Source organism: Lycorma delicatula, chromosome 1 (assembly GCF_047948215.1).
Source record: "Lycorma delicatula isolate Av1 chromosome 1, ASM4794821v1, whole genome shotgun sequence".
NCBI classification, from domain to species: domain Eukaryota; kingdom Metazoa; phylum Arthropoda; class Insecta; order Hemiptera; family Fulgoridae; genus Lycorma; species Lycorma delicatula.
The window spans coordinates 210,698,344-210,842,522 of NC_134455.1; the positions used below are offsets into that span (position 1 = coordinate 210,698,344).

At 30.4% G+C, this 144,179-nt stretch overlaps 2 protein-coding genes across 3 annotated transcripts in view; one reads left to right on the top strand and one right to left on the bottom strand.

The window, feature by feature from the left end:
- Positions 1-29,166: 29,166 nt before the first annotated feature.
- Positions 29,167-102,675, top strand: MRG15 (mortality factor 4-like). The gene is made up of 10 exons (XM_075371295.1): positions 29,167-29,348; positions 38,199-38,319; positions 45,296-45,391; positions 57,845-58,040; positions 66,753-66,854; positions 76,382-76,473; positions 82,313-82,415; positions 90,167-90,236; positions 93,782-93,866; positions 102,456-102,675. The coding sequence occupies exons 1-10, from the start codon at positions 29,276-29,278 to the stop codon at positions 102,541-102,543; spliced, it is 1,026 nt and encodes a 341-aa protein (XP_075227410.1). The 5' UTR covers positions 29,167-29,275; the 3' UTR covers positions 102,544-102,675.
- Positions 102,676-122,434: 19,759 nt separating this feature from the next.
- Ncc69 (sodium chloride cotransporter 69) overlaps positions 122,435-144,179 on the bottom strand; it is a 235,386-nt gene continuing 213,641 nt past the window's right edge. For both annotated transcript variants that reach the window (XM_075371314.1, XM_075371306.1), the window contains 5 exons: positions 141,284-141,393; positions 136,601-136,715; positions 127,057-127,211; positions 124,283-124,391; positions 122,435-122,974 (listed from right to left, as the gene is read on the bottom strand). In XM_075371314.1, the coding sequence (XP_075227429.1) occupies positions 122,839-122,974; positions 124,283-124,391; positions 127,057-127,211; positions 136,601-136,715; positions 141,284-141,393 (625 nt within the window). In that variant the 3' untranslated portion in view covers positions 122,435-122,838. The remainder of the gene's footprint in view (positions 122,975-124,282; positions 124,392-127,056; positions 127,212-136,600; positions 136,716-141,283; positions 141,394-144,179) is intronic.

A 144,179-nucleotide genomic window follows, 5' to 3' on the forward strand; every position in this document is an offset into this window, starting at 1 on the left:
ATCCGTGTCACGAAATGATGTATATTATAAATTTTTACTTTTGGCCATCCATATTTAAACGTATATACGACTGGATAATATGACAGTAATTTTATTCAGTAGGCCTAATCATGTTTTCCACTTTTCTTACGGCAATTTTATTTATTATTTTATCCTTTATAAAGGAAGTTATTTTTGAAAATAGGCCTTAACATTCCGAATACTTAATAAGTGACCGCAGATGCCTCCTCGAAAAGCCATTTTCTGCATGAAATTTCTTGACGCTCTTCTTTTACTACCAAAATACCTTTTTTTAATACTCCTTAGCCAAAAGATCTGGATCCACCATAATAATAAACTGTTTAAATTTACTAATTTAAATGCTAATTTACTGATGAATTCTAATGCTAATTTTACTGGAAGGCTGTCTACTTTTAGATGAGTATTGTCATAGAAGTACTTCGTTTGCACAGCCGATTTCATTTCACGATATTATCACATTTTTTTATAATTTCCATAAAAATAAAGTTTAGAATTTGTTAAAAATAATCAGTGTTTAAATTCGTTTGCACAGCCGATTTCATTTCACGATATTATCACAATTTATTATAATTTCTATAAAAATAAAGTTTAGAATTTGTTAAAAATAATCAGTGTTTAAATTAGTTTTAGTTTTAAATTTTTGAATTTAGCAAATGAACAAGTGTTGGCAATTAGTGCCATGCAAAGTTGAGTTTACAGCAATTGGTAGTATGTAATATATTTAGAGGACATTCTAGTAATGACTATTTTACATAATTCTATTAATTAGATTCAATATTTCACTTTCTACAAATAGTTTCAACCGCTTACGAAAGAAGTAAAAAATTCTAATGAAAGAGATGAATTACTTACGTTCAATTCATAATTTATGAAGTCAGTCTTGGTTCTATGCTTCTGCGGTTTAGTATGTTACTCGTGAAAAACAGAAATTCTCTTTCATTATTTTCACAATTCTATTTCTCTGTTAGGAAAATAAAGTAAGCTTTACATGTTTTGCACTTTTATAATTAGGGTATCATTATTTTCGTTTTGTTGTCTTTATTAAATAGATGTATTATAATTTTAATATGTAAATTTTAAAAATTATCAAATTACGATGGATATTCTTAGTATTTTTATTCTCTGAAACCTCGAATAAACAGAAGATAGAAAATTCATGTAGAGGTGGATAATTTTTTCTATTATATGCTACTACAAAAACTGGGTAAGTAAAAAAGTACTATAGCCAAAATAGTATAAAAAAGAGATGCTAATTTTCATTTTAAAATCGCTGTTAATTTAGTTAATAAAATTAATAAGTTAATTTTATAAAAGCAATCAATCAATCTAAAGGTTAACTGACTCATATTTTTATATAAGTTTAAAATAATAAAATTCTTTTAAAATGAATAGTTTAAAAATGACATTGAGAACATAAACTAAAAGACCACCAAGGAATTCTAACAAATAAATCTGGTTTTACAGAACACAGGATTTCAATCAAGATAAGGAAGAGGTATTAAATTCTCCTGCTTACGTTGTGTATGTATCTTTTCACATTAAACTTCAAGAAAATATTTTTGGTTAGAAAATTTGCATTAATGTGCTCGAAATGAAAAACGAATATTTAAAAATAGATTGAAAAAGTTATTTTGACTTTTTTTTGTAAATATAAAAAATAAACTAAAGGAACACAACATAGCCATCCCACATTTCCTGCAGCCTTAACTAGCAATTTAAATGTAAGTATTTTTTTGTTTATTAACCTGCGGCAAAGAAATGAATAGTACATTTTCTTCAATAATATTTGAATTGCAGATTTTAATAGTTAATGGAAATGAAAAACAGGTAATCTCTAAACAAAATTCATTCCAACTCGTGTAAAGAAGAAACACAATTTCTCTCAAATTTGTTATTAATCCATTTAGATAAGATTCTGGGAAATAAATTAACAATATAGTTGTTTTTTTTTATTGTTTAATAACAGAACATTTCCCTCTCTTAATGAATCTAAAGAGTTTCAAGCTCTATTTTATGAGTTATTATGCGAGTAGTGCGGCCAAATAGATATGGTCTTTGAATAAACAACAAAATTTCATGCAGTGAAAAGGTTATTAGATGCGTATAAAAACTTACGCCTAGAAACACTGATTTCTTTCTTTTGTTTTTGATTAGTTGAACAATGAAGACTGACAACTTTTTTTTTTAGCACAAAAATGTACAATCGATTTCTCCTGACGAAACCATAAGTAAAAAATATGTTAAAGCATCACAAGAGAGAGAGAGGGTCATCAATAACCAACCATCCCTTCCCCCCAAGATGACAAACAGTAAATGTCTATGTTAATAAACTTTAAGACTTATCCAATAGGTTCAATTTGAATGCGATGTTTTTTTAAAAAATTAAAAAGACAAAAACAGAATGCTGACAAAGCCAAATATAGATAAATACAAAGCAAGAATACGACAAACAATAATAGCATTAAAACAACAGTAGATAGATAGCAAAAATTACTTTTTTTTTTAACAAAAACAGATAAATGCGCAAGGTAAAATAGTACTGAAAAAAATACATGTGAATAATGTATCTACAGCAACCATCACTAAGAGCCAGCACGTGAACACTTTTCAATCGTCTATTGTCATTAACGTTGTCTAGCAGATTTAAAGCAGGGGGATTTACATGTCTATTTAGCCTAAACGTTTATTTAGAACTGAAATTTCATCCTGAACATACGGAATTCTCCAGGTGTTCATGTATTTCAGAATTGTTGACGAGCCAAGGCGATTGGGTTACTTTACTCAATATCTTGTTCTGTAACTGTCGTTAATATTACTGTCACTACTCCTGCCCTAGAATTGAATCCCATACTTTCATAACGGTTTCGAAAAGATCATATGTAGAAGGACCATGTTAAAGAAAGATAACTAAGGTATGTTTGAGAAAGACATCTAAGGAAGAGACAAATGAGAACCTTTACCTATTAGTCAATATATACTTTGAATTTCTGATCAATCTGTTTATTCTTCTTCCGGAAATGAAGTCCCCACGTCATATGTCGATCTAAATGAAAGCCAAGATATCTCACACTAGTTTATGAAGAATTTCAACGTTATCCAGTTTGACTGGAGTGCAGTCTCCTCTCCTATTCGTAAATGTAATGTAGGTAGATTTCACCTGATTGACTTTAATCTTCCAGTTGTGCAGCCACATACTTATTGCAACCAACACCAACCGAAGCTTTTCCAAGGCTACAATCTGGCCATCGTCAACTACTAAGATCGCCGTATCATCTGCATACGATACAACTACAAAAGTTCCTAGTCAAGGAAACGTTCCTAGTCAAGGTGCCAACCCCTTTCATGAAGCCATACTGGCCTTAATTTAGAAATGAGTTCATATCGATGTTTCCCAGAGACGTTCCACAACCAGCCTTTCAAGCAACTTGCCGATTACCAACAAGAGGCTCTTGGGCCTCTGCTGACCTCATTCGGATCCTTTCCTGATTTTTAGAGCACCCTCACCAAAAGCCACCTTCCAACAAATCGGAAAGCAACCTCAGTTTAGGCACCCCGAGAACAGCCTGCCAAGTGGCTCTCTTATCGAGATGATGTAGGCACGGGAACTGAATTGCAGCCGAAAATGTACAATTTATGTCAGCTGCAACAATGGAAATTTGTCATAAAAACTTCGCAGAACTCTCAGTTGAGGACTGTATAAAATGTTCTGTACATGTTAAAAAAATCAAGGTGAATATCGCCAAGCTGCAAGGACCTCTAGAACACCAAATTGAAAGTGTCATCATCAATTTGGAAAGCGGTAGTTCATCAGAATCGTTAAAAGAAGACATGCAATAAAAATATGAAAACTTACAAGAAAAACATGCAGTAAAAAACATGCAATTTAAGAAAACATGCAATAGGGAGTGAAGTGCTATATATTTGGCAACTTTGTAATATTAACTTCAGTTATTTGTATTACGCTAGTGCTCCTTACAAAATTCATAACGAATACATTATAACGTAAAGTGTGTTCTACTGGAAAAGGGATTGTCGAACTTGGAAAAACAGTTAAAAGAAAATAAATACCTACATTTCAAGATGATAATTAAATTAAATTTTTTTTTTACTTTAAGTATTTAAAAATAAGTTAGCAAAATAATTATGAATTGTTTTGTTTAGTTATAAAGTTATGTTTTTATATAAATATAAGACCAAAAATAATTTAAAAAATTATTATGTGAATTTGTTTATTGATTGGAATAAACATTAATATAAAAATTACTAAAAAAAAAAAAAAGTGTATCGTAAATTAGTAAAAAAAAATTTTAAGTTAAAAAATTACTCTAAAATTAAAAAAAAAAATTATACTCTATATTATATATATATATATATATATATATACCGTAAAATTTACTGCACCGTATATGTCTTACGTCCGTATATAATGTCTTCCACAAGTAGCATATTGTAGCCCACGCCAGGTAGGCAACCATCACCTAGATCTGATCTGTGCCAATTAGGCTTGGACACGCTATAACAAAGATAACATAAATATTTATTGGATTAATGTAAATGTAGTCATAGTAACAAACTGAATATAAATAAAATTATGAGTATGACACAAAAAAGATTTGTTTTTGATTAATTACGTTTTAAATATTTCATTTTACATAAGATGCTAGCTATATAATGAAAAAAATGTAATTGCTAATTATAATTTTTCCTTGACAAAATGGACTATTTTCAGCTTTCATTTATATTATTAGAGAATAGACCTCATCAATCATAAAGTGAATGATGAACACTTAGTGATTCATGTAGCATGTATAAAAAAATTTCTAACTGCCTGTTATCTGAAAATGAGTAGTTAAATTCAATTCTCATGCGTGTAGCATATTTCATACTGAAATAGTAAACCATCTTAATGAAACAACAGCTAAAATCATAGTAAGCTTTAAATGCTGATTTGAACCCCATTGCATCATGTAAAGCAACCATTTACTTATTATTTCTTCATAAAAACTTTGGAAGATCACAACTCTAAGGGCTGGGGAAGCCTGAAATTGCTTCCATGATATAATAATAATGAGAAAAAACTATGATTTACAAAAACAACAAACAATACATGCATATATATGTGTACAGGTAATAAAGGTCACACACACACACACACACACACACACACACACACACACACACACACACACACACACACACACACACACACACACACACACACCACCTATGTTAGTTATAAGCTCAACCAAGGTTATTACAATTTTTCCAATCTTCTATCATTTATAGTGCATGAGGAAAGATTAATAATGCTTTACTGCAGTTCACATATTAGTAAATACATTCTGAATTAAAAGTTACTCAAAATATAGTTTCCATTAGTCAACTGAGATAAAATTATTTTAAAATAAAAACAATACAAAAACAGTCAGTATTCTGATTAGTAGAGAACAATATGACTAACAGTGTTTTATCTTGAAATAAAACAGCTAAGCAATGTATACAGACTATTTGAGGAATGTAAGTATTATTAATCTAAATTAATAGGAAACTAAAATTAATTAAGCCATTATTAATACAGAAAACAAGATCCAACAACCTAACTTTTAATGGTCTTCAATGGTTCAACCACAAGCTGTGCTACCTTAGTCATTCAACACTTAAATAAAAATAAAAAGTTATATTTCTTATATCAGAAACTTATTTGCACCATTTCCATGTCATCTGTCTCCCTCACTGTTAATGGATTTAAAACTCCACGGAACAGTCTCACTTTTAATTGCAAAACAGAAGCTGAAATTGTTCTGAGAATAAAGTAAAACCTTTGTCTCATGGATATTATACGTATACTGTTATACAATAGAGAGGAGCTGGGTGGAATAAGAACATTATGGAAAATAGTGTGTATAAGTTTTTTTTAAATGATACATCTAACTGTTCTTTACAGGTAAAAAAAAATTATTTCAAAATTTCTTTCGAATCCAAAGTTATACCTTTTGTAATGAAATGTAATTGCTCTTCTTTTAAAAAATGGGTCAAACTTTTAACAATGAAATATTAAATTTATCACAAATATCATACACATTACTTATTAGTGCCATAAATGATAAATTGCCAGAATGATAAAAATGATAATAATGAATGTAGATATGATTCTGATATTCATAATTGAAGCTTTTTGGAAAAATAATGTAAATTGCCAGTTTTACAATTTCTTTTGGCTATATATTTTTAGCGTGTCTCATATAATGACAAAAGAAGTTACATGTACTGGTATATGGGAACAGAAGGCAAAAAGAACTCAAATGCTATATGTTCAGTAACTTCTGATTGAATCTCCAAAATAATGGATCATAAAAATGAGGTATAAAAGACAGTTTTATTTTCATATGCCATTGGCAGTCGGAAAATACATCTATGTAACCATTATTGTTAATAACCTCTTATATTTTGAAAGTGGCACCGCAAGAGTTTGATCACAGAGTTCCATTCAAAAATTAATTCAAATTAATTTTCAGGTACATATAATTTATTGAATTAATAATTATTTCAAAAAACTTTGTGAAACTGCTTGGGATAGACACAGACTGATATTTTGCAGCTGAAATCCTTTTATCCATTATAAATGTAAAATAATTGCTATTTCTCCAGAAACATGGATTACTAATAGACAACATAAAAAAATTTTAATTCAAGAAAAGCCTGACCTGAGGTATATCCATTCATATTAAGTACAATATTTGGAATTGCAAATCAAGAGTACTTTGCTGTTCAACCTAAAGCTCCTTCTAGGAAAGATTTTACTATCATCAGCACATCATCCCCATTATATTAAAATAACCTATTTCTCTGCAAGTAACATTATAATTCAAGAATTCTTGATCATATATTCAGTTCTTGAATCAAACTTCTGCTAGATGATATTTAAATTACAGTTTAGAAAGCTCTTTAAAAAACTGTGCAATCTAAATTAACTATGGTTCAATCTAAACTAACATCTCACTTGTATGTATGTATCCTGGACTACAGCCCAGTGTGGGGTTTTAGTTTTACTTTTCTAGAGTAGAGTTACTAACAGCACACCCAATCCCCAAACTGGAGGACCAGTGGATTTTCTCCTAGACAGACTGCTGTTTCTTCTCCATCTTATCTATCCTGGATTTTACATTTTTACCTTTAAAACACATATCTTTCCATTAAATTTCAGTTTTTGTTTAGTTAATATATTTTAAGAAAAGTATTCTAAATTAATTAAAATTAAAATATTTGTGAGGCAAATAAAAAAAATTTAACAAAGCAACATTAATTTTAATAAGATAAAAATAAATTATATACAAATATAGGTTACATATTTATAAAGTTGGTGTTTCATATTAAATACTGAGAATAACATTTTATTTAAGACTCATTTTCACATCCATTAATTTAAAATGGGTAAGATATTGATCAAACTGTTACAGAATATTTGTATGAAATTAAAATTTTTCTAACAATGATAATCAAAATAATGCTTTGTTAAAGATTACTTTGAAAGTAATTTTACGATTTATTTCTTAATGACTGATAAATTTTGTATGTCATAGGATTGAACTTTCACTTGAAGATGGTAATTTAAATGGTAACCATTTTAAGCATAAAATTAAAAAAATCTGTTTGTATGTTCTATTACAAATGGTTCTTTACCAGAAAGACAAAATTAATTTCTAGAGAATCAGATTATTATCACGTAGGAATACAAGACCCACAGAACCATTAGTTATATCCTTAAGAGATTATTAGATTTTTAAGCAAATTTTAATTATGTCCAATTAAGTCCCTCTCATTTTTTATTCATAGCTAGTAATTTTTATCAACTATTCAGCTCTTGCGGCTTTATTGCCTTTTAGTGATGCGACTGTTCTTTTTTCTTTGTTAATTTAGTTAAATTTACAAAGAAATTCTTAGAATGAGATATTACTTGATCCAGTGAAAATTCCAAGAGACAACCATCTACATGAAAAGTACCCTTCTGTATATCAAATAAGGTGGAAAATAATTTCATTTCTAAACATTTAGGGAGTAGGCAAATTCCTTTAGAAAGTAAGACAGCAAAGACTTTACAAAGTAATTGATGACAATGTAAAAATATTAGCCTGAGAAAACATTTTTATGAAACCAGTACCTTCTGCTTTATTAGAGTGAGTGTTACAATATAACAGAGCATTTTGTTAATTTTACTCTCTTTTTTACATCACTTAAACAATAACTGAGGAGATACCATGTTTTAAGGCTTACTATTAATACAGCAGTCATCAAAATGCCTCTTTTCATTCATCACAAAATTACAATAACTCAAACTAAAATTATTCATATTTGTTTAGGTCAAGGAAAACTTTTAAAATAACTGAAGTGGTACTTTCAAAAATAAATGAGTAAGAGTTACTTTATGCCTTATATTTTACAGTGGAATTACTACATGGAACAATCTGTTAAAAAGAAAAAAACTATTTTTATAAATTAAATTATTAAATTTTCAATCTGTACTCAATGAGTACAATTTTCAATTGTACTTTCATCGCTTTCTTTTGTTATAAATTTTGAAAACAAGATCCAGCTTAGTTAGACTACTTTAACCTTTATAACAGAGAATTTTAAAAAAGACCTTCATACAAGACCCTTATACAATCATATTTTTTTTGTGCTATACTAACTTAAGAAACTGTAAGTTAGTATACAGGTATCAAAATAAATTTAATGGAAAATGATTTCATTATTCTTGGAAATGAGTAATGAGTAATTAAAGTTTTCAATATTATTAAAAATCAGTTAAACTGTTTTTGTATAATGAGATAACTATTAGTATACAGGTGTCAAAAATAAATTTAATGGAAAAGGATTTCATTATTCTTGGAAATGAGTGATTAATGTTTTCAATATTATTAAAAATCAGTATAATTAATTATTATTAAAGTATACACAGTGTAAGATTCATTGAGTGGTACCATATTGTAAATGTTTCTGAAGAACATTTACAACTGTATTATTTCATTGTTGAACCAGTCGCTGATTGAATAATTCATTTGTTCTTTCCTTTCAGTTTATACCTTTTGACTTAGTATTGTGTATTTATAGCAAGCCATGTATTACACAATTGTACGTACCAAAACTAGAAATGAAACAAAACTGTTTTCATAGCGATGAATGTAGTCTGTGTAGAACTACAAATCAAATACAAAGGACAACAATTGTTCTAACATTTTACTCTGATTTTACCATCCCAGTTTAATAACATTTTTGCTAATATGGCACATTTCACCTCATTTTCCTTGCTGATGTTCATTTTTACTTCAACCACATATTCCAATCATTATTGTTCCATTCCCCAGTTCAAACCAGCATCTACTGCACATACATGTACTCTTACCTGCAGTAAGACTCAAATTTCAGATAACTTACAGAAGTTCAAAATGATTAATTACTATATTTTCCTTTTTCAACCATTTTATAGATTTTATTTTTTAAGTTACAAGTAGGCAAAACCTAACAAAAGTAGGCCAATCAATATAGAAGAATTAGCAGTTATTGAATCCCTTACGTATATACTTCAAAGTTTTAATTTAATTTATAATTAAAATGAGTAAATTATTTAATTATTAATTTTAAACTGATCTCTTACACTACCACACAAGGAGTTTTATTCTTTAAGAATTTGGGGGTTGGCATCCCCATGGCCCTAGCCTTAGCAGCTTTTCTTCCCGTTACACACCAAACTACTGAACCTTTTACACCATACAAACACACTAGACAAATTACAACATATCCCTTAACACAGCAACACAACAACATCTTACACTTACACTCGATGATGTTGCAACACCTTACGAAATGGAGCCATCTTAGGAGGAAACTATCATGCCGATGGATAAATGGCTCTATGTTGTGAGTCTCAAACGATATCTCCTGGGCAACTGGGCACCTGGACAAGCCCAGTTGTATGTAGCTCTGCTCCAGTACACACGCGCTGTGCTGGAGTGGTTCGTTATATCGACTAACTACTGACTAACAAAAAACCCAGGAGTTTGAAAAGACTTGGACCAATGTTGTCAGCCAAAGATATATCAAGCAAGGAAACGAGAGATGTAGCAAAGAGTGTCAAGTTCTTTAATGCCAGTTTCCTTGTAGTGAAGTGTAACCAAGAAGGTAAATCCTTGGCGAAGGTTTCTCTGTTCCTAATAAACAAGTGTGTTGTAGCAGCTTGTGGCTTCCTAAAATCTATTAAAAAAGTTAGAAGTGGTGTTTTGTTAATCGAGGTAAGTAATGATGAACAGTCAGAAGCTCCTAGCGCTTAGATTCCTTAGGGAAGGACGAAGTGAAAGAAGTTAGTGAAAGAACTGACACCGCAGTATGTCACTTCTGTGCAGAGGATCATGAGGAAGGCGAATAGTGTTGATGTGCCAACATCCTCACTTATCGTATCCTGAGAGAAGAATAAGAATTGGCACCTCTCTATCCATGAGGCTACCTCTATCTGTGTGCGACCATACATATCTAACCAGAGATGCTGCTTTCAGTGTCAGGGTTTTGGAAATATGATCCACCAATTTACCAAATCTACACATCTTGATAATGTGAATGACTTCATCACTTTAACATCCGGAAAAAGGAGGCCTGCTGTTCTTTGGTGGGATGAAGACTGCAGGCCTGCAATAAGGACTAGCATAGGGCTTTACTTAATTTCAATCAAAGACCTATGACTGAATGATTTTGCACCTTCTGCAGTGTGAGTGCTGTTTGCCATTGAGTGTTTTGAAATGCTAAACGAAATCTTAGCTGAGTTATGTAGATTCCATTTCACAGACATCACCATCATCTGTTGTATGGAGAAAGGTTTGGGGTATATGTGAAACATGTTTATGGCAGATTCACCTATATCATCATATTGTCATGAGTTTCACCTACATCAGAGGTTCCCAAACTTATTTTTCTCATAGACCACTTTCAAAATTTTGCTGGTTCCGGTGGACCTCCTGCAGCTACATTTCTACCATATTTCCAGTCTACGGAAAATGTGAAGATTAGATCTAACTATGAAAATTTGCGTTACGGCTGAGTTCCACAAATTAACAACTTCGTGATTGCTAGCACACACACCACAAGTCATATTTCATCCCTTTGCACGTCTGAACAAGCGTTGCGGACGGCGGCGGCGGCAGCGGCGCTTTGCAAGTCTCGACACGTTCGTTGTACTGAATATGGAATATGCAAGTTTTTACAAGTAACAGTCTCAAAACATTATCTGCCTAGATTGATACACAAAGTCAAGCCAACATTTTAGTTCTTCACTATCGAAACCAGATGAATTTTTGTGGACCCCCGCTTATGAATTGTGAACCTCCATTTTTTTGTCACGCCAACCCCCATCGAGTCTCCCGTGGACCCCTGGGGTCCAGCTGGACCACTTTGGGAATCAATGATCTACATCATCATATTGTCATGAGTTTATCAGGTAAAGTTGTAGATAGAAAATGTGCCATTTGTTAACAAATTCACAAAATTAATTAAAAATTACTTTTTCTTTTTATGAGCCTTGAATAATTTCTGTGACACTTCCCCCTGGAAATGATAATATTAGCTCAATATGTTCTCACCTCCTGGATACTCCATTACAATATCTTTTGGGTATCTATAATAGAATATCTTCTAAGATTATAATAGAATATCTTCTGATCAGGATTCCCATTCTGAATCCTGGTAAAGACACTCGTACCAGGTTATCATTCTCCTTGACTAGCTACAAATTGGAAAATGCACCCATTTGCTTTCTTTGTATGTGTTCTTATATAGTTGAAGTTCATCTTCGAATTCTGCTTGTAATCTAAGTCAAATTGAACACACTCTTTCCGCTAAAAGTTTCATTTTAATTAATTATGAATTTTTATTTAATGAATTCATAATTATGATTACAATTATAATAATGATAATAATTAATAATTTAAGACCCTTAAAGGTCATCTCGGTGCATATTTGAACCATCAAAGAATTAAAACTTGAGTTATTTTATTACAGATAAATAAAGTATATACATATAATAAACAACCTCATTAAACAAAAAATATATTTTAAAATACAGCAACTGTCTATAAATACTTATTCGGACGCATTTATTTAACTAAATATTTTCATTACTTTTAATTTTAAAATTTAATAATTATTACATTTATTTATTGGTTATTTATTAGATACGAGGTGCGACAATAAAGTAATGAGACTAATGTGAAAATAAATGTTACTTACCGTTTTAGTCATGTTTAGTGTTGTCTCCTTCAAAGTAGTTCCCCCCTGATTGCACACACTTATTCCAGCGCTTCTGCCATTGATAGTAACATTTCTGGAACTCATCTTCTGTAATATCCTCCAAGACCCTCGTCACAGCTTTTTGGACATCTTGTGTTGTTTGAAAATGGTGTCCCTTGACCGCCATTTTGACTCTTGGAAATAGAAAAAAGTCGCACGGAGCCGTATCTGGTGAATAAGGTGGCTGTGGTAGTACTGAAATTTGTTTTGAGGCTAAAAATTGCTGTACCTACAGAGCAGTATGGGATGGCGCATTATTGTGATGCAGAATCCAGTTATCAGCAATGTTGGCATGGACACGAAGAACTCGTTTACGAAGTCTTTCTAAAATTTCTTTGTAGAAATATTGGTTAAGTGTTTGTCCATAAGGCACCCACTCTTTATGAACAATCCCCGTGGAATCGAAGAAGCACACAAGCATGCATTTCACTTTTGACTTTGACATGCAACTTTTTTTGGTCTGGGTGATCCCTTTGAGCACCATTGCAAACTTTGGCGTTTTGTCTCTGGATCGTATTGAAAAAACCAACCTTCATCACCCTCAACCTTCATAACACGGCTCAACAAATCTGGATTGATTTCCGTTTGCTCTAACAGATCGGCTGCCACATTTTTCCGCGTTTCTCGCTGTTGTGTGAGATTTTTGGGGACCATTTTTGCACAAATCTTTCTCATACCAAGATCTTCAGTTAATATTAGACGAACTGCTTCTCGAATGATGTTGAGTTCTTCTGCAATCATTTTCACGGATAATCTTCGATTAGATCGTATGATTTCACGCACCCTGGTCAAGTTGACATCTGTCCGTGAGGTTGATAGTCGTCCACTGCGGTCTTCATCTTCAACATTCGTTCTGCCTTCACTAAAAATGTTATGCTACCGAAAAACTTGAGCTCTTGACATAACCTTCTCTCCAAAAGCCTTCTGAAGCTTACCATAAGTTGTCGTCGCGTTTTCACCCAATTTAACGCAAAAAGAAATGGCATACCGTTGCGCAATATTTTTCGGTTTAATTTCTGTGACGAGACACACAAACACGTGTTCACTTATTACAGCACAACTCACGACTGAGCAGTTGCATCAATGCGCCGCTTGGACTAGAAGTAGCTTATAGACCAAGGTCAAAGATGGTGTGCCTACGCAAGCTGCAGGGTTGCTACATCTTGCAAAGAAAAATCAGTCTCATTACTTTATTGTCGCACCTCGTATTTATATAATTTATTTTTTTAATTTTCAATCCATTTTTATATTTGTTAATATATTATATTTTTTTGTTTAAAATTCTCAATTTGATTTAATTCTTATTTTTTACTTTTTAGAGGGTTTTTCTAATTTGTTTCCCTTTTTTATTAATTACCCATCGAAATGACATACGTGTACCAAATTTCAATCATTTTCATACAATAGTTCATGAGAAATGAAAATTTTCAACTAAATGCATGAATTTAGCGTAGGGGTAGTGTGTGGAGGCATATCAAGAGGTAGTGTGGGGAGGGTGGTGGGTCATATCAAATTCCGACACCGTAGTGCTGTATTGTCATCAAAGTTACATACATGTACCAAATTTCATTGATTTTCATACAATAGATTAAAAGATATAGCAGTTGCAAGATTTGATTATTCCTAAAGCAAGTTAAATAAAAGCTTTTAAAAAAAGGATTGGGAGCCTCTCTAATTTTAATTTTTTCAGTCATTTGAAAATAAAAATCAAAAACAAATTCAACTCCTGAAAACATTTATCATTTCTTTAGGATTAATTTAACTGCTTAAAGTTAATTAATTTTAATTGAAACTAAGAAATTAAGCCAATTCCTTTCATAAATGTAAAACTGTACTAAAAGATCATTTTGTAATAATGATGCGGGTTCTTCAATAATGATATTACTCGTGGGGCTGTTAGTGGCACCCATCTTGAAATGATTGGGAAACCCCAAACCACATCCAAAATTGTTTAACTCCAATAGTTTTTCTTAGCTCCTTATGAAGTGGTTAAAGGATTGTATAAGCAAAATTCCTCATATTTATTTACTATTTAAGGTTCAATTTGACCTGTTTGATCTTATTTAAAACAATTTCTTTATATTATTCCGTAATAACCTATTTTTTTCATTTTGAATTTTATTTCCAAGGTAATGAGGCATACTTTTTGATTTCGTTTTATTAATATGTACAGACATGATAGGGTCAAATCTTGTGATCATTTCTATACACTTTAAAAGATTACCATTATTTCTTTCTAATAACACTGCCGAAGAATGAAAATTTTTGGGCCCAAAAATAGCTTATTCTTATGTATTTCTATCTACTGAATTTAAAAATCACCATAAAAATTACCAATTAGTTCTTGATTTGGAGATACAATGACATTTTTTACCCGATCTACAATTAGAGAGTAATTTTATTTTTGGACTTGTCTCACCTGATAAATGACAAACACAATGTTCTCCAGAAAATTAATTAGTGCAATTATTGTATTTAATTAGTATAATTAGTGCAGAATTTCTGGATTTTGAGTTCTTTTGAAGTAAAAAATTAGTTAAATCAAAATGCCATGAAAATGTGTAAATTTAGTGAATAAGTTTTGTTACATTTGTGGTAAAATAATATTTTCATCACAGAAATGCAATCTGATGCCTCTTGTGAAGATTGCCTATCAGCATTATTTTGGTATGAAGGTAGAGGGATAAGTCATGGGCTCCACATATATGTTCAGTTATACTATGAGAATGGCTGAAAAATAAAAAGAATCTATGGCTTTTGCTGTGCCTAAGGTTTGCCAGAAGCCTACAAACTACACAGATAACTGCTATTTCTGGTTGACTCCACCTCTAAAGGCAGGATTGTCAATGAAGGAAAGAGTAACAGACCAACACCCTAATCTTCCATCTGCTATTCGACCTATTCCACATTCAGATAGTTCACCAGTTCCTACCTACCCCAAAATTATGAGCTTGGTTGAAGACAGTGTGGAAGAAGAACCCAACAAGCCTTCTACATCCCATGACTGATATTGATGAAAAAGATGATAAATCACACAGACTGCGTCAAGTGGAATTGAGTGATCTCATTTGAAACCTTTATTTGTTGAATAAAAAGACAGAACTCCTAGGGTCAAGACTATAGCCATGAATCTTTTCCAACGTGATGTCAGGGTCTCACAGTACAGACATCATCATAGAGATCTGCTTTGTTTTTTTGAGAAGAAAAACAACCTTGTTGTTTGCTGCAATGTTAATGGCTTGATGAAATGTATGAATTTGAATTATGATCCAACTGATTGGGGGCTATTCATAGACTCCTTTAAGCTTATTTTGAAAGTTGTATTACTTCACAATGGCAACCATTTTCCTTCTATTGCTGTTGGTTATGCAGTTCACATGAAGGAGAGGAAACTTTGTGCAGTGGCAATATCATAACCAGTGAAGTTCACATGAAGGATGTAGCTGGTGTAGCCAAACAGTTTAAGGCACCAGTCAACAGTTCACATGAAGGAGACTTATGCAAACATGGCAATCTTCCTAAACTCAATCAAATACGCTGAACACAAGTGGAAAACTCTGTGGCAATCTAAAAGTCATTGCTGTACTTTTAGAAATGCAACTGGGATATACTAAATACTGCTGTTTTTTATGTATGTGGGACACAGTAGGTATAGGAAATCACATTATATTCAAGCAGAATGGCCTGGCAGGCCATTCTGATTTGGCCCAAATCTTAACTCTAGAGAGAAAAATGTCATTGCCAAGCCTCTCATGGACCCAAAAAATGTTCTTCTTGTACCCCTTCATGTAACGCTGGGTTTGATGAAAAATTCTGTCAAAATTATGAGCTGAGAAGGACAGGCCTAAGTACTTAAGAAAAAAATTTCCTACACTAAGTGATGCAAAAGTTAAGGAAGGTATTTTTGTTGGGCTACAAATTCGACAACTTGTAAAGGATCCTGTGTTTGACCGAATTTTGGAGGGGAAAGAAAAGGAAGCTTGGGAAGCCTTAAGCGAGTCATTCATGAATTTTTAGGCAACAAAAGAGATAAAGACTGCAGTCAGTTGGTGACAGTACTTCTGCAAAAATATGATAAAGTCAGATGCAACATGTTCCTTAAAATTCATTTTCTCCACTCACACCTGGACTTTTTCCCTCCTAGTTGTGGAGTTGTCAATGATGAACATTGAGAAAGATTTCAACAGGTTTATTTCTGTAATGGAACAAAGATATCAGGGCCATTGGAATGAAGCAGTGGTTACAGATTTCTGCGGTGTGTATGTAGGGATGATCCAGAACTCACAAAAGAAAGCCAAAAGACAACAATCTCATGAAGCCACTACACCCAACCAACAGATATTCTTCCATCAATTAAGAACTTTTCGAATGTAACTGTCATTAAAAAAATGTCAAATGGACTTTCTATGTTGTAGATATATTTAATTTAAATGTATCGTTTTCTCTTAATCTGTTAAAATAAATACTTCCGTCTATTGAATTTCACAGAACCTAGAGAGCTAATAAAAAATGTCTTTGTCATATTCGTTTTTCTCAATGCAAAATTAGTAATATTTGACTCATGAAGTGAAGGAAACATAAAAAAAAAATTTTTGTTGGGCAGTGTAATTATAACACGAAAGGCTACATTTTGTTTAGCTAAAAACTGAATAGCATAAATAATTATTTCAATAACATCATGCCAATGCTTATTTTCTCTTTTTAATAAGTTTCCGAGTGAACAGTTTTATCCTTTCATAATCGTAAGAAACCAACCAAAGATTACGGAAATGCATTTTACTTTTTTGTGAAGTTTTAGGTGCTCACTTAAGTGGTTCCAGTCATTAAATCTAGAACTACACAATTTTATTGCTATAATAGTTAAAAATGTTGCAATAAAAACAATAAATAGGATTTTTTTCAACAGAATATAGTAACGACCAATCCCTTTTAACTCTTCTATTGTTTGGCAACATCTGACAAATGTATATCTCAGAAAATTTACGTCCAAATTGTTGGACTTAATAATCATACCTCTACACCCACACAGTGTTTTTTGAATGAGTAATAAATTTAAATTTCACAGTGTTCAGGATTGACAAAATAAACGTTATAAACAGCATGCATTTAAGCATAACTTACACTACATAATAAATAAACTGACTTTTATGAAAATTAATTTTTACACAGTAATCAATTGAAAACTTAGCTGAAGTACAAGAAACTGAAAACAGTTTTGCAATTTTTTGCAGTTGTCTTGTATTTTAATGTCAAAATACAAGACAACCTACAGAAGTAAAAATAGAATCTATTTACACAGCTGTATAAAAAATACACTCAAACTTTGAAAATTATGTAGATCTGACAACTACTTGTTAATTGATGCCTGAATGATGCTAGAAAATAAAGATAATATACATGAATAAGTAATATTACTAGTTAAATCTGACATGAGTAACATCCCAACCCCATAAGGGAAGTCACTATTAGCGTACTTCTGGCGACTAGAAGCATCGCCTTGTGATGCTTCCGGTCGCCACACCACCCTCCCATTCCTAGCCCTGATGGGCTTTAATGGCAGTTGTCTTTCGCCCATTAATTTTTTACATCTCATAGTAATAAGACAAGCCTCACTGGGATGTTTATACCAATGTATAAGCATACGTACCAGTAATAATTTTAGTTGTTTCACCTTTATTATTACCTTTAACCTCATAAAAAGCCGATCCTCGAATTTGAGGGCACGGCTTTATTATTGTAAAATTTAATTAATCTTTTGATTCTTTTCTTTATTACGATAACATACTTTACATTGTTTCCCACCATTTTGACATAATTTTAGAGTGTTAAAAAAAACTGTATTTGTATTGATAATTAGCTTAAAATTGGTGAAAATACCATACGAAAAGTTATCTTTTATTTTTTTGTAACATACATTGATTAATATGCTACCATGCATGCATTGAGAAATTGTAACTTACATTAAATAGAGATCAAAGATCAATGCTATTGCAATATCTATCTAAACCAATATATGTAAAAAAAACAACTAATTATGAATGATTGACTGCTGCTATAGGGAATCCTCTGACATCATAGACAGTTTATACTATGTTAATACTATAAAATACATTTATAACAAACTATGAATTATGATGTAGAAGCTGTCTGATCAATAAATTTACTGTATTTTGCAGCTTTATATGAAATTATTTTAGTTCCACAAATCTGAAGGAACATATACAATAGAAATCAGATGTTTGCGACCCGTTTGCTCTGAAAGTAATGATGACCGATTAATGCAGAACCTCATCATTGTTTTTCCTAAATTTACAAGATGGAGTAGATTTATTGAAAAATTGATAGTGAAAAGTGGATTTGAAGTGAATTGACATATATGAGTTTCGCTCGCGCTAGTATCTCGAGAACAACCCACCGGGTTGGTCTAGTGGTGAACGCGTCTTCCCAAATCAGCTGATTTGGAAGTCGAGAGTTCCAGTGTTCAAGTCTTGGTAAAGTCAGTTATTTTTAAACGGATTTGAATACTAGATCGTGGATACTGGTTTTCTTTGGTGGTTGGGTTTCAATTAACCACACATCTCTGGAATGGTCGAACTGAAACTGTACAAGACTACACTTCATTTACACACATATATATCATCCTCATTCATCCTCTGAAGTATTATCTGAAAGGTAATTACCGGAGGCTAAACAGGAAAAAGGAAAATGTTATATCTTCTTTATATATAAAAATGTTAAGTTCGTTTGTGTACGCTTCAAAAACTCAAAATGTTCTGCACCGATTGAGCTCAAATTTTAGCACGATATATAACGCATCAAAAATTGTTTTCATCTATTTTTCACATCAGTCACATACCCGCGATCCCGAGAAAACAGTTTTTTTAATAAATAAGAGGCTAATAAATCAGATGGAAATGTAAACAAAGGAAAACCAATCAGATCTATGCAAGATGGCCGCTGTCAAACACAACGATCAATCACAAAGAGCCCGTATGGCCGTTGCCAATGTAAACAAAATCACAACTGTTTAAGTAACAAATTTCTTTGAATTATATTTAACAGCTAAAACATCTGTATTTTATTTTTAAAAAAACAAAACAAAAAGAAAAGCCACAAAGAAGGATGACTTACAGTGAATAAATTAAAACACCCAACTTTCTTATAGCCCAGATAGACTTAAGAGTATGCAAACAAAAAAGTCGAACTAACCAAATACACAGAAAATAATATCCCTACAAAATGACCAAAAAATCCTTTGTTAGGTTATTTTTTTACATATATATGACCAAACAATCGTTTTATGGTCATTTAGCGTTCTTTGCTATGTAAAAGTAAAGAACAAAATTCACAAATAGTAACACCGAAACCACACAACTAAGTATTCGTTTTTTTGTTTTTTCTAACCTCCGAAACCACCGTTATGCATTGCTTCAGATGATGATATGAATTTATAGCGTATGATAATGCCATGTTCCAACTCGAAACCACCGGATTAAATTCCGAGACGTTGCCACTCGCGCCACAGGGGCCGGCAAACATATTCGTTAGGACCCGAATAAAACACGACTTACCAATATGGCGTTGTGTGTCAAACCAATTTTATACGGACTATAATTACTTTTAATACGCGAAACCCTTTGCAGTGATTGAACATTAACTTAAACCTCTTCAAAAATTATTCCTTTTGAACTAAGTCACATTTTGATATCATTGTTTTTCTATAACACGGCTGGAATTCTTTTCGTTTAATGATAAGAAGCGTTGTCGAAGATAATAACCGAATTCTCTTCAAAAGGACATAATACACCGCTAAACTATTTTTAAATAATTCAAATTCGTGTATTTTTTTTACGAATTCCGTTTTTATCAAAATCTCACCTTTTTCTCAATTGACCTGCGGGGTTTTGTTTTCTTTGGAGACCGTAATTCATTAGTAGATTCATACTCGAGAATCACGTTGTACACTGAAGCAGCACAACTTCTACTTACGTTAGCAGTTTATTAACATCTGAAATCAACGCCGTTTGATTATTCTGTAATTTGTAAGCATTACTCTGCTTTTGTAAGCATTTAAAATGATGTGTTTTTCGCACGACTTAAGGGCTTTTTTTCGCAGCCCACAAATCTTCTTTATATATAAAAATGTTAAGTTCGTTTGTGTACGCTTCAAAAACTCAAAATGTTCTGCACCGATTGAGCTCAAATTTTAGCACGATATATAACCCGCATCAAAGATTGTTTTTATCTATTTTCGCATCAGTCACATACCCGCAACCGCGAGAAAACAGTTTTTTAACGGTCAGTTGTGTAGAAGTGAGCTCGCTATCTGCCGGAAGCGAGGGAACACTCGCCATACTAGCTAACGACAACCGCAGTCACATGTGAAACAATACCTGTTTCCAATTACATTGTTTATTAACAGAAAAAAAAAAAAACGTATCCACTTGCATCTGATTCAGATTATTATACAATCTAAATTAAATATTCACTTTAACCGAGGTACTTTTGTGTGATCGTGTCGGGATTGAGCTGCGCCTTTCACCAAGCTCTGAATTTATTAGAAAACAACCAGCAGTAGGATATATGTATTAATTATGCGTGCAACACTGCAAATCCAAACCAAATTCGCGCATTATTCGCAATTATATTGACCGCTTGCTTCCCTTCATCTGTCACAGAGTTATGGGAAAGATATCGATCGCATATGGCTGAGGATATTTTGCATAGAGTACGCCTACAAAATATCAATATGACCGTGGAATTTACAGAAGGCATTTACAACGAAGCATTGATAAATATTGAAGACAAGTGCTTAGCTATTGCAAATAAAGTTCTTAGTCAATTGGGAATGCCAGCACCTACCCGAGCTGCGATTGCTTCATTTGATGTGAATTTACGCCGTGAACAGAGTTACAGCACTGGTGATCTTCAGTCATATGTCCAATCAAACATTCCCAAATTAACGCGTGAACAGAAAGGCATTTATGATCGCATAATGCAAATGATAAATGACGAGTTGGAGGGGGCCTTCTTCTTGGATGCGCCAGGAGGAACTGGGAAAACATTCCTCATTAGATTGATTCTAGCAACGGTTCGATCAAAAAATGACAATTATCCTCTTGCGGAATATTAATCAGCCTAAACTCTGCAACGGCACGCGACTTGCAGTTAAGAAATTGATGAATAACGTAATGGAAGCAACGATTTTAACGGGCCTTTCAAAGGTGAAGATGTCCTCATTCCTCGAATACTCATAATTCCGACCGATACACCATTTTAATCAGCCAAAACTCTGCAACGGCAGGTGACTTGCAGTTAAGAATAACGTAGTGGAAGCAATTATTTTAACGGGGCCTTTCAAAGGGAAGATATCATTCCTCGAATACCCATGATCCCGACCGATATACCATTTTAATTTAAAAGATTGCAATTCCCAATTCGATTGGCATTTGCAATCACAATCAATAAAGCTCAAGGTCAATATTTAGAATTGTGTGGTTTAGATTTAGATGCGGATTGCTTCTCACATGGGCAACTGTATGTTGCGTGTTCCCGAGTCGGCAAACCAGATAGCCTTTATATCTACGCAGTCAGTGGAAAAACAAAAAATATTGTACATCCAAAAGTATTGCAAAATTAAACTTCTATGAAACGTATGCTTTGTTTTGTTTCTCATTTCTCGTCCATTCAACCACAATGTACCACAGCGAAGCGTGGCGGGTAGAGCTAGTATCATATAAAAATAATTCTCACTTTTATATTTTTTGATCTCAGTAAATCATGCTATTCAGTTCTTTATTATTCCACAATTTATCAGTATGTTTCCTGGGAGGTGCATAACTAAATGTTACAACAGTCCTAAATTTTTTGAGTTCTGCAAGATGCATATGTACATATGTACAGACGTCATGCCAAAACTATTCAAAATTGATTCAGGGATGGTCAAAATGGAAATTCCAGTGAAATCTGAAACTTTTCACAATCATCATACTTCCTTTACTTTGTACAAGGAAGTAAAAAGGAAACACAATATTTCAAATAGTTATTTTTTTAAATATATTTGAAGTAACTGTATTCCATTTAAAAATATCAGTTATATTTCAAAATAACATATAAAAAGTACAAAAAATTAATTAATTAAAAATTAATTATTTCCACTGCATGGTTATCAAAAATACAGCCTTTTTCAGCAATTAGTGAAATTCATTCAGAAGCTGCCATCTAGTTCACTTTCTAGCGTTAATGTTTGCAAAGAATTTAACGCTAGAAAGGTAAATTGTTTTTGCACCGTGTCATGGCTGAACATGCAAACAATTTACTCACACAGGAGTATTGAAAATTCTACTTAAAAGGTATCAAAAATTTTATAAAACATAAATTTTATCTTTTTCATAGTGATTCTTTTTCTTGAAGCTTTCAGTACAGCCACAGCATATTTTCACCTGATGTTCTTCACAAACCACTTTATTGCAAGAAAGGCATTAGGTTGTGGTGCCTCCTTGTGTATGAGCACGCGCTGCAGTATTTTCTTGGCTCTTTTTCTTGTGAATGTTTTCTGAAGCTGCTGCCTTGATTTTCAGAATAGTGTTCAAAGACTTAGTGATGGTAGTCTTTTGAAGTCTGTTTGCCATTTTTCACACAACTGTCTATGGAGCATGAGCAAGACGTTTTGCCTGCTGAATGCAAGTTTACCATTCTGTTTCTTCTAAAATAGTTGTGGGAATAGATCACAAAGCTGTTGATGGATGCAATGTTCATCATAATGTAGCAGAAACATACTCCATCTCTTTGTCTTTCCGCCATGGTTCTTGGTGAAACACATTTGGTCAAAGCTGTCTACAGCACCTTTAGATGACTTGTATGTCATAATCACTGCAGGTTTGTTAGTTTTGCTGTTAACAGACTTTTCACCAAGCAAGGTTGAAATCAATAGCACATGCTTGTTTTTTTTGGCATAAAGCACACTGCAGTTACACATCACATCATGAAACAAGAAAATAGATGAGCTTGGACCCCTTTCTTGAAACTTCTTGTCAGTGAAAAGTAGGAAATGGGGTTGTTCTTCTTAATCACTGCAACAGTAATTTTCTCCTCTTTGAGCATGTTTTCAATCAAAGGAACACTACAGAACCAGTTATCCGTTGTTATATTATGATTGGATTCCTTGAAAGATGCTGTTAAACTTTTTACAAAGTGATTAGCTGCTGGTTCGTTTGTTGGTGTGGTGGCTTTACCTAGATACAGCATTGCACTCACCAAGTATTTGGAACTGTTATCGCACATCATTAGTATTTTAATCTCATACTTATCAGTTTTAGATGGTATGTACAAGAGAAATTTGCATTTGCTTCTAAACCCTACTAGTTGTTCATCAATTGTGACATATGGAATTGGTCAGTGGTTTTTCTCACAATTCATCAGTATGTCCCAGATTTCTGATACAGGTGTAAGCTGGTTTCCAACTAATCGTTCTTCCCAAGTTTCTTCTGCATCAAAGTGCAGACAGTTTATCAAAATCTTGAAGTGGTTCTCTGACATATTTGCTTTCTATCTGTTTACACAGTTAGAGGGGTCAAAGAGGATCTCTATGGACAAATGGTTGTCTTTCAAAGCTGTAAACAGTACAAGTAATCCTAAAAAAGAATTGAGCTTTGGTAAACTTACATCTGCAAGGGTAGGACTACTATTTTCCTTGTAGGTTTGCCTTTGTCATGTGATTTCACTGTTTGTGTGGGTCAAGATTGTAGCAGTTATATTATCAGTAAAAAAGATAAAAGCACGATAAGGGTTCAAGTTAATCTTGAACTTGAGCAGTAGGACCTGGTCTAATATGATCAATTTTCTTTCTAGGTATTTTCTCGGTTTCCACTTGTCTTTCATAACTCCAAACATACATGTTTTTCTCCTTGTTCCATACAACTTTCACTGTTTTTCCAGGAAAATTTAGTTCTGTAGAATTTATGTTTTTTCTCTACCTTCTTCAGGTTTTCTCCATCTGTTCTTTTTCTTTTGTTAGATGTGCTAGGTTGTGTATTCTTCCTTTTCAGTCTGTCTTCTAAACATTTTATTTCTTGCAGGGATTTTCTGATACCTTCTTATAATCTTTTGGGTATTTTATCTTGGTTGTCCATAGGATCATCTGGCTCTGAGTGGATCTTCATCGCTGTTGTCGATGTCAGACTCTAAATCTTCATCTTTTTCATACGGTGTATACTCTATCTCAATATCATCAGTAGTATCTTCTCGCAAACAAAGTATTTCATCTTTGTTTTTGCAAAGGTTTCTATCACCCATAATGCCAGGAGAAAAGAAAAACATATGTTGTAATTTACCAATAGTATATTATAAAACTGTGTCAAAAACACCCAAAACTACTCCTATTTTTTGTGTGTTTTTACAACAAAACTCATACTGTAATGTAATGAAATGTTACCATATATAATAGACAGCATAGGTAAGTTTGCAAAGAACATTTACATATGAAATAATAACTAAGAATAAACATGTGAAAAATTTACTCACCGTCTTTTGAAAAATGAATTTTGAAGGCATGAATAAAAATGCGAAGCATCCAATCACTATACAGGCTGAGAATCAACTGACTAGAGAAAGCATATCTGAGCTGCACAGCAACTCCTCTCTTTCCCAAGAGTGGGGTGGCAATTCTTGATGTCATATGTGTAAAATATTCACATCATTACCTTTCTAGGGTTAAATATCAACTTTTTTCAAATGAATATCCACTTTTTTTTGTTTAAAATCTATTTTTTTATTTTATATACTCTAATGTAAATTTTTCTTTTTCATCTTGTGTTTCTGTAAGTGCAATTAGTTTTTTCTAGCTGTCCAAAAAGTCATCAAAAGCATCTTCAGTGCCTATTTAAGACTGAAAATTTTCATCTTGCTCTTTTTCTTGACATAAGCTAAGGTTGAGGTGGTTCTCCTTTTATTAATACATTCAGATAATCCTGAAGCTGAATTTTCTGACTACAGAATATCCAAAACAGCTTTATCCACTGCTTTAAGATCTTTGTCCTAGCCTTTGTTAGCTTCTGTCATTCTTGCATTATCTCTTTTTATTTGTAATAAGAAAGAAAAAACCCCTGTTGAAGGCCTAATTTTTTTATACTGGTGGCAGTTTAATTAAATTTATTTCAAGTTAACCACTGCAGTTTTAGTTTTTTTATATGTCATACCTTATCATTTGTAATATTTTAACAGTGTTAGTAATTTGTTTGTGATATACGTTGCAATGTCTGAATCATTTCGTGAACTAATGGGATAGTTTTATGAAACAAGAAAATCTCTGAACTGCAAGCTTCCTTGAAAATATTTGTATTCTTATTTGAAATAAAATTGTATTCTTCTCTAACAAAGTTTATTTTGCAATCTCCTTTTAAATGAATCAACATTTAAGTAATTTATATGGACCACATAATACATGCTGCTATATGTTGAAGAAATCACTTAAAAAACTGACTAATGTTAATTGAAGGCAATAATAATACTAATATTACATACTTAATACTTACTAATGAAAGGTTGTCTCTTTTAACAGACTGCTGATAATAATTCACTTTACATATTTCTATAACACGAATTTCAGCTAACTTTAAATAATTTTAATATTATATTGATTTTCTTGTTGCTGTTTAAACATTAAACAAAAAATTTGTTTTTATACATTACTTTAACACAAAAGAAGTTTTACTTAAAACAAAATTTGTATTTTAATTATTCAAATTACCAATTCCTATTTTTATGACTAGGCCAATAGATTTTGTTTTCATTCTTTGGTCATTTTGGTTTCATACTATGGTTCACACTACTTATCAGCATAGATGAAAATGACAGTCTGTGCTTGTTATCTTTAATTACTTCTGTAGAACAAATAATTTTTTATCAATAATGTCCTTCCAAACTGACATTTAAGATTGTATAAACAAACCAGCTGCTAAACACACAGGGAAAAACTCTTAACTCTTCAAAATGGTGAGGTCTAATGCAGAACTGTTAGGAACAAAGCAAGACAACTCAAACAAGACAACTCTGCACTTCGAAAATTTTTCAGAATACAAAGTGAAAATTGTAGAGTTACAGTGCTAAATTGTTGCAGTCCCCAGACCTGAACACAACACCACTGAGTTTGTAACTTGCTCCAAAAGAAGTTTTGAAAAAGAATAATAAGAACATAAATTATTCCAGTTTTAGTAATTTGAAACTGGGAAATTATTATTAATATAAATTTTAATTAATTGAAATTTTTCGTTTTAATGAATTAAGGTTTGGGTTGGCAGGGGATTTAACCTCACCTCTGTCATCACTGAAGTTTTTATTTACCCTTGAAAAACAATGGTGGTTGAAAATAAAACAAACATCATAATTTTTTGTTTTTTTGTTTATGAAGTGGCTTCAGGAACTTAAGAGTACCTTGGTAGGCAACACAACCCAATTTCAAATAATACAAACGTTTTACTTACCTCCAACAGAGACGACAGTTTGGAAAATAAATTGACTATTCCAAACCTTCAATTTTTAATGAAATGGCGTAGAGGCATCTGAAGTACAAGATTTAGACTGAACCTCTTCTTTTTCTACATGGCATTTTTATTTTTCTGAAGGTAAAATATGTTTTAAAAAAGAAAAATTTGAATATTATAATATTTCAATTTTTTGTAGCAGAAAATTGGAGAGGGTTCAAGGGAGCTTATGGGAGTCTATTCAATGTAGGGTATAAAACTACATGACTGCAGGTTGGTTCTACAATTTATTCTGTTGATCTCCGTGGCAGAGTGGAAGCATTCCAGCCTTTCATCTGGAGGTCTCAAGTTTGAATCCCAGTCAGATATGGCATTTTTCAAGCACTATAAAATTCCGTTTCCATATCCCATACACAAACTTCAAGCTTATGTGGCAATATAATCAAGCAAATAAAAAAAAATTGATATATAATTATTATACAGCCAATAACTCTCCTGAGTGTAAGCTATAAAACAGTGTTAGAATTATCTTTGCTAATTCATTAGTTTTTAAGATTACTCCAAAAAAAAAATATAAAGAAACTCTGTATTTAATAGTATAGAGTATGTATAAAATTAAAAGATAAACTTTTACAGTAGTAATATTTTTAATATTTTATTTACAAATTCATGTGTATTTTACGATGCTGCTCTAATATAAGCTTTAGCTTGGTTTTCCTTGCTATACCTAAGCAGATAAAATGCTAGGGTAGTTCCTTTTTTATCCATGAGATAGAGTATTTACACATACCTGACTTGATTTGTATATATCTATTATTATGAACCAATCAGAATAAAAAATATATTTATTTATATTAATGTGTTGAAATTATATTAATTAGGTAAATCTAGCCCACCAGGTTGGTCTAGTGGTGAACGCGTCTTCCCAAATCAGCTGATTGGGAAGTTGAGAATTCCAGCGTTCAAGTCCTAGTAGAGTCAGTTATTTTTATACGGATTTGAATACTACATTGTGGATACTGGTGTTCTTTGGTGGTTGGGTTTCAATTAACCACACATCTCAGGAATGGTCGAACTGAGACTGTACAAGACTGCACTTCATTTACACTCATACATATCATTCTCATTCATCCTCTGAAGTAATATCTGAACGGTAATTACCGGAGGCTAAACAGGAAAAAGAATTAGGAAAATCTGAATTTTCTACATTCTCATTTAGCCTAAAAGGTTAAATATATACTTAATTGATAATAAATGCCTTCAAAATGTAATATTTTATTGCTCATAGGTTTTGTTTTCTATTTATCTTCACATAATTTCATAATTTTTATTTTATATGATATTATTCTACTTTTTTTATAATATGAACATAACCACTTCATTGTTTTCTATGGTATTCCTTTTCCTTTCTGACAAATGTCGAGAAGATCCTATTTAATTTACATAATTGCAAATTTATCATTCGTAACAATCTGTACTGTGTGCAATTGCATTACAAATTCAGTTAAGTATTAATTCATTTGTGCCTTAGCTCAATGGAATTTTGTAGCATATGAAAAATGCCACGCCTGACCAATATTCAAAGGAATAATTTTTATTCCTTGCGTATTTAAGCTTGTATTAATGAAAATAAAAAGTTTTTTTTATAAAAAATATAATTCTTTTCTTCTGCGAAGAAAACTGTACATCACAAACTCTGATTACGTACTCATAAGTTAGGAAGCACGTTTTTATATTAAGTACTCCGCGCAGAAATCCTGCAACCTTGGAGCAAACGACAGCTGCAGCTAACTTTCAAATGTTTTGTCTCTTATAAAAATAGTCTTTTTTTACGTTAGAATTAACCAACTTACAATTGGGGACTGTAAGTAAATGTTCGAAAGCGTAAAAATATTTTCCAATTAAAATGATGCTTTAGATTTTTTATAAAATAAAATTTTCCAAACCCCGTGTACCTTCTGTATATTTTCTTTTTTTTTAGCACTACCGTTAGGTACTGGCCCGTGTACGCTGGACAACGACAAACATAGTAGTTATTTTGCTATAAATATTAGTTTCTAAAATTTCTTTTAAAATCTAACTGCTTACAACTGTATATTGCTTCATAATTAAATGATGAAGTAGTCGTCATTAAAAATCATTAAAAGTTTTCTTGATTTTTTTTTTTGTGCTGAAGAAAATGTTTATAAATATATAAAACAATATTTCGAATACGAAAAATTAATTTAATATTGTACTGAAATCAAAGGAACACTTTTTTAATCTCAAGCATACAAATTACGGTAGTATTATTTTACTAAGTTGGCTATATTAATACGGCTGTGATTGTCTGTTGTTCAGTTATTGTGTTGGCCAAGCGGTTATTAGGGAACCGGGAAGCGGTTAGCTGATTTTTTGTACAGTTGTATTTTTGTTTGTTTCACTTACATTAGAAATTATTACTCATGTCTACATCAGGAAAAACTACTAAAGAAACTGAAGATTTCAAGATACCTCCAAAGTTTCGATTTCAAGAAGGTTTGACAAAATGTTTTCTCCGTCTATAATTTTTGGTTAAGTTTGTTGTCAATACAAAAAAGTTAATAGAATTGTTCGTTATGGCAACGCAACTTCATTGAATTCTTTTAGAAATAATGAACTAAAAGTATTTGTGAAAATTGTAATATTTTAAAATAAATTTCATTACTTAGAAATGTTATACCACATTGTGTGATCTAGTACTGTATTCTAACTGAAATCTAAAATCGTGTCCAAAGTTTTCATTTGAAAAATGTATAATAAGTTAGGTAGTGCTTCATCTGTTCTAAAATATTTGTAGGAAGATTCTTTTAGTGTGCTTCACAAACATTGTGCCTGGATGGAATTTTTTTTAAACATGTTTAATTCTAGTTACATAGCTCAATTTCCTCTTTAATAGGAATTATTCTTAAATTCTTTATTTTCTGTTTTGTTTTACATTTACACTGGTGTTATCTTGTTTAATGATTTTAATGCAGAATGGATGCTTGAATAAATATATGATACAGCACATCTTCAATGTAGCAAATCAGTTATACTGTTTATCTATTATTTATTTTGCTAAATTGATTCTGGACATTTTAATGTAGAATATATCAAATGAAATGACATTGAAGTATTTCAAGTTCTGGTCAAAACTTTATCAAACACTTATAGTTTTAAAATTGTGATGACTGTTATATATTTATTCATTATTTTCTGGTTAGCTAAGTTTTAAATTGTGCATCTAACTTCAAAATGAGCTGTTAACTAGTGAAGACATCTTTATGATCCTTTTTTTATAAATTTTCTTTTTTACTTGAGTTCTTGACAATTTTTAATCATATTAAAGAAATAATTGTTTACTTCTGGGTTACACTATTAAATATGATAGAACATATGTTATGTTTTGTTTATTGGCACTCGCTGTTATTTCTGTCTTAATTTAACTGCATTTTAATCTGATTTTTAAAAAAAGCTAACTTTGTATTATCACCATTTCATTTCAATTTTCCCTTGCTGTTATTATGACTACAGTCTGACCAGTGAAAGTGGGTACCAGAGTTTAATCCGTTTTAACTTGATGATAAAAATTAAAATGTGCGCTCAATTGAAGTCTGGTGTATATTATTTTATTTAGATTTCATTTGAAATTTGAGAAGCATGTTACAATTCCAGTAAACAACCAAAAACAAAATTTTGTTGGTATCACAATTTTTGAGCTTTATGACATAAAATTCTCATAAAATGGATGTTTACCTTTATATTCACCAACTTATTTTAGTTTGTTTCACTAATTAAATTTGTAATAGTAGGAATTTAAAAAGATTGTCGCAATTTCTTTTACAGCAATTATAATAGAAGTCATTGTTTGACACTTTAACAGCAAACTAAAAACAAGTCCATAAAATAAGCCATATTTATCTATAATCCCAAGAAAGATATTTTCAAAATTCTTATTGAAATTTCAGTGGTTATTCATGTTTCAGGGAATGAATCGAGTAGATTCCATGACAGTTAAGTTTAGAGTAAGGAAATAATCGCTTGGAAAAATGTTATGATTTTGGAAATGTAGTAATTTTAATATTTTAATCAGTAAAAAATGTATAAAACTAAATTTGCCATTCGTAATAATATCTCTTTTGTTATGAAAAGAACTAGCAGATATTTAAAGTAAAAAAATACAGTTTATTGATCAAATAATATGTAATATAATCCATCATTGAGATATTTGATTTTCTTGTAGTTTATTTAATCTAGGTTTTTTTAATATATTGTATAGTAAAAATACACCAAAAATATGATGGGATAAAGAAATAGGCCTACTTCGAGGCTATTAATTTTTTCTTTGACAAGTGCAGTTTGACTCATTAAGATTTTGGACAGCCCTAACAAATAGGTATAAATATTCCAGAGAGGTTTGTTTTTTGCAAATATTAAAAAATGATTTATCACAATTTTAACTGTCTATAAAAGTTCCTGCTTTATTTTACTCTTAACTTTAAAAATTAACAGATTTATGATATTTCAATTTTTTGGGACCACTTCCCCATATACCATGAAAAAATATCTTTGTGATCGTTATTACAATTAACTTAAAAAAAAGTAAGCATCTAAGAAAAATGATCTAAACAGGTTATTTTCATACAATTTACACCTTTTTTCTTTACAGGTACCCTCAAAATTGACGGACAAAATGTGCAAAAAATCGTTTTCTTAAAAATATTTTTATGAATAGCTTTGTTATGGCGAGTTAATACAAATTAATCAATTTTTTTTGTAAGAATTATGTTGTAGTTTATGTTATAATTTTTATGCTTCATGATGATTTTAAAAAAAAATCTTTTTACAATGCTCACAATTTGTAATTTACTTAATCAGATTATAATTGAAAAGGGAATATAGGTATTATAATGGTGCCACTATGGTTGAAAGGTTATATATAATAGGTCTGTAAATTCGTAATGGCCATCTGAATCCATTTGGAATAAAGTAGAAACACAAAACTAGAAAGTCAATTATTTATTCAAATCAACCCAACCTAACCTGCAAAAATCCAAGAGCTTCCTCTTCACAATGTGGGAGATCACAAATTCTAAGTCCACACATTTTACTTATAAGTTCACCGTTAACTTTAACAAATATTTTTATTTTATTGTCTTACTGATAAGAAGTAGAGTGTAGTTATTTAACTTGCCACCAGTCATGCTGGTTAATAACCTCCCAATGATAGTGGCACCGTTATAGTACTAAAGTAACTTGAAAAGTACTATACTTTAATAAAAACATATGATAATCTCATTCCCTGAAGGAAATTAGATGCCTTTTATAAAATGCTTCACTTGAATAATTTAGGCAGTAAATTACTTAAATACTAAATACCTAAAGTTACAAATCAAGTTTGTAAGTAAGAAACTTGTACTATTATTCTGTTTGGTGGTTATTATAATTACTAATATTTATACCAAAATATCATTGTTACCTTTTAAAGATACCTTTCTAATATTATAATGTAATTTAAATTTACTTCTGTAACTATTAAAGGTACATTTTTATAGGAAGTTTTACTGCACTGAAAACTGAAAGGTCTGTTCTGATGAAACTAGTGCTATTAAAAGTAGTTTTAACAAGATTTTACCCCTAAAGCCCACATTATAAATTTATTTTTGGTTAGTTTTATTCCCTATTTTTTATTTCAATTAAATTGAGTATGATAAATGAATGTAACTTCTAAATTTTTCCTTTATACTAGAGTTATTTTTGATAGTGTATGAATATTACCTTAAAATTGCTTCAACTTAGCTAGAACTGGGGGTACATTACCATTTATAAATGACAAAAAGCCCTTAAATAGGTCAGAACATTCTTGTTTTCTTCCATCTAATGTCATTTCAAAACTTGAACATTTTTGGAAGATGAAGAATGGTTGATTCAATAGGTGATAAGAATGATATGATGTACTAAGGTTATTAACATTTTGTCCGTAGCTTCTTTTAATCTCTTGTTGTATTAAGTATCCTGTATCACCTCTATAAAATTTTCTACAGATTTTTTTTCATAATTTCTGTAGTGGTTTCATAGAAGATTCTTCTAAGTGTAAACTTTGCTACTTTCCCATTAAATTTATCATCCTTTCAGTGGCTTTAAAGTAACAGTGTTGGGTATTAAAGGGTAATTGTACCATTTTTGAACTTTAATGTCCTGTAGTTTGTACATTTTAAGTAATAATGATATATTTCTCTTAACTACTTATCGTAATTCAACTTGTTTCAAATTAACATCATAATCAGTGTTATTTTTACAGAGCCACCCTATTATTCTGCGTTCTGTTGTACACAAGAGACCCACTACACTCTTACTACTATACTTTACTCCACTTACTCTACTATACTTTTGTTGTATAGGTCAGACCACCATCATTGCTGCTATGGAGCCAAAACCAATAACAATCATCCCTAGTCTATTATCCTTTAGCATAACATTAGATTGGTTGGGCAATATTGTACATAACTTGTTCACTTTTTCTAAGTATTAGTTACTGTATATGCTAATAGTTTTTCAAAAATTTTAATAGATTTTTTTATTTAAAAAATTTTATAGTTTATATTATATGTATTATGTTATTTTATAATTTATATATTTCCCAATTGTTTTAAACAATTTAATGAACAAAAATTATATAGTATCGTCATAAAAGGATGGTTTGAGTTTTGGCATGATTTAAATAAAGATAAAAATATTTTATTTGTCAAATGCTTCATCTCAAACAGTCTTGTTACATTATCAATAAATTTCAAAATGCATGTCCTTCATCACTCTGTAACTCTCCAACTAATAATCAGCTTCTACCTATTCACCATGTAAGATAGCTTTTGTTATATTTCAAATTGCTTTGTCAGTTTTTTCTTTAAGTGATTCATGCATGTTATGGTTATTTTTAGTAAACAATATTTTTAATACAACTTCACAAGAGGTTACATCCAGATTTCTTGGAGGCCAGGGAGGGCCTTCTCTGTCTTTCCATCTACTTGCAGATTTTTCAGTTGAATCCTTGCTAATGAATGCATTAAAAATATGGAGGTGAACCATCGTATTGGAAATAAATTTGATATATGTTTTTGAGTTCATCTGGTTATTTAAATAACTGGATAATTATTTAACATATATTAATAATTGACAAAAATTTTTATTGATTACCTTTTCAGAAAAAAAAGAAATTACATGATATTTATTAAACCACTCCAAACGTTAACCAAAGTTAATGATTATTTAAAGCACCACGATTCACCTAAAGATGTGTTGCATGATTTTTTTTAAATTACATCTTAATTTTCAACTCGCATTTGTGACTATTGCCATATCCAGTAAGGGCAAAAACTTCATGTGTAAAGATTACACCATTTAAAAATTATTTTCATTGATTTTGTCTAAAATTTCAACTGCAAGTAGGAAATGTTATTTTTTGAATCAGATGGTTTTATTTCTTGCAGTGGCTGAATTTTGTATCTATACAAATACAACCTTTTATATAGAATTGTATGAATAATTAATTTGGAACTTGTAACTCAAGGCTTCAACAAGCGATTGATTTATTAGGACCTCTGATTGCAGATTGCATAATTTGTTCAACACATCTAATATTATGCCCAGACAATTTCTGTTTGAGCACAGATCCTGTTCCATTGAACTGTTTGAACAAACATCTTATATTGTTTTCTTGTGGGAGTTCCTTTACATATGCATGTCAAACATTGAATTAGAATTATTGATTCTGTTCAGCATACTATAAAACATTATGTTTTCTTAACATTATATTTTACAGAAAATATAGCAAACAAAGAAATACACGTCATCAATAAAACAGAAACTGATGCAATAATTAAAATTGTAGTTACATAAACTTTTCAGGTCGAGGTTTTCAGTGCTACCAAAATCATTTCTCAAAATTCCTCTAATGCCTTGATCTGAACTACTGAAATCCTACCATATTGTTGATTTTAGTGCTACTATGTTGGAATAAGAAGCAACTGCAGAATTAATTAGATTAACTTACAGTCATTTAAAACTACAGAATTTTTGGGTAGATTTGGTTTAGTTTTTCTTCAGCTGATTCTAATAATTTTTTAATACTCATTTGATTATGATAAGCATCACTTTTTGAACCTGCTTGCCATAATATCATTTCATATAAAACTAATTTCTACTCCAGGATGTATTATGATTACTGCTTTTCAACATTAGAATTTTTAGGCTGGATCCAGAATTATCACTTACGGATTTATTGGAGAAGTTTGTAGATAAAATATATGTCTAGTTGGTCTATACTATCAGCATTTTCACATCACGAAATTTTCTGATTTAATGATTTTTTAATGAGCTTAAGTATAATTTGCACCCTCATTTATTACCTACAATTCTTACAGAATGACAAAAACCACTTTGCCGATCTCCATGGCGGAATGGTAGCGTCTCAGCCTTTCATCCGGAAGTCTCAGGTTCAAATCCCATTTAGGCATGGCATTTTTCATATGCTACAAAGTATCCATTTCTTATTTCCAAACACAAGCTTTGAGCCTATATGAGTCATTCCAAATCAAATCAATGAAAACAATGCACTTCTCAGATTTATGTCCAGTAATCCAAATAAAATTTACAGGTTTACCCATGGTGATATAAAAAAAAAATTTTCAATCATTCAGTTTTTTGTTGTTGGACCCCATAAAAAGTAAAAAATTGGAAAAAACAAGGTTTGGGTAATTACAAAAGAATAAATTTCTCAGCTCCTATAAGAGATAGAGAGTTCATTTTGGTGTCATTTTAAAGCTCTTAGGATGGACGTTCATATGATGTGTTACTTGGCAAGGTTTTGTGATATTAATAGTTCAAGATTACCAAACACATTATTTGACCTTGAATTTATCTGAAAGTGTATTTTTTTTAATTTGAAAAAAAATATTTTTTTTGCTTCCTAATGTGTTGTACATGTGGTAAATATTTCAAACATTAATGGGATCATTTTAAAAAATTATTTTCTAACAATTAGGTACAGCAGAATATTCCTATTGTTACCCCTATGTGACAGTTGCTAATTGAGATTCAATCAGTGAAAACCTTTCCCTTCCAGACTGTGTCACTTGATGAAGCAGAAGACTAGCATGTCGTGACATGCACTCCTAGTGCCAGCAAAAGAATATACTTGTTTCAACCTGTTGAGACATTTAAAGTAATATTCAGTCTGGATCATCTCTTGAAACAGATGTTTCAGTGGTGTACTCTCCAACAAGATTGATCATTTGTGTAAATTGACGCAGAAAAATATTTTTTTCAGTCGCTCTTTGTTAACTGAGCTTGCCTTTCTCTACAGGTGTGGAGTTTGATTAATTCATCATGGCCTTGGACCAGAATACAGTGATCAGCATGGAATCATCAACTTCTATAGCTTCAAATAAAATGTATTGTTGCAATCCATTTGAAAAGTCAAGTCATAATTCTAAGAAAATCCTGAGAAGTGTAAGCAAGAACTTGTTGCAAACTTTTACTTTTCTTAAACAAGGTTACAAAATTTGTGATACTTGCCGCAAATAATTAGAAGCATCTGCTAAAAGTAATGCTGAAGAATCTACTTTTGATGAAGAATTTCAACAATTAGATCCTTTGTGTTCCCCAGAAAAAGATGAAGCTGTAAATGCTCTGAACAAAAAGTTTGATTATTTTAAATGAATCACCTATTCAGAAAAAAACGACTGTGTGAGAGAAAATCCCCTTCTAAAAAGCTTAAGAAAGCAGCTGTAGTGTTCAAAAGCAAAAAAAATGAACATTGATTCAGATTCTGAACAAGATGCTATTACTATCTTCTCTGACCGTGAAATTATCAACCAATTGAAAGAAGAATGGAATACTACAAATGATAAGAGCATCAGGATGCAAATATTGACAACGCTCCCTAAAAGCTGGACTTTAAAAGACAATCAAGATGAATTTGGAGTATCAGACTACACTGCAAGGAAAGCTAAAAGCCTGGTTAAAGAAAAAGTGTCATGTCATAGCCTGATCCTAAACCTGGTAGAACTTTAGATTTTGTAACAGCGGAAAAAGTAACTGAAATGTATGAGAGTGAGGAAGTAAGTCAAATGATACCCGTAAAAACAGATTTTATTTCTCTTAAGATAAATGGAAGACAAGTGCATGTTCAGAAAAAACTAATTCTGTGTAATCTCTGTGAAGCCTTTGCAATGTTTAAACAGTGGTATCCATTGCTGAAAATAGGCTTTTCAAAGTTCTGTGAACTCAGGCCTAACTACTGTGTTCTTCCAGGTGCAAGTGGAACCCACAGTGTTTGTGAATGTAAAACGCACCAAAACACAAAACTTATGGTTATGCATTGTAGAATGATAGAAGGTGATAGACTAATTAAGTTTTACAAAGATATTATGACGTAGTAGTGTGTGGTAATCCAACAAGCTTGCTACTTTGGAAATTGCAAAAAATTGCCCTGGGTTTGAGGAAGTCAGGGGAAGAATTTAGGAAGCTTTTGAGCTGCATTGAAAACATCACCTACAAATAGTGGATACAAGTTTAAAGAAAGAACATCTCTTCAGACATTAGTCAAACCTACTGAAGAATTCATCAGCATATTTTTTGAAGAACTTCTGAAACTTCAACACTCATTTCTTGCTAGTCAACAGTCCAGTTACCTCACCCATCTGGCAGTCTCTGAAAGAAGATGATTATTTTGTAGTCTGCGACTTCGCTAAGAACTATTCATTCATTCTCTTTGGAATGCAGCCCAAAGTTTCCCCTGGAACAATGCACAGGCAAAACGCCTGTGCATTCACCCATTCACTATCTATTTCCAAGATCCAACAAGAAAAACATTGATGCATACATCTCTTGTCATAATTTCTGACTGTCTCACATGTGACACAATAGCCAGTGCACCTTTTTTTCAGAAATATTTAATTGGTTTCATGCAGTCAAATTCATTTGTTCTTCTGTTGTAATTGATCACTTAAGCTATGCTCAGTATAAGAACTACTCGTACGCTTAGGTATGGTTGTAAGAATTATAAAATCATTTTTCTCTGAAATGTTAAAAAAGTACAGGATGACATATTTTTTAATGTATTGCTTTGACTGTGAACATATTTATTAATTTTTCATTAGTTTAAATTATTAGTTATTTATTTGAGCATTATCTATTACATAAGTAATAGTCATACATGACATAAAACATTAGAGACAGCTTATGTTGTATCACAGCAGTTGTTATGGGATAGTTTTTAAACTGTTCAGTTTAATATTCTCGTACAATGTAGAATAATTTTTTTATTTGTTGAAATAATTATCTAATGAATTAAATGTAATATTATAGGTGAAAAAGTATTATGTTTCCATGGTCCATTAATTTACGTTGCGAAGTGCCTTCAGTCAAGATATGATGAAAAAAACAAACAACCTGAGTATCATATACATTATTCTGGGTGGAATAAAAGGTAATACATACATTTGATTTTGTAGTAAAGTATAATAAATGTACTGCAATTGTGAAAGTCAGATAGTTAAAAAGTCAAAATATACTTTTTATTTCATTAAAATAAGTGGATAGAAGTTAGCTTAAAATGTAGGCTACAGAAGTAAGCTTAAGAATATTATAAAGAATTTTGGCTTTTTCTTTGTCCATCCAAAATATACCACCCAAATTTCAGGTAGTCTTAATTCCTTCCAGATTTTTTTATTTTTATGTGAAAAGTGTGTAGCTTTGTCCAGATCCCTTGTTAGCCAAAATAGAAGGAGCATCTTTGTAAAATTTTTCTTATTGAACCTAATCAATATTTAACACAAGACTGTAGTAACATTTTTCAGCTAGTTTAATAAAAAATATTCCATTTAAATTTTTATTTCCATTCACTATCTGTTACTCATACAAAATGTTGTTGTGAGATCATAAACCTATTTAAAACTGATTTAGTTAATTATATTGTATTACTTAAAAAATTTAAGTATTAGGGGCCGTACATAAAAGATTTTCTCCTTTTTCCTTGGATAGAAATCAGCACACAGAAGTAAACTGATTTTCTAACAAAGATGTCTCAGAATGAAGAGGTCTGTCTCAAGCAGATATGATATGCGTATCATATCAATCTGCATAGATGATATGCTGATTGTACCACATGTATTGTTATTTCATTTTCGGATGGCACATCTCTGATATCAGGGCATGTAATAAGAATATTGCTAATCTAAAAAGTAATTCTTTGTTTAAGCTTGAAATTCTTTGAGAATTTTTTTAACAGTAATGTGATATGCATGTCTAAAACAAGAGACTTTTACAGAAGTTTTGGTATTTTTATGGTAATGATGGTAAATGTAATCTTATTAATGATACCTCTGCTTTATTAACCCATGTCTTGCCCTTAAATTAGATTCTAAATTGAGTTATAAAGTTATATTAAGTTTGTTTCTGATTAAAAAAAAATAGTCCCTGATGTTATTTAGCAGATTTCATTCGTTCTCTTGTGATTAAGCTCTGATATTAAAGTTATAGCAATGTTATTCTAAGATTAAACATTAAAGTTTGGTTTTACCCTTATTCTAATGCCTACATTTCACTTATCCAGAGGTTTTGTTCTATAAAAGTTTTCCTTAAGAGCTGTTTTTAAGAAAACAGTGTTTTCTTGATTCATGAAAAGAGATTTTTTGAAAATCGATATCCAACATTTTTTTCATAGAATTATTATAATTTTTCATGGTAATTAAACAATTTTTATTATCCACTCTGGTTTTTTTTTTTATTATAAAAAATAAAATTCACTTAATAAGTGTAATAAATCAAGAGCAGTTGGTAGAAAGAAATTTTCAGACCTTAGACTTTGTTGATTTTCAGTTAACGTAGTAAAAAAAACATTGATGCAATATAGTATAATTGGAAATTTTACAAATAATGATCTAAAAAACAAATTTTAAATAAAATTCAATTGCATCTGATTATAGACAGTAATTTTATTTGAAAATTTTCAGTTTGAAATTTCTTTTGCCATTTTGAATCTTGTTCATAAATTACTTACTGGTTCATCATTGTATGTTTTATTTTAAATTAAACATATTTAATCTATGATTATTTTTATTAAAATTCTTAAGTATTTGTGCAATATTTTCAATTTTTTATGTTGTAAAAATTATTCTGCTTTATATGAGATAATTTTTAATTTACATTTTTGAAGGCTCTCTTTTATCCGCAAGGGAACTCTGAAAGAACAATGAATGCATTGTAATCATCATATTTTATTTTGTATATTTTGTTAGATAATGCTTATTTTTATTTTTTAATTGAAATTTTTATCATGTTTGTGTAACTTATTGTGTACTTTTCATTGTCATATATTTGTGTAATTTATGTGTTTTATAATTTGTGTGTTTTTTGCTGTTTACTATTACTCGTAGTTAAAATGGTTTTGATGAGATTTAAAAAAAAATTTTACGATTAATTTACTATATAAGCTTGAAGCTTGCGTTTAGGAATATGAAATCCAAATATTACAGCATATGAAAAATGCCTTGCCTGAATGGGAATCGAACCCCTGATCTCTGAATGAAAGGCAGAGACGCTATCACTGCCATGAAGAGCAGCAGAGTGATATTTATTTATTTATCATTTATGAGATCTACATCATAGTCATGCTATAAATTTGATGTGTTTAAGTAAATTTTCCTGTAATAAACAAATCTGCATGCCTCCCACAAAAGTATCATGTGTTAAAATTGCCTCTTCTTACATATTTTTTCAAGTTTATTTAGGTAAATTTCATTCATGATTGTTAAAAAGCATTCCTATTAGTAATCCTTTATTTGAATTTTAATTAGTTTGTAGATTATTTTAAAACAGTGTGACTAACATTGCATTTGTATTTCAAAATTACAAATGTATAAAATTAGTTGGTTGTAAAACTGATTTGAAATTTGATTAGTCAAATGTAAAGCTTTGTCAATGAGTTAACCAATTTTTCGAACAGTTCTGTATATATTATACATGTGTCATTATAGTATTAGGAAACTGCTTCTTATTTTAAAACTGATGTATACTAGGAGATAGAAATGGATCTGTATAGTTACAAAATTACTGCTTTATGGTGTGTTAGATATTTTTGTCTGCCATCTTTGATTCGCTACAATGAATCAAACTTTTTTTGAAATAAGAAGGTGGACATGTTATACATGATTTTAATATAAAATATCAGAAAAACTATTGCAAAAAACCATTTCTCAATAATTGTCTATTTCGTTTTGAGTTATAAGCAATCTAAATTGCTAAAATGGAAAAATCATGGCTGTAATAAAATGTGTCGTAATAACTTTTTATTTCATCTTACCTTCAGAATTACATCCAAGAACACACTTCAAACAGTTAATTTTATAATTAATTTCCTAAATACTAATAATCAAAACCATTACTGTAATAAATAACACTGCTACTACTAATAATAATAATAATACAAAATAACTAATTATTTGCAACACTACTATGAATTAAATGGTTAGTTCAACTGATATTATTTCCTTTAATTATCAAAATATTTAATTTAAAAATTTATTTTACTGTTTTCAGTCCTAAATTTTGAATGCATACTATTCTACAAGAAATATTCAAAAATTTTTCTCCTCTAGAGTTTGGCATTACACTAACCTTAAGTAATGTTTGTTATATAATGTTCGGTGGTAACATGCAGATTCTTCAATTATACACCTTTTCAAGTGTTGTCAAGAGGTTTTTATTTTATACATTATGTTTTAAGTAACCGCAAAAATAATGTAGAAGAGACCTGACAGGCCATTTTATGGTTCCGCTTTGACCAATCCAATGATCTAGAAATAATGTTTCATTTAAAATTAACCGTCCTCTAATATAATAATGAGGTGGGCTGCATCTTGTTGTAACTATAAGTTACCTTATTGCAGTCAAAGATTTTCCTGGATATTTGATGAAATCCTGTTGACTAACTGGTTGGAATAAACATATGCTGTAAGATTTCCATCTAAAATAAAAAGTCCTATTCTTCATAGGGTAATATGTATAACCCTCTAACATCCATCTGGGGATTATCATTGTTCCAGAATTGACAATTATGCCATTCACATACCCACTTAACATGAACTTAACTTGATCTGTAAATATAATTGAATTTAAAAAATTGCATCTATCTTTTTTTGCATTATTATATCACAAAACGTGATATAAAAATCAAAATTTTCTGAAAGTTCTTGCACAAGGTGTAACTTATAGGATGAAAATTATAAGGTAATTATTAGCTATTCTGGTTTTAAGAGTTTTTGTTAATTGAAAAAAATAATTAATGTCATGTTGGATAACAGTTTTCCTAATCATTGAATGAGGGTCCTCAACAAAGTTCTGCAAAACATTGAATGATTAAATTGAAATATTGAATGAATGATCATTAATAGTATAGTCATTGGTCTCCCAGTTTCTTACAGTACAGATTTATTAAAATTGTTGTACCATCTTGGTCGCAGTTAATTTGCTTATTGGTTCTCTGTTTTGAAATTTATTATTAAATAAATCACATTGGCTAGTTCAAAATGAACTAGCCAATGTGAAAGACTGCTGCTTTATTCTATTACCATACCCATACATCATCAACAGAATTATTCTTTCGGTTTTGTTTTAAAGGATGCATTATTTAAAACTAAATGAATAAATAAAAATAATAATAAAATTTGCATTAGAGAACAAAGATTTGAAGAAGTGCAACTTAATTCTTCAGTACAATTATTAATTTAAGTTTTTCAAACATGGTAAAATATAATTATTATAAATATAATATTAAAACAACTTACCAGCATATTATTTGAATTCCTCAAATGTTTTCGGCTATTCTGTCATCTTCAGGAGGGATTAATAATAATTTAGAATTAAAATATATAAAAATTGTAAAATTCACATGATGAAATTAGAGACATAACAATTGATCATCATAAGATAAAAATTTTATAAATGTTGAAGTCATAAGAGTGTCACAATTGTGACACTTACAAAATGGGTGTAATTATTTTAATCTAACTTAAGATTTTTATATTTACAAAATTTTTATTTTATGACAATCAATCATGATTTTATCATGTGAATTTTATATATTTATTCTAAATTATTATAAATTCCTCCTGAAGATGGCAGAATAGCCATATTATATTATAATATATATATATATATTATATTATATTATAATAGCCATATTATATTATTATATTTATAATAATAACTAATCTACAGGTAATCAGTTACTGTATTTTTGTATGTTGATGTAAGAAGCCAAAATGAGAAGTACATAATGTTACATGCATTGTTAACATTACATAGTTAACATAACATAGTACAAATTGCATTGCTGTACAGTAATAACTGATTTACTACTCTAAATTTATAATAGATTTTTTAAGTTTCATAATTTTTTAGATGTTTTTAACTTAAGCAATTTTACATTGTTTTATATCATTTTATTACTGACATGATTTTTATGTTTTTGCAACGTTGATTGCTTATAATTCAAAAACGAAAACATTTATCAAGAAATGATTTCGCCTTTTTTTTCTCATAAAAGTTTAAATTTAATTTAAGTATCACATTCCCACACCTTTCTATTTAAAAAAAAAGTTTAATTCAATGTTGTGGATTCAAAATGGCAGACAAGAATTTCAAACATCATAAAGTATTCATTTTGTGACTGTAGATCTGCACTTGTTTCTACATCCTAGTATTTCTCAGTTTTGAAATATGAAGCTGTTGCTATACTTTAATGTCATCTATATGCACAAGTGGAGCAGAATTGATTTAAGTATAAAATTGTAAAATACGTAATTTGTTTTTAGGTAAACAATATAATTAGAAATTACTTTAGTAATTAGAAAGTCTATAAAAAAGCATTTTGTGTGATTATTGTGTTTTAAATATGTCATTAAGATGATATACTTTGCTCGGCAAACAAGTATCTGCATTTTGCTTGAGAGAGTTTATAGTATAGTCTTCCCAAGCATTTCTAATTGAATCAGTTGAATTACACTTATGATGGATTTTTTTAATTCAAATGTGCTGTGTTGTTAGTTCTCATAACTTGTACGATTTAAATATCTCCTTAAGAAGTAATCACATGATCAATAACGTGAACGTGCCAGTATACATCACTATTACAAAAGATGACATGTCCTGGAAACAATTGTCCAGCAGTCTTCATATTAAACTGTATTATGAAAAACATCACAGCACCTTGAAACCATAATGAGTAAATCAGCATGGTTTATCTTAACATTAGTAAGATAATATAATCATCCATCTTGGTTACATAATGCTCAGATTATCGTTATGTGGTAACATAACGATAATTAAAAGTTGTTTGAAAATTCCAACAGAACTCATTCCATACTAAACTCTTACCCTCTCACTGTGCAAAGGAGATGCAATAAATGCGAATTCTCCTGTACACAATATCTGAAATTCTTGTTCACTGACACACCCACTTAGATGAAAATGGGTCTCATCTGACATTATTAAATTTGACAAAAATTGGAATTCTGCATGTCATTTTGTGCAAAAGTTCATTTATTCATTTAAATCTTAAGGCAGTAGTTCTTCAACCATTTGAATCTCAATTGAATTAGAATGCAAATCGATGTGAAACATTCACATAACACTCCTATCTGAGATGCGTAGTGTGCTGAAGAATGTCATTTGGCAGAATGTTGCCGACTCAGTTGTAGGGCTATTCTCACTTACCATTTTCTGGGGTATGAACTATTTGTAGGCAGCCAGTATTCTTCTTTGGCATTGCTGAAACAATCTATCTTAACTTTCCTTCCTAGTTTAAAATTTTGCTATGTTGGGACTCTTCCATTTTAAAACTGTGCCTTAACTTACGTTGCAATGTAATACCACCATTAAAAAAAAATCAAAACAGTGCTTACTCGGCCAACACTCCATGGTAGCTGAAGGCTTTGGATTGCCTTTTTATTGATTAGCAGTACCAAGAAATAGTAATGTTCAGAAAATAATTATTTCTTATAGGTTTGCTTATTAGATTATGGAATCAAAGTTTATCAATAAAATATTTTTTTTTTAGCTATTTGTGATAAGTGGTTTGACATAATTGTTTTTTTAATCTGTTTTTTCTTATAAAATCTATCATTGTATTAGTAGTATTCATCTAATAAATCCATGTATTTATTTTATCATGAAATTTTTGACAGAATTAATAATCTTATATTTTTTATTTTTAGTGCATTTAATGAATATTGGTAAAGTAAAAAATATTATAGAATATTAAATTGTAATTCATCCAATATAAAAATTGTCATTTAGACTGTTTTTTAATAGTATTACTTTTGCATAAAGAATTTAATGAGAGTTTTATTTCATTTTAAAATAATAGTATTAGTAACCTCTTATAATCCATTTTTTTTTTACAGTTGGGATGAATGGGTACCAGAAAGTAGAGTACTTAAGTATAATGATGCAAATTTACAAAAACAAAGAGACTTGTATAAAGCTCAAAAGGCAGAGCCGTAAGTATGAAATATTTATTTAAAATGTATTCCTCTTTTAGCATATTTATCTTGTTACAAATAAACGTTATTTATATTTTTAAAAACCTACTGGGATTTCCAGTTTTATAAATTGCCTATTTTTATTTCTTAAGATTATTTAATACCAAAATACATGTTATTTAAAATAAACTGTTATAAGTTAACTAATTATAAATATAGTTTATTTTCTTACATAAATAAATGAAAAAACTAATCTTTATCCAGTTATAGGTAACAGAAACAACCATGGTTATCTTTTATTATAACATTAACTTCTAATCCTGTAAAATAATATTTTATCCTTAGAAAAAATATATATATTATTTTCAGTGATAAATGCCCACAATTTCTGATATTGTACAAGTTTACTTCAGTGTTTATTAAGCAACACTTGGCATGTTGAAGGTGCATATTTTTTACACAGGCATATTACGGCTGATGTTATATTGCAGTGAAGAATCGACATTGTGTAGTAATTCAAACTAAAATAAGTGCAGGCTATATTTTTATCTAATTGATTTTCATGCAACAGAATAAAATTTTTGATTAGACAATGGATGATTTTTTTATATAATTTTACAATTCTGGTTATAAAATAATGTTACAATACATTCAAAGAACTTATACATTTTCTTATTACACATTGTTTCATTAAAAATCTACATTAAAGAAACATTGAACATCATAATTTGTTTGTAACAGATTACCTTTTATATATGTATATATGAGGTCTGTTCAGAAAATAACCAAACTTTATTATTTTAATATTTATTATTAATTTTACAGATTATTGGTCCTTGTTCCCTTCAAACTACTCCCCTCTTTTACTCACACACATTTCCCAGTAGTGTTTTCACTTCACGAATCAGTCCTGGATAGTTTCATTTGAAATGGTTTTTAATGTCCATGATGAATTTGTTTTAATGTGGGACAAGTAGAGAGGCTGAGGGAGGACAGTCATCTGATTTTTTGCACAAAATTGATTAATTGACAAAGCTGAGAATGTGTGGTGCATTGTTGCCAGAACTCTGGCCTCTTTTTGCAGATTTTTTCATGCAACAGTTGTAAAATGCCTTAGTACGTACGGTTCACTGTTTTACATTGAGGCAAGTATTTAAAATCTAAAGAAACAGAAAGCACCACTTTCATATTGGATCAAGACTGACTTGCTTTCTTGGGATGTTGAGATCCTTTGCCAATACATTGTGATGATGAACTTTCGTCTCTATGTCATAACCATAAACCCAGCTTTTTTCTCCTGTTATAATCCTTTGCATGAATGTTTCATCATCATTGGCTTGTTCAAGAAGTTGCAGACAAACGTCCATTCAATTTCTTTCTGCTTTTCGATCATAACATTAACTAATTTTACAGATTATTGGTCCTTGCCCCCTTCAGAATACTTCCCTCCCCTATTCACATAACTTCATAACATCACATTAAGCAACACTTGTCATGTTAAAGGTATATATTTTTTACACAGGCATATTATGACTTAGGTTATACTGTTGAGAAGAATCAACATTGTGCAACAGTTCAACTAAAATAAGTACAGGCAGTATTTTTATTTAATTGATTTTCACGCAACAGAATAAAATTTTAGATTATACAATAAATTATTATTTTTTTTTATAAATTTGTCAAACTTTGCAGCAACTCTATGCATATTAAATTTTTCAGTCAAAGCGTCAGTTGAGATGTTAATTTCTTCTGCAGGTTCTCTAACAGTCAGTCAGCATTTTGCATGCACCAGATTGTTGATTTTCTGAACAAGGGTGTCATCAGTTGAAGTCAAAAGCCTTCCTGGTCGAGGGTCATCTTCAGTTGATTGATGACCACTTTTAAATTGTGAAAACCATTCATAACATTGTGTACAACCCAGAGTATCACCTCCGTAAGCTTGTTTCAAAAGTTGAAATGTTTCTGTGAAAGTTTTTTTCCATTTTCACGCAAAATTTACATTGTATCATTGCTCCCAAAAATCGCTACTAACACTTAAACATGTTACATTCAAATAACAATAACACAAAAACTGAATGAAATATCAACAATAAAAGAACATGTGGTTACAGAGAAGATTATGCAGAACACATTGCTGCCAACTGCAATGTGACTAAATATGTCACTAAATAAATGTGTATTTATGTCACTAAATAAAAGTGTATTTATGTCACTAAATAAATGTGTATTTATGTCGCTAAATATCTCTGTTGGTGTGTAATTAAAAAGGTTCGGTTATTTTCTAAACAGACCTCGTGTATGGTTTATTATACGAGGTTATTTACTTTACAGAATTAATTACACAAAACCAGTGGAATCTCAATGCATTTTATAAAAAATTATTATCATTTTGTAAGTTTTGAATTAAAGACAAAATATAAATTGCAAATTAGTGTACTTTAAGAAGTTTATGAGTTAAATTAGAAATGGTAAATAAATAAATCAGTCCGACATATTTATATCGAAAATTGATTTGTTTTTTCTGTAACAATTAATACTTTTAAAATTTTAGTAAAATACATGAGATTTGTGCTTTCAGAAAGTCTTTTCTGGGTTTATTAATTACATGGCTTCTTCATCAGTGAAATTAAATATGCCATTGTTAATGATACCCATCTGTAAATCTGTATAAAACCCCCGTGCTATGTAGCATAGCATATTTTTGAAGTCAAGAGTTCTAAGATTCAAATCCTAGTAAAGGCAGTTAGTTACTTTTATACGAATTTGAATACTAGATCGTCGATACTGGTGTGCTTTGGTGGTTGAGTTTCAATTAATCACACATCTCAGGAATAGTCGACCTAAGACTGTACAAGACTTCATTTACATTCGTACATTTCATCCTCTGAAGTAATATCTTATGGTTGTTCCGGTGGTCTCTGTTTTTTTTATTATACTTGTTTCATTTAATATGTTGCTTTTGTCAGATTTTTCTTTTTGCAAATTTCATATTTTTCAAGATTGCTAAGCTTATGACTTATAAAGTTTGCATGTTGTGGTTAATACCTTTGTACATCTGTCCTGTTTATATTTGCAGAAGTAACAGAATCATTGAGAAATCTTTTATAAATTTATCATCAGTTCTGTTCAAACATGATCAGTGTTTGTAAATTGCCTCATGAAAACATAACATTTTAAAATATTAACCACAACATGAAATTTTACTTATGTATAAAAGCCTAATTTATGTATGAATGCACGATATATATATATATATATAAATTTCCCAAAAAAAGTGTAATAAAGGTTACAGCATTAATTATGTTATTTGACATTTACTAAAGGAATTCCTAACCACTTAACAAATGCAATGAATACCAGCTAACCACAGAAAATGTGGGTGGCATTAATTACACTGCTACCAGTAACTCTACTAATTAAACAATTGCATAATTAGCTCCATAAAGGAATTGGAAGCACAGTTATCTCATATTTTAAAATTGAATCATATTAATGTTGTTAAAATATTTGTAACACATTTTGTTTCTCCTTCTGATTAATAAAAAATTAATTGTGCTGTATGAATAAATCATTCATTAAATAATTCTATGCTGATGGTAGGCAGTATTAAATATTTTATTAGAGTTTTTCCTACGGTTGTATTGTAATTGTTTGCATTATGTGGTTGGAACCTGTATCATAATGAGGGTCATTATAAAACAAATTTTCATTATGATGTAGGTGTTCAACCATTCAAAAGCCTATTCTCAATTACTGACCAATCAGAAGTGGGTATTGTTTAATGTATCAGCTATTTTTTTTTTTTTACTTTGATTTTAATCCACTTTAGTAGTTAACAAGCAGAGCTTAATTTGAAAGCATACCAATAGGTAACACAGTTTCTATATTACACCATTTATACTTTTGTTAATTATGTCGAATTCTGAGGAAGAAATGTCTTTAACACATCAATGTTAAAGAAAACTTATGACTAATAACCTGAAATATGTTTTTTGAAAAATTAAAAAAAATATTCTGTAAATAATGTATTCTATCATTGATTTAAATCAGTAATCCAAATATTTTCTCTGCTGTAGAAAAAATGCATTATATAGCTCTATAATCACCATTAATTCACTTTTGCAAAGTTTACTACAACTTGCCAAGGCTTGTCATAACTTACTTCACACTTGTATTTTAATGGCTATCATCATAGGCTCATTGCATAATAAACTTATTTTATTACCAAGGTACTAAATATAATTAATTCATTTTATTGAATATTATTTCCCCCCCCCCTCTGTTTTTGTATAAATTTTTGTAATCTATAAAAATGATTTGACATTTATGCTTGTAAAAGTCTTTAAATAGAAAATTGATTCTCTGTTGGGTAATTGTAAGTAGAATACTGGAGTGAAATATTACTAACAATGCTGGTTTTAGTTGAATATCATATCTTAAAATTTTGGCAGACAGAATTTTTTTTTACTTTGTATAATAAAATATCATATCACATTATATCAAAAGGTTACCTGCAGACCCTTAAAAACCTTTCTATTACTATAAAATCAATTTTATGAAGCACACCAGCTTTGAACATTAAAATAAAATAATCTATTTCTAAAATAATTTTTTCTGACTTTTAATTAAGCTAACCCATGAAAATATGTAGAAATTATTCAAGCTAATTACCATTAATTTTACAATAGAATTTGAACAATAAAAAAATATTTTTCGATCTGATGTTAAATAAATATTTTATTGAAAATATATACAGAATGTTTCCAAAATGGTGGACTGGCTATATTTGTTCAGATTCTACTTGTAAAACTAAACAAAAAATATCCTTAGAAAAAATGGCAATCTTTCCTTCATTCTCTCTGTCAACCATTTTGTTATTTTTACATAAAAATGTATATCTCAAGTTCAGAGAGACGAATTACATTAATATTTGGTAAATGACTTGGTAATGAAGTTTTAAAATTAGCAAAAAATCAGGACTTAAATACCTTAGCAAATTACAAAATGGAAGCCATGTTTATCTTTCAATCCGTTGTATCCATAAATATTAGTTTTATCAAAATTTATATTATTTGCTAAAATATTAAGCCTTTTATTTTTTAAATCGGTTAACAAATAGCTGAGTTATGGCAGAAAATTGATGGTTGTAATTTTGTGTCTGTTTTCATGTCTTCCACTTTATGTTAGTTCAATTAAATAATAATTATTTTTATTTATTGTTAATTCTAGTTTTGTAAATTAGTATTAAATTAAGTAATAAAACCTAATACACACAATAATAGACCTAATAATTATGACACAAAATTACATCAATTTTCTCCTATAACTCGATTATTTGTTAACCAATTTTAAAAAATCAAATGTCATTTTGTTCAAAATGGCAAATTGTATTTGAACTTGAGATATAAATTTTTATATAAAAATTACAAACAGGTGGAGAACAAAGGAGAAATTGCTATTTTTCCTAAGGATATCTTTTGTTTAGTTTTACGAGTAGAATTGAAAAATAATACCCAGCTCACCATTTTATAAACACCCAGTATACCTCACAGAGAAAGAAATATTTTAACCGTAATAAAGTAAGTAATAATTTCATCTTTATTATTAAAATAAATACAAAATCACGCTTAAAGTTGTAGTATTAAAAAAATTAATTTGTACCTTTATCATAGTCTTTGTCTTAATCTATACTGACTAAAACATTTCTCACTTTGTAACTTATAGTACTAACAAACTTGTTCTGTATTCTTATTCATTATACTCCTATTCATATGTTTCATCATTTTGACTTTGTGTTAATTATACTGTAATTCCATGATGAAAATTCTTACTCATTATTTCGCCTTTAGTAATTCTTATGTGTATCTTCCTAAATTATCCATTTCAGGTGTTTTCAGCTTAGCACTCTTTAAATTTCTATCATTCCATGCCCTGACTCAAAAGGATGTCATGTAGATTTATATTAAGTAAAATATATTCTTTCTTTGAAGTGTACAGAAGTGAGAAAGTATTCTGTTAGAAAAAATAGTCGTACTTTTTACTCATGTGGTACTCCACATGTTTAAATCATGATAATTGATGTTAGTTTTTGTTATTTACACTTATCAAACATCAATCAGTTAGGATCCTCAGTAACTAATGAAAAGTTGCTACCCATTTCAGTAATCAAATCCTAATCTTACTTGTCTGTAAGAACAATTGGGTACCTGTGGTGGAGCACCCATGATGTACCAATCTATTTCTTACCGATAAGCTTCCGCATCAACAAGATCTGGTTCATAGAGGGAGGCAAATAATATCTATATTTTATTAATTTTTTCTACTACTCTGCTGAAATTTGTTTAGTAATATACCCCTATTGTATAAATTTTTTCATGCTTTATTTTGGGCTGAAAATTAGTAATTTAAAAAAGTTTTTAATACTTTTCTAAAATTTACATTAAAAAATTGTTGATAATTTTTAAAATAGCAGTAAAAAAATTAAATAGGAATAGTGTTCTTGCTTTTAATTTATTTTCTTTCTTTTGTAAGTTATAGGTTACATTTAATTAAGATAAATTTTTAATTTTCATTTTTTTTATACGAGTGTTAAATTTTTTTCTTTTTATTCCTTTAGATTAAATTTCCGGATTTGTATAATTTTTGAAATATTTAAGGTTTTTTCATATCAGTTTGGAATATAAGAAATAATATGCTTCATTTAACCTTAAAAGATCAGATTTTAGGTTATGTAGAAATTGGTTAAGTAAGTTTATTTACTTTTAATTCTCCTAGTTGGCAATTTATGTTAATTGTTATATTGTTGGAGCAGTACTGATATGTAAGTGTTATTTTGTTCTTTTTATGTGTAAATTTAATTTAATAAATTTCTTATGTTATGATAAAGTAATTCAGTTTTTTTTTCAATAATGCAGAATTTCTAAATTAAAGATAGCTATATATTATAATTTTTTTTTTGTGTATATTCAATTGTCAGTTTGTGTTGAAAACAACAACTTTTTTGTTGGTGAAAATAATCATTGAGTATTTTAGTTTAGATTGTATTACCTAGAAACCATGTGGCCATATTATACACAAAAAATGCAAAAATTGAAAGATATAGGCTTAAGGTAAATATGTTTGTGTTATTTTAATGTAGTATTGAAGTTTGTATAGTATGGCATTACATGTAAGTTTGTTTAAAGAAAAAGAAATTAATTTTTTGGTTTTTGGATTACTAAATTTTGACTAAAATAAGTCCAGACCCTGTTAATTTATTATGCTTTTATATTTTTGTCTGAATTTGCAAACCTTAGGAAATTACTTTGATTTCTTTTTCAGTTTGAGTGTGAGTCCTTCATACTCCACCTGGATTACTTTATTTACTTTTATTTATATTATGTTACATTAAATTATTGTTATGCTTTGTTTTTATGTCTTTGTGACTTTATTTTATTTATTTATTTTTCTGCATGATGTCATTTATGACATTGCATATCGGGTTTTTTCTTGTTTTGATGGAATCCCTTTATAACCCATTCATGTTTTTTCCTTTCTGTTGTGTATACTAATTGCAAATTTCTTTTGCATAAAAAGAAAGTTTTAAGAATTTGTAACACTCTTAATGTGTTTCTGTAAAACTATACGAGTGCTACAGTACTTTTTAATTAATGAGCTATTAGTTTGTTTACCTATAACATTTTTTATATATTCCAATTTCAGATTAGAGCTCATGTAATAGTGATGAGCTCTGTAATGAAATGATTATAAAGTATCTTGCTTGGAAATTTAATGAGGATTTTCTATCTATGATAACAATTTTTTTTCTATATTTTCTTTACAACAGATAATTACTGTTGGCTGGGTATGCAAATTAGACTTCTAAAACAAATCTATAAAAACCAAATTCATTCACTTTTTGTTTTTAATAAATAAGCATTTTTGTAGGTTTAAAAAATTAAGTATGGGCTGCTTTCTTGGGTGTTTATTTATTTTATTTGTCAAAAAAATGTAGGTGAAAGTGTTTTCTAAGAAAAATTAATATACTTAATTACCAGTCATACATTTGTGTTATTTGCATTACATATATTAACATAATTGTTGCATTATTTTACTAATATTTTATTGTCCAAGAAGGAGCCTCCTGTTATTATTTTTACCCAGATGATAACCTGAAAACGGGTTTCCACCAAAAAAAAAAAAAAAAAAAAAAAAATTAGTTCTGTTTTTTCTTAATCTTTTAAGTCCTGTAGTGTACTTAGTTTTCTTTTTTTGCTACGGTTATGTTAGTAATTTTGTTGGTACTATTAAAAAAAACTTGACTGATGATTTACAGAAAAACTATAGTTTTATATATCCAGTTCTACCTTCTCATGTATTAATTTCATAATTAATATATGGAAATACTGATAACATTTGGTCAGATTTTAAGTTCAATGTCATAGTTTTATCCTATTTAATGGCAAATAATTTTATGGTTAGTGTTAGTTATTGTTGTGGTTTAAAAATCTAGTTATTAGGAGAGTTTTATTTCGCTTTATTATTGAATTCATTTTTTTAGTGCTGCTTTATGAAGAATTAATCTTATGCATGTGGTAATTTCATTGTTGTCATCTTCCTTATTTATTTAACACTTCAAAAAAAAAAATTAAAAATGACTATTGGTAGAAGATATGATTAAATAAATGCAAGATTTCAGAACTATACCTTTATTTTTAGGGACTAGTGCATGTTTAAAAAAATATTTTTTTTTGGCTTTTATGTTCACATTTATAATCTGTTACGAATTGTTATTTTGCAAATATTTATACTATTTTATATTAAAGTAAAGAATTTTTATTAGTGTGCATTTGTAATATATAAAACTTGACAGTTCTATATTGTAACTTTAGATGTAAAACATGGACACTTAAGAAAAAGGGAAAGAGAGGGATGGAAACATTTGAAATGCGGGCATGGAGGAGATAGAAACAATTAAATGGTCAGGCACAGGGAAAAATGATTTTGATGTTAAAGAAGCTTATATATAATAATTTAGTACATTAAAGCTAACTACCTGGGATATATTAGGTAAAAGAGTTAATTAAAAAGTACTAGAAGGAAAAGTAAACACAAGAAAGAGTAGGATAAAAATAGTTTATTTTAAATAATCTATAAGGAAAATAGAAATTTGGATAGAAATATAGGGGAGAGAGAGGAGGAGTTAAGAACTTAACTCAGTCATAACCAGATGATGATGGAACTTGGGATGAGTGGATTATGTAATTGTTTTTATTAACATTCAACAATGTAATATAACAAAAATAAGAATTATTTTATCTTAAAACAGTTCATTAATCATGATTAATTCTGGTTTAATTTTTAGCTTTTGGGATAAAATTTCAGCCCCAACCTTTAACAAAGTTAATATTAAAGAAAATCATTAGGTAGTTGGAAAGTTTTTTTTTCGTTATATTATCTTTTTATCATATTATAGTGTGTGTAAAATATCCAAGGTGCAAGAGATGTTAGTAATTGTTTCTGTGAGAGTATTACTGTTCATTGCACAGCTAAATCCTGTGGTAAAAATGATGTCACTTATAGAAAGTAAAAAACTCCTATTTTTTGGTGACCTTAGCTTGGTAAAAAAAGTAATGGAAACCCATTTAACTCCTAATGTTTAGTGATAGTGTGGTTTGAACAGCTTTTATTCTGAAGAATAATATAATATTATTTCAGTAAATACTGTTTCATAAATATGAAATTGCTGACAACTTTGTGGTGATATGGTATATGATGTTCAGTTCAGGAAAATAATAAAACCATTCTTTTGCAGTCCACAAAAGTACCTTGCAAATAAATTTAAGAACTGTATACAGTTATATATATTACAGAATGTATACATTATATCATCCACGTAGAACTTATGTAACAAGGGCAGTAAACAATGTATCATTAAAAATATGTACATCACTATATATTTTAAATAATTTTAATAAATAAAAATCACTTATGAAGACGTTAAAATAGTAAGCTTAATAAAAGTTCTCAATGTAATAAATTTGTTTAAATCCATGGATTCGTTATAAATTGTAAAATACTATATCATGTATAAAATCTTATAAGTATATTTGAAAAATGATATTCATACATATCTTTTTAATATTAACATTTTAGGCAGTTACTGCTTTCATACCACTTTGAGGTATGACATCTTTTAAAGTAATATTTTGGAATGTATAATAGCTTACAAGGTATTTTAAAAACACTTTTCTATAATAAAATCTCTTAATCTTTTTTCATGTGTATTTACTCTTGAGAATATTTGATACATAATTAAATATAGAAAACCCAGAAAAAATACATCGTAATTTGATGACATAAATTTTTTGGATGATATAAATTAAAGATCCTAAAAAATCTAAGGAAAATCTATTGTAGGCGTTGAAAAAAGTGATACTAATAAGGTGAATCCTTCAAACATTTTGGAATAGACATCTGAGTTATTTTTTCAAGGGCAATTTTAGGTTTGAATTGGAAAATAAGTATGTTGGTTGATAGAAATGAAACGAAAATGAATTCCTTCAAGATTTCATAAAGATAATCTGTTTTAAAAAATTAATGATGTGATTAGGAAAGATTTTTATTAATAAAAATATAGTGCTTCAGATCTTGTTTGGATAAAAAAATTTTGTATGGAAATATGACTATTCTAATGAAAACCACATAAATAATAAGATAATTTAAAAATTATCTTATCTGGAAAAAGAAACACAGAATCTGCTCTAGGAGTTTTCTTGTAATAAACTATATTAATGCTTGTTGAACTCATCAGATTAGATGTGCGTATTAAAAATAAAATTAAACATTTAAAAGACCCACAATGAAAAAACCTTAAAAACCATGAAATAATAAATAACTGTATTTTTACCTTATAACCCTCTGTGACATTGTGATAATGTTTTTAAGACAATAAAGTTTAAGATTTTGATTAACCATCGTGCATGACTATAATGATAACTAAAGCTTATCTATGCAGTCTGCAGGTCATGCACAATGATCAATCAAAAGTTTTATTACCTTCAAGACAATATCATAATTTCACAGAGGAATATAAGGCAAAAATAGAGTTATTTAATTATTTCATGTTTTTAAAGGTTTTCTGTTTTGGGTTTTTAAAAATTTTCAATTTTATTTATTACTTTTTAAAAATTAGTAGACCTGTACCCAACAGTTGGCATGTTTATAGGATGATGATGATGATGATGGAAGGTTAGTATACATGACCAGCGCGAATTATTTAATAGTCCATACAATAATGTAGCCTTGCTGGAGTTAGAAAGACTTTATCTACTGCAGCACCCTCTGGTGGTTTATAACCGTAAAACTAATCTAAGAACCAGCTCTGAGATGATACCTATTTAATGCAAAAACCGCATCAAAATTGGCCCAGCTGTTTTAGAGAAACACATCTACTGCAGTGTCCTCTGGTGGCCTATAACTGTAAAACATGTCTAAGAACCTGCTCTAAAGTATGTAATGCAAAAAACCACATCAAAATTGTTCCATTAGTTTTTTGAGAAAAGTGGTAATAGACATACATATATAACCTTTTACCCCAAATGCATACATATATGGTCTCCACTCTGGCGTGGGTAAAAAGGTGCCAGAAGTTTTACAAGTCATAGTTAAATATGTCATTAAAGACTGCTAATTGCAAGACAGTTTTACTCAATTACTGATAGAAAGTGGCCATACTTTTTATTTTGATAAAATGCCCCATTATAATATTCATTTATGTTAATTACTTTTTGTTTCCTTGTTTTAGTTATTTCTGTGTGAGTACTCTAGGTTTAATAGTATTGTCCTGAAAGTTATTAAAGTAGTATATAGTATAAATATATTATGTTTCTTGTTATGAATTTTGACAATGTATTTATTAATGATTCAGTTCTTTAAAATGTTGTGATTTGTGTAAACTTTTTTTTTTTTTTAATTTAATCGTAATTATGGTCTGCGATATCTGTTAGTAAATAATTGTTAGAGATTTTGTTTTCATTGCAATTTTACTGCAAGAATTGAATTATTCTATCTTTTACTGTTCTGATTATATTGATTTTCTTTTGTCTACCATAATATAATCAAAATGGGACAATCCTGATTGCCTTTTTAAAACTTTTTGTTATATGACCAAAGTCTTTTTAAGTGGAAGTTGAATATGCTGTAGGGTTTACTGTGCTGTATTTTTTTTATCCTTTTTCCCTGTAGAATACTAGTCTCATCAGTATTAACACGTATTTTAACGTTGATGTTATTTAATACGTTATTAGAATTAAATTTGTTTGTAATTTAGTTAACTTTTATTTTTAATTTATTAAATAATATCAGTTGCATTTAATCACCGATTTGAATTGTAAAATTTGAACAACGTATAAAAGATTTATCATAATTTATGATAATTTATAACTACCCCCCCCACAACACCAAAATTAATGTTTAATATTTTATTTTCAGAAAGAATAAAAAAAGTAAAAAGAAAAGTTTTGGAATGGGTGGACCTGACATAGGAGCAACTGGTGGATCAGATAGCAGATCATCAACCCCTGTTTTAGAAAAAGGAGGAGGTAAAGCATCACAGTCATCATCTCAAGATTCAGCCAGTGATGTTCCTAAAAAAAGAAAAATAAGAACAGACCCTGCTGTGGAAACTGTAAGTATTCATCGTCTCTTTTAATTTTTGCTGAAGATAATGAAAAACTAAAAAAAATATTAATTTTAATTATCACTCAATGACACCTTAGGAGTTAGCATTGAGTTGTAATGCAATGATATCTTAGGAGTTACATTAGATCTAAAATATTAGGAGTTATGTTAACTCCTAAGGTATCATATGATTTTTGAAAAATCATATGTAAATTCCAGCTGCTAGTTAAGTTTTCTTAAAACAAGCCCCATCATTTCTTCATATCTTCTTAACACGCCCTCCTTCCTGATTGTGATTATCACTTTACATGTTTGAACATTAAATCCCATCTGATTCTGCTTTACAATTTTTCCCCACTCATTTAATTTCAGTTCCTTTGTTTTCCCACACCATCAGGTCATCTGCGAACATCATTACTTTCATCATTCCCTTTCAACTTTCTAAGTATATCATCCATCATAATGAATAGGATAGTTGATTGAGTGTGCTACCTTGTTGCAGACCATTTATCTAATCTATTTAATCTATATTTTCTTCTATGTTTATATAACTATGTTTCTTTCATATATCTCCTCCGCCTTTTTGACAATCCATCTCCATTCCCTTTTCTTATTGCATTCCTTACTTCTTTTCTGTCCATGCTGTCATATGCTTTTTCAATATCTAGAATGGCTGGCAGCAAATCCTTTTTTCAATGTAAATATTTACTTTGCTATCACAATAGGTAAATGCCTAGTTATTATAGTATCTATTTTTAACATAAAAAGTTGATTCATGATATATTTCAAAACTTATCGGAGGATTAAGCCAAAACCAATTAGTTTGCAGTTTGTAGCTGAAAGATTTCATTATTTATGAATAGTGCTTAATTTTGCGTAGTATTTGTTGTAGTTTATTTAAAAATGTTCTGCTAAAACTGTTTATCAAAAAATTAAACACTCCTGATATCCAACTGTTTGCTGAATGTGCAAAAATGAATGTGAAACAATTTGAATCAGTGAGATTACTTGGTTGTATGGTTGTTGCTCTACAATTAGGTATTATGCTGTAGGTCAAGCAATCCGTGCTTGACCTACATTTATTTGCATTAAACAAGTGTAAATGGTTACCTGTATTTATTTGATTGTCATTGTATATCAACTGTGAAATACAAAGCAGCAAAAACATTGCATTACTACATGTACAATATATACTTCCTTGAGCCACATTTGGTGTGATAGACAAATATATTATTACAAATGAGAAATCTTTAAAATAAGTTATGCTGAAAATATGTTTTACTGTAATCAACATTATGACTAATATTCCTTATGATTCGGTATAAAAATTATGTATAATGTAAATATAAAAATTAATTATGTATAATGTAAATATAAAAATTATGTAATGTAAAATTAAGTATAATAGGCCTCTTAAAAAAGTACTTTCTCCTCGACATCACCAGTGCTGAATCCATCAATTTCTAGACTGTTTATTTAACTATCACTACTACTTGCATCCCAGTGTTCAACTTCTCTCCATTTTTTTTTTTTAAGTTTTTCCCATTTATACTTTCTCCCATTGCAAATTTTAATTTACTGATATACTTTGATAAATGTGGCTGGCTTTGAATTCACATGACCCTCCGCCATAAGTTTAAAAATAAAAAAAAATTTAATTTCCACCAAAAATTCATTTGTCATTCATTTTATAACTGTAAGAGGGCATAAGCCTGTTGTTACTATGCAAATAAATTAAAATGATGTATGTACCTTATAGGAAATATCTAATCTTTTGTAACAATTTTTGTAATGAAGTGAAAATTATGATGCCTACTGAATCCCTTAGCAAAAAATTATGTCCTGTTTATTAGTACAGTTTAACCCCACTGTAACGCGGTTATCAGGGGACTTCCATGACACCTGCGATATAGGCTAACTGTTTTATTTCTAGAAGTAAATTTTAAATCACAAAGGGAATCGATTAAAAAAGTAGACAAAAAAATCAAAAATTAATAGAAAGCCAATGCAGTATAATTTGTACTTACATAGAAACAAGTTAAGTGCAGAAGATATGATATTTTTTCTTTGAACATAAATTATTTTTTTAAATGAGAAGTTATTGTTTTTTTTCGCATGTTTTTGTTTCGCATTGTTATTTTCGCATGTTTTTTTTCCATGTTATTACACTATTTATATTTTCCAGAATGTCTTTTATTGAGAGTGTAGACCTCTCCATAACAGTGACCTCGGCAACACCTTCCCCTTTTCCTCCAACAAATTATCGTTAGGTTGTAGAACAGAGTTTATAATTTCTTCATCGGTCATATAATGGGCAACCGGTGTTTGATTGTCTTTTTGAACCCACTCATTGAGATCACTTACAGACAATTCTTGCCCGGTTGAATTTGACAATTCCAGTGTGTGTTTGAACATAATGAATTCATATTAATGTCTTTGAAGCAACATGGACTGGCATACTTGCCAATGAGCAACAGCTTCAATTTATGATTTCCTACTTATTGGCACACAAAAGAAAAGGTACCTTTTCTTTATTCATTTTCATACCAGACTTATTTGGTGCTCGCTTTGTATGTAATGTTTTTGGTGGCAGTAGTTTATAATACAAAGCAGTTTCATCACAATTATACAACTGCTCGTCACTGAAGTTATCCTCTTCTGTAACTGATTGTAATATTGTTTGTGAAAAATCTTCGGCTGCCGTCGCATCTGTTGAACGAGTTTCTCCTTTGATATATTTACTTGGCCTACACCATGATGGATTTTCCATTGTGATAACCAACTGCTGGAAGCACTGAATTCTTTTCCATTGTTAATTTGTTCATAAAAATTTAGTGCCTGTGCTTGAAGTATTGGCCCTGATATTGGCACTCCTTCACTCTGGTTTTGCAATCAAGTCAGACTCTTTCATCTACCGAATCAATAAAAGAACGCAATTTATCTTCTTTCACCCAACCATGTATAGTACCTTCAGGCACACCAAATTCCTGGGATAAACTGGCTTTCGAACGACCTGCCTTAACCTTTTTCAATAATTTCTAATTTTCCCTTTACAGAATACTTTTTTCATTTAGACAACATGTTAGGCAAATACGAACGAAAACAAACACTACAAAATCTAATAATTTAACCAACGTAATAAAACTTAACACAGTAAAAGCAGCTCAAAATAAATCACAATATGTAATAACAGATACCGTATACTGTGCCTTGTACAGGCAGTATATTGATGGTCTTATTGCTGTTACAGGAAATGAATCATGTGCAGGATATCATAAGAATTTCTCCTATTACTATATTAGAATCGTAGTTTAGTTTTATTAAATCATGTTTTTGGGAATTCCAAGGCTTTAAGATTGGTCAAGCCTAATTGACAGATCATATATTAGAAGCATATTGTTGACACTTACAAAGGATTTATGGTGGGTTTTTCACTGATATCAAATACAGTGGTAGGGTGACTAGCATTTCTTCATCCTATTTTATTTTTTCAGATATTCAGATATTTTTGGGGGGATCCACGGTATCTCGAGCTGTGTTATAACGGAGCTATAATGTATTTAAAATTTATTAAATTTAAATATTTTAAAAATAATTATTTTATAAATCTTCAATTAATCTGTTTCATTATAAACAGTTGGTTGGTCTGTATATCTGACACATTTTATGACGGCTTACTAGTGTTTTGTGTTTGTTCATATATGACTGTTCTTTTGATTAATTGAAAACTGTATTTATGTAATTGCATTTTGTCTGTTAGTAAATGAAGATAATCCTTCTAACTCAGAATTAATTAGTGTAAGAAATAAATTTGCCTCTGTTAAATCTTTTGCAAAAAAGGTTTTGAGTAATTCCTTTAGAAAAGAAAAGAAAGTTTTACCCATAAATTTTATATCCTTAATTTTAATTGTATTCAACACAAAAGATAATTTTTTGAAATTATTTTCAGTTGTGTAATTAGGCAATAGATGGGTTAAACATATGTGCAGAGTTATAACCTCTCCAGTCTCTTAACTAAGGAAGTAGTTGCTTCACTGAATTATAGACGTTAGGCAGAAGTTCTATAGGATATTACAAACTGCTTCTATCCTCCACTCTCAGAAGAATTGTTTACAAGTGAACAGAGAGAATATTATTAGGAGGAAGTTAAAGAAAGATATTTATAAGATAATTGTAGGAGATCCAAATGCTGTGGTGTGAAGAATGAGGATGGTAGTGTGAAAGTATAGAGTGGGCATACAGAAAAAAGAAAGATTTATTGAATTTGTAAGATTAAAATGTTCATTACAAATACTTGGTTGAAAAACTGTAAAGAAGCCTGCACATGAAAATCATCAGAAAGGGAAAACAAATATTATTTGATTATTATGGATGAAATATTCAGAAGTACCCCTGGATCTGATATTAATAGTGTTAATATACTTGTAGATGTGATAATGAAAGTAATACTAGTTAGAGATAAAGAAAGCAAAGAGAACAAATAAATAAAATCAGGAAAAACTGTGTAGGAAAAACAACATTCCTCAAATAGTTAATAACGGAGAAAAATTAACTAAGATAATGAAGAAAACAAACACAGAAACCAAAAGTGCAAACTTAATTTTTGTTGAAGATAGAAAGTCATAAAAACAGAAGAAGAAAATATTGGCTTCATTAAGAATTTAAGAATAAGGAACCATTATCAGAACAATGACCAAAAAAACGATGACAGAAAAAATGAAGAAAGTAAGAAGTGTTATACAAAATTGAATAATCAATTGTATAGAAATGTAAAATATGGCTACCAAACTATTTGTGAGAGGGTCAAGGAATAATTATGTTTTATAGATATGAACAAGTCATTTGACAGTGTGAAATGGTATAAGCTTGTAGAAACACTAAAATGCCAAAAATAGGTAGATAAGATAAAAGATCAATTAAAGAGCTGCATATGAATCAGAAAACTGGTGTGAAATGAAAGATTTACAATCTGACTGTTTGACTTGGGAACAAGAGTAAGGCTATAGTGTGCTGTGTATCCCCAATCTTGTGTTTAATGTACATGTTGAGCATAGCTATGTCCTAATAAGAGGAAAAAAGACATCGGTGTTGGAGGAAGGAAAATAATTTGTATAAGTATTCACCCTTGACCAATGCTTTTAGGAGATGAACTGCATGATATCCTAAAATTGATTTAAAAATTGTAAAATATTACAGAATCCAGTTTGGAAATTGATGTTAAAAACAAAAATAAGCAGACAAGTTAAAAATCTATACAAAAAAGAATTTAGTAAGACCGTAGTGATTGCTGGGAGGCATAAGAAGATTGCAGAAGTAAAAATAAAATAAAAATCAAACTGGCTATTAATAAGGAAACATTACATAAAAAGCAAGAATTGCTTTTCACATTTCATAAGTAGCAACAGTTTATGGATGTAAAACATAGCTGCTAAAAGAAAGAGACAAAGGCTTGAGGTGTTTGAAATATGGGCCTAGAGGAGATTGGAAAAAGTTAATTAGACAGAAAAATTAAGTAATGAGGAGTGTAAATGAGTATAGAACTCAATTAAATAATGCAGAATAGGATCAGTGTTTATAATGAAAGTAAAAGGGTTGATTAAAAGTACTAGAAGGATCAATAGAAGGCGTTAGGAACAGAATAGAGAAGGATTAAAGTCACAAATGATCTAAATGAAAATTGGACTGCTCAAGAACTGAAAATGTAACATTAGAGTAGAATATATATGAGCATTGTGCTGGGGATCTGTCTCAGGATAGGTAAACCGTATAAATGCTGATGAATACTATGATTATACAACATGTTACTCGTGGAAAAAATAACCAATTTGTTGTGTAATATTACCACAAGAAACATTAATATTAACAATTTTAATGCTTACACAATATTGAGAATGTAGTCATAAATAGAAGTGAATCAGTAGACCCAATTCATATCGTATCAGCTAACTATTGACATGCAGTATATAGTATTAATTAAATATGTTATATACAAGATCAGAATACAGCAAAAAGGAAGAATTTCATTAGTCAATGAACAGCTTAATAAATGTACTTCATTATGATACTGCTGCTAATTTTTTTAATTTAAGTAGCAGCAGTATCTACAGCCTCGTGTCTATATTTGGAAACTGCTGCATACTTTGCACTTCCTCATAGAATCTGTAAATATTTTTACCAAAATTTTTGTATAAAATCAGATACATGCAAAATAGAACTTGCAATAATTTTCTTTGCGTATGGTTTTGACCCTCGGTCAAAATTAATAAAAAAGCCCTTTATAAAAGTTTTCTTGAATTTTATTCCGAAATAGGCCACTACACTTGAATTACATGGTAAAATTTATCCAAGAAATAAGTACCAAAAAGAATGTTTGGGTTTTTTCTGTTATTAACCCAAAGCTTTTTTCACCAAATTTTTCTCGTATTTTATTTATTTATTTTTTTTACAGAACCTAGGGTTTGAACAGAAAACTTTCAGTTGTGAAACGAGCATGCTACCCGTAGGCCAGACTGGTTCCTACAAATTTATGATAAAAATTCCTACATAGCTGCAATACACCACCATACGGACAGACACTATCACCACAGGTATAAGAGCAGTCATTCCACTCTTTTCCTGGATAAACTAAAGATTATAAAATTTTATTTCTAAATGAGTAATGAATTATTTATCCAATAAATATTTATAAATCAAAACTAACATAATTTAACCTGTTATAGCGATTTACATTAAGTTTTGAAAAGGTTATTTGTATGGAGTATTTTTATTATAGATTGCAGCTTTGTCTTATTAAAGTAAAATTTAAATGTGAATTAAAAAAATAATTCTGTTAATTTCTTAATTTGAAGTAATCATTTTTCAGTTTGATTGAATGCTGCTATACTTGGTGATAATGAAATTCTTCATTTTAGTTTGTAAACTAAATTTAAAAAAGTAACCAGTTGTGTTTCTGCAAAGGAAACATTTCTTCCATGAATAATTTGAATGTTTCAATAGACATTAAATGTGCTCATTTAAATAATAGAAGTTATTGTCCCTGATCAGCCTGCTGCAAAAAAGTAGGACTACATGACAGTACACATTTGACTAAAAGAGAGTAAAATTATTTTAGAGAAATGTGTCTTGATTCATATTACTTTGCTGATATGAGTATACCACCATATAATTTTGCCAGTACGTAAGGTGTGTCTAGCACCAGAATTATTTACTGGAAAAACTATGTACTTGTTTGCTAGTTCTATGAAATCCAGTTCAAATTGGTGGCTATTGTGTAAACTCCAGAAATTGATGAGTCTTGCTTCACATGCCAGAATTATAGTGTATTTATTTATATATATATATATATATATATATTACCAACAAATTGTGTTTGACAGCAGGTATAGATAAACGAAAGTATATTTTCTCCATTCCGTTTCAATTAGAATAGTGGATGTGACATTAGCAGCTATAAAGTGCATCAAACAGGGTTCTATCATCGTCTTTGACCTTTTTACATATGTGTAATGTATTTAGGGTTTATGTATGTATATTTGTTCTACCATAGCACTCAATGGCTCAAATTAAGATGTATGACACCACATTGGAATCCTTATGTTGCTGGGTGTGTCATAGGCTATATATATATATATATATATATATATATGGTTAAATTTGAAAAAAAAAAATTACCTATATACAAAATTGTTTCCCATACGCTCTTTAATTGTCCTGTGTTTGTAATTATCCTATTAAAGAGCTGTGTTTGTCCAGCAATGGTTTTTTTTGGCAGTTGTATTTTTTAATTTTTAATATTTATCTGTTTATTGAAATCATTGGGTGTGTCAAAATTAAAATCACTTTGATAATTAGAAATTTTAAGTGTATTGGATCTGTCCAGGTCATACCTAGTTCTTTTATGATCTAGCATTTTAATGTCAATCAACTAGCCAGAATCAGTGATATTAAGGACTTCACTTCTCTTCCTATCTTGGGAACTAGGTTTATTCCCTGCACTAAGCATCTGATTAATACTCATAGCACTTCAGAAATCAAGGAGTGACTAATATTTAAAGTTTGTAATTGGTATTAGCATAATACTTCATTAAAAGTCCTCACCATAGTGGGTAGAAAAATGCACCACATTCAGTTCTGTAGTTATGTAGAGAAGGGAGAGTGTCAGACGGTAGGAAGAAATGTTAATAAAGAAAATATATATATCTTTTCTTTATCAAAAGTAAGGAATTTTCTTTTTTATTAAAGGCAAGTAGTGAAACTTTTGTTAATTATTCAGCTTAAGCAGAATAATCTTCTCACAACAGCCCCACCCCATCCTGGCCCGCTAATGGAGAGGAGACTTGCCACACACAGTTTGCATCCTGCTTCTTATCTGCATGAGAATAGATCTTCATATACACTGGTTAGAACCTTTACAGAAAGAAGACATAGGGCCAGAGAGCATTCAAGTGGATTTACACAAAAGATGTCAGAGAGTAAAAGAGGAGAATGTTTCTGGTCTTGGCATACGGGTAAGTGTATGTAGACATCCTTACTTTGATCCTATAAAATATAGATAGTTGTACAAAAAGAAGCTATAATTAATATAATTATGAAGGTTTTTATAATCTATTAGTAATAAGCAGATACATGCAGGTGAGACCATAGCATACGCTTATAGTAGGTTTGCTTTGTCTATTTAAATCTTTTTGTTAAAAATTAATTGCAGTATTTTCAATTTTAGGAAGAACAGTTTTTAACCAAGGTAGAAGTCAAAGTGAAGATACCTGATGAATTAAAACCATTATTAGTTGATGACTGGGATCTAATATCCAGGCAGCGAAAGGTATGATCAAATTGTATATCAAAATCTTATTTTTTTTAAGCAATATTAAAATAATCGGATTGTATAATATCAAAACATCCTCTATAGAACCTTTGTAACTCTTAATATTATTCTCCACTTCATTCCCTTCTCTTTATTTCTTTGTTTTGGATTTCTCTAATGGTTACAGTATTATTATAAATCCAAAATCTTTATTTTTCACCTTTGTTCTATACATCCCTTCTTTGTAATTGCTAACTATTATCTCCTTTTTTTCTTCTACCTATCTAATTCTAATTCATTTTGGCTCAATTTTCCTGTATTTTTTTTTCAATTCACTATAAAGACCTTTGTAGTCATATTTTTTCTCTTCTGTTATATCTCTCCTTCAATCACTTTTCCTTTGCTATTTTTCATTCTTATTAATTTAATTTCTTCTTTGTTTCTTTATTATCCTTTATCCACCTTTAATGTTCTTTATCATACTCTATTGTTTACATTTTTATACTTTTTGTGTTTATCCATTAGTTTTAGTATATTTTTCATTAACTCATGATTGACTACTGTAACTCTTGTAGAAAATACAGAACTCTTACGCAAAATTCTATGAGGAATTTCGGTTGATGTAGAGACATTTCTGTGGCATTATTACATATGTGCACATGCTAAGAATGAAACTGGATTATTTTAAATATGTTGTGTATAATACTGAGGAGTAAGACCAGGTCACATAAGACCTGGTAATATTAAATAAGAACTTTATTTAATATTAAGCTTGTTAATTAAATTAAAATATTTTAAGTTACTCTGGATTTATTATAAATTTATTATAAGAGCTTTATTATCAGTTTTTCAAGAAGTTCATTTAGATAAAAAGTGAACTACTTTTAATTAGAAATAATTTAAACATAGTTTTGATAATTTTATTTATATTAGTTAACCATAAACAATGCTATCCCTGTTTTTTGTAGAGGTAAATTATTGTTTTATAGTGTATGTAAAAAAGATATTATGATAAAAAATATATATTATTTCAACCAAGCTGGCCTTTATATATCAATATCTGTACACAAGATATGTTCTTAAAATAAGGTCTGCTTTGAAAGTAAAACAAAACTGAAAAATATAAATTAACTTTACTTATGCATAAAAACTACATTTATTTACTATGTTTTACATAGTTACCTTTAATTTCAACACATTTATCATAGCGTTTCATATACGTCTTGAACCGTACAGTAACACCATTTTTCGATTTGTTGTCTTTGTGATGCAAGGTGTTTTAGGTGAAGAAAAAGAAAATAATTGCTGCAAGCTAAGTCAGGACTATGGGGTGGGTGGTTGAAAATTTTCCAACAAAATTCTTCTAAATGCCTTACTGGCTGATTTGCCTTGTGTGGCAAGACATTTTCATTTCAAAAAAAAATCCTGCAGGATGGCATCCCATGTTTGTATTTTATAGCTCTTGTAAGACTCTTTAAAGTTTCACAATGCATATTGGCATACACAATATTTCCATGATCACTAAGTACTACAAGCAAGCACCCTTGTTGTCCCAAGAAACTATAACCCATAAGCTTCTTTACCAAATATTCTTGTTTAAACTGTTTCGGTCTAAAAGATGGTGTATGCCACCATTGTACTGCTTTGTCTCAACATATGAAATCCAGTAGCAAAGTAATCAAACAATTCATCACTTTTGTATTCTTAATGTCACAAAAATTCCACTGCTGCAACAAAACATTCTCTCTCTCTCCCTCCCCATTTCCCTCTCTCTCATTCTACACAGATTATAACCACATCAACTCAAACACTTATCCCATATATACATTACACAATATATAACAAAATACTCACTCGCGTGCCCCTCTCACTCTCTCTCTCTCTCTCTCTCTCTCTCCCCTCAAAATACAAAAAGTTATCTGATTTAAAAAATCAGATAACTTTTTGTATTTTACATTTTGTGGGGATCACAATTATTGTAGCACTCATTATAAATAAATGTTAATTAAAATGACTAAACTATTGTTCCTAACAGCTAACTGTTGATTGAAATAACTGAGATACACAACTCCATCTTTTTACTTCCTTGTATGAGAAGTAAAGGAAGTATTGTGATGGTGAAAAATTTTGGTTTTCAGATTTCAACAGAAACATTCATTTTGACCATCCTAAATTCATTTTGACTAGTTTTAGCATGACTTCTGTATATATGTGCATACTTATCCAAAAAAAATTTGATTTTGGACTTTTTCTTAACTGCACTAATAAGCCCGCATCGAGGCCTTTTCAATGATATATCATAAGTGATACTTATTTTCATTGGTTCTCCAGTTATAGCCAAATAAAATTTTAATTTTTAAAGTGAAAGAAGAACAATACTTGATGCAGGATGGTCTTCATAGTCTTTGATGTCTGAATTAAAGTAACATCTTGCAATGCTTTCTGACACTTCTAGTACCAACAACTCTTTCACAGCAGCCAAAATGGTTTTTTAGAGTTTCTGAAATCTTAGCTATCGTATCTGATTTAATAAAAAAAAACTTGATGTTTTTCAGCTTGTGATTACAAAATGGATGATACATTTCATCAACGTTTAGTATCTGAATTTTTTAATGGCCTTTGCCACCTCTCATTTTGTTGTTCCTCCCACACCAATATATGGGATTCTTTTTCCCATGGGATGATCCAAAGAAGTGCCATTCAGCTTCAAGGTCAAAGTCTTTTTTGTGACTGCACAAACTAGCAAAATTCTTTGTATTTTTATAGGGGTTTGAAGCACCATCAGTAAAATAGATGAGTTTTTTAACTTTCTGATGTACTTCCTTGATATGGTCTGTTAAAAGTTTTTGAAAGCAATAAAATGTTGCTGTATCGCACTTCAAGTGATCACTTAAAGTACGGACACTTTTGTGTTGTAGTACATCATTTTCGTTAAAATAGAACACAAAAGGGTGAACTGTGGCTTGGCTGTTGACCCAATGGAAGCTTTGTATCTCATCTTGAACAAGAAATGAAAAGTTTTTTGGAAAGTCTGCCAATACCAAACATTCTTCTTCACCTAATTCTGATTTTTTTCTTCATGAAAAACTGAGCTTGAGATTTTGACACGAAATGGTAAGTTTTCAATTTTTCCACTAATGATTCGAAAAACTCATCTTTGTATCTGCCAACACATACTCTTCTGAAAAGTTGAGCATGTTAAACACTGCCTGCTTACCTGGACATTTGGTGCATACATTCATCATACAGCTGCAGTTATTCCTGTCACAAACAAAAATGTCTAAGTCCTTATAATCAACATTAATTTTGGGACCATCAATCATGAGTTTGATGTTCTGGTGTGGGGCAGACGCAAACTGTATGATACATCATTTTGGATAGAGTTTGCAGAACTTTGATCTTCCAATTTTTTCTCAGGGATTTTACTTTTAAAGGTGACATACAATTCATTTAAGTTTATCAGAACAAGGCGCTTTTGCTTATGTACTTTGACACCATCAACACACCTGCTAACACAATCGTTCTTACCAGGACACAGCCTGCTATTATTGTCATAATCATAAAATAACACAAACTTTTTAATTGTCATTACTAATACCTGTTTTATGTATTTTACCTTACTCCAGTAGAATGCCTTGCTCATTAACTAATTCTCTAGTAAGTCTAACCAAATGCTCAGACACATTGAACTCTGCTATTATTTTAGATCTGATCCAAGATTGGGGAAGTTAACTGATAATTTTAACCTTATTTTCTGCAGATAAAAAGAAGCAAGAACACATTTTTCTTTTCTTTTTCAGATATCTTATTTATTTTAAATTTTAATGCTGATGGCTTTTTGGTGTGTGCTTAATTTTTTTCAATTTTGATGGATTTGATACACCCAAAATGCTACAAGCAGCATCCAATTGTTCAGTTTTGTGATGTGTGGCTATGTATTGCTCTTGGTCTTTGCATTCATATAGTTCTTTGTTCTCCTGAGAAAAAATACTTTTGAAACGGTTAGCACAAAGACTTTCCAGGAACAAAATTTAAATTTGGAAAAATGTGTTAAGAGCTTGCTCTAATGTTATTTATTTTAAGTTTATCTTAACTGATTTTTTTATGTGTTCTCAAAGGGTCACAACAAAACTGTCTATACAAGTGACTGAATTTTGACAAAAACCTTTTTCATGATATTTAGAAACATTAGTGACATGTGAATTAACACGTAAAAAAATAAGTTGTTGGTTTTCATCACTAGATTCACAAATTTTAATGAATTCTTTTGGTTCTGTACCATACACTGTTCTATGAACTCTTCATTCACATAAATTCCTATCAAACATTGTTTTCCCATTTTTTTTATGTGAAATTACTTGAAAATAATGTAAAAATCCTCCTCTATGAATCATGAGACCTTGCCGTTGGTGAGGGGGCTTGAGTGCTCAGGGATACAGAGTAGCTGGACCGAAGGTGCAACCATATCGGAGAGGTATCTGTTGAGAGCCAGACTAAGGAATGATTCCTGAAAGAGGGCAGCAGCTCTTTCAGTAGTTGTTAGGGGCGTGAGTCACAATGACTTAAACGGCCGTATCAACATCACTCAGTCCTCTGAGTACTGCGCAGCTGAAAGCAATGGAAAACTACAGCTGCTTTTTTTCCAAGAAAATGTGGCTCTCTGCATTTTCACATAGCAATAATGGAGGCGCCTTCCTTGGTAAAATATTCCGGAGGTAAACTAGTCCCCTGTTCGGATCTCCGGGTGGGGACTACTAAGGAAGGGGTCACCAGAAAACTAAAAAATAACATTCTACGAGTCGGAGCGTGGAATGTTAGAAGCTTAAAAAAGGTTGGTAGGCTAGAAAATTTAAAAAGGGAAATGGATAGGGTAAATGTGGATATAGTAGGAATTAGTGAGGTTCGGTGGGAAGAGGAAGGCGACTTTTGGTCAGGTGATTTTAGAGTAATTAATTCAGCTTCAAATAATGGGCAGGCAGGAGTAGGTTTCATAATGAACAAGAAGATAGGGAAGAGAGTAGAGTTTCAAAACGCATAGCGATAGAATCATTGTAATAAGGATAAAATCAAAACCTAAACCGACAACGATTGTTAACGTTTATATGCCTACAAGCGCCCATGATGATGATGAGGTAGAGTGTGTATACGAAGAGATTGATGAAGCAATTAAACACGTAAAAAAGATGAAAAATTTAATAATAGTTGGAGATTGGAATGCAAGCATTGGAAAAGGCAAGGAAGGAAATATAGTGGGTGAATACGGGCTGGGCAAAAGGAATGAAAGAGGGGACCGACTTATAGAGTTTTGCACGAAGTATAATTTAGTAATTGCCAACACCCAATTTAAAAATCATAATAGAAGAATATACACTTGGAAAAAGCCAGGCGATACTGCAAGGTATCAGATAGATTATATCATGGTTAAGCAAAGATTTAGAAATCAACTCGTGGACTGCAAAACTTACCCTGGAGCAGAAATTGATAGCGACCATAATTTGGTGATAATGAAATGTAGATTGGGGTTTAAAAACCTGAAGAAAAGGTGTCAGATGAATCGGTGGAATTTAGAGAAGCTTGAGGAAGAGGAGGTAAAGAAGATTTTTGAGGAGGACATCGCTAGAGGTCTGAGTAAAAAAGATAAGATAGAAAATGTAGAAGAAGAATGGGAGAATGTTAAAAAGGAAATTCTTAAATCAGCAGAAGCGAACTTAGGCGGAATAAAGAGAACTGGTAGAAAACCTTGGGTTTCAGACGATATATTGCAGCTGATGGATGAACGTAGAAAATATAAGAATGCTAATGATGAAGAAAGTAAAAGGAACTATCGGCAATTAAGAAATGCTATAAATAGGAAGTGCAAACTGGCGAAAGAAAAGTGGATTAAAGAAAAGTGTTCAGAAGTGGAAAGAGAAATGAACATTGGTAAAATAGACGGAGCATACAGGAAAGTTGAGGAAAATTTTGGGGTACATAAATTAAAATCTAATAATGTGTTAAACAAAGATGGTACACCAATATATAATACGAAAGGTAACATCGATAGATGGGTGGAATATATTGAAGAGTTATACGGAGGAAATGAATTAGAAAATGGTGTTATAGAGGAAGAAGAGGAAGTTGAGGAGGATGAAATGGGAGAAACAATACTGAGATCTGAATTTAAGAGAGCATTAAAAGATTTAAATGGCAGAAAGGCTCCTGGAATAGACGGAATACCTGTAGAATTACTGCGCAGTGCAGGTGAGGAAGCGATTGATAGATTATACAAACTGGTGTGTAATATTTATGAAAAAGGGGAATTTCCATCAGACTTCAAAAAAAGTGTTATAGTTATGATACCAAAGAAAGCAGGGCCAGATAAATGTGAAGAATATAGAACAATTAGTTTAACTAGTCATGCATCAAAAATCTTAACTAGAATTTTATACAGAAGAATTGAGAGGAGAGTGGAAGAAGTGTTAGGAGAAGACCAATTTGGTTTCAGAAAAAGTATAGGGACAAGGGAAGCAATTTTAGGCCTCAGATTAATAGTAGAAGGAAGATTAAAGAAAAACAAACCAACATACTTGGCGTTTATAGACCTAGAAAAGGCTTTCGATAACGTAGATTGGAATATAATGTTCAGCGTTTTAAAAAAATTAGGGTTCAAATACAGAGATAGAAGAACAATTGCTAACATGTACAGGAACCAAACAGCAACAATAACAATTGAAGAACATAAGAAAGAAGCCCTAATAAGAAAGGGAGTCCGACAAGGATGTTCCCTATCTCCGTTACTTTTTAATCTTTACATGGAACTAGCAGTTATTGATGTGAAAGAACAATTTAGATTCGGAGTAACAGTACAAGGTGAAAAGATAAAGATGCTACGATTTGCTGATGATATAGTAATTCTAGCCGAGAGTAAAAAGGATTTAGAAGAAACAATGAACGGCAGAGATGAAGTCCTACGCAAGAACTATCGCATGAAAATAAACAAGAACAAAACAAAAGTAATGAAATGTAGTAGAAATAACAAAGATGGACCACTGAATGTGAAAATAGGAGGAGAAAAGATTATGGAGGTAGAAGAATTTTGTTATTTGGGAAGTAAAATTACTAAAGATGGACGAAGCAGGAGCGATATAAAATGCTGAATAGCACAAGCTAAACGAGCCTTCAGTAAGAAATATAATTTGTTTACATCAAAAATTAATTTAAATGTCAGGAAAAGATTTTTGAAAGTGTATGTTTGGAGTGTCGCTTTATATGGAAGTGAAACTTGGACAATCGGAATATCTGAGAAGAAAAGATTAGAAGCTTTTGAAATGTGGTGCTATAGGAGAATGTTAAAAATCAGATGGGTGGATAAAGTGACAAATGAAGAGGTATTGCGGCAAATAGATGAAGAAAGAAGCATTTGGAAAAATATAGTTAAAAGAAGAGACAGACTTATAGGCCACATACTAAGGCATCCTGGAATAGTCGCTTTAATATTGGAAGGACAGGTAGAAGGGAAAAATTGTGTAGGCAGGCCACGTTTGGAGTATGTAAAACAAATTGTTGGGGATGTAGGATGTAGAGGGTATACTGAAATGAAACGACTAGCACTAGATAGGGAATCTTGGAGAGCTGCATCAAACCAGTCAAATGACTGAAGACAAAAAAAAAAAAATGTAAAAATTTAACTGATTTAAAAATTTGCAAATATAATATTAAGTAAAACATATTTATTTAATAAACACTTACAAACACAGGATGAAATTTGAGACATTCGGTAAAGATACGAACATGTCACTGACCAATATCGGACTGATGAGTCTGTAACTGCAAAGGTAAATGATGCAACAAGCATAAATGAGCATGTTGTAACATGAATTTTCCTGATGACTGGAAATGACTTCAAGCACCTGTTCTTATAACATGAGCATTGCAGTTGAATGGTTCAAACAAGTCTATTTCAAGTGTAGTAATAAGTATAAAAATATTAACATGCCAAGAAGACAAGAAACCCCCTTGGAACACTTATTTAGTGAGTCAAAATGGTATCGTTTTTAACAGGTTTTTCATGATTTTTGTGAGGTTATATTTTTTTATTAGTACAATACACAGGAAACCTTTTTATTTACGATAAACATCTATAAAAAACTGTAAGTTGTGCAAATTTGAGATTTTTATCACCAGCCCAATCAGAATTATTTGAAGCCAAAATTTGAATTTTTTTTAAAAAATTGGTTTTCAAAAATTCATAACAATTTAGGAGTAACTATGTCACATTAATATTATTTATGGTAAAGCTATGAACATATACCTACAAATAAAAAAATTATTCAAATTCTGTATGTCATCCCTATCTCTAAAAATTTATCAAAAATGAAATTTCATCGTTTTTCTTATTCAACTTTATTGGTAATTTTTTCATAGAAAGAAGAGAAACAAGTAAATAAACCAGTGGACCAATCTTTTACCTTGAGAAAATATTAAAAATTGCTTTTTGTTTCATCCCTCCAGGACCAATAGTTTTTTAGTTAAGATTTTTGTTGAAAACCCTAGGTGTGTGCACCATAACAAAAATGGCCACCACAGGTAAACTGCTTAAATAAAAAAATTTTATAAAAATAGTTTTAAGGTCCTGAGGCATGTAGGAAACAAATGAGTTAAGTTTCAGGTTTTTGAATTGGTCAAGTAACCATCCTTGGATCACTTCAAATGCATTGACCCTTAATGAAATATTTGAATCTTACAGGGGAAGGCACATCGGTTCGAATCGGACTTCATTTTCAACTTTATTTTTTTATTTTTTTTTTTTTTTTATTTAAATATATTGATCTATTAATAATTATTAACCTCTAATTGTAAAAAAAATTTTACAATAAATAATAATTCAATAATAGTAATAAAAAATATATATATGAAAAAAGATCAGAAGTTATCAGTAAAATAAAATTGTATGTACTTTAAAAATGTGTATATGTAATTTAATAGGCTTAAAAGGAAGTCATGTGGTGTCCACATCAGATTTTTTATTTCACGAATGTATGTGACAAATTCAAAATGGACCTTTTTGAAAAACACACTTCGTGTATTAATTAAATCTAAATGAAATGTAAAAATTATCTTCAACAGATTTCATACAAAGATATATAATACCGAAATTTTTTTTACTGCATAGAACCACATAGAGAGTTCAGAGTTTACAAAGATAATTACATCTACTCTACTCAAAGTAAAAGATTTTTTTTTACCTGTTACTTTCAAGTGGTTATATAAATAATGGTAATATGAAATAGAAAATTATTATTGGTTAATAATATTGCAGGCTGTTTAACGTTATATAATCTATAAAAACATATATATGTATTTTGCATATACAATTTAACACCTAATTTAGAAATTTTACATTTATTTAAAAATTACTGTAACAGTGCATCTAATTTAGAAATATTTTACTGGTCACAGATTGAATCAGAAGTTTCTCTTTGTGATAAATTAAATTAATCATTTTTCATATAACTTATTTCTTTACAATGAGAATGTGTATTTTATTTTTGCTGGTAAATTTTCAGCTTGTTGAACTACCAGCAAGAGTTACAGCTGATCAGATATTAGAAGATTATGTGAAACATAAAACATCAAGTAAAAGTAACACTCCACATAAGTAAGTATAATGCTCAGATAGTTATTTACTGACTAGTATATGTACTAACTAATTTAATTATTTCCCTTTGCCTATGTAATTACTTATGACTACTTAATATATTGGCATAGCTGAATAAAACTTGGTCTACTTAAATTCTAAATCGGTAATAATTTTAAGTTTAGTGTGGTCTGTTTCCATATTATAACTTTGTAATTGCATTATTTCAAATGTCAGCTAACAATTCTTAAATGAATTAAAGTTTCTTGAGAACAGTTTTGTGAAGTCCTGGGCCAGTTTCCTTATACCAGAGATGGGTTATGATTTATCACTTCATTTTTTATACTGGGAGTAGAACCTGATATTGGCCAGAGCTCATTCTACACAGATTATAACCACATCAACTCAAACACTTATCCCGTATATACATTACACAATATATGACAAAATACTCACTCGCGTGCCCTCCCCCCTCACTCGCTCTCTCTCACTCTATCTGTGTGTGTGTGTGTGTGTGTGTACGTGCCTGTATTATCAATAATTCAAATACATTTTCTTACTGTATAATGTAATGTGTTTTGAACTGCACCATTACTCAAAGTATTTTCTTCATGTGGATAATGATTTTATATTAATGAGTCTTGAACAAGCCCTCTGGAGACTAAGCTTAAAACAGTAGTGTAATATTATCATCTTACAAAATCCAACTCTAGATCTTGCATGATTGAAATCTGCTGGTGTATTCCTGTAATTAGCTGATCTTAATGAGTCCAAAATTTCAGGCTCAAACTTTAATTTCAATGGTTGGTGATCTACTTGAAAAATCACTAAAATTTTCAAAACCATAGAACTCCAGAATTATTCTGGTTCAGATTAATTCTATAAAATGAAATAAAATTTTTTTTTAAGTTAATGAAAAAGAATACCATCACTTAACAGCATGAGTTTAAATTCAGTAATGATTGAGTTAGACAAGATCTCTAACTCCAGTGAAAATGTCTTAATTATGTAATGACCTCCTGATGAGATATGTTCATTCAGAGCTTAAGCGCCAGTAGGTGACAGATGAAAATGGTATTTTTAGGCATAAAATGGAAATAAACAACTGATCACAATATTTTTATGACCATTATGGTGTTTTCTCAAGAGAGTGAGGGTTGGGTACCTATTGGTACAAAGAAAAAACTCTTATGTCTTCAACATTAAATGATATTTTTTGTCAAACTTTTGGATATGCAAAAGTGTTATGTAAAAACACAGCCAAGCTTGAGAGTGTGGAAAGCTGGCTCATGAAGATGAAGCTTGGCTTCTCGTTAGAATCTTAAAAGGTAACAAATTCTTAATTTGATTCAGTTTAATGTCTCCATAGTGCTGGTCTCAAGCAAAGAGAAAATTAATGAATGCTCATCTCTGTATAGAACTTGATAGTATTTTATTAGATTTGACCAAGCAATTTGTGGCACTACAGCAGTTTCATCCAGTGAGCAAAGAAGAAAATCAAAACTATTTGATTAGTTCAGAAAGTTATTTCTACATCAAGTCCGACAAAGCTGGTACTAAAGAAAAGCCCAGAGTTGGAACTCCTAATGACAATGAATCATTAATAATCTTCCCCAATCCTTTGAGAATATTCCTAAACAAGAGCCTGGTTAGTTGTACTCAGTCTACAGAGAGAGAGAAAAAATATATTACTCCATTTATTGAATGAATGTAATACCATGGAAATTTTGAAATTCATGGTTCCAAGTAGATTTTAATCTTAATAAATCTTAAATAAAGTAGATCACAACCCATTAATTTTGTTCTTGCAAGAGTTGCATCTCTGAATGCAAGACAAATTTAGCATTAAAAATGATCAATGTTTTAGATGCAATTATCCAGATGAAGTTAAAGGCTATGAAGAAGTAGTGATTTTCCTGACATCTGTTCCCCAACAAATTGAAACCGCTGTGGTTGAGATTTAGACAAGATTTATTTATAGAAGGATCATTACAAACAGGATCATAAACAAAAAATAATTGGAATTGTACAAGAAACAGGAGAAAGTATTAGAAGTTCATGGCAACATTTAAGTATCTTGAGACCAAAGATGAAACATACATTAAAAAAGTCATGAATAAATTTGAACATTATTGTAATCCAAAAAAAGTAAAGTTCTTAATAAATGTTTTAAATATTACAATTATATCCAGTTAGAAGGTGAATCATTCTATTATTTTGTTTATGATGTCAAAATTTTATTACAAGGTTGTGAAATCAAAAATGAAGTTTTAAAAGAAAAAATTGTGTTATTTCCAAATAAATGATATCACATGAGAAACTTTTGATAGGATTATCAAGGTGGGTACTATTGAGTTAACTGATGCAATTCATTTCTGCTGGCAGCGATTTAACATGTCCAATTACAACAAATGGATAGAGCTAGTAATGTTAATAAAGTAGGCCTTCAGCATGTCAGCCAGATGAAACATGTAAGAATAGTGATTTGACAGTGTTCAGTTCTTTTCCTAAGAAAGAAACATGAATATGTTCTGTTCAAAGTGTGGTATGAAGCATGTTACTTATAAATGTAATGCTTAAGGTAAGGTATGCAGTAAGTTTAAAAACCAAACCGTTTCAGTAAAGAATAAAAATTCAAGTTATTACTTGTGAATTAAATCATGAAATTTATGATAAAAATGAATATTTTTATAATCGCTTGTAAAAAGAGTATTGTAAGGGATGGATTTCAGAGATTAAGATAGAGAATTCTTGTGTTAATTTTAAGTTAGATAAAGGAGCTAACGTTAATGTTATTCCTAAACCAATTTTCAATAAGTTTAGGTTGGAAGCTAAAAAATTCATAAACAGAGGTCATTGCAATTGGTTTAGTTTATTTAAATTTTTTGGTAAGAAATGTTAGTGTCTCAACTGAGCTTATTGTATTAGGAAATTTAATATTAGGTGTTGAATCTTTTGAAAAGTTATGTTTAATATTCAGAAGTAAAGTCAGTGGTATACAAATTATTTTAATGGTGTATTTGAAGGAATCTGTTGTTTTCCTGTCGATTGTCAATAAAACTTTAAGAAGATTCAGTTGCGACATGTAAACATCTTTCTAGAGTTGCGTTAAAGTTACAGGAACGATTAAAAATAGAGTTGGATAGACTTAGTAATCAAAAAATTATTTCTAAAGTGGAAGTTCTACTGAATGGGTTCATAAATTGTAATTATTGAAAAAGGTAATATTCAAATTTGCCTAGATCCATGTGATTGTATTGTAAAACAATATTACAAGAATTTTAATAATAAAATAATTCATTATAAGACAGTAATACCAACAATCCAAGACTTGTCAGCAAAGTTGAGTAAAGCAAAATATTTTTTTTGTACTGAAGGATAGTTTTTGGCATGTACGTTTGATGAAAAAATTGAATTTTTGGTACACTTTTGTATAAATTTAATAGGTTACCATTATTTGGTTTAAATATATCAGCTGAGATATTCTCTCAAGAGAATTACAAAATCTTTGGTGATATCAAAAGTATCTATTTATGTAGACAGTCTTTTGATTTGTAGTATATCGAGAACAGGATGAATGAAACATTACTTAAAGTACTTGAACTTGCTAGCAAATATAACGTTAAGTTCAATTTAAGTATAATTTAACTTCTGTCAAATATTTGTGGTTAATTTTTGAGAATGGATCCATAAAACCTGATAGATCAAAAGTTGATGCAGTTTTAAATTGTTGCACTCCTAAACATAAAAAAAGATCTACAATGTGATTTTTAGGATAATTAATTATTTATGTAGTTATATACCGAACTTGACTCAATTAACTAAACTGTGCAGAGAATTACTTAAAAAATCTAATTAATTCATGTGGTTCGATATTCATAAGTGTTTTAAGCAATTAAAAGTCCTAGTTAAGTCACCTGTTTTGCAAAATTTTGACAAGGATAAAGAAATTATTACACAGACTGACTAAAAAAATGATATACTGAATTGAAATATAATTTTTTCTGTACACGATAACACATGGTTGCCTGTAAAAAAAAGAAATGGCCGCAAGTAGTAGTTGCCATTATTTGAACTAATTACTTTCAGTTTGGATGACTGTGAACGAGAGAGAAGCAGCGCACGCTGCTTCATGTTGTAAACAAGAACGCAGCGCGCGACTGTCGTGTACAGAAAAAATTAACTTCAATTTTTTTTTTAAAAACACAATATGAGTGTAAATAATTAACAATAACATACCTGTTTACACCTAGCAACTTGGAGGTTGTGACTGACAGAGCTGGCAACCATTTTTTTTTTTGCATTCTTCACATCATTTCTTTCAAATGATGTGTTTAAGTCACTTAAAAAAAATATAGTTGCAATTTGTTAAAATAAATTAATTACAATATATTTAATTAAAGATAATTACGGTTAATTTTTGTTAGATAACCCAGCAGCAATGTATTAACATATCATTAATCATTCATTTAAATTGAGTTTCATTAAAAAACAGATACCTGCAGAAATCAGCTGCCAGATCTTAGAGTATTAATAATAATATTATTATGTTCTAATTTTTTTTATTCAATTTATTTTAGATATAAAAAAGTTTGTGTTGCAAAGAATAAATTTGAAAATTGATTATATGGTACATTCACAAAATTTTTTTAAGTGTTTGTGGTTATTACAATCCAAATAATTTTCAGTATTCATATTCCAATAGAAAGTATAAAATTGAACACAAAACTTGTAAAAAAAATAAATAAACTCTAATATAAATATCAACAACACATTACATATTTTAACAGTTGAATACTCACAAATATCTTAAATCACTTCCAGGCTGTTAACAAGAATGAGATTATGTCCATAAAAAGATAATTTTTTCTGTTATTTTTGCTTATAAATTGCAAGTTTTTTTAAAATCGACAATCTCTTCAACAGTGAAATTTTATTTTTTTTAATTTGACAATTTATTTTGATAACTTTTTAAAAATAAAATTAATCATCTTGGTATCTTTATTGTTATATTGTTTTTATAGTAGTGGATTTTACTTTATAATTTGTTAATTGCTGTAAGAATAGATTGAATCTCCTTTGATTTTCTTTTTAAGTAATACTGGTAATATTATTCACATGTCTACAGTAATAGTTTTATATAAAACAGACAGAGTGAGTTTAATGTATATTGAAGTGTTAATTTTAATAAGTTTAATAGTTTATAATAATACCTATTATTATAAATTTAAAAACTTAACTAGATCATACTCTTCAAGGATAGATGACCAAGAAGAGTTTCTTATAAAATAACTGTAAACTTTGGAAAACATAGTTGCAGAAAGATGGGATGTATTGTATTGAGCATAAAACGAGAGGAGATAATATTGTTTTAATTAGATCACTACATAAAAATAATTTCCTTTGTGGTAACAATAATACAATAATTTCCTGTACATACAATACAGTATTTATTTTGTAATATTGATTTGATAAGTTTGCATTTACTAAAGATAAGTATTTAATGATGCTTATATAGTTAAATAAATAATTAGTTACATTTCCGAAATGAAAGTTCTTAAATAATTATGCTTATTGAAAAATTAACAAGATAATTATCAATAAACAATCTTGGAAAAGCCACACAAAAATGAGAAAAACAATGTAAACTAAAAATTTATCAGAAATACTTCTAAATTAATTGCTGTAAAATTTGAGAGTACTCTTTGGGTTCCATATTCAGTTAGTGACTAGTATATTTATTTATAAGGTGATTTGCATATGTTTTTTTATATGTTAAATAATGTTGCTGCAACATATGATAGTATGTATCAATAGACCTTTATTACATTTTATAAAAATAAATTCTTTTTTTTTTCAGAGAAAGTGCAGTAATTGAAGTTACAAATGGTATTAAAGAGTATTTTAATGTTATGTTAGGAAGTCAATTATTGTACAAATTTGAAAGAGGACAATATACTAAGGTGAGGCCTACTCAAGTACTATAATTAGGTGAATTTTTTTTGTATATTGTGAAGTAAGTGACTAGTGATCACATATAAAGTATATAGTTTCAAGATGGTGATGTCTAGAGGAATAAATTAGTAATAAGATGAATTTTGCATAGGCTTCCCTCATGCTTTCTTAAATAACATTCCAAATGATAAAAGTAGAGCTTTCATTTCTTACTCCTTTAAACAATTATTTCAATTTAGACATCTTTCAAATTTTTCTTTGTTGTAGTAATCCAGTTTTTTTTGTTTTTTTTTTATTAATTCAACATAGAAAATCAGAAATATTAGAGTTGCTTTTCTTTGGAAATGGAAAATGATGGAAAACATTGTATCCTAACTTATAATTACAATTATAAATTATTTCTTCTGTTTACAGAAATCTGGTAAATATGTATACTTTTAAATATTACTCTGATGTATTTTAAGTTCATCAATAGAACAAGATAATATCTTTAATTGTGATAATTTATTTGATGAAAAAGTTAAACTTAGTGAATTGTATGGTAGTTTTTTTCTTTTGTTCCTTATTTATTCATTACACTTGGCCCTACATTTCTCCCAAAAGAAAGGCTTGTATTAGTCAATTATTTTTAATGAAACTCAGCCAACCTTTAAAAACTGTCTTAGGATCTTGTTTGAATATGTTACGTAATAATCGTTGTGTGAAGAAACATGGGTTTCTGTACAAAAAGGGAGTCATAGCGACAGACACTACTGGGCAAATAGACATTTTTCCTACATTAAATCTAAATATATTCAGTTTTCACCCAATTAGCTGGTAGAGAAGTAATTTTACCTGATTGCATAAGAAGAATAAAAGTGCAAGGTTGAATGTATTTCATTTTTGTATATTGTACTCTATTCTAGAATGAATGTCATCCCAAATTTCATGAAATTATTATCAAACGTTCATTTGAATTTTTTTCACTGATATTGAGCAGAGAGAGATTGAGCAAGTTGAAAACTTTTCCAGATCAAAAAATCTTAAATATTTTAAAATCATTATGAAATAAAAGCACTTGAAAAATATTTTAACAATATACATGTCTAATAGTGTTCTGTAACAATCTTGGCATGCTAAAAATAATTATAAAATATAAAAATATATCATCTCAAGAGAGATCTCAAAGGTAATCATTACACCACCAATAATCAAGTGAAAGAAGCTGTGGCCACCTGGATCCAAGAAAGACCGCTCGAATATTTCTGTGACTGAATGCAAAAACTTGTCTTATGTTGGAAAAAGTGTATCAGTGTAAATGAGGATTATATTGAAAACTAAATAGTGCATTTGTAGCTAAGGTATTGTACTTTTATTCATTTTTTATTTCATTCCAATACCTCTTTTTCATTCCCATACTATGCATATATGTGCAAAATTTATCATCTGAGCCTCATATAATCATAAAGTTTTTAACTAATGAAGGCATTAAAACCTTGGAAATTTTAACTCGTTTAAAGATACAGTTTGAGGACGCTACTCTGTCCCAGAACCGAGTGTATATGTGGGCAGACAATTTAAGGGCAGGCGAGAAAGTGTACAAAATAAAAGTCATGATCGATGCCTGAAGTAAAGTATTACCGCTGACAACATCCGTGCCGTCGAGAGCTTATCGAAGGTAATCACTGGTTCACTGTTGAAGAAATCATGTCAGAGGTGGATATCAGCTATGGGAGTGCTTAATCTATTATCACTGGTCATCTTGGCTTTAGAAAAATTAGTGCTTGATAGTTTCCAAGGTTGTTGACAGAAAAACAGGTCAGGTTGGAGATCTGTGAGTGACTTCTGAATCAATTTCGGCCAAGGGATTATTTTTTGAAGAACATCATCATATGGGATGAGACATGAATCCATTATTACTCTCCAGATTCAAAAATGGTAAGTAAAGAGTGGTGAAGGAAGGATGAAGACTGCCCAGTGAAGGCCAAAACCTATCATGTGTCAGCTGGAAAAGTTCTTGCAATGATTTTTTTTTACCCAAGGGGTGTTATTACTCAATGATTTTCTCCACAATCAATGAATGGTGAATGTGACTTAGTATTGCCAGCTGCTACAGTCAACAAAAGCCGCCTATCAAAACAAAAGATGAGGTATGCCAGGTTTGTTCCCTTATAACTATTTTTTGTTTACGCCCATGAAAGATTTGCGTGAAGAGGAACAATTCAAAAACAATGAAGATGTCCAAGAGCACATGCTTAATTGGTTGACTACTCATCCTCATAGTTTTTTATGAACAAGGAATATTCAAGCTTCCAAATAATGGCAGAAGTGTGTAGAATGTTCAGGAAACTAGATAGAAAAATGATGACTGTATGAATTGTGTATATTATAATCAATAAATTTATTTTAAAAACTGACCATTTATATTTTATTCACCATCTTTCTTTTCTTTCTATGGTATGTTACATTGATACATATATTAAAATTATTTGTTTAAGAACTGTAATTAGTACATTCCATTTACAAGAAATTTCACTCTGAATGTAATCACAATACCAAGAGTGAATTGCAAAAAAGTGTACAATATTAAAAAAAAGCACACACATTATCTTAGGTGTGGACGGACCTTAATATTAGGCCACTTACCCTAGATCATCTTTACCATTATTTGTATTTTATTTAGTCCTGATAATCTGATCATAAAATGAACAGACATTTGATATTTCTATAAATGTCAAACTGTTTTCAATAGCATTCTCATAATGCTTTTGTAATACATTATCACACACATGTAAAGGTTTAAAACTAATTTTGAAATTAGAATAATTATGATTATTTACAATTAAGTGCTGGGCGTAATTTGATCTAATGCAATTAAAAAAGTGGAATCTTTTTTCATTACGTATTGTTATACGATGTTTAAAATGCTTTTGAGATTTCTATCTGACTGACCTGTGAAAATTCTGTTGCAGTCATTTTATTATTTGAAAACTCCAGTTTTATCTTCTATCACTAAGATTTGTTTTGATGTAAGATATTCTTTGATTGTTATTGTCAATTCAGAATGGTATACTCATATTAATCCTTTTAGGAACAGACAATGTTGCCCAATTTAGGGACCACCTTATTTTTGGAGTAGTTGAGAAATACAGTTCCTTGCTGAAAAAGACAGAGGTTAAATAGTGTTTTTTTGCCAGCTTTTTGTAAAAACACTAAAATTAATTTGAAAAAATTATCGACATAATCTTGGTGTCAGATGTTTTTGTATTTTAATGTGCTATTTAATAATAAGAGTTACCATGTTTTCTTGTTAATATTACAATTTTTTTCTAATAATTTTCAAAACAAGAGATTTTTTTACTTTGGGAAACCTAATAATTATTTTTAGAATATATTTTTCTAATAAAGTATAAAGTTTCAACTCATTTGCATGAAAAATAATGAATAAATCATAAAATTAGTTTTTTTTTGGAATTGTTAATTAAGCCTCAAAATGTAGAATGTTACTTTCCAATAATTAAATCTACTTAACATTTTTCCATTTCCATATCTAGTCACCAAGGCACTGATGATAAAAGTTTAAAGCATCTATTTACACTATTTATACTTTTAGGTTTTTTAAATGTTTTATTTGCACTTGTGCTTTGAGAAACAAAGAGAATGACAGCCTTCCTAGCACTTGGAGCATATTGTCCTTGATCTTTTCCTTTTTCTTGCATCTTTTGATCCTCCTTTATTTGAACAGATCCAGCAAATTTTTGTATTTTTTTCTGGGAAGTTTTTCCAGTTGTCGAGAAGACGCTGCATTATTACTGTCACTGCCCTCACCATGCCATTGCTTTACCCAAGCATCACCAACCTCTTGAATAATAGAAACAATAAACTGTATTTATAAAGAGGCTTAGTTACATTTTGTCTACATGTTAATTTGTTTAAAATATATTCATTTAACAGCATTCTAGAGAAAAAATTGAAGTTGACTTTCTTATGGTATTTCACTATGTCGTTCATCTAGATACAAACAGAGCATCTTATCAAGTGCATCAATCACACCCATGTAGGTGTTATAATCTGCAATGACAGTAGGTTTCTCTTTCGTTACAAGTCTTATTAGTAACTGTTATATTGTAACTAGTTATTAGTAACTGGTATGTTTTTTTATTTTATTTTTTGTAGAAATTAATAACAAATTCAGTCTGCATTTTTTCTCATGATAAGTTATATTACCGGTTTTTTTGTTTGGTTTTATATATATAAACTTTTTCTCCTTTAAAATTTTTTTTATAGCTTCTGGAAGACCCTTTTTATTTCACCTGACAGTTCCTGTCAGAAACATTTGTTCTGAATAAAGCCATTTATCAGAGGAATACTACAGTAAAAAAGTTATCAATAAAAATATGATAACCCTTTTTCAAATAATTACAAGCCAAAATAGTTCTTTGAGAACAGTATAGGCTACACCAAATTGTTTTATGTCATTTGTGTTTATAATTGACTTTTCACCTTGATAGCAAAATAATTTCATACAATATTTTGAAAATGCATCACATAAAACCCAAAACTTGATCTCTCAATGATGATGGCATTTATTTGGTAGGTACTGCATCATTTTTTTTTGTTTTTTGGTACCTACTAAGCTTTCATCAATAAAAATTTGTTGGTTGACATAGTAATATTGAAATATATTATTGCAGTAATTTACCAAAGGTTGAAATTTCTGATATGGATCATAACCATGTTCATTTGATTTAGGCAACTTAGAATTGTCAACCGTATGAAAGAACGCACAAGGATATTTTCAAATCTAGCCCAGGTAAACATTTTGCCAAACCATGGAATAAATTGGGAGTCATTCTTAATCCATATGATTTTATTGTTGGTTTTCTGTTTAGGCCCATGTTAAAGATAACAACAAAAACTAATATTTCATATGTTGTAAATGATACCCAATACTGTAGATGGCTGAGAGGTGAAATTCTGGTAGCCCTATTCATGTTAGAAAAGGATTGGTTAGCATACCTGTTTGTTTCTCTTACAAATATGTTTAGTAGTGTTTCAGTGAAAAATAATTTGAAAAAATCTATTGGAGTTCTAGCTGTTGAAGGAATGTGTTTTGGACCAGGAATTTTGTGGAAGCCAATATTATATTTAAATATTGGTGGGATAGACTCTCAAATATCTTCCTACTCACTTTCAAAATCATCATTATTATAAAAACTATCAGAATCTGAGTCACTAAGAACTTGCCTGTTAACAGTAGGCCTATCCTATTGCAGAACATTCTGTGTAACCTCACTTTCACTTTCACCTGCATTGCTTACCATACTAATATTTTGTGACGAAAACAAGGGTCCTGATATTGATTCGATTATAATTAGGGTCAATATCACTATTATCACTGAATATATCATAAATAGTACTATCTTTACTATCAGAGTCTGATAGAGCAAGTTGACAATCTATTTCACTACTTCTAATAAATTCATTTGCCATTGTTACATACAGTATTACACACTCAAAAACAAAAATAAAATAACTAACATGATGAATATCAGTAATATAACTACACAGAAAAAAACATAAAATGTTATACAAGAATACAGTAATAACTTAAACAAGACTATATGTAAACAATGACATTCATGTCCGACTGTGACTGGACTGACATCAGCATGTAATGTTCTAAATAAAGAACTAATTACATTGATTTCATCTTTATTATTTATAATTTACCAGATTGCAAACTGTTTATAATCACATTTCGTACAAAAATCAGCTTAAATAACTAGAAAAACAAAGCGGGCAATAGATTGCCCAATCTGTCTTTTTCACAAAAACTTTGGCAATATTGCGCTGGATCCTAAAAGTGTTAATATTGATTTGATTAAATAGATCTGCATAATGTTAAGGGGTTTTGTTATTAAATTATCATTCAAATTATTATATAATAAAGATTATTTATTGTTGTATTAATATATCGAGGTTCATTATACTCTGGAAAGAGTTTGTGGTTACCACAGTTAAAAATCATTTAATCTATTGTGACATATTTTAAATATTTGTAAAAGATACTATTATTATTTTATTACTAAATAAAATACTTGCAGTTATGAATGATAACCTTTTCACAAATACCTGGTTTTGATTCCATTGGGTTACAGCTCACTAGATAACTATACCATTTAATTAGTGCTGTATGTTTTGCAAAAGTTGTATGCCGTTACTGAAGGTAAAAAAAGATTTCTTAGGATAGCTCTTAAATTCACTTTATGGTAAAGCTTCTTCAAAAAAAAAAAATGAACTGACTTTTAAGAGAATATAATTAAATTTTACAAATTCACTCTCTTTATATTTCTCCTAAAAATTATGTAAAAATATTTTCTCTGTTATTGCAAACTAAATCACCTAACCTAGGTGGACTCTTGTCTGAAAAATTACATTTGACTAAACATGGACTGGATGATTGATTTTCTTTTGTCCTAGAGACCAAATTTGAGTATGTCTCCCTTATCCTAATATATAAAACAGCCTTAATTTTATCCAAACATAATCAGTCACTGTGATTTATTGTTATTTTTAACAAGTGAACTATTCTATTTTTACCTTACTCTGCCACATCTGAATTACCCTGAAAAAATATTACAGCTATGAAGCCGTAATAAAGGATTTCAAAAATATTTTGGTAAACATTTTGCCAAACCATGGAATAAATTGGAAGTCATTCTTACTCCATATGATTTTATTGTTGGTTTTCTGTTTAGGCCCATTTTAAAGATAACATTATCTTTATATTGGTGTGATTTCATCACACCAACTGACAGTCTGGCCATTTGCTTAATTTCATTTGCAAGAAAGAAAATAATGAAGAACTTATACAAAAATCTCTCTGGATGAAATGTGATTGATTGCAATATTAATATAAAATAGATTGAATTTGTACATAAAAGCTAATGCTATTTTAAGCCTGTTACAGTAGTACATCTTGTGATTACTTATCTCCCTGATATTTTTACTTGTAATATCTCACTGTGACAAGTATTAAATTGTTACTTTCAGATGAAAACTTAACACAAACCTTGTTGAGCTGTAAGTGAATGATTGTTTACAAAAAATCACCTTTAGGCCTTCTGGAAATACTTTTTTTCAGTAATGCTGCATAGTGTAAAAAAACTTAATTCAAAATTGTTATTGCAATTATAATTTGTTTTATTTGTGCTAGATTATTTATTTTCACATTTCTTATGTGTCAGAAGTTGAGCTAAAAGATAATTTTGTCTTCTTTTTATAATCCTGGAAAGACGCTTGTAAAATAATTCATAAAGTTTCTAAAGTTAAAAAATATGATGGATAAAAAATCATTTTGGCTGAACCAATATTCTTATTCTTTAAGTGTACATTGCTATAAACATCAATATTTTCTTTATATTTGTACATAACTCGTTTATCTTTTACCTTGCTATCATGCCTTAATAGATGAAGATTCAATAAAGCACTACTATTGTTAAAAGAAAATAGTACAACTTTTTTAAGTGAAGACTATTATTGTTTTATTTTGTACGCTGGTTTGAAGTACTGTAAGCTATTTTACAGCTGCAGTGGGTAGGCTTGTATATAATAGAACCAGTTGTTTTCTTCAATACCTTCTACAGATATATCAGAACAAACGTATTAGATAATGCTTGAAGCATTAATCATAGAAAAAATGTATCACAAAATGAATATACCACCCACATATACAAGTTCAGTTCAGTTACATTTCTAGTTGCTCTTTTGATTACAGATTGTTGCAGAGTATGTGGACACACCTGTGAGTAAAATATATGGAGCACATCACTTATTAAGACTGTTTGGTATGTATTTTGGCCTATGGGTTGGCATTTACGTAGGAATTAAGTTTTATATTCTGTATCAAACTTAAGATCTACCTGAATTTTAAAGAGTCTTGGTGGGAGATGTATCCAAAATGAAAGATTAAAAGTGTACTTTACTGAAATCTTAAGCATGGAAAAATATAGACAATTTAATTTCAATATTATTTATCCATTACATGTTTATTTTTATAAATTTTATCATATGAAAAAATCTAAACTGTTCTTAATCACTTGGATTTTACCATTGGTTATTTTTAGTCAGTCACTACCAGTCAGATATCAACTGTTTATCATTAATCATTTTAAAGCATATTATCTTCATAACCATATTTCATATTAGATAAAACAGCATTTATAAAATAATTTTTATGATTTCCAGAAAATCTCTCTCCATCTTCTCAAAATTTGTTCTACAATCTTTGTTACCAGTGCATTTTTAGTAGGTATAAATAGAGTATTATTTAATCACTTATCATATTGTGTTTGAATGTGATCTTTAAATCATTTGTTTTAACATCCAAAGGCTTTAGTTGATTTGTCATGTCTCTAAGAATAGAGACAGTTACAATTGCAATTGTCCAGTCTGAACATAACAGTCAGGCTGAGGACTACTACCAGTATATCGTTCAGATCTCTGCCAGTCAGTCAGATCTTTACTCACGTATATTGCTACTGCTTTAATTCTGCTATCATCCAGCATTTTTTAAGTTTGGACAATTACAGGACTACATAGATTCTCTTTTTGAATTGTCTTATTTAATGATATGTAGCAAGATATAACTTGAAAATCTTTGAAAGGCATTGCACCCCAGTATGCAGTTATTAATAAAATAGAGTTTAAATTTGATTTAAAATTATTCCTCTACAATTGGAGTTTTAAGTTTGTACTATCTCCCATTGCCATTCCTGGAAATGGTTATCTGTTGGAGATCTTAGCCATAAAATCTTATGATTACAGTGAATATCGTTGATAGTATTCCCTTTTGCTGATAAGTTTTATAAGATTTAGTGAAGAAATTGAGTATTTTTTTTTTTTTAAATTAGTTGTTTTTATAATATTAAATTAAAAAATTTCAATGTGGCTATTCACATGTGTAGGAAATAGCCAGGAATATTTGGGATGAATACTCCTAATATACCTGACTTTCTACTAATATACCTGAATTTGTCTACTAACTTTTACATGATGGCTAGGATGGCCGTAATGATATACCTGAAATTAATGAGTATTTTAATTGTTTGTACCTGTTAGTTTTTGTCTGAATTATATATATATATATACAGACATACACACACACACAAGGTCTGTAAATAAAGAAATGAGTGCTTCAGAAAAACTTTTTATTTACAATCCAGTTATATATGGAAACCTCAAAATAGTTCCCTTGGGAAGCCACACAATGCATCAGACGGTTTTCCCACTTTTCATAGCAATGTTGGAACTCAGAAACCGGATTATCCTTCAGATAGTCGGTTACTTTTTTTTATGTTTTCTAGTGTTCCAAAATTGTGTTCATTGAGGTGTTTATAGTTGGGAACGAAAAAGTCGCAGAGACTCAAGTCATGTGAATAAGGTGGTTGAGGAACTACAGGAATGTTTTTCTTTACCAAAAACTTATTAATTGAGAGTGCAGTGTGACAAGGTGCATTGTCATGATGTAGCATCCAGTTGTCTTTGATGGCTGGTCTCACGTGGGCAACTCTTTTCCGCAGTCTTTCAAGAATTTCTCTGTAAACATATTGACTTAAAGTTTGTCGTGCAGGCAAAAACTCCTTATGGATAATACCATTACTACTGAAGAAACAATTTAGCACAGTTTTGATTTGCTCATTTTTGCTTTTTTGGGACATTGTGAGTTTCAAGTGTGCCACTCCTTGCTCTGGCGTTTTGTTTCTGGGTCGTATTCAAATATCGAAGATTGATCATCAGTTACAGTATTTTTTTAGAAAATCAGGATCAGTTTCAATTCACCCTAGAAGATTACGGCACACTTCCACCTATTGTTTTTCTGTTAAACAGTGAGGTTTTTTGAGACCAATTTTGCACAAACTTTTTTCATGTTCAATTCATTTGTAAAAATTTGATGGACTGTGGTATGGTTCAAATTCAATTGTTCTGCAATCATTCGGTCAGTTAGTCACTGGTCATATCGTATCAAGTCTCATATCGTATCAAGATTCATTCAAAATTGTCATCACATTTTGATGTTAACAGTCTTCCAGAGCACAACTAATTCACAACCGTTTGTCAATGCTTTAAACCACCTAAAAACTTGGGCTCATGACAGAGCATCAAGTCCATACACCCTTTACAATTTTGAAAAAGTTTCAGTAGCATTCTTACAGAGTTTAACACAAAACTTGATTGCACAATATTGCTCATAATTAGTATCACTCATTTTTGTGTTAAAACTTGTTTCATAAAAAGTTTGTTTACATCTCGCATGGCAACAATGGACTAAAAATATTAATACCTAATATAAATCAGCTGTTTACATAACTATATGTTTATTAATAACTTTACAGTGTTGCTACTTTGGCTGCCAAAAAAAATCTAGTCTCATTACTTTATTTACAGACATGTATGTATATAGAAGAGAGAAAGAGAATCATTGATTACTTTTCGAAAGAACATAAGGCATCTATCAGAGTTAGATGTAATTTACTTATATGTTTTAATGTACTTAATATGTTTTTCCTGAGTATGTATGTATATATGTATGCGTTTTAGATTCATATTTTTGTTGCATTTTTGTGTGTTTTTAGGTTTATACACATTCCCTTTCTTGGTTTTAAATTTTCTTTTTTCTCTTTTTTATTTATTATACTAATCTCGGTTTAATTTTTTCTGTTTGTTAAAATCTTTGAACAACTCTAAATACATTCTTGTTTGTTTCACATGGTACATAAAAAATCTGATTTATTTTTGCAGTATAATATTTTTAATGTTTGTGCACTTTCCCATGGATTCCATTCTTTTCGTTAACATAATGCCTAGTAGTACTGATAACATAACTTTTTAATTAAAAATTGGAACCTGGAAGATTTTGAATGATATATATCCAATTATTGCACAGATAATAGTTTGCAATCAACCGCTTTGTCATTAAATTAGATTTATTTTAAAGGTGGACTTATTTCAATTGCATATTTTGTTAAATGGGAATTTTTCATATTTTGCAAATGTTTTATTGATAACTAAAAATTGTACAATATTTATAAATTATTAAAAAATTAATTTTAAGTTACTATTTTGCTATTTTTTACTTTTTTCTTTTTTGTTAATTATTACTATACTAATTTAGTTATTACATAAAATGAAATTAGAAAAATCATGTGCACTTCCACACACCAAAGGAAAATTCAGATTATTTTTATTATTATCATCATCCTTGTCATCCATCATCATCATAATCATCATCATCATCATCATTGTATCATAAGATGTTTTAACATTATTTGATACAGTGGTATGTTTAACCATATGTAAATCACTAAATGATATGTTTCTTATAATCTTTCAGTTAAATTAGGGGGAGTATTAGCTTATACACCTTTAGATGAAAAGAGTATTCAACTACTATTAATGAACATACATGATTTTTTAAGGTAAGCTTTAGGTTTTATAAATAACATTTTAACAAACAAAACTTGATCAAATAAGAAAACAAAAATGTGTTGTATTTTTTAAAAGTTTGTATGTCTTTTAGACTTAGTAACTTACGAGGTCTGTTCAGAAAATAACCGAACTTTATTTTTTTAATCTTTATTATTAATTTTACAGATTATTTGTCCTTGTCTCCTCAAAGTACCTCCCTCCTTATTCACACTTCCCAGAGGTGTTTCCACTTCACGAAACAGTCCTTGGTAGCTTCATATCATCAATAGTCTCAAAACAGTGTCATTTCATCACCAATTTTAATTTTGGAAATTAGAAAAAATTGCAAGGAGCCAGGTCTGGTGAGCAGAGAGGCTGACTGAAGACAGTCATCTGATTTTTGACACAAAGCTGAGTATTTGGGCGCATTGTGGTGAAGAAACCATAAGTTGTCTTGTGACAACTCTGGTCTCTTTTTGCGGATTTTTGAACGTAATCGATGTAAAATGCCTTGACAGTACACACAATTCACCTTGAGGCAAGAATTCAAAATACACAATCACTTGGACATTGGATTGAGACTGATGTGCTTTCTTGGGGCATGAAGATCCTTTGTTAATCCATTGTGATGATTGAGCTTTTATCTCAATGTCATGGCCGTAAACCCTGATTTCATCTCCTGTTATGATCTTTTGCATGAATGTTTCATCATCTTTGGCTTGTTCAAGAAGTTACCAACAAACGTCCACTCTATATTCTTCCTGCTGTTCAGTCTTCAAATGAGGAACAAACATTGCTGCAAGTTGATGCATGTTCAATTTTTCAGTAAAAATGTCATGGCATTCTCCAATTGCTAACCTCTTCTGCAGGTTCTCTGACAGCCAATCGGTGATTTGCATGCACTAGATCATTGATTTTCTGAATGTGGGTTTCATCAGTATAAGTCCAAGGCCTTCCTGGTCAAGGTCATCTTCAATTGACTGATGAGCACTTTTAAGTCATGAAAACCATTTGTAACATTTCATATGACCCAGACCATCATCTCTGTAAGCTTCTTTCAAAAGTTGAAATGTTTCTGTGAAAGTTTTCCCCAAATTCATGCAAAAGTTTACGTTGTATTGTTACTCCTGAAAAACACATTACAAAAATCACTACTAACACTTAAACAAGTTGCACTCAAATAACAGTAACACAAAAATTAAATGAGATATCAACAATCCAAGAACATGTGGTTAGAGAGGAGATTATGTAGAACACAGTACTGCCAAGCACAATAGTGCATACATCTCTGTTGGTGCGTAATTAAAATTATACAGTTATTTTCTGAACAGACCTTGTATAAGAAGTAAAATGTCGAATTTTAACCTTTGTTGATAAGAGTTGAAAATTATTTACAATCACTTAATTTTTTTGATGCCGTCAGTTAATTAATCGTTTTAGAGCAGACAAATGAGTAAGTAGCTACTAGTTTAGTGTTAGAGAATATTTTTAAATTAAATTGTTATATTATCTACTAGCAGGCCCGGCAATGCTTCGCTATTGCTAGCTTTGAGTGTATATATATATATATATATATATATATATATATATATATATATATATTAAATGAACATAATTGAAAATTTGATAAAACATTAAAAAAATGAACATTACAGAATATCACAAAATATAACCTTTCACTTTATCTCTTTTTCCCCTTGTCCCTATTTCCCTTTTCCCCTTTGTCCCTATTTCCCTTTCCTCCTTTACCATCTTCACTTTTCCCATATTTCCCCTTTCCCCCTTTCCTCCTTCACTTTTCCCCTATTTCCCTTTTCCGATTTTTCCTTTTTTTGGCATGTAAATTTATCCAGCAGTTTTTTTTAGTCTATAGCGGACACATATACAAACATTGCCTTATATATATATAGAAGAAGAAAGTCTGTATATTTCTTTCTTTGTTTCGTAAATATCTCGACACTGGCGCCACCTAGTCGGTATATTTTTTGCAAAAGTATTTCTTTTCATTTAACTAATATATATTCTAAATATGACCCAAATCCGACCATAAATGCAATTTTCTCCAAATATCTCAACCCCAGTACCATCTAGTGGGTCCATTTTTTGTAGAGGTATTTCTTTCCATATAAGTAACACATATTCTGAATATGAGCCAAATCGGACCATAAATACAATTTTTCAAAATATCTTGACCACAGCGCCACCTAGCGGGTCCAAACTAATTCAGAAACCTTCGCTGGCATGCGCACAACAACTTAGCAAAGTTTCATCGCAATCGAATGAACGGTTGAATATATCTGAACTACTTTTTATATATTTGATATTTAAATATGCTGAATAAGATCCCAATATTTAAGACAAATTTTGATGTATGTTTTGAATGATTAATGAAAAATTTACTATCTAAATTAAGTTTAAATTGTGCAATTGTACTTATAAAAACACAATTGCTGCTTACATCAGACCACTGGCAACAACAACAGCAACTCAACCCACTGCTAGGAGCACCCAATAAAGATTCCTGAAAATGTAGTTACTGCTATCTCCTGTTGATGCTGTAAACTGAATAGAGTTCGACACACAACACCATATTAGAAGATCGTGTTTTTAGTCGACTCCGAACGAATATATTTATTTTTGCGGTTTCAGTATTACTTGTGAATTTTGTTCTTTGCGTGTTAGTAAGGGTGTAATTGTTTGTTTGGGATATTATTTTCTGTGTAATTGGTTGTTTCAAATTTTTGTTTCTTGGATAGTCTAAATATTTAATTAGGTCACCCTTCTGGGTGGCTTTTCTTTTTGTTTTGGTGTATTCTGTGATAAATTTTAGTTATTTGTAGGTGTTTTTTTAATTTAATGTAATTCCAATAAATTTGTTAATTAATCAGTTGTGATTTTTTTTACATTGGCAACGGCCATATTGGTTCTATGTGATTGGTCGTTGTCTTTGGCAGCAGCCATCTTGCATTGATCTGATTGGTCTTTCCTTTGTTTACATTACCATCTAATTTATTGGACTTGTTGTTGGCAGTGAACAACTTTAAATTAATTTAATAGTTTTTATTTGTTTTTATTCAATTAATATTGAGTATGTGTGATAAAGTAGGTAAAAAGATTAAGTCCAGGTGGGCAAAATGCGCTCACGGTGAAGTAGTAGCTGAAGTGTGGCTTTATGATTCCTCCTTATCAGGAGATGATGAGCCAAGGGTTGAGGTATCTAGTATCTCTACCTGGGTTAAGAATTTTGTTCAAGTGACAGGGCATGAGGAGAATTCTGCTCCACTAGTGAGGGAATTTAATGAGCAATATGAAACGCTTATGCAGTTCATAGATAGTCCCAGGAGCAGTTTAGCTAAGGTATGTGAAAAGGTTACCACCAAAATGAGAGCATTCAGATCAATTATTTCTTCTATCGTGGAAGGGTATAAATTGGTTGAGAGGCCTCCAGAGGTGCGTGAGGTGATTGTAAAGGAAAAGGTTTCTGTTCCAATTGTGGTGCCTCAACGTAATCCTTATTCTTAAGTATTGAAGGAGAAATGGGAGGCCAGTCTGTCTCGAAAGCAGCCTGAGGGTTGTTTTCGTTAATTTAAAGAAAGGGGAGTATCTGCAAATTCTAATAAGAAAATGAAGGATAAATTTCAGGTAGTCCTTCGACAGAAGAGGTCGAGTCTGAGAATTCAAAATATACGTGTGACGAAGAAGAGGCTAGTTGTCACCACTGACAACAAACAGACAGTTAAAGTTATTTCTGATTTTCAAGGTCAGTAAAACCGACATGAAAGTCGTCCCTAAAAGGAAGAGGCATCCTAAGGTCATTGTGTATGATATATATCGATGTCTATCTGAGGAGAAGTTAATGACTCTCATATGATTGAGGCGGCCTTCAAGGCTGATTAATTGAGGGCTTTTTAGCCCAATATGATTTGCAGATATATAATGTACCTGTGAGTGGCCCACCTATGCAGGTAATGTAGACAGGCATCAGCTTTTTGGTGGAATGAACATCGATGTTACCATTGGTAGCTTTATTCCTGCCAGTGTTTGTAACTGGAAGGTGGTTGACGATAGCTCAAGCGATCATCGATTGATTGTATGTGAGATTGTTGGTGGTTTGAATGAATGCTACTGATGTAACATTCCAGTTCAGTAGGGTTGTTTCCTGCACAGGCATGCGGACTGGAAAAAATTTGTTGATTTTCTTTCAGCTAGACTTCGTGTTTTGGATCTGAGTCTGGACTTGGAAGACCTGGCAGAAGGTTTGTCAGTGGCTTTCATTGATGCCACCGAATGTTCAGTTCCTCGTAATTACAGTTAAGAGAGGCTCACTCCATGATGGAGCAGGAAATTGACTGTTATGAAACAGGCTCTCTGTCGTTCACGAAGAGTATCTCAGCATGAGAATGATCCAAAATGTTGGGCGGTTCTTATTGGTAAATATAGAACATCTTAGTCGTTGATATTTTCACAAAGTTTGGACAGTGAAGAGGGATTCCTGGCATTCCTTTATGCATGAACAGGGAAACAAGGATCCCTGAGGGGTTGTGTATAGGGTCTTGGGACACAAACAATGAAAGGACATTCTTCCGTCCACTCTTGACTCAGATCTGTGTAATTTTAGACATGTCTGACATTTTGCACAGAGTACTTGGCAATTTACTGCCTGATGATACTGAAGTAGGTGAGACCGCATACCATCAGCAGGTGATGCGTGAGGTTGCTCAGTTTCACAGGAGTGCAGTCTCCTATCTATATATCTATGCTTGAGTGCATCAAGCTATCTATAAAAGCTATCAGATAGCATCAAGCTATCTGATTGGTCTTTCCTTTGTTTACATTACCATCTGATTTATTGATTAGGTTAGTGAATTCCCCTCACACCCTGTCTCTTGAACAAAATCCTTAACCAGGATAGAGATACCCAGTACCCCAACTCTTGGCTCATCATCTCCTGATGAGGAGGAATCATCAGGCCGCACTCCAGCTCTTGTCCTGGGAATTTTCCTGGACATTTTAGGGCCATTTAATAACCTGTGGTGGCCTTCTGCAATATACCAATTACAGAAGAAAGATTGTACTATGAGTGAGTTGCAGGTTATGCAAAGTTATTTCAGTCATCAGGATGTGCTGCTCCACGAGGCAGCCATGAAGTGTGAAAGGCACTGACCAAGGGTTTCCAAAGGGCAGTGTGTTGGGTCCGTTATTGTGGGTGGTGGAGTTTGATTCACTTCTGCAGCAGAGGTTGTTCAGCGGGTGTCACATCATGGCTTATGCTGACGATGGGCTCCTGCTGATCAAAGGAGGTTAATGGAGGAGGGGTTTGAATTCCATTCCACTCAAGCATGCAGGGTACTTGAGCTAAGGGGTAAGATCATGATGATGCTCAAGGCCGTTTGGCTGTGAGGTGGCAAGTCCGTGTATCGCTGTCAGGCCAATGTATTATATATGTTCAATTTCAAAAGTGCTTTAGGTTGTTTCTTGATGAGAAATTGCAGTTTAAGAAACACCTTCAATACATCACGGGGAAAGGCCTGTAATGCCATTTTCGAAATTCAATGTGTGGTCAGTCCTGATAGGGGTCAATTTTAAGACTGAGTATCTTGTATATGGGTGTCTGTGAGGCAACTATTGTGCGGCACCTGTTTGAAGGATAGGCTAAAATTTAAAAACTATCTGGATATTTTGTTACGGGCTTGCCTTGTATTGCTAATGGTAACAGGTGGTTACCATACAATTTCGTGGGAGGCAGTGTTGGTGATCACAGGCATGAAACTGACAGACTTAAATGCGTCTGAGAGGCAACAGCGTTGGATTGCTAAGAAGTCAGGTGAATTGACTTTGGAGAATATAAAGGAGAGAACAGCATGGTGTTGCCTTTTGGTAGGCCAGATGGGATGAGACAGAATGTGGGTGTTATATGCATGATCTTTTCCCTAATGTAGATTTGCAGGACGCCTATTGGGTACACCCGAACAAGTATGTGATGCTATTTCTTTCAGGGCATGGCATTTTTCAGGACAGACTATAGAAATTCAACCTTTTGAACTCTGATATGTGTCCACAATGTGGATTGTTCGACAATGCTTATCATGTTATATATGAATGTGCTGAGTATGATTTAATGCGCACAGAGACCTTCTGTCAGCTTGATATTATCGGGTCGATACTTGATCTCTGTATTAATTGGAAAAGCCAGGCCAAATGGGTGATCGCTGAAGGGATGTGATGTTCTCTTGGACTTTCCTTCATTGGGTTTATGTTTGGTTTTATTGTTATTTTGTTTCTGTTTGGTTATAGATTTTTTTCATTGGTTGTTACATTATTTTTTGTTATGTTTTGTTAATGTTTTTGTGTTGTATTTTATGATTCATTGTGTGTCGATCTCATATTTACCTTTCAGGTAGGTAGAGGTCAGTTCCTTCGTTCTTAGAAAGTTATTCAGTCTTGTTTGAGATCTGGTTCCATTGAATTAAAAATTTTAAAAAATAAATGTATAAAATCAACATATGATGGATCACATTGTATATAAACTGTAGAATGTAGTTTACTCCAGTTAATGAAATTGTGTGGTATCTGTTCAGATACTTTAATCATACTCTTATAACTCTTTATGTGATAATAAAGCTCATGCTAGTAGAATTTACAAGATGACAAATACTAGATGGTGATCATAAATTAGTGTACCTCTGTCTTTTTATATAAACAAGTTTAATTTTACAAACGCACAATAATCCAATCACTGTACTTTGTCTTTCAACGGTTAAACTTTTATTTCAACTTAAATTTTTTAACCATTTATAGTGTTTAGTGTTGTAAAGCTGTAGAATGTGATTTACAGTGATTAAATATCATTTATGAAAATGACCTGTGATTAGTTTTTACAATTCCTGATACTAATTTGATCTCCATTATAATAACATAATGTATTAAAAAAAAAAAAACGCACTGAAACAATCAATGTGTCCATTCCTCTCTCAAAAACCTATGTGTCCCTAAAACATGTTCTTTAAAAGATACATTTTGATCAAAAGAGGATTTTTAATTTCTTCAAAAGTATTTATTCAATCTTTAATGAGTATCCTATCCCCTTCAAAGTAACCCCTTGTGTTATACACTTATGCCAATGTAATTTCCAGTTTGAAGAACACTGGTGAAATGCCTCTTTGGATATCGCCTTGAGCTTGGCTTGCATTTTCACTTTATCTCATCTATTGTTGAAAAATGTTGTCCTTTTAAGTTTGGGGAAAGAAAAAGTCACAGGAACTATGTCTGATGAATAGGGTGGTGCGGCATTGAATCGGTGTTATGTTTCGCCAAGAACAGTTCGATAAGTAAGGCGTTGTGTGCCAGTGCATTATGATGCAAAATTTACTAGTTGTCTCCATAGCTCGGATTTTTTTTTTCTGGATTGCCTTGTGCAAATTACATAATCCTTGGGTATTTCTAGGTAGTATTCATGTTGATTGTAAACTCCTTGCAGTAGGAATTTGTGATGCACAATTACATTGTAGTTGAAGAAAACAGTTAGAAATCCCTTCACATTTGACCAGATTTGATGTACTGTTTTTGGTCTTAGCTCCTCAAAAAACTTCTATTAGGACAATTGAGCCTTCATCTCAACATCGTAGCCATATTTCCTAACCAGTTATGATGTGTTTGAACAAACCTGGTAATTGGCGACATCACTAAGTATTTGTCCAGTGATAGTTATACAAAGCTGTTTTTATTGTAAATTTAGCAGTTTCTGAACAAGTTTGGCTGCTACCAGTTTCATGTTCAAATCATCAGTAAAAATCACTTTGCATTAAATCCATAAGATTCATATTTCTTTTGCAACTTTAGTGGTGATTTTGTGATTAGCAAGAACAGTCTCATTAACGTTTTCAAAATTTTCATGAACGATTGATGTGCTTGGACACCCAGACAGACCTTGCATCATCTTTTACGTCTTTTTGGTCTTGCTGAAAGTGTTTGAACCCCCCCAAACTTATGGTTGTGACATAGCATCAATACCAAAGGCATTTTTTAACATTTTAAACGCTTCACTCCCCTTAATTCTATTTTTAACATAAAATTTCAGACAAATCCTCAGAGCCGACATTTCACCACACAAAAAATATTGAACACAGTAAAGTTTGTCTTGCCACTCACCAAACTCAAACTAAGGATTGCAGATGGCTGAAAATAAATACCTACAACACTGACAGTACTACCAATCTATAGAAAATAAATAAACTTAATTGCCAAGATACAGTGTGTGCAATTGAAAAATTCTTGTTACTTTTTGATCAGACTTTGTGTGATACCATTTCTAAAGTCTCAGTAGCTGATTTACTGAGGTTGCATAAAATTTGATCATAGCATGATGTTTGAATTTAAGTTTTAATTCAAAGATGTACAAAATTATATGTACTGATGATAGAATACTTTGTACATAATTTGACACCAGTTATCAGACCTACTGAGCAGATATGGGAATAATATGATCGTTGCTGCAAGTAGTTTTAGAACTTGTATTATCATCGTAAGTTATGATTTTGTGAGTCTTAAATTTTTATGATTGTAAAATCTCTTTAGATAAAATTTTGTTTAAATTTTTTCAGGTTTCTGCATAAAAATGCTTCAATTTATTTTGATCTTCAGAGTTATACAGTATCGTCTACAGATTATCAGCGTAAAGCAGTTAACTAATATTGTAATGTATATTATAAATATGTATAAATAGAATATATCATGAATTAACATTTATATTTTTTAATCATGTCTGTGTTAAGATTATAGTTAATGTATGTTTTTATGTTGAAAACAGGTTGTACGATTATATTTTTTCTACTCTCATTTATTTATTATAGATTTTGTTTTGACTTCCTTGTATTTTTATACTTTCATCATCCATTAAATCAAGAAATGGAATAATTTTTTAGATTTTTTTCTATTTTTTATCAAAAAGCTATTACTTCGCAAACTACTGTTAGGGTTAGAGTTAACAGTATTCCAGGTCAGTAGCTTTAGTCCAAATCCAAATAGTTATCAGAGTGGGAAATCACAAAAGCACACAGTACAGATTGATAATATGTACAACAGTTATTGACTAGTGGGAAGTACAATATATATTTCTGTACTATTTATGCTCATTGAAATTTCATTTGTGTATTTTTTTAATAAATTGAAATGTACATAATATTTAACTGAAAGTTAAGTTAATGCTGACAGATCTTTTCTGCTAAATAATATTTTTTTCACTCCAGATAAAATAGTTATATTGTGTTAGTCTTATGGAATTTGTTTGAAAATAAACTTAATATAAATTTTAATTATATAACTTGCAATATATAAATATATATATATTTTACTGAAATTAATGTTTTAAGATTCATATTATTCCTCTGTACTGTTAAGTTATGTTTGAATTCTATTAAATAAACCATCTCGTACAAAAAAATTGATAAGACATATCTTACCTTAATTATTCATGAAAGTACTGTCATGGGATCCTGCATCCTCAGTCACGATTGAAATAATTCTATTATTAAAATTAGCACTAAATTAAAATTAATATTATAAAATGTAATTTTACGTTTATATTTTGATTTCTAAAATCCAAGTTATAAAATTAAAATTATTAATACTGCAAATACCAGTATTATTAGATATTATTAGATAATCTTATATTAGCGTCAAGGTATTATTGAAGTTAATGTAAAGTACTTATGACAAAAAAATGTATATGCTATTCTTTGAATAAAATTTCTGTTACACAAGTATTTTTATAATTTTTGAATCAGTTTTTCAGTTAAAAAGACAAAGAAATAAATTTCCTGATTTATTTTCTAGGCAAAATAATTACTCATATTTTTTTTTTTTTAAATTGTTCCGGGCTAATAAAAATCCACAAAATTTTATACAAAGAACATAATGTGTATTATGAAACATATATATATATATGAAATATATAATTTGTATATAAAAAAAATAAATAATAAAAAATAAATAAACATATATTTATTTATATATAAAATCCACAACTGAATTGGTAGAGAGTACAAATACAAATTATATATGAAATATATATATATTTATATGTATAAAATCCACAACGGAATTGGTATATAATTACTGACTAAATTTAAACTCCAAAAAGAGTAAACAGAAATTAGAAATGGCTTGCGCTCTAATGCAGTAGAAATGGTTCCAAGAACTAGGAGTAACAAAGCATTCAGAACTTGATAATCTCTATCACAATCAGTGGAAATGAATATTCCAAACCACAGAACTCCAGGTAAATTGTACCCTCTGGTTTGCAGATATAAGCCAATTAACATGTTATATACATTCTTAATAAATACTATAAAAAACATGTATATTATATATACAAACACTCCTGCAGTGTTTGCATGCCCAAATTGAAGGCACATAATTTTGTTACAATCCTTATTTTATTGGCCAGGTTCTATATCTTAATATGAATGAAAGCAACAGGATAGAAGAATTAGAAGTTTAGAAGTGTGCAATATTTTTGTATTTACATTTTATTATCCCTTCTCTAGTAATTGGGAAACTTTATTACTAGCAAATTCATTTATGTAGGTTTATCTAATATGGCATCTTTTATTTCTGATATTAACACAAAATTAGAAGTATTAGAAATTAATAAAGATGACAAAATTAAATAGAAAAATATTACATGACAAAATTTCAGTTTGATAAATCATCAGACAGTGTTTGAGAGAGACTGACTTATAAAAACTGCAATATCTCAATATTCTGTACTAGGTGATTTAGTTAATATATAAATATATATAATGTATTTGCTAGTAGTTGGTTTCTAGAGGAAGAAATAATAAAATGTAAGTATTAAAACATATATATATTTAAATATATAGTAAACTCCATTAAAAATTAACTGTTGAAGGCAAGATTTAAAAAAAAAACCATGTGGATACAAGATCTGAATATATGATTTTGTTGTACTACAGCACTCCGTAGTGGTGTTCTCTTGGAAATATATTGTCTCGTACGTTTGAACTGGGACAAGAAATTTACATTTTTTCTAAAAAGAAAGAAGACAGATGTCATTTTTTGAATAAAGATTTTTTTAGTAAAACTAGCATATTTATATGGCATTTTTGAAAAACGGATGCTTTTGAATCTCCCTGCCAGGAAAGCAACATGCATCTTTTAAAGTCACTTGAGAATATTTTAACTTTTATAAAAAATCAAAGCTATATAAAAAAATGAATAAGACTGAGACAAGGAATTCTTGTCCTTGGTGCAACAATTTTTGACCTCCAATTAAGTTGATTTCTTTCAAGGTATGAAATCCATTTTTGTAGAACATTTACCACACCTGATTTGAAAAATATTTTGAAAACAATAGATTTCCATGGATTCAAGATCCATTTGATGCTACTGCTGCAGAAGAAAAGAATGCAGTTGAATAATCTGTGGCAATATCTTGAAAACAAAATTTAGAAGCATGAAATAAACTGCATTTTAGATTTCAGTAAAAATGAATATTTACTCCTAAGAGGTAAAACTCAGGAAATTTTGATAACATTTACAACTTCTTAGTTGTGCAAAGCTGGGTTTTCACCAGTTGCTGTAATAAAATCTAAGTATCATGCAAAAATCAATGTGCAGAAGGAAATGAGAGTTGTTGTATCCAGTTCAGTTCAACAGTTTGAAAAAATGTGCGGCAATCAACAGGTCCATCCAACCTACTAATTATTATAATTAGTTGAATTTGTTCAATCAGATTTTTTGTGATGTGAAATGTGTTTTATTTATTTTTTCTTAACTCAAAAAAAAATACAAAAAATTAATAGGCTGTTTCTCAAAGTGTACTTGTTAGAATTTGGTCAAAGTGTACTTAGACCTTGGGAAAATGTGGATTCAACAAGAGCCAGTGAATCAGAAAGGTTTGGGACCATTGCCCAAGAAAAATTACTAACAATAAGATTCTTTTAGCATACGATTTTTATTGATAGGCTGACCTCATAATGTAGTTTTTGTTCTCCATGAAAGTTTTTACGCCTAGCTATATTGCACTAAAAAAAAATAATCTCCAAGATCATTACTAATTTTTCTCAGTAAATGTCATTATTTCAAAGAAGGTAAGTGTAGAATTTATAGAATAAAAGGTAATGTTTTAACCTTTTGTTTAAAGCATTTACAATATTTTGAATTTTTAACACCATTTTTTACTGGTTTTTTTATATATAAATAATGATTCTGTATTAAATAAAAGATATTTCACTGTTTCCTTAAGCTGTTTATGTTGTAATTTATTTATAGTTCTGAGTAATAATTAAAATTAATTTTGAAGAATATAAATAATTTCTTTCCTTTTAACAGGAAGTGGTTTTATACTTGTATTTGACAGGTTTCTCTATATTGCAAAATTGTTGTGAAATAAATCTCAAAAATAATTTTTTTCTTTTTTTTTAATTGGTCAGTTTTTCAGATGTCTTACGTTTTTTTGCAAATTAAGGTTAAAATAATAAAACTCCATACAATGTTATTTTTAAACTTTAAAAGAGGTTGTTTATTTAAAGCAGTGTTGAAGAACATAAAATTTTACTTGTAAACATTAATTTTCATGCATCAATGCTAACTTATTTAAAAAAAAAAAAAAAAATTTCAATTTTGAAATTACTATAATTTTTTAGGTAAATATCTTTTTAGTCAAAATTTTTTAGAAGTAAAAAATCCAAAATTTTGTGCAGGTAAAATACAGAAAAAATACAATTTTATTTATGTTATTTGTATTCTTCATGCTAAAAATAATAAATTATGAAAGTTTTAGCTTTGTAACTGAAATATATTTCACTTTGCCGGAATAATTTAGTAACTTGTTTTTTTTCCAATAAAAAACTATACAAAATGGCACATAATTTATCTGAAGGTGACAGATAATTTAGTTTAATTCACAAAACATTAAATTAAAAATGCACAGCCTTTTGTAATTTGTTGCATGAAGTGCACATAATTAAATAAAATTATACATATCATTATTAAAAAGATGCATTATAAGTCTATTATTACAGTTAAAACTTAACGTTTACAAGAACAAGAAATCATGAACAAAAAACATATATTAAAATTATTAAAACTCTTCTGTTGATTAAAGTACCGCTAACAACTAAAAGTTATTTTCTTTTTTGAAAGCAGATTCTGTATTGCTGAACTCTGAAGAGTTCTTGAATAATTTGATACCTTAGTGAATCATAATTTTAAACACTATTTATTCAAGAAAAATCATAATTTACATATTTGTATTGTATGAATTGTAGTCATGTAAATCATGATTGGTTATGAGTGTACCTTAAATGTTTTTTTTGTTCACGATTTCTCTTTAATTATTAATAAAACATTGTCATGTTTAACAGTACAGTACAATTTCTTTTATTTATAAATTCAAGTAGGAAATACAGTGTACAATAGTATAAGTAATGGCACTTCAGTTTTACAACTGGAGTGAATGGAAATTAGGACAGTTATTCATGTCAATATATTGCATACTAGCATTTACTCCTTTGAAAACGAGAGCTGCCCTTTGCTATTACTTGTAGCTCCTTATTTTTTTATTTTTACTATTGTAAGATAAATTTGCTTTTTCTTTATTCTATCAGTTGACCTATTCAGCCTAAATTTATGGTTACTTTTAGGAAAAACGATCATTTTTTACAGAATATTCAGCATAACAGAGATAGAAACTAGTATATAAAAACATTTAATAAAAATTAGTATATTATTTTGTGTTTTGTGATATAAAATGACTCATCAAAATAATAATGTTCTGTACATAATTGCAAAATTTCAGAGATCTTTTATTACAATATTCCATTTAAAATATAATGAAAACTTAAAAACTAAGAAAAATTCAGTTTTGAAAACTTATAAGTTGCCCACTTTTTATACTTAAGGAAAAGGTAAATACCAACAAATGCCTTAAATTGAGCATCTGCTCGGTTAAGAATTAAAGAATCTTAAAAGTCAAATATTAATAAAAAAGAGAAATAAGTGCAATTCCTGTTGAGAAAAAGTTGAAAGAACAGAAGACATTTGACTTTGTTTACTTTGATAGTGTATATGTTGAGATGGGTGAGGCATCCTTAAAAGATTGAGCGAACCTCTTTCATCTTCATTTAATACTTGTATCTCAGTATTTATAAGGAACAAAAGAATTTCTTCACTTTCGATTCAGCAAAATTGCTTTAACAAAGGGTATGAATTTATCTTTTTTTTTATGTTCATATCTGTTTGTTTATGTTATGCAGGATTACAGGGAAAATAAGCATTCTCAATTGGCAATATTTTAGATAGATGATTTTAAAAAGATTACTGCATCTAATGTTAAATTTTAGAGAATTTTATCTTAAATTCAGGTCAGGTTCCTTTACATTCAAGACTGTATTTTTTTTTTATTTATGCCGGTGATTCAAAAAAAAAGGAAAATAATTTGGGAACTGATTCTAGAGCTTGAATGTTAAATTTTAGAGATTTTTTCTTAAATTCAGGTCGGATCCCTTTACATTCAAGACTATTATTTTATTTATGCTTGTGATTCAAAAGTAAGGGAAATAATTTGGGAACTGATTCTAGAGCTAGAAACAAGAAAAAAAGTTGATGCGAACGTATGTACGAAAACGCTTTGTTATCGTGTTACGGCTAGCGAAAAATTTTGCCCGGATTTCAGTTCCCCCCGGTGAAATGAGATCATACTGAAATTTTTAAGGCATATACATAAGGGCTAAACTTGTCACGTTTTTGATTACAAAAATCGAATAAAACAAGTCTCAGAACTGTATCTCCCGTAGTTTTCCCTGATATCCAACGTAAAATAGAAAAATTCGGTGACGAAAAGCACGTTGTTTTTAAGTTTGAGTACAGTAATTTTTGTTAAATAGACATAATATGTTAACAGTTTTGGAACCCGTTTTATTCAGTTTTCCTGGTCAAAAAATATGAGAGGTTTACCCCTTATATAATGTCATACGACAGTTCAACAGGGGAATTGAAATCCTGCGTAATTTTTCACTAGCCATAACTATATAACAAAGCGTTTTCGGACATATTTGCATGAAGTTTTTTTAATTATTTCAAGCTCTTGAATCAGTTTACAAGTTATTTCCGTTTGTTCCAGAATAACTCTGTTTAAGAGAATAAGGCTCCCACATCCAATTTTCATGGCATACTAACATCCGTGCAATTGAATTTACGAAGACCAAAATCCTTACATAAATAATTAGGTCAATTTGCCAATATACTCATCAAATATCAGTCTTTAAATTACCGTACGGTAGATTTTTTACAAAATATGTAATATTTCTTTTAAAATATTCCCAGATATAAATACAAAATTCACACGAGCACAGCCATGGGGAACAGTTAGAAAGCTGCCAAGTACTGAAAAATGAATTAGTCATAGTATTACATATACCATCACCAGTCCGACATGTTTAATTATTTTAAAAAAATGAAAAATCAGCTTTCTGTTGTGTCAAGTTGTTTTATAGTAAAGTTATATATGTATTATATAATACAGATATGTATATATATATATATATATATATAAAAGTTGGCAACGTACTGCATGCGTGGCTTTACCTGCAAAACCGGTCAATTCGTATAATATCTTGCACAGATTGATTTTAGTTACAAAATCTTAACGGCTTTGCTGGAAAGTTTTTTCAATTAGAAAGTTAAGGGTCTGATATTTATTTTTATAATAAATTAATTATATCTTGTTATAAAACAATAACATAAATCTAAAAATATGATTAGAAAACTTTTTCGTTAGCAGTTTTTTTAATAAGTCATAATGTGAATTGTTTAAAAATATTGAAAAAATAAAGGTAATTTTTATAAAAGTAATGAACATAATGAATTTCTTTATGAAATGAATAGCTTCCCATTTTGCTCCTGGAGTAAAATATAGGTGCTAAAAGAACTTTAATTTTGATGGTCGTTTAAGTGATGAAGAAAAATACAAAAATGATTTTTTTTAATAATAAAAATTAAAAGAATTAGAGCAAAAAACAAAATATGACATTATGACAAACTTTCAGACAAAGGATAGGTGAATCTGAATTTCTAGAACAGTAGAAGAAAAAATCGTAAATAGAGTAATGAGATTAAAGGAAAGATGAAGAGTTTTTAGGAAATAAAGCAGTCTGAATTATATTTTAAAAGAAAAAAAAATTATTTCAAATAAGTCGTAACGTTGTTAAATATTAAAACTTTATAATTATTAATTAAAATCGATCAAATCAATTATAAAATACAAAATAGAAATCGATTTTTACTTTTTGAAAATTTGTTTTTGCATGTCTAAAAGTTTAGGCAATAAACTTTACCGAATGTAGCATTGTTTATTTCATTTCTAAATTAATATCCCTTTGTATAATTACTTAATAAGGAAAGATCTAAATTTAGTGCTTTAATTTTAAAAATCTGTTTAATTATATTAGAAGAAAATTAATAAAATGTGAAATTGGGTATCACCTTGCTTGTCTGGACGCCTAAAACGTAATCTATATTTTTTTTACAAAAAAATACTTCGCTTTAACTCCATGCCCAACAGTAAACTGGTTTAGAAATACTACGAAAATTTAAAAAAAATTATTTTGGGTATCGGGGTCAAAATTTAACAGAAGTTAGAACTTGGGGAAATCCGCGAAGTGCAAGAGTCGCTCAATAATTGTTATAAATTATTACTCAATAAATTGCTCTGAAGCTAAAATGGTTTATTATTTTTATCAATGTGATTTTATTTTACTTTTAACATAATCTTCAGCAACATTTATCCACTTATCCTATCTCTGAATCATCTTATTTATGGCTGCTGCTAAGAAATCTGCCCGGATGTCGGAACTAATTTTGCACATACTCTCTGACGTTGTCATTGCTATTAAACCTCTTACCATAAGCGCTTCTGAGTGGGCTAAACAAGCGGAAATCTTTCAGGACTGCATTGAGGATGGTGAAGTAGTACTTCCCGATAGTTTTTTCGAATTTCCTAAGCCGTGTGTGTGTCCGGGCGTTATCGTCAAGCAGAATGATGCATTTACGCTAAGATCCAGGATATTTCTACAAAAATGTTGTGGCTTCACTTTGTCGATAACGATGTTACAGCAGTATACGGTTTTTATTGTTCAATTATCTAGAAAATTGACAAAAACCGGACCTTTTGCATACTAAAAGATTGTCATAATTTTTCCTGCTGATGAATGGGTTAGGAATTTTATCTTGACCGGTGAACTCGCGTGCTTAGACTTCATACTTTTGCGCCCGAATCATAGGTGTGAATCCATGTCTCATCACAGGTTATAATACTGTGGAAAAACAGAACATGTAGCATCAAACCGACAAAGATTTTATCTTTTTCTCACACTTAGAATCTTCAATGAAATCTCTGTAGATAGCAATCAACTAAAAATAATAAAAATTTAAATTCGTATTAAAACACGATTATTCGAAGAGGATTATATCGAAAGTTTCTTTTCGAAAATAAGCCAGTTTGCCAAATAATTATATGTATTATAAGTCAAATACAATGATTGAATAAAGTAACTAAACACATATCTAAAATTCCAGATCATCATATTCCACACCATGAATCATTTTATACCGCTATTGTTTCTACTTTTTCTTCCTTTCAAAAGTTACATATTAATAGCACCCAGCGTAAACAATTCAATTATTTAATAATACCGATCTTCACATTTTGTTAAGATATAAAGTTGGTACCTTCCATGTACAATTTCCTCGGGAATACTATCTAGTTCTCATTCTTTTACGATATAAAAATTATAATATTTCAGGAATATATTAAGTAATTTTCTTTCATTGTTATTATAACAGTACCATATACATATTATTCATATTTTATTTATCCATATTTTATTTATACATATTATTTTATATTTTATTTATATAAGTCTATATAAGTGTGTTTATTTTATCGTAAGTTTGCAAGAATTGTTACCAAGTAACAACGGAATTCTGTAAGAAGTATGTACTTTGTAAAAGATGAAAATAAAACTATTATTATTACTATTAAAAAGGCATCACTTCCCTATTGATACTGTTGTTTAGCTGCGAGTCTGTGCACATGCGAAGTCTTATCTCATTATGGTAATCTGTCGACTCTCTTGGAACCCGCTTGTGCTTGTTTTTACGGTACTCGAGATTGTCAGTGATAATGTTATGAACTACAGCGAACTTACTTGTAATTTTTCACCTATCATCTCGACTGTAATCCGTCGGTCTTCTTGGAGGCGAAAGTAAATGAAAGTTTCAAGTACTGCTGTTGAAATTTCAATCGGGCGTCCAGTACGGAGTTTTAAATTTAAATTTTTCTATCAGTTTGTAAAAATATTTGTGATTCATACGACTTTTTCCGTATTGTTTGGTCGTACGAGAGTAAATGTTAATCGGTTTTTTACCTCCAAAAAGCAAAATTCTTGTGTAATTCTGCGCAAGAAGACCGACTTTTCCTCTCCAACGCCCTAACTCTTTCCCAGTCAGAAGCGCGCTAATTTTTAGAGTACAATGCACTACATAAGTTCGATTAACGAGTAGACCCTATACACAATCATCTCGTTTCAACTCATCACCATTGTGACTCACTGCATAAGCGCAAATGAAAAGTGCACCCCGTAAACAGGCAACATAACCTCAAATGGTTATTTTGTATGTTGTCAAACTTAAATTGACAAAAAAAAAACTTAACTTGAGCCTTTCTTAAGAACTACTCAACCAATCTTCATGAGATTTTTACCCGCACAACTTCATATATATATATATATATATATATATATATATACTACTTCAGATATACATTACTACAGCATATATACATTTTAATGAAATTATTCTAATACAGTGATTTTCAACCTTTTTAGCTCCATGACCCCCAAACCCATCGGGTTGGTCTAGTGGTTAACGCGTCTTCCCAAATCAGCTGATTTGGAAAGTCGAGAGTTACAGTGTTCAAGTCCTAGTAGTCAGTTATTTTTACACGGATTTGAATACTAGATCGTGGATACCGTTGTTCTTTGGTGGTAGGGTTTCAATTAACCACACATTTCAGGAATGGTCGAACTGAGGCAGTACAAGACTACATTTCATTTACACTCATACATATCATCCTCTGAAATATTATCTGAAAGGTAATTACCGGAGACTAAACAGGAAAAATAAAGCTCCAGATCCCCAACAAATAAAAAAAATATATATAATGAATATTTAACGACCCACCCTAATCCAACCCAATGAAACCTAGTTAAAACTATTTAGCTGCGTTAATAACGACGGGTATGTAGGTAGGTGCATTTATAAAGTGTACAAACATGAAAAATTTACAAGTTCCAACTTGATGTGTACGTGCTCCTTGCAATTTGGTCTGCTTATATAATTAATATTCCCTGCGAGAACATCATGTTCAAATATGATGCGTTTGAACACGTCGTGCTTTCAGCAAGAAAAGAGGCGTAAGGGATTGCATAACGTCGTTTAGTTTCGAATGCGAAGTGCTCGTTTGAAGCCTTTAAGTTTTTAAAAGCTTGGTTTCATAGAAAATAGTAAGAATTGAGGTTTCGGTTTTTTAGTAAGCGTTTAAACGATGTAAATGTGTTTGCAAAATGAATAAATTTATGTAAAAATGAAGTCGGCCATCATCTTCTTTTTTTTTAAACACCTCCGTTACCACCGTTTGGTATTGCTTCAGAGGAGCCATCTACATCCAGTGAATGAGTTGGTAAAAATACAAGATTCTACAATGACTGTTATTTATTTAAATTGTGGTTTTAACTCATTGGATGGAAAGCCAGATGGCGTTGTTTGCTGTCAAGCCCTTTCCGAGGATTACTAGGTTCAAATCCTAGTTAAGGCATTTACTTTTATACGGATTTGAATACTAGTTCGTGGATACCGGTGTTATTTGGTGGTTTGGTTTCAATTAACCACACATCTCAGGAATGGTCTACCTGAGGTTGTACAAGACTACACTTCATTTACATTTATGCATATCTTCATTCATCTTCTGAAGTAATATCTTACGGTGGTTCCGGAGGCTAAACAGAAAAAGAAAGAAGTCCTCTCCAATGAAAGCATAAAGCCATCAAAATTAATTCGACACTTGAAAACTAAACATCCGGATCATAAAAGCAAACCCTTGGAATTTTTTAAACAAAATTACATACTTTGAGAAATCAACAAGCTTCTATTTGTAAAAAAAGCCATACTGATAAAAGTACATAAGAAGCATCTTATCTCGCAGCATTAAGAGTAGTTAAGAAGTCCAAACACCATACAATTGCAGAAAACCTCATATTGCCTACTGCAATTGATGTGATTAGTGTTTTAAAAAGCATGGAAGAAGCAAACAAAAATCCGCTCTCTAACGAGACAGTAATCGATGACTTGGCTGCTGATGTTTGCGTTCAGATAATTCAGCTAGTGAGTTCAAGCAGATTTTTCAGTACTCAGTTTGATGAATCAACAGATGTGGCAAACATTTCTCAGTTTTTATGTTTTGTGAAATATGCATGCAGCAGGGGCAGATCAATCAAACAAAATATGTTGTTTTGCAAATCAATACCTGGTCATGCAACAGGAAAATGTCTTTTTGATGTTTTTTTATGAAACTACTAAAAATTATAACATAGATTAGACAAAATATACTGCAGTATATAATGATGGTGTAAAGGCGGTACAGGAAAGAACAGTGTGAATTTCTGAAGAAATTAAAAGATCGTCTTATACCAAGGACGGAATGGATGCACTACTTCCTTCACAGACATGCTTTTGCCACAAAAATATGCCGGAAAATTTCAAACAGATTCTTTGTAAAGTTGTAAAAATGGTTAATTTTATTAAAAGTCGACAATTATGGAATAGACTATTTTCTAAACTATGCTATGAAATGGGCTGAAATAAAAAAATTCTTCTTTTCCATACAGAAGTCATTTGGTTATCGCAGGGTTAAGTTTTAACCCAGTTATTGGAATTTCTGCATGGACTAACAATACTTTTCCAAGATAAACAAAAGCCATTCTCAATCTTTTTACAAAATAATGCGTATATGTTGCTGTTGGTTTATTAGCAGATATATTCAAGCATTTAAACGACTTGAATGTGAATTTTAAGGACGTGATAAAAACATGTTATTACTGACACACAACGTTCATGGTTTCAATAAAAAGCTTGATATCTGGATTATTCGCCTTCAAAACAAAAATTTTGATCCGATTCTCCGCACTTCCGATTATACAGAGAAAATTCTGGATGAAGAAGACACTATAATTCATCACAGTTTTGATAGCTTGAAGATGCATTTGCGACAGCTAAAAATTCAGTTGACGGAGTATTTACCCAAAGATAAAATATTTCTGGAACAAATGTGTATTGAATCCATTCAGTGATAACGTTGTTGTAGCTGCTAAGTTACCGGTTGAAATTCACGACCAGCTCATCGAAGTGTCCGCCGATAAAAGTACAGTTCACATTTGAAGAATTAGATACGTTTCTGGATATCCACTAGATCGTGGATACCGGTGTTCTTTGGTGGTTGGGTTTCAATTAACCACACATCTCAGGTGTGGTCGAACTGAGAATGTACAAGACTACACTTCATTCACACTCATACATATCATCCTCATTCATCCTCTGAAGTATTATCTAAACGGTAGTTACCGGAGGCTAAACAGGAAAAAGAAAAATACGTTTCTGGCTTGCTCGTCGAAGTGAAGATGGCACTAAAAATATTTATCCCTTTCGCCAAGTCTTACCTCTGCGAAAGTGGTTGCACTAAAAGGTAAATATAGGAATCGTTACAAATATATAGGTTATATATTATGACTCAATTAGAAAGAACAACAAATTTTATACTACAAATGACTATAAAAAAGGAATTGCAAAATTTTCAGAAAATGATTTACATTTTTAATATATATATATATATATATAAAACAGACATTTTCCGATCGTTTCTTAGTAATCCTATAAAAATCGATATTAAGGCCGTAACAAAATAATAAAAAAAATTCGCCGATTAGTTTAAAATTTCCATGAATACCGTAATTGAATATCAGATATTAATATATATCTAATATACAACTCTTGTACATCAGAATAATTAACATTATTCTGTCCCTTGAACGGGACAGAATGATGTACATCTAACTTAACCTGCATGGGATCTTATAAACAATATGAGCAACCTAAGCGTTAATCTAATGTTACATACGATTGTTATTATTTTAAAGTGAAATTTTTTTAGCGAATAACTGTCATATTCTCCGAGTTGTATCTTATGTATATTATTAATAAATGGAGTAGTGCCTGAATTATCGATACTCAACGTAAAATTAAATATTTTAATAATTTTATGAATCAATAAACTTAGTTTTGATGTGAAATAAGTTAATTTATTTTCTAATTTAGTCAGTAATTCTAAATTACTTTTTTTTCGTTTAGACCACCTAAGGATCACGACTAATAACTTTCAATTTCTTGCCCTTCAAATATTTAATCATTTTTTCTCGGTAATTCATTTCACTTTCTACTTTCATGCTAGGCTTTTTAAGATTTCTTCTGGAAACTTAACTTCTGAAAAAAGATCTGTCCAGTATATGTTCTTATGATATCTTAAGAAGTTTAAGATCTCTCTTGAATTACTGAAACTATCTGGTTTTTAGTTTTCCCATTTCGTAACAAAATCTAAGCTAAACTATGATTTTTTTAATAGTTTGAAATGTTTTGCCTATTGGCAGGTCCCTGGAATCACTGTTGTTTCCATCTGTTTCTGTACCACGCTTTTCTTTTCGCCTCATCATAACCTTCACTATCCTTTGTCATTTATTAACTGCAGCCTCTTCCTTCCTCTATTTTTCACCTTCAATGGAGTGTTCAAGAAATATATTTATTATTCCTTTTCTCCTAATTATGTGCCCAACCCTGTTTCCTTTTCTCCTTCTGATAGTCACCAATATTGTTCTATTTTCATTTATTATTCTTAATACTTCTACATTAGTTACTCTATTCACACATTTTATCTTCTCTATCCTCTTCCAGATTCACATTCAAAAGCCTCCATCTTATCTTTTTCCTTTTTCTCCAGTGTCCATGTTTCATTACTGTAAGGTATTCCCCAAACATAGCATTTTACAAATTTCTTCCTCAGGTTTAGATCCATGTTGCTGCAGAGGTTTTTCTTTCCAATATTGGCTTCCTTTGCTATTACAATTCTCTTCTTTAATCTTCCAATCTTCAATTAGTACTGTCCAGAGATATCTGATATGTTTGTTTGTTCAATTTTTCCTTCTTCAGTTACAATATCCATCTTCCCTTTCATTCATATTCATAACTTTTGTTTTTCTCACGTTTATTTTCATCCCATATTCTTTCATCTCTACTTCCATTGCTTTATTATTCCTTGCAGTGTCCGAGTACAATCAACAGATTGTCTGGAAATCTGACATAATTTATGTTTCTTCAACCTATGCTTTCTCCTTTTTCACCATCCAGTATTCCTTTCAACCTTTCCTCAACATTAAGGGTGAACAGCCTTGCCCTCTTCTCATATATATACATTTAAATATTCCGGCTCGCATGGAGAGGCTAAACTGAAAAATGAATTGCTATGCCACATTGTTTTAATCGCGATGCTAGTTGTATCTTTTTTTATCATTAGTCGTAATCGTTACCTCATGTGTAACCCGGATCAGGCCGCTAATTAAACAGATGAATTGCTGTACTTTTGTATGTGAGTACATAAGCACTGAGGAACTGTTTTAGTATCTTTTATTATTAATATAATACTCAGTTTCAGTTTTCCCAAAACATAATGTAAAAGAGCAGAAATAATGAATTCGAAACAGAATGGTACTGTAAACATACCTTTACAATGGATTTTAAATTATGCTATAAAATTCTTATCATAGCTTAGCTTACCTTACATGTAATGCTTTTAGCAGAAGAAAAAATTACTATCCAATTTCATAATTTATCATTTGAGGAGGTATGATGTGATGATTATTTTAAAGTTTATTAAATTCTGTTTTCTATTTCAGCCTATTTCTTTTGTGTTTAATATAGCTATTAGTCGTTTAAGATCAGTGTTTTAGAATAATTTCAAGGTACAGTTAAATTGATTTTGCTATCACGTTTTGTTTTTACACAGGTATGTATCCGAGTGCAAATATTTCACTATATTAGCGATTGATTCTTTAAAGGAATTTTTTATGGAAGATACAAAAAGTAAAACTGATTATAAAAGAAATGATATTTGTATGTTTTTCATCTAAAATGAGAAACTGTATTTTTTCAAATTTTTTAGTAGTATAAAGTAGATATAATATAGAAATAGGAAAAGGTGACAAATAAATTACAATTTTCTTTTAATTAATGACTGAATTTAATTTTAAAGATGTTTTATATAAATAAATAAATAAATATATATATATATACTACCATCCCCCTCACGGCTTCACCCGCGCTATGTGGTTACTATGAACACAGAGGAGTCCAGGGGGCACAGCCCCCTGGACTCATTAAACCCATGCATGTAAGATTAATAATAAATAAAAATTAGTCTGTTCAATTTATAAAAAAATATCAGTGTATTATAATTTCTTCAGAGCAGCAGTTTGGTCAGTACAGGACCTGAAATTTTAAGTGAAAAAATGAATGTGGGTTTCAAAATATTCCTTCATACGAGTAAAAATGTATATTGGCCAGTTCTTAGCAGTACCCGACAAACACCACCAGGAGATGACTGTAATTTGTTTTTTTGTCAAGTACGAGTTGTCCATCATTTTTTATCTGTAGAGTATTTGTAAACCCAAATTTAGTGAATATCCTGTTTAGTGTAGTCAGATATGGGGAAATTTGCAATCACTGTCCAAAGTCCTTTTACTTTTCTTTATCCCCTTCAAAGTTGAATTTTTGAAAAATCTAGATTTTGATTTTCTAGATATTAATATGACGAACTACGCCCAACATAAATCAAGTTGATATCTTCATTTGTTACCAAGAAATCAGATTAAGGTGTAAATTCATTAAAACAAATTTCATTGTTTGTAAAGTAAATTTAATGTTTATAAGACATTTGTTTCCTATGATGAAAAGTAGGAGGTTGTATTTGACTCAATAAAGTAAACAAAAGGAAAGTTTTTATTTGATTCTTTTCTTGTAAGCTTTGTATGGGATCCTGGTATGGCACCTAATAAACAAAAACCAGTTCGAAGGGATTTTTCATTAATATTCACATGGTAGTTTAACATTAGCAACTACTGCAATTCTTTACTTTCTTTTATTATTTACTTAATCTTAAATTATTTTTTATCAATATTACATTTTGAAACAAGAAAGTAATTTAAAATTCATTTTTTCTCTTTATAATATTAAGTGAGCTTTTATTTAGATATTGACTTTTTTTATTTACAAACCATAAGTAGTACATGTAAATTATCTTAGTTAATAAAATAATACAAAACAAATAAAACAGCGTTAGTAATGATAAAAAAATACGATTATTTATATGCTGCATATAGATTACCTTATTAATGTGTAAAACAAATAACATTCTAGCAAATGGGAGGGCTTTTCATCTTTTACAGTTTTATATAATATCTATCCTTAAAATGCACATACATGTTTAATGTTACAAAATAATTTTTTTAATAGGTTATTTTTTTATGGACAGTTCTCATACAGGTCATAGTAAAGGCAGTTACTTTATATAGATTTGAATACCAACCAGATTGTGGATACCAGTGTTCTGTGGTGGTTGAGTTTCAATTAAACGCAGATCTCAGGAAGGGTGACAGATGACTTGTAATAGATGTTTAGGTTATAAAAACTAGTCAGTAAATAAAGAAACAAAAAAACTAATCTGTAATAGCTAAAAACTAAAATGTGTGATAAATAGATGGGTATGCAGTGTCATCATTACATATTTGTGAACAACATGTATCAAAAATTGGCCATTTACATTCATTAAAAAAAATATATAAATAACAAAGAAACATTTTTTAACAATGCTTAATCAGTAAGATCACAACTGTGTGATACTAGTATTTTAAGATTACTTCTATTGAGACTTTCAGTTGGAGTTGGTTTTTTATAAACTAAACAATTAACCAAGTCTATGTAAAAAAAAAAAAAGAACAGAAATGGCAGAATCGTAATGACATGGGCATAATAGCACTATTTGGGGTGGGGTGTCACCTTGAAAATTGTTTTTGTCTTTTAGATCTATTGTTTCAAAATCTTAAAGTACGTAAAAATTAACTAATGAGACTAAATACTTATTTTAAATTGCTATGTAAAATTGTATGTTCTAAGGACAAAAAAAATAAGGACAAATAAGTTCTATAAAAGTTTTGGGAAAGATTTAGTTTTTATTATTTATAGTGTAATCAATAGTAATTACTGGTAGTCAGTGAATTGGGTCATTTTAAAATCATAACTACATATTTAGGCATTCATTTACTTTTTGAAAATGTAAACAAATCTTAATGCATAAAACACAAATTAAATGTGTTTAAATGTTGCCCTCACAATTTACCAGAGTTAAGAGAACAAATTATTAAAGAAGTTAACGCCATACTCTGTAATATATTTCCGATATGATTGAACGGTATGTACAGCCATTTTTGGTTTGAACTCAGAATTTCAGGCTTTTTTAAGTTATATGTTCACGTAACATATTTTGTCAGATGTAAAAGTAGCTTATTAGATTGGATAAATGAAATTTACTCAAAGAATTTTTTTTTCTTGCAATGATGCTGACGTCAAGAAGATAGTCAATGCATTTTATCATAATTAACCTTGTTGTAAATATGACTATTTTTTTTTAAATAAGTGTCTTTTCCTGTTAGTTGTTAGTCATTGGCCCAAGTCTTCATATATAAATATGTTAAAAACTTTTGTGTATGACAATAGAATAGGTTGAACAAACCACCTGGTTGATCTAGTGGTGAACATGTCTTCACAAATCAGCTGATTTCGAAGTCAAGAGTTCCAACATTCAAATCCTAGTAAAGACAGTTAAGTTACTTTTGAATACTAGATCGTGAATACTGGTGTTCTTTGGTGGTTGGGTTTCAATTAACCACACATCTCAGAAATGGTCAACCTGAGACTGTACAAGACTACACTTCGCTTACACTCATACATATCATCCTCATTCATCCTCTGAAGTAATACTACAGTGATTCCTGGAGGCCAAACAGGAAAATAAAAAGAACAGGTTGAACAATGCTAGTGGCTTGAAGTAGATAAAAGGCAAGACCAAGTCCCAGTTATGGTGGCAAGGTGCAGGAATGGCATAGCTGGGTCCAGTTACCCCGCCTCAGTGATTTGAGGCAGGCAAATGAAGTGAATAAAGGATCCGCCCCCTCCAGGTTGAGTATTGCTTGAATGCCGATCCAACCCAGGGGAACAGGAGTAAAAAAAAGGTTGAACAACGCTACTTAAAAGGTTTGATAAAAAAATATATGATATCCAAACTAAAATTATGTGAAAGATCAAAGGATGAGCATGCATTCAGAATCAATGGATGTTACACAAGTTAAAAGAATGGTCTTACCATGTAAATAAAGACCAGACCTCTACAAAAAGTGTTATTATTGAATGAATAATTATTAAAAAAAAATCTGGAATTTAATCTCAGCAGAATGTTGACTGAACATGTATCAAATTGCTGATAGTTTTGGTATTTATAAATGTTCAGTATTTGCAATTCTAAAATGATTTTGTAAAAATAGGGTGCAACTCTATTCACACTAGAGGCTGAAAAATGTGTACCCCAAGCTTCTTGTAACAGAACAAGAACTTCACTCTTATACGATACATGTCATGCCAGGAATGAATGAGCATATGTGATTCTGAAGTTATTAAATGGTTTGGATTATATGTCACAAAAAAGCATACAAGATAAAATAAACATGTACTGCGAAAGACCATAACAATGAAAATTGTACAATTGAAAACTTCATCATGTCAATGACTTATATATTTCTTCTAATAGTCCTGAACGTTTTATCATATAATAATTTTTCCAGTTTGAAATACCTTCAGATATGGCTTTTACCTCTTCATATATGGCTTCTTGTGATTTCTGGTTATTCTCTAAGCTGAAATTCTACTTGAGACATGATTTATTAAAAGCTAAGAGAACATTATGAAAATTATAATAACAGGATTTCTAGAAATTTTTGGAAAATTTGGAAATGTGTTTCAAATGATAAGGATGATACTTTGAAGAAAGAGTGCCATCCAAATTTGAAAGATGTTTTGTTTTAACATCCTAAGGTTAGATGCTTCTTGGGCAGAGCTGATATGAAATCTTTTTGGCACATACGTTTTCTCACCTGTATTGTGCGGGTGTGTTGGGCTAACTGTATTGTGTGTCGAGAAGATAAATACAATAATCTACAATCCTTAGTAGCCTTGAAATCACACTGAGTGGCTCTAAAAATGAATTGCTACATTATTGTAAACACACCAATAAAAATTATTTTTAAAATTTTAACTACAAGCACCCTAATTTTTAAATAAGTAATATAAATGATTATAAACAAATATTATTTATTAAGCAAAAATAATAAATACAATTATAAAATAAAATACTGCTTTCATAAATAAACTTTACTGTTACAAAAATTTCTGAATTCCTTTTATCAATCCTGTATTCAACAACAGCTTTGCTACTGATGTATTTTCTACTAGCCATTATATTGAAAGTTTATGGGTAATTAATTAATAATACCTTATTAAGCATGTTATTATGTAGTTCATTTATATTACTGATTTAGGCATGGAGTTCTCAGTAAAAAATTTTAAAGTTGAGATATATATTCATTTACCCAAGTATGAAGCTGACATGATCAAGTGTTTCTTTACATACCAGCACATTTCTAATTTAGTTCATCATTTTTATTAGGGTACAATATATTATGATTTTGGTTTGACGAATTATGAGTAGAACGTTAATACAGATTGCTGGTTTCCACGAACAAGTAAGAAAGGTGGCATGTCTTGAGTAAGTGTTTCAAGCCAAGCCATATATAATGCTGCTGTCACAACATTCTTGCGAGGCATTGGTAGTGTCCTGGAAACAAATTACCATTTTAAAACAAATTAACATTTTAATAATTTAAATTCTAAATTATTTTTAAATAAATAAAAATAACACTTTTACATTAGGAAAGTCAAATGAAAACTTAAAGTCGCATAAAAATTCTAAACACTGCACATTATCCTGTAAGTTGGCAGTAATAATACTTTTACTTTAAAGAATGGCTGTCAGATGGCAGCATGACACCGGAACACATGACTTGAAAGTGCACCAGAGTATAAGCAAACTATATTTTTATTTTTTGAGTAATAAAGAGTTGGAACCCGCTGAAATTCATTATGAATTAAAGTTTAGTATGATGATGCATGTATGTACTTATACAAAAATTTCAGGCCAAGTGAGAAGTTCTTAAATGGTGTTAATTTTGTAACTCTCCAACATCAGATTAGGTGCAACAGATTGAAACATTAAGTACCATTTCAGCAGTTTTTCAACTGTTTCCATGGTGAAGGGAAATCAGGGTGTAAACATCAATGAAGTAATCATCAATTTTCGATATGAGTGATGGATCAGTAAACCATACTACTCATGATATTCTCTAGTTTAATAAAGTGTCTGCACAATGGTGTCACACCAGCTGACAAAAGAATTTGTTGATGTCATCAAGGTATATTAGTGTTTGAAGTAGAAGGAAACAGCTTTTTTTAGGAGGATGCAGATGTCCTCAAGAGGTCATCACCATTCTCTGATTGAGTCCAAAAAACAGTGACTTCTAAGTTCAGGTGTTGGTTATAATGTAAACATTTGACCCCATACTGCCTGTTGCAACAATGCAAGATCTGTCTTTGAGTGTCACATTCATCTATTGTATTCATCAGATCTTGCTTTCAGTGATTTTTTTGTTTGAACTGCTCAAAGAAATAATGGGAGGCTAGTCTTTCACAGAAGAGGCGACGTAGAAAATAATTGAGTAGCTGCTATGATCGCAGCTGAAAGACCTTTTCCCTTCTTGTATCTGTGCACTTTCAAAACCAGTGGAATAGTGAACTGCACATCATAGGAAGATGCAGAAGATGTTCTAGAGAAAACACATTTTTTCTTCAATATTACTACATAAAAACATATTTCTGGTTTACATTTGACTCTCCTTGTATATAAGATACAAAGTTTTTTTTTAATTCAAAATTCCAGTTATGATAAACTGAATTACTCAAATAAAAAATCCATCATGTAATTCAAAAATTATTTTTTTTTATGTAAGTGACAAGTGTGGCATGTAAAGTATGCTGACATATTAATGGACTGCCCATAAATAATCCAAATAAAATAACTTTTACTCACATGACTACTAAATCTGCATCTGTTGAATTTTCAAGAAGCAGTTCTCTTAAACGAAGATGACGATTTGTTTTATCCCTCATTGCCATTAATTCTGCATCAGTTACATAACCTGTTAATAAATAAACGCTTTCTTTAATTACATGTTTGCCTCAATTAAAATTCACAGTTCAATTAAAATATTGACTTCTACCAACTAATAGTTCATTTTCTAAATATTAAAATATATAACACAAGCCTGCAATAATTGTGTTTTTAGTTTTTGATAATTGATTCTTATGTATTTTTTAGTATTGAATCTGAAAATAACCTTCATTTTTTCCATCACACTAGTTTATTTTGCAAATGACAAATTTGTAAAAATTTTTACAAATTTGTAAAAAGTTGAAAAATTGCAAAAATGTGATAAAATAATTTTTTTTTTTTTTTTTTTTTTTTTTTTTATAATGAATTAATATAATATATTCACTTTTTTGGCTTATACTATGCATTCTTATAGCTAATCAGCTGAGTGGTCTGAAGAGGAGGGTGGAGATCATTGATCCCGTAATTTCTAATGAAAATTGTCTCAAAATAAGCCTAATTTCTATTACAGAGCATTTTTAAATTAATTTATATTCATTTATTTAATTATATTTTATGAGGTACGTTATGCCTTGGGAAACCACTCCCCCCTCTTCCCACCCTTAATGACGAAGTATGTAAAATACTTACAATTTTATTCCATGTGTCTAATTTCTTTGAATGGCTTATACTCTGCTTCGCACTTTTCCTTCTGTGTTCTCTATAGGGTTCAACTTGATGTAACATCCAGCAATAGTCTGCTGTCGTCGTAGTCGTAGTAGTCCATTTTCCTTGATACCTTCATTCCATTTCTTTCATGTCCTGATGAAATCTCTCGCCCATCTCTTCGCTATTGGTATACAGATTTTCAGGAAAATAGTCCATCCACATGTGAATTTAGGAAGTAAATTCAAGCCCATGGAACAGCCTAAATTTTTGTACTTCTGCAGAATGTTCTCAATGATTGATTTGAAGTTCGGATCCTTCGTATTGCCCAGAAACTTGGTTACTATGTCTTTAAATGCTCCCAGGATTCTTTTTCTTCAACTTCCATTTGTTTCTCAAAATTAACATCTTTGAGAAGTTTTCTAATATTAGGACCAGTAAAGACACACTTTTTTAGTTTGGCAGTCAATAAGACTGGAAATTTGTCACAGATGTATTTCAAAAATTTATCTTCTTTTGGTAAGGCTTTGACAAATTGCCTCATCAAGCCTAACTTGATATGCAGAAGTGGAAGGAGAACTTCAAGTCTATGAGAGCTTTTCAGAGCACATTTTTGGTTCCACATTTTAATGTAGCTCTTTTTGGCCAATCTTTCCAATAATTTTCTATATTTTTGCTATCCATCACACAAAAGTCCTTCAATACATGTGTAGCAAATGTAGTGGGTTTTGTCTTGATCTCCTATTTTCACTCTGAAATAGATGAGGTATACTTGTCGAACAAAATTTTTTATATTTCTTTTTTGCCTTTCTACCATTAACTCACCACAAATGTAACAAAAAGAATCTACAGAATTTTTACAACCTCTTGAAGCCTTTTGAAAATGGAAAGTTTGCTTTATGACCTGAAAATATATTTTCCATCGGCAAAAACACATTTGATCACAGAGGATAGAAAAAACTTGATTTACGCACGCTGATGGTTGAAACAACACTGACAGTAGTTGCACTGTGCATGAGTGGTGCGGATAGCTGCCAATAAACATGTTACATCTTGTTAAATCTTGTCACAATCTGTCGACTCCATGCATTCACTGAGTAATGGAGAGCCAACTCTTTCATCGTCTTGTCCTCTCACTTATTATTCCTCCTCCCATACCCACCTCTTCAGATCACTCAACTTTTTAGCTATAAGAATGCATAGTATAAGCCAAAAATGTGAATACATATATATTATTAAAAAAAAATTTTTATGTCTATTTTATATTGCATTTTCAAACATTTTCAACTTTTCACAAATTTTGAAATTTGTGATTAACAAAAAATTCTGTCATGATAGAAAAAAATGAAGGTTATTTTCAGTTTCAGAGCTAAAAATACATAGGAATCAATTATCAAAAGTTAAAAAACATACCACAACCCAAATTTTGCAGGCTTGTGTAATTTTTTAATTAAATCACCATAAGTGATAATTCAGCTACATAGAACAATTTACTGTAATCAACACGGCTATTTTCTTAACACTGTTCTTTACTTTCAGTTTATTACATTGTATAATGAATTATTTTAGAACATGACAGTTAAAAGAAATTTTAAGGAGCATATCTAATAATTCTTACCTAAAATAATAGAAGCTGAATTTACAACAAAAGAAAAACATTTAAGCATGGTCATATTTAAAAAAATTAAAATGCAATTATATTTATTACATATTCAGTTTTTATTTGAATAAAATAAAAAAATAAAGAATAAAATTAACTTAAAATAAAACTGAATTCATTTATATCAGATTAATTAAACTCTCATGTTCCTCTATGTACAGTTCACTTTTAATGATTGCTTGGGTAAATATTCTGAAGAATTTTTTGTATGCAAGTTCATCAAATTTAATTTTTTTTTATAAAATTTCTATGAAATAATTAAAACTTAATTTTTTTATTTTGATGTGTTGTTTCATGAATTATTGTGATGTTATTGTTCATGATAGCAGTAAAAAATAAATTTGAAACATTTTGTCATTAAAGGTTTTATTAATTTTCCCCGTCATACCTTCTCCTTCTTTCTCATCTTCATCTGTGGTCCGTAGATCCTGTATTAAAGATTCAAAAAATGCAACACTGCTTTCTTGTGGTTTTTTTGTTATGTCAGGAATCAATTTCAAATCTGAATAATCTATTCTGAATTTTGCTAGCATACTTGCCATACTGAAAAGAACAAATTTCAATCAATAAACTGAGTAACACAATTGTCAAAATTTACATTTTCTATATTATATATAAATTATAATTATATATAAATGTAATATAACATTATACAGTTCATATACAAATAATACTTATACTTTATTTTTAATAAAATAGATTTTTGTGTATGTATATATCATATTTATTTGCATAAGCCCCACAGCATTTTTCACAATTTCCTATTTAAAATTTCAGGGTGCGAACTTATTTGAATCATTATAGTAACTGAACGACTATTACTTCATGAATGATATTTGACTATTTTAAAAGCTAGTCTTATATAAGTTTGACTATGAAAGGTTATACAAAAACAGGTGCAACATGTAAAAAAGATGAATTTTATTGTAAAATACTCTGCCAGTACAGGAAGAGTACAAAGTTTGATACTATTTTGTCTATATTATTAGTTTTTTATTCTGCAACAAAATATCAACTGTGAAGAACAGAAGCTCATAAGTGACATATTTTTGAAAATGGTGATTTTTACAGGTATGGATCCTATTTACTAAACTTTATCATTTGGAAGTACCTCGTACGTGGAAGTACAATTATTTACCACTAGATGTAACAATTACAAATCCTTCTATGCACAATTGTTGGATGTCTGCTGGTATAACCTAGTATTTGTCACATACATGGTTTTTCCATTAATCGCTAGCATTGCTGTTGAACTTACGTGGTAGTAAAGGTTATGTTGGCAAAATTATTATTTTGATAGTTTTAAAATAAATTGAATGAAAGCAAGTTATTGTTTGTTTACAATATCATTAATAATAGCGTAACTGATTTATTCATCTTTAAGGCAAGAACATCTTGCCATTTTTGAAAAATAATGATAGTATTAACAGTAATTACAAGGTGTAAAACTTGAAATAACCTATTGTTTACATTAAATGCTAATGCCATTAGTTAAGAAAATTGTCAATCAATTTTATTTTTCAATGTACTCAAGTGAAAAATTGACAGCTTTACTTTATTTTTGTTTATTATAGGTATGGTAATATTTTTAATTCATGGTACATCTTTTTTTTTTATAGATATTCATTTGTTTGTAGGTTATGTGAGTCATCTAATTAATTAAGTCTTGTATCCTTATTTAAGTATTACGGTAGTTCCTAATGACTACTGCAAATACAAAAAAAAATAATTAAAAAAAAAACCAGGTATAATTTAATTTTCCAGGTATTTAATTTTACAAGTTTTTGGAATAAAATCTCTAAATACTGAATAGGCACTTGTCGTGCTTACCTTTCTACTGGATTAAAATTACATTAGTCTGAAAATTTCCATTTAGAATTTAAGTTTTACTTCTAACAAATTAGAAAAAAACAATAATGTAAACTCATTTATTTTTGAAATTCTGTACCTTTATACTGATAAATTAATGCCTTTACAGATGGCAAATTATAAGAAATATCTTGATGATGATGAAATAATTGATTTCATGATGAGAGATGGCGTAAGTACATCGTGTTACAATACATCAAGTAATTCTGAAGATCCAACTTATGAAAGCCAAATTGAGAGTAATATGATCTCAGAAAAGGTAAGTTCACTTTCATTTTCTGATATTCATGAAGTTATGCCTACATTGCACTTTCATTTTCTGATATTCATGAAGCTATGCCTACATTGTCTTTACCTTCACCACATAATTTTGAAGACAAAATTAATGAAAGCCAAGTAGGTAGTAGTAAAACCTTAGAAATAATAACCCTGTATCCATTGTACAGAATGATTTGTATTTATCAGAATGTGATAATTCAATAAAGATCCAACATTTGAATTAAGACGAGGGAAATGTTGATTCATATGGCTCAGAGAAAGTGGATGATCCTCATGAGAAAGTTAAATCATCAGAGTGTAATAAAGCACCATTTTCTGTTAGTCAGGATAAAGAAATAGTAGACAGTATAAATTCTTAAAAGAAAAGAAAACAAAGGATGAATTGTGATCCAAAATTATATAAAAAAATAAAAACAAATTATTAAGACAAGAAGGATTAAAATATATTGGTTTACGCCAAGATAAAGAAAGTAAGAAAGACATACATGGTACACAGAGGGAAGAAATGAAACTAGGAGCTCGTTGTGTAAGAAATCTAATATCAGACACTGTTCTGACATAGCAGAAGAAATCAAGTCAATTTGCAAAAAAAATTCTGGAAAGAGATGGACTGGGGTGAAAAAATGATATGGGATGATAAATATGTAATTTCGCTTGTAGATTTCATTCGTACAGAAAGGAGAAGAGCTGAAAGTGGGGGGCGCAGGAAAGGTGCATTTGTATACCTTTTAAAAATTGGTAACCAACAGTTACAGGTTTGGAAAGATATGTTCATGAAAACATTGTCTTTGGGTGAGTGGAGTGTGCATGATTGGGTTGCAATCATTCGAGCAACTTTTTAGTCTCTACAAACAAGAATGTAATTTAAAAGATAAGATTAGCTGTTAGTAGGTAAAATTTTGTAGTATTCATAACAAAAATTAAACTTTGCATTATTAAATCCAAAGATAAATCAATGTGATATTTGTTGTTCGTACGTTGCCAAAAATATTTCTGTTGAAATTTATAATAAACACAAAAATAATACAAGAACTGAAAAAGAAAATGATAAAAAATTAGTAAAAGAGGGAAAATGCAAAGTATTAACAGTAGATTTAGAAGCTGTTAAACTAGTTCCCAGTCTTAGAGCTAGTTCATTATATTACAAGACAAAACTCTGTGTCAATAACTACACAGTGTATGATTTACACTACCCATCATGTGAAATGCTACTGGTGGGATAAAAGTGAGGGTGGGATAATCACATCAACCTTTGCATCATGTTCTTAAAAATCAAAACCTCATATGTCACCAAGTTTTGAAATTATCAGAATCAAAACTTTGTAAGTGCAATAATACTTGCTAAATTTAAATTAATTTTTTTTTCTTTTTGTATATCATTTATAATCCTTAATTTTAAAAATCGTTCATAGCTTAGTAAGTAAGTATAAAAAAAAAAAAAAAAACTCCTTATAAAGTGTTTTTTTATTATTCTTGTAAAATTAAGAATTTGTCACAAACAAGGTACTACTGGTTCTTCACAGAGTCGATAGTAGAATGAAACAAGTTTCTGAAAATACAGTACATCCAAATTTTTAGTTTTATTCATTTCAAGTGAAATTTCTTCACGCTTTTCATTTATCTTTCAGTATTCAGTTGATTTCAAACTTGTAATTATGTCACATATTGGTCACACTCCTCTTCTTTTTTAAAAAAATATTTTTTGATTAAAAGTTATTTTTAAACAAAAAAAAAACTTTATTCATTTACCTAGCTGATAAATTAAAAGTCAGAAGCCGAAATTATTGGTAACCAAGCAGCCGGTGAAAAATATGTCATTGATGAGTCATGTTTTTGAGATTGGCAAAAGAAAAAGGATTTATTACTCGGTGCTTTTTCAAAAAGACAATCATTTCATGGACCAAAATGGGAAATTCCCTGAATTAGAGCAAGAACTGTTATGTTTATAAAAAAAAGGGAAAAGTGTTTTCCAGTTTTATATAGATCTGCATTATAAAAGTGAAACAAAAAGCTGTAGCAGATAATATTTAGAATTTTACAGTTTGCAAAGATTGGTTTCAAAGATTTATGTGTAGATCTGGTTTGAAACTGTAAGAAAACAGAAGATTTCTTTTTTCTTTCTTATTAATGTTAAAAAGAATGTGTGGGTCTTATATGGTGGCAGGGCTTATGTAGATAAGCCCACATATCTGTCAAAGATTACCAGATGCATACGAAGAAAAACTTATATAATTTCAGTGATATATTACTGGCTTGCACAAAAAATATTATTTTGAACTGTCATAAAAATGTAATGCTGATCAAACGCCTGTATACTTTGAAATGCCACAGATTTCAACTACAAGTTTGATTAGTTCCTATTAGAACAAGGTGTACAAAGGAGTGGCATTAGGGCGGGGGTTATGCCCTTCCCTGGTGTACGGGCTGTGGATCCCGTTGATATAGACCGAGTGGTTTCCAGATTAGCACAGAAAAAGGCACTGGGGATTGACCAACTTGACCCGGATATATTCTACCATCTGCTGCTTATCATAAGAGAGCTGCTTGCAGGCTGTTCTCGGGGTGCCTAAGTTGGGGCTGCTTCCCGACTTGTTGGAAAGTGGCTTTGGTGAGGGTGCTCTTAAAACCAGGACCGGATCCTAGTGAGGTCAGCAGTTATTGACCCACAGCCTCTTGCCGGTAATCGGGAAGTTGCTTGAAATGCTGGTTGTGAAATGGCTCTAGGAAAGCATTGAAGTGAACTGTTTTCTAAATCGAGGTCAGTATGGCTTCACGAAAGGGGTTGGCACCGAGGATTGCATCTTAAATGCTTTTGCCGAGGTGGAAAGTGCCAACTGTAAATATGTTTTGGCAATTTTTATAGACATAGAGGCAGCATTTCCTTCCTTGTGTTTAAGTTCTGTCCTCTATGAGTTAGAATGCCACAATGTTCCCATAGCCCTGCAGGCTGTGGTATGTAACTATTTGTCTAACCGTACAGCTCTGTTTAAGGATGTGTACCTAGTTGTGGAAAAATCTGTTACCAGGGGAAGCCACAGGGTTCCGTTCTCAGTCCCTGCTGTGAAACCTGGTATTCAATGGAATTTCTGGGATTGGCATTTCCAGAAGAAGTCACAGTCCAGGCTTTCACCAATGACTGTCTCCTTTTAGTTTGTGGTAATTCACAACCACAGCTAGAAGACCAGGCGCAGGTAGCCTTATCAACCACAGAGGGCTGGATGGACATTCAAAATTTAAAGATTTCTGTGCCCAAGATGAAGCTTTTGCTTCTCAAGCGTGCAGAAAAATTATAGTACAGTTGTAACTCCCATATTAAATATAAAGGCTATGTAATCAGCCAAGTGAGAGTTCATAAGTACATAGGAGTTTTGTATGATGAAAAGTTGCCGTTTAGCAACCACATTAAGAAAGTAATGGCGGACACCATCTCAGTGATGCACAAACTTAGGAGGATTGCTCGGAAAGACTATGGGCTGTTGGGTCATCAAATGTACATGGTGTACCAAGGTGTCTTCAAAAGCATGACCTCTTATAAGGCGCATAGGTTGGATGTGAATGGAGCACTTCATAATTTAAGGAGTGCACAGCACAGAGCCTTAACTGTATGCACTGGTGTTTTTAAAACAAACTCTTACGAGGCTACCACTGTATTGGGAAAGGCTCTCCCAGTCAATTTAGTGGTGAAAGTTTGGGCAGCCATGTGGAAATTGCGAAGAGGCCAGGAGGCCGAGATATTTGGTATGGGTTTCGAGCCGGGCCAGTACTGAAGCAGAATGGTGATCACAATGAACCGGCACAAATTTTGTTCAGTTGCCCATCTCTTGCCTGCGGAAGAGGCTGCAGAGCCTTGCAATGGAAGCATGGCATCTGAAATGGAACACCACGACTAAGGGAAGATCCTTGTATAAGTTTATACAGGATTTGGGGGGGATGGTATGCCTTGAGCTTGTTTTTAAGGGCAACGGGTGCCCAGGTGCTCACCAACCATGCTAACTTGAACCAAGATCTGTTTCAGTTCCATCTGGCAGCTGATGAGCTATGTGTTTACGGGAAGGTCCAGTCAAATGAGCACCTGATGTTTGACTGCCCTGCTGTTGGGGAGGCCAGAGTCTGGGCCACCCTGGAACTTAGAAGACAAGAAGAAAACTGGCCACCACAAGCAGCGAGTCAATGTGGTTAGAGCCGCATTGTCGGAGTGTGTGGGAGTTCCTAGATGCGGTTGCTTTGTTCAACTGGCATCCGTAGTTTACTTAAGGGAAAGACTCTTACTGCATTGCTGTGGTAAGTTAACCGTGAGCATGGCTGACTACCAGCCAATTATTATGGCTACAAGCGCTATAAAATAGTTGACAGGTACTTGCTGGTATTCAGTGACCTAGGCATGGCAGCGAATTGCTGCCTAGAAGAAATAAATTTTATTATGGATGTCATATATATTTTTAGTAGTTGACGGGATGCGCCTACCCACTTTAGTAAATATATGACAAGTGAGCGGTTGGGACATGTAAGCCGGTGGTGTATGGCATCGCACTTAGTCTGCTCACACTACTAGGTAAGCTCTAGGAGCTATTTAAGATACTGGTCGCTAAACTGTTTTGAGGCTCAGTAGCCGTTTGTGGCACAGAAATTTGGTTTTATGCTTTAGGGTGACTGAATGGGGTGGTGGCAGGAGAAATGCCAAGCAAACAAGTTTACATGCTTCTGCAATGATTCAATTAAATGAATATCAAAATGTGCAAGTATAATATTACCTGATCAAAATAGCAATTTCAAATGGCTAAATTACTTTAATTCATCATTATTTAAAATTATTACACTTTCACAGTAAATTGCAGTGCATAAAATCAACAAATAGTAATGCCAATCATGATTAATGTGGAATGGATTTAACTATCAACATATTTTCATTGAATATCAGTTTCACTTATGCTCCTTGTAATTTGAAGTATTAAATTCCTACAACATTAAGTAGTTTTACTCTTAATTTACAATTCATAAAATGGCAGTTTCTTGATCCGTGACCACACTGCACTTTCAGTTCATCAACTGTGATGAAATAAATATCCTTAATTGCAGAAAGGGCTGAAAATCCTAGGGTGGAAATCGGGGGAATATTGGAGGTAATAGATTCAAATTTCAACATCATCAGAGCCTGGTTGGTTTCACTTGATGTGTTTGACTGAGCATTATTATCATGTTGCAGAATTATTGGTTCCATTGATTGTCGATCATGACTCACTTGTCTCTGAAGGTGTTTTAATGTCTATATATATTGCACAGAATTTACAGGCAAGCCAGCTTTTAGATAATCAGTCACATACACATGTTTGGAATTTCAGAACATTGTTAAGAGAACTTTTTGCAGAGGATTGTGTTTTGAATTTATTTTATACTGGTGGACTGTAGTGCCAGTATTCATCCCATGCTCTGCCATTTTTTCTTCTGGGTTGTAATGCTGTACCCAAGTTTTATCCCCGTCATAATATTGAAAAAGAAGTCATCTCCCTCATCATAATAATGCTTCAGAAGCTATTCACAACATTCATTTCAATGATGTTTGTTCTTTTTCTGTGAGTTTGCATGGCACTTACCCGAACAGATTTTACAGTAGCCCAGTTGGGCAACAATGTGCCCTACTTGTTTTTTTTATATGTCTATCTTTATGACAGTGTGTGATCTTTATTGTGTGATGTGATGATCATTTTGAATCAATTCATCCTCCTCCATTTGGTACATCTCATTAGTCACAGAAACTGATCAATCATGTGAGGTTGATCCTCTATATTCAATTTACCACCTACAGTCTTATACAGGAAATTTCAAAACCCACCTACTCAAAGTATTTTAATGAACAGTTTCATTAACACTAATGACTTTTAAAAACAATGAAAGTCAGTAGCATTCACTTTTTCCACTGTTAAAAATTCAATCACTGTACATTGTTTCAGATTAGTTGATACAGGAAACGTACTCTGAAACTTGGGGTCTGACAGAAAATGAGAAGGCATGGGCCAACAAGTTTTGGAATGTTAGTAGTAAGGGAATGAAACTACAAGATAGCACAGTACCTGTGACATTTTGTTTTCCATTATGTTTCAGTGTGCATTATATTTCAGCCACCCCTTGTCTAATAATCAATATGTACAACAACCAAAACACAGAAAGTGTCACAAGAATACTTCCAGTTGCACAGTTTTTCCAGTATTTTATGCAGTTAGCAGTATTGTCATACTTTTGTTTTTGTTTTTTTTTTTTTTAAGATAAGTTTATATTATAATGGTGAAATATTTTTAATATAAATAGTATATTTATAATATACGAATGAGTAGTGTAGCCAATCTTAAAATTTTCTTTATTGCATTTATATGATTTGTATTCAATGAAGACATTTTTATTAATAAATGTGGTGCAATAAACTTTGATACTAGTCCTACAGAGATTTGCATACCGCCATAAGCATACATTTGTGTCAATGGAAGACAGTAACATTCATACGGCAGCATGCTAAGTAGCATTGTTTTGTATACTTTGGAATCTGTAAGCACATGTAAAAGTTCATCAGTAATTTCACTATGATTGATGAAGTAACATAATGTTCTATATCAGATTAAGGAAAGTGTAATAGAAACCTTCAAAATAATATAGAGGACCTGTAGCAATGAAGCTGTGACCAGGGCAAAGTTTTCTGAGCAGCACTCATGTTTCAAGAGGGACAGAACATCTCTGTAATACTTAAAGAGATCAGAGCATTTTCCGCAAACACATGTGGACAGGATTAGACAGCTTTTTACAAGGTTTATCAGATCATTATAAAGGAAATTAATATCAATGTGTCATTTAGACATCCAGAACAGATTACGCGAATTACGAAGAAGGGCAACTGGATGCTATGTCACAACACTCCTTTTGCTGACATAGCTTACAAAGTGGGTGATTTTTGGCTACAACATAAACATCGCTTCACATTCCAAACTTACTGGATTTGGCTCTCTGCAACTTCTTCCATCTTGAATTTCAAGATGAAACTCAAATTGAAGGATTACCACTTTGACATCATATGGAAGAACCAGTATGAATTATACTGACATGCTTGAAGAGAAATTAAGGAAGAATGCATCATTGCTCAAGCAAACTCCTTTGAAGGGGATAACCAAATTTCAATTAGGCACTGATTTTTATACAGCAGTTTCATAATTTTTTTTACTGTATCATAGCAGTAAAATAATATTAAAATTATAATTTTTTTGTACTAATTTCTTGCTCCATTGCTTTTTAATTTTATATGCACTAATGAACATTTTCATAGCACTCATTCCTTTTTCAGATCAATTACATATTTTTTAAAAAAGAAATCAGGAAATGAATTTCAAATTATAATTAAGAGACTTATGTCTTCTTCTAGTTATCTGATAAACAATGTTGTCAAACTAATAATTTTTAATTTTTTTTACAAATATAATTCATCTGCTGAAGTAGCAATTGCTTGGTGTTCATTAGTATACATAGAAGAAAAAAACAGTCAGTAAATCACTGAAAAATAATAATTTAACAAAATAAAATGTTTTTAAGAATAATTAAGTTCAAAATATAAACATTTTTCCTCTAATTTTATGTAGAGCTAAATCCATTTAGTAAATACTGTCCCATTTTATATAAGTGTGGTAATTTTATGTAACTGTTGTAATGAATAGATTAAGTTAATTAGATTATATCTAGCAGACATTAAATGGCTAAAATATGTAACATTTTCATGTATGAATAGGTTTATAAATAGAAATACTCACTTTCTTTGTTCAAACTGAAGTTCTTCTTTTTTATTAGCAAGGGTAAATACTCTTAGTTTACAGTTGGACCAAGCACTCCTTGTTGTTATTATATATGGAAGAAGCAGTGTTAAACCTATAATAAATTTACAAAAAACATACACAATTAATTGATACATGAAAAAATTAACAATGCATGTGGACTTGATCAACACCAATGTACATCACAATCAACTTAACTTTATATGACTGAAAATGTGAACAGCTTGCAATTGAAGTAGATGAAGAAACCTAGTCGCAACCTCTTCACAGGGTCGCTATGAAATATTGTAAAAGCTTCATAACTAATTGAACCAAGACATTTATAATTATTAATTTAATGTTAATAAACTAAAAAATAATGAAGATACATGAGTTTTATTTATTTTTATCTCTTGCTTATGAGTAGTTATACTTTTACATAGGGTAAGGTGCCATGGAAAAAGTTTAGTTGAAAAAGGCCGCCGTGACTGGAAAAAGGTGCCATGACTCAGAAAAGTTTGGGAACATTCGGGTAGACGATAAAATAAAAAACCTAATAGTCTAAATTTAACAACTGAAAATATTGTAAATAAACAATAGAGAATTAAATATTATTATCTGAATTGAGTATAAATTGTACTAATAAATTTTTTTTTACATTTATTAATAACAATAAAAGAAAATAACAGTTTTTAATAAACAATAGCCCACCAGGTTGGTCTAGGTTAAACTCATTGTTGCAAATGATTTCTTTAACAGCTGATTTTTAAAGTTGAAGGTTCTCAGGTTCAAATCCTGGTAAAATTTGATTGCTTTTATAGAGATTTGAATACTAGACAGTGTATGCGTGTACTTTGGTGGTTGGGGTTCAATTAATGACACATCTCAAGAATGAACAGCCTGAGTCTGTACAAGATTACACCTCACTTACATGCCACTATATATCATGCTCAACTTGTTGGGCAGTTCAAGATTATGTATTGATCCTAATAAAAATTTTAACTCACATAAAAATGTTTGTAAAAATTTAAACTCACTCAAAATCATATTTCAGTACTTTTTGTATCTATATATTGTAAGGTTTGAATAATATTGATGGGAATTTCCTACTGAAAATCATGAAAAATATTTAAAAAATATTTTTTGTGTATAATTACTTATACAACTGGAAAAATATAACTGAAACTAAAAGAAATGAGTAGAACAATTACACTGATAAACATAATTTTTGTTTCCTAACATGTGATACATGATTTTATTTTGTTTTTTTATGCTGAAAACGAATATGAACTCAGAATCTTTCTATCACCCACCCAATTTTTTAAAATTTTGTAAATTTTAGTTAAAGAATTTTTTTTATTTTTCAACATATAGTTAGCATTTTAAGCTCCTGTGTTATATTTTTTAGCTCATTTTTTAACTTTTTTAACATATTTAACTTTGTTAACATAATTTGTAAGCTATAAATAAACAATACTAGACAATGAATTAAATAATATCATAGTCACATATTATGATATCATATCTAATACTAAAGAGTGAGCCTTCATGGACAAGATTAATCATGTCTGTGCAGGACAAAACATGTAGCTGAAAACACAGCTGTGTTATTTTTATTAAGCACTGGATTTAGGAATGAATTAATTTTGTTCAGTCTTATTGCTGTCTTAAGTTTGTTAACAAAGCAGTGTCATAAGCCTGGAAATTGTGTAAATGATGTGGATGCCTTTTGTTGTATGTGATGAGTTTACCGTAAAATCGCATTACCGTTAATTAAAAAAGCATATCATTTGTACTTTCAGTGTAAAATTGGTGATCAGGACAAGATATGGGCACCTCATGTAGTATGCACTAATTGTTCTGTATATTTAAGAGGATGGCTGAAAGTTAAACGAAAGGCCTGCCTTTTGGTGTACCTATGGTTTGGTGAGAACCAAAGGATAATGTAACCAATTGTTACTTTTGTTTAACAAGTGTGTCTGGAATTTCTAAAAATCTAAACATACTGTAAAATATCCTTCATTGCAATCTTCAATCAAGCCAGTACCTCACAGTGAAATTATTCCAGTTCCTGATCCACCTGTGAATGTATGTTTTGAAAGCAGTGATGAAGAATCAGGCAGTACTGAAGAAGACAACAGTAATTTTGATTTTGAATTATATTCCAATAAGCCACATCTTATATCACAAGGTGAATTAAATGACTTGGTTAGGGATTTAAATTTATCAAAAAATCAAGCTGAACTGCTAGGATCAAGACCGCAAGGTTGGAATTTACTTAAAAAAATAATACAAAAATTTCAGGCTTTCGAAGCCGACAAAAAAAACTTTCTCAGTACTTTATTGATGAAAATAATTTGGTTTATTGCACAAATATTGATGGGCTTAGGACAAGTTCATAAACCTGAGGACTGGCGCCTTTTCATAGATTCGTCCAAGTATAGTTTAAAAGTGATTCTACTACACAACAGTAACAAATATCCTTCTATACCAATCGCTTATGGTATTAATTTGAAAGAGACATACGATGTGATGAAAGACGTTCTTGAAAAATAAATTACAAAAACATAGCTGGAATATATGTGGTGATTTGAAAGTTATAGTTATTTTGTTAGGCCTGCAGTTAGGCTATACTAATTACATGTGTTTTCTTTGTGAATGGGACAGCCAAGCTAGGGATAAGCATTATGTTACCAAAGAATGGAAGAAACGAGACAACTTAACTCCAAATGGGAAAAATATTATTCATGAGCCCTTAGTTGAACCCAAAAAAAGTATTTTTACTCTCTCCATATCAAGCTAGGACTAATGAAAAATTTTGTAAGAGCAATGAAGATGGATAGTCCCATTTTTTTGTACATCAGGCAGAAATTTCTGAATGTAAGTGAAGGAAAAATTACAGAAAGAATATTTGTTGGCCCTCAAATACGGGTGTTTGTCAAAGATGATGTATTTAACTCCTGTTAAATAATGTAGAAAGTGCAGCTTGGGCTTCATTTAAAGACGTCTACAAAAGTTTTCTTGGCTAACAACATTCTTTCCCACATTACTAGACGATTCCCAACAAGATAAAAGACAATTACCAGAGATCCATCATATAAAGACACAATTAAAGAGTAAAAAGTATAAATTTTCTTTATAAGAGTAAGGATTCTATTTTGTTTATTATGTAATGATGCAGGATTTTCAATTAAAATGATAAAATAATTTAAATAAATTAAAGATTTAAGATATCAAAAGTGCTACTGTCAGTGTAACTAGTAACATCCAGTTAGTTATTTTATGTTAGCTTAGGTCATCAATCTGCCGTCCTGCATGGCATGAGTGGTAGCGTCATGGCCATTCATTAGGAGGTCCCGGGTTCGACCAGGAGGTTCCTGGTCAGGCATGGCATTTTTACATGCTACAAATCATTCATCTCATCCTCTGAGGCAATACCTAACGGTGGTCCCAGAGGTTACAAAAAAAAAACCCATCAATCTATTGGCACATTATTGAATTAATAAACAAATTTTGCTTTTATATCATTCAACAAAATAATAAGTTATGTACCCAATGCTGGCTGGCTTGTTGGTTATGTCTCATAGGTAATGTAATTGCCTTCATCTCATCAGTTTTATATTATAGTTTCTGTTTTTGTATTTTAAATTAGATTTCATGTTTCAAAACAAGCAATAATTATGTTTTGCAAGAATAGAATTACTACATATATTGTTGAACATGTAAAATAAATAGAGCAAAATATAATGAAAAATAAAGAAACTCTGAGGGGGTTAAACATTTTGTGAAAATCAAACACAGGTTCCCAAATAACCTACAACTTCTACTTTGACATAAGTACATTTTATTTTAAAGTTTACAAATTATAACAATGAGTTAATTTTTCACATATAAAAGATATATTATTTCCTTTTATTTTACAAATGTCCATTTTCTACAATGATAAAAAACAAATTCCATTGAAAGAGGAAGGAGCTTGGTTAAATAACAATTTTTTTCAATTATGCCATCTACTATTTCAATGATTAGAGGAAAATTAATTTTCTAAATAATTTTGTTAATGTTAATATTATTCTTTCTTATTATGACCTCAGACTTTCTTTCACAAATATCTGAATCAGACAGACAAGATGAAAAAAATGGTAAATGAAAAAACATTATATCCTTGCTAGAAATTGAATCTGAGACCAGCTGATCTGTGAGCCAATGTGCTCACCTCTATACCAACTGCCAAATCATTCAATATCAGCTAAAATTAATGTTTCAAGACCACATCATCTTCATAAAAGACCATAATCATCAACAAATACACGCAAGGATGTTTTCTTATTCACAGGTAAATCATTAATGAGAACTAAAAATAAAAACAGCTCTAAAATTGACTTAAGATTTCCCCTTCCTTTATAATTTCTATCATAACACTGTCAAAAGAATCACATACTTAAAACTTGCAATCTCTTATCTGTAAGTCTACAGCCAGATTAAAACTGACCCTGATATTATATAAAATTCCAAATTTTTTAGAACCAAGCAATAATCAATACAAAATTCTTTTGAGATAAAAAATGAACTTGTGATCTTTATTTCACTATCTAGTTTATAAAAAAAAAAACATTATTAGTTAATTGATTGAGATAATCAAATTTGTATGATAGTTTACACAAATATCATAAACATGCTTACCTCCATCATCATACAGCCACCACACATCAATTGTACCTCTTTTTCTCTTCCTTTGAAACTGAGTAATTTTATTAAGCATGTCTTTAGACAATTCTGTACCACCAATACTCCTAAAATAAGTGAAACATTATGTCTTTATTTTTTATCTATAACAACACTAATTAAAGAACAAAAAGTTTTAATGAAATAATATTTATTAGGATAAAAAACAGTGATTCCATGATTAGACCTATTAAGACACATTTAATTTGGTGAACCTTTTTAGATAATGATTACAATATCAATAAGCTCTCTCACTGAAATTCAAGATCTAGAATGTAGTTAACGTTTAAACATTTTGAACTTGGCATACATAAATCCAATTCACAATGGCAGGCTTAGTAGTCATCCTTTTCAATAAATGGCTTGCATCACACAGTGGTGTGTGAGTGCACACCAATAAGAGCAAATAAATTCTGGTTTTGCAAAAATATTTGAATTAGGTTTATTAACAAACAGACCTTTACAGCTCTTTATTATTTTTTTACATGATTAACTGCAGACTCCTGTTTATAAATTTAGAACATCGAGTGTCTAATAAGTGAATTCAGTGCAATTAAAACAAATAAAAAGTATAATTCATTAAAATATTTTAGAATCATTGTGACAGCCTTTATATCTCCTTTCACCCATCCCACTTCTGGAATTATAATTCATTTTCATATCACTATGTCACTACCTAATGAAAATTAATTAGCATATTTACTGTTATGTCGTTATTGTTTACATACAGAGTGATATTAAAGTATGGAAACAGCAAGATATTTGAAAAGTGAGGGTTACTAGGAGGTAGAATCAAGTGCAGATCTACATAGTTACAAAATTACTTTATGTGTTTGAAAGTTTTGTCTGCCACCTTGGATCCACCAAATTTCTTCTTTTTTTAAATAAGGTGAACATGTGATATATGATTTTACTGTAAAATTTTATGAGAGAAATGATGGAAAAATTGTTTCAAAATAAATGCCTTCATTTAGAGTTATAAGCAAGGGCAAAAACAGAAAAATCACAGTAATAATAAAACAAGTTAAAACAACGCATAGTAACTTTTTTTATTTTATATTGCCTTCTGAGTTACATTCAGTAAAAAATAGTTAATGTTGGAATTAATGACCCAAACACTAATAATAAGAGTCTTCACAATAATAAATAATAATAATAATACACAATAACTAATAATTTGAAACACTACTACAAATTAAATAGCTGGGTTAACTGATATTATTTACTTTAATTCTCACAACATTTAATTTTAAAATTTAGTTAAATGTTTTCTGAAAATACATTTAACGGAATATTTCTCAAGAGTGTTTAAACTTATTTAAATGTGATTTCATTGAATTTCTTCAACATTTATTACAGCAAATGAAACATGGCTTAACATTACAAGCAGAGACCAACAGCAGTATAAACAATTGGTGGAAGCAGGTGAGAATGTACCATAGATAGCAAAATTGGTTCTATCTAAAAGAAAAGTTTCTATCTACAAGAAAAGCTGGCTACAGTTTTTTAGGATTCTCAGTGTGCCAAAAATATTGTGTCAGGTAAACATCACTGGGAAAGATTATGCTTCAGTAATTGATTGATTGAAGAGTATTCAGGTTAAATATCCATTTCTGGCAAAAATGAAAGTGCTCTTTCACCACAGTAATATACTTACACACAGGTCTTGCATTATTATTTGGGTTGCTTAGAGGAGAAATGCCGAAGTAAGCACAGGGGCAAGTATGCAACCCACAACACATGGCAGCCAGCAATGCAGAGGTCTTGGGGTCTAGAGCTGCAAAACTTTATGACCTATGCTTTAAAGTGTTTTCAAATGCACCATTATTTGTTGAATTTGGCTCCCAGTGATTACTTCCTCTCTCTAAACTTAAAGAAATGGTTCTCTGGATGAAGATTCAACTTAAACAGTGAGGTCAAGTCTGAGATAACCCCTTATTTTAAGGAGTTGGACAGTCTGCATTATACTGAAGGTATTAATAGGTTGGAAAGTTACTGGTCTAATTGTACTGAATTGCAAGGCGACTCATTAAAAAGAAAAGATTTTTGGAAAATCTTGTGTTTCTTTTTCAGACCAAGAATTTTACAAACAACCCTCATATTACATAACTCAACTAAATATTTCTGTCGTAACTCAAGATCAGTTAGTAGTTTGTCTTTATAAGAGATGAGCAAATTCTCTTCACCCATTCATCTAAAGACCTCTTCATTTTGAATTTTATCTACCCATCTAATTTTCACTACTCTTCTGCAACACATTTCAAATGCCTCTTTTTAACTGTCTGTTTTACCTATTGTTCATAAGTTGAACAAACATAAGTCTCCATTCATATAATTTATTTCTATGAACTTCTACAAACTTATTTGTTCCATTTCCAAATCATAACTGGTATACTACATCTTTGCAGAAACATTGTGAAACCAAAAACTAAATCTCAATAAAAATAATTTGGATGAATCATTCAATCTAATTGTTTTAATTCTTAGATTTGTTAATAAGTGGAATTGGTTATACATCTAGATAGGGTAACTAAAGAAAAATAATAAAAATTTGACCTGGTATGAGTAAAAATATATAAAATTACGTAACTTGGATTTACAATAATAACAATAACAATAGCAACTGTACTTGTTTGTTTACTTCATAAAAAGGATCTTCTTTCTTTCAGACATCTTTTCAAAATATTTTTTCTTTAAATTAAGTATTTTGTTCGTACTTCTAATATATGTATAAAACATGTGACTGACTCATAATTAATGTGTTCAGCAAAATCTACTGAAGATAAATTGATGTAAATTTGTATACACTTCTTACAGTGTACGTGCACACTAAGAAAGAATTTTTTTTAAATTC

Excerpts from the sequence above, each read along its gene's own strand:
- MRG15 (XM_075371295.1), top strand. The coding sequence starts at position 29,276 with ATGTCTACATCAGGAAAAACTACTAAAGAAACTGAAGATTTCAAGATA. Across the intron at positions 45,392-57,844 it reads AAAGCTCAAAAGGCAGAGCC|AAAGAATAAAAAAAGTAAAA; the intron begins GTAAGTATGAAA and ends TTTTATTTTCAG. Across the intron at positions 76,474-82,312 it reads AAAAGTAACACTCCACATAA|AGAAAGTGCAGTAATTGAAG; the intron begins GTAAGTATAATG and ends TTTTTTTTTCAG.